General features: G+C 37.9%; 14 protein-coding genes and 1 pseudogene across 18 annotated transcripts; 8 read left to right on the plus strand and 7 right to left on the minus strand.

Annotated features, from left to right (window-relative positions):
• Positions 1-631: 631 nt before the first annotated feature.
• On the plus strand, positions 632-1,570 carry LOC308258022 (olfactory receptor 5M5-like; the record flags this gene model as incomplete). Its single annotated transcript, XM_080688253.1, has 1 exon — positions 632-1,570. One exon carries the CDS (start codon positions 632-634, stop codon positions 1,568-1,570), a length of 939 nt encoding a protein of 312 aa, XP_080544379.1.
• A 6,772-nt stretch (positions 1,571-8,342) lies between these two features.
• On the plus strand, positions 8,343-9,311 carry LOC308233746 (olfactory receptor 5M11; the record flags this gene model as incomplete). The annotated part of the gene is made up of 1 exon (XM_080640693.1): positions 8,343-9,311. One exon carries the CDS (start codon positions 8,343-8,345, stop codon positions 9,309-9,311), a length of 969 nt encoding a protein of 322 aa, XP_080496819.1.
• Positions 9,312-14,581: 5,270 nt separating this feature from the next.
• Positions 14,582-15,538, plus strand: LOC308257996 (olfactory receptor 5M5; the record flags this gene model as incomplete). The annotated part of the gene is made up of 1 exon (XM_080688227.1): positions 14,582-15,538. The coding sequence occupies one exon, from the start codon at positions 14,582-14,584 to the stop codon at positions 15,536-15,538; it is 957 nt and encodes a 318-aa protein (XP_080544353.1).
• An 11,846-nt stretch (positions 15,539-27,384) lies between these two features.
• Positions 27,385-28,323, plus strand: LOC308258026 (olfactory receptor 5M5-like; the record flags this gene model as incomplete). The annotated part of the gene is made up of 1 exon (XM_080688257.1): positions 27,385-28,323. The coding sequence occupies one exon, from the start codon at positions 27,385-27,387 to the stop codon at positions 28,321-28,323; it is 939 nt and encodes a 312-aa protein (XP_080544383.1).
• Positions 28,324-32,790: 4,467 nt separating this feature from the next.
• On the plus strand, positions 32,791-33,723 carry LOC308258037 (olfactory receptor 5M3; the record flags this gene model as incomplete). The annotated part of the gene is made up of 1 exon (XM_080688267.1): positions 32,791-33,723. One exon carries the CDS (start codon positions 32,791-32,793, stop codon positions 33,721-33,723), a length of 933 nt encoding a protein of 310 aa, XP_080544393.1.
• Positions 33,724-40,617: 6,894 nt separating this feature from the next.
• LOC308258039 (olfactory receptor 5M9-like) lies at positions 40,618-41,547 on the plus strand (the record flags this gene model as incomplete). The annotated part of the gene is given in 3 exon segments (XM_080688268.1): positions 40,618-40,840; positions 40,843-41,068; positions 41,070-41,547. Coding segments are annotated over 3 exon segments (927 nt in total).
• Positions 41,548-57,236: 15,689 nt separating this feature from the next.
• On the plus strand, positions 57,237-58,196 carry OR8U3 (olfactory receptor family 8 subfamily U member 3; the record flags this gene model as incomplete). Its single annotated transcript, XM_080688224.1, has 1 exon — positions 57,237-58,196. One exon carries the CDS (start codon positions 57,237-57,239, stop codon positions 58,194-58,196), a length of 960 nt encoding a protein of 319 aa, XP_080544350.1.
• A 14,536-nt stretch (positions 58,197-72,732) lies between these two features.
• On the minus strand, positions 72,733-73,671 carry LOC308258032 (olfactory receptor 5AL1-like; the record flags this gene model as incomplete). Its single annotated transcript, XM_080688263.1, has 1 exon — positions 72,733-73,671. One exon carries the CDS (start codon positions 73,669-73,671, stop codon positions 72,733-72,735), a length of 939 nt encoding a protein of 312 aa, XP_080544389.1.
• Positions 73,672-79,592: 5,921 nt separating this feature from the next.
• On the minus strand, positions 79,593-80,552 carry OR8U1 (olfactory receptor family 8 subfamily U member 1; the record flags this gene model as incomplete). The annotated part of the gene is made up of 1 exon (XM_080688225.1): positions 79,593-80,552. One exon carries the CDS (start codon positions 80,550-80,552, stop codon positions 79,593-79,595), a length of 960 nt encoding a protein of 319 aa, XP_080544351.1.
• Positions 80,553-84,579: 4,027 nt separating this feature from the next.
• Positions 84,580-85,539, minus strand: LOC308257994 (olfactory receptor 8U1-like; annotated as a pseudogene). Its single transcript has one exon. The product of its transcript is annotated as an olfactory receptor 8U1-like (transcript).
• A 3,326-nt stretch (positions 85,540-88,865) lies between these two features.
• Positions 88,866-89,855, minus strand: LOC308258096 (olfactory receptor 8J1-like; the record flags this gene model as incomplete). The annotated part of the gene is made up of 1 exon (XM_080688351.1): positions 88,866-89,855. The coding sequence occupies exon 1, from the start codon at positions 89,811-89,813 to the stop codon at positions 88,866-88,868; it is 948 nt and encodes a 315-aa protein (XP_080544477.1). The 5' UTR covers positions 89,814-89,855.
• A 7,138-nt stretch (positions 89,856-96,993) lies between these two features.
• On the minus strand, positions 96,994-97,953 carry OR8K1 (olfactory receptor family 8 subfamily K member 1; the record flags this gene model as incomplete). The annotated part of the gene is made up of 1 exon (XM_080688223.1): positions 96,994-97,953. The coding sequence occupies one exon, from the start codon at positions 97,951-97,953 to the stop codon at positions 96,994-96,996; it is 960 nt and encodes a 319-aa protein (XP_080544349.1).
• A 5,544-nt stretch (positions 97,954-103,497) lies between these two features.
• OR8K5 (olfactory receptor family 8 subfamily K member 5) lies at positions 103,498-104,439 on the minus strand (the record flags this gene model as incomplete). The annotated part of the gene is made up of 1 exon (XM_080688249.1): positions 103,498-104,439. One exon carries the CDS (start codon positions 104,437-104,439, stop codon positions 103,498-103,500), a length of 942 nt encoding a protein of 313 aa, XP_080544375.1.
• A 9,823-nt stretch (positions 104,440-114,262) lies between these two features.
• OR5J2 (olfactory receptor family 5 subfamily J member 2) lies at positions 114,263-115,201 on the plus strand (the record flags this gene model as incomplete). Its single annotated transcript, XM_080688262.1, has 1 exon — positions 114,263-115,201. The coding sequence occupies one exon, from the start codon at positions 114,263-114,265 to the stop codon at positions 115,199-115,201; it is 939 nt and encodes a 312-aa protein (XP_080544388.1).
• An 8,025-nt stretch (positions 115,202-123,226) lies between these two features.
• Positions 123,227-131,165, minus strand: LOC308258049 (olfactory receptor 8K3-like; the record flags this gene model as incomplete). 4 transcript variants are annotated; one of them, XM_080688290.1, is made up of 2 exons in its annotated part: positions 123,227-124,113; positions 131,111-131,165. In XM_080688290.1, the coding sequence occupies 2 exons, from the start codon at positions 131,163-131,165 to the stop codon at positions 123,227-123,229; spliced, it is 942 nt and encodes a 313-aa protein (XP_080544416.1). The 4 variants fall into 4 exon arrangements, with proteins under 4 accessions (XP_080544416.1, XP_080544414.1, XP_080544415.1 ...); XM_080688288.1 differs by having other exon boundaries at positions 123,227-124,096; positions 131,094-131,165; XM_080688289.1 differs by having other exon boundaries at positions 123,227-124,069; positions 131,067-131,165.
• Between the last annotated feature and the right edge of the window lie 13,014 nt (positions 131,166-144,179).

The raw sequence follows: 144,179 nt of genomic DNA on the forward strand, positions 1-144,179 counted from the left end.
CTGGAATCGAACCTGGGACCCTTCAGTCCACAGGCTGACGCTCTATCCACTGAGCCAAACCAGTTAGGGCCACCATAAACTGCTTTTAGTAAAGTTTTAATTTCAGACCATCTTTTGTGGTTACCTTAGGTCTTTTGAGTTTGCAAGACTGCCATGCAGGCCTTCTCTGAGCTTATCAGGTTAGCATGTGGCCCTTTTTTTATCCACACTTAATATAAAAGAGCTCTATTAATTTGGATAGTGAAAACATCAATTGCATACTTATGAGGCTACTTTTTTTTTTAATATATTTTATTGATTTTTTACAGAGAGGAAGGGAGAGGGATAGAGAGCTAGAAACATCGATGAGAGAGAAACATCGATCAGCTGCCTCCTGCACACCCCCCACTGGGGATGTGCCTGCAACCAAGGTACATGCCCTTGACCGGAATCGAACCCGGGACCCTTCAGTCCACAGGCCGACGCTCTATCCACTGAGCCAAACCGGTTTCGGCTATGAGGCTACTTTTAATGCCACAGGTATTTACAAGTTTGAGAGAAGAGGAAGAAGTATCAGATGACATGATGAATGACAAAAGACATGAATCCCTATTTCCTTTATTTAGATCTCATTTGAAGCCAACCAAACACAATGTCAAAGAAGAACTACACGGTGGTGACTGAGTTTATTCTCCTGGGTCTGACAGACAAAGCAGAGCTGCAGCCTGTCCTTTTTGTGGTGTTCCTGGCCATCTACCTGATCACAGTGACTGGCAATGTGAGCATGATCTTGTTAATCAGGACTGACTCAAGACTTCACACTCCAATGTACTTCTTCCTCAGTCACCTCTCCTTTGTCGACCTCTGTTATGCCACCGATGTCGCTCCTCAGATGCTGGTTAATTTCTTATCCAAGAGAAAAACCATTTCCATCATTGGTTGCTTTATACAATTCCACTTCTTCATTGCCTTGGTGATCACAGATTATTATATGCTCACAGTGATGGCTTATGACCGCTACATGGCCATCTGCAAACCCTTGTTATATGGTAGCAAAATGTCCAGAGGTGTCTGCATCTCTCTCGTTGTGATTCCTTATACTTATGGCTTTGCAAATGGTCTGGTCCAGACCATCCTGATGCTTCGCCTCTCCTTCTGTGGACCCAATGAAATCAACCACTTTTACTGTGCAGACCCACCTCTGTTAGTCCTTGCCTGCTCAGATACTTATGTCAAAGAAACTGCCATGTTTGTGGTGGCTGGTGCCAACCTCACCTGCTCTCTCACCATGATTTTTATCTCCTACATTTTCATTTTCGCAGCCATTTTGCGTATTCGCTCTGCTGAGGGGAGGCGCAAAGCCTTCTCTACCTGTGGGTCCCATCTGACAGCTGTCACTATCTTTTATGGGACGCTGTTTTGTATGTACCTGAGGCCCCCTTCAGAGACATCTGTAGAACAGGGGAAAATTGTAGCTGTGTTTTATATCTTTGCGAGTCCTATGTTAAATCCTTTGATCTATAGTCTGAGGAACAAAGATGTTAAAAAAGCAATCAGGAAAGCTATCCAAAAGAAATTGTTTGTTAAATAAAGTAGACATTTCAGTCACAGGTGTGCAATAAATCATTATTATTGGACTAATTAATGAGCATTTTCAATGAACAAATCACTTTCTTTTTTTTTTTCAAATTTTTATTAAGGTATTATATGTGTACATATCTTACCATTGCCCTCCCCCCCCCCACCCCACTCCCATACATGCCCTCACCCCCCAATGTTTTGCATCCGTTGGTTACTCTTATATGCATGCATACAAGTCCTTCAGTTGATCTCTTATTTCCCCCACCTCTCCCTAACCTTACCGCTGTAATTAGACAGTCTGTTTGATGCTTTACTTTCTATCACTGAATATGTTTTATCTTCCACAATTAGCATATGGAACTTGGAAGAACATGTCAAATTATTTATTAGCATTTACAGTATCATGTCAATAAATTAAAAAAAATAGTGCATTGGAACTCAAAGGCATTACCAGAAGGCATTGCTACTGCTCTTTAAAGTCAATAAAGAACAGATGATTGCATCCATGATACTCATATTGGTACAAAGTTATAAGAGACAGAATTACCAAATGATGCTATGGCAATGACTATTTATTAGATTTTTATAGTGCTTAATAATTTTAAAACTATTTTCCAGAAACTCTTTAACCATGGCAGATGAGCTTTGTTTTCTTTTTCCTTTTATACAAATTATATAGCAATGAAGATCTTTGGGTATCTGAGATTTTTACTCTAAGATGAAAATGCCACATTTTCTTTAGAAAGTGTTTTATTTTTTATTATTTTATTATTATATTTTTAACAACATGCATCCCCACCTAAAAACCAGTTTTGCAGCTTAACTTGTTAATTTTTTATTGTGTACTATTTCCAACATACAGTCAAAAATAAATAATAGAAAGACCACTGTGTAAGCCCTAACTGATCATTACTAAGAATTTTCATAATGCCATTTTTGTTTCAAATATTTCAGAGACTCAGATATTTCTAAAAGTGAGTCTTCCCTGACTGATTCTTTTTTCTTCCCATTTCTTGCATTAAATTCTTCTATTAATTTAATGTTTCTTATTCTTATGTAGAGTTTTGTCATTTGATAGTGTTTCTGTATACACAAAATTATATTATTTTCTATATGTAAAACTTGATATACATAAAATCACTCTATGTATTCCTCTGCGATTTATTTCATTTTTTACTACATATATATTGTTAGACATACATGCTGAATCATGCATTAGACTTATTCATGCTGAATCAGCAGCATTTTCAATGATATACAGGGTGGGGCAAAAGTAAGTTTACAGCTGTAAGTATGGTAAACACAGAGTCAATAAAGCTATTTATAATATTCATAAATTGCATGTATTTGTCTATATGAACAACTGTTGACCTACTTTTGTCCCACCCTGTATTCTATGTCAATATATATGTGTCATAATATATTTAACTATTCTATTATTGATGGGCAATTACATTTTCCTATTTCATGTTATATGAAAATCCAGCAATAAATTTTCTTGTGAAATTCTGAGTGTATTGTAGTACAAGAATTATTTTCATATATGTATCTAAGATTCTAATTTCTAAGTCATGAGACATGAGCATTTTTAAATTTACTAGATATAATCAAATTACTTTATCAAATTATACTCCTGCCAATACTATGTGAGAGTATCCTTAACTCCACATTCTTGTCAACACAATATACTGCCAGACTTTAAAAATGTTTTCTATTTGTTGGTGCAAAATATAGTCTCAGTTTTTGTTTAAGGTTTTGAAAAAAATTTTTAATGTAATTTTTAAAAATATGTTTTTATTGATTTCAGTGAGGAAGAGAGAGGGAGAGAGACATAGAACATCAATGATGAGAGAGAATCATTGATCGGCTGTCTCTTGCACACCCCCTACTGGGCACCGAGCCTGCAACCCAGGCATAGGCCCTTGACTGGAATCAAACCTGGGGCCCTTCAGTCCACAGGCTGACTCTCTATCCACTGAGCCAAACCAGCTAGGGCTAAGTTTTTGAATTATGATTACAAGAGAAGTTAAGTATTTGTAAATGCTTGATGCTAATTGGAATTTTTCTTTTTTTAAAAAGTTTTATGCCCACATTCTTGTTCACTTTTCAGCTGGGTTATTTTATCTTTATTTTCCACATTTGTTATAGCTCCTTATGTATTCTGTACTAGGTACTAATTTTTTAAGGGCAAATAGCCACAAAAGTGAGGTGGTGTAGTGCTATTTTACTCTTTATGCATTACAAGTGGTACATTTCCTGCTGGGCAATTTGCATACCTACCCCTGTCATGGCATCCTTCTGATAATCTTTGGCATTTCCTTCCAATATTTACAAAATTGCCATTTGTAAAACAAATATAATAATTCTAATAACCCATGGAGTTATGTGAATTAGCTAAGGGAGTGCTTGTAAAGTACTAAGCCTAATGCATAGTACATGTTAAGTACTGAATACTTACTACTTACAATAATTACCCAATCCTGTTTTCTTTTTTTTTTAAATATATTTTATTGATTTTTTACAGAGAGGAAGGGAGAAGGATAGAGAGTTAGAAACATCGATGAGAGAGAAACATCAATCAGCTGCCTCCTGCACGCCCCCTACTGGGGATGTGCCCACAACCTAGGTACATGCCCTTGACCGGAATCGAACCTGGGACCCTTCAGTCCACAGGCTGATGCTCTATCCACTGAGCCAAACCGGTTAGGGCAATCCTGTTTTCTTTGTTGTAGTTTCTTAAATAAATTAGTTACTCATTCCATCCATCTTCTTAATTTTTGAGAGATAAGAAAATGAGCTCAATAAAATACAAAGTTACCTGGGAGGAGATAATCAAGATTTATTTTTTATTCACTGAATTAAGTACACTCTTTAAGCTATTCAGAAAGTGTTTATTGATCAACTATTATCTTCCAGGGCCTGTGCTAAGTGTGAAGATTGCAGTTATTGCCCATAGGGTTTACAGTCTAGTGGGCAATAGAAATATTACTGGATAATTAAAACAGAGTGTTCAAGGAGGACAGGGGAAGAATGCTACAATGCGTGGAGGGAGGTCAAGCTCAGTGCTGTGGAAGCAGAGAAAGCATCTTTGGAGAAGAATTCAATTTGAGCCTTTCCTACTGCCCAAAGCAACTTGATTCTGATGAGAATAAGGAAAACACTGACTGGGGGATATGTAAGGGAATATTTTAAAAATTATGCAGGAAGGAAGGATAAATTGTGACTGTAACTTGAGGAATGGCAGTCACCTACAATTGATAAAGTACTCAACTTGGTATGTGAAGACCCTGTTTGTTTCACAATCCTGTTCATAGCAGATCTTACTCAAAACATCAATGTTTATGATGGAGGACATTGATCTGGATTTCAGAAGAGATAGGAAAAAAACAGTAACACCCAAGATAAAAAGCCACACGTAAAATCAGACCATCATCAAAATGTTGAGATGACACCTATTTGTGTCTTCCACAGAGCTCTCAGGACAAATGGTGAATTTAAAATTATAGAAAATATGACTGAGGCATATGATTAGCGTTCTGTTCCTAGAGTGCTCCCAAGAGGGCGATTCCCAAAGTAACACTCATTGCTGATACTTTTAAGCCCTTCTGAGATTTCCTTTAAGAGCAGGTCCATCCTACATCTGGATATAAATGCAGCTATGTTTACCAGCTGAGAGAGGGGTCAAGAAACTTCCTTAATCAGAGGTTGACAAACAGGTGCTTTTCAGAACCAGAAGTAAGTCTTTTTACTGTCCTTATTTTGAGTCAAAAGGAAATTGTATTAAAGTCTCAAACCGAGGTCCACAGATTATATGCATTTTTCCATCCTCAAAAATCAGATTTTTTTCTGACTTTGCAAATCAGGCTCATGAATTTTGAGTTTCAGCTGTGAATGAGGATGTGCCTTTCTCTCAAGGGCTGTGGGAAAAGAAGTAGAGAGGGAAGCTCAACTATAAAAAGTCTTAACTCTATTTCTTGCCCTACTCATTTTTTGTCTACTTTATTTAAATACTTTTTCTAAGTACTTTAAATGAGTTAACTATTTTATTACTCTTAACAATTGCATTTCCCATTTTACGGCTAGGAAAACAACAAAGACAGGTTAAGTACTCTGACACTGGCATGGAATTCATAACTGAGGGAGCCAGAATCAGAATCACTAAGTGGAATTAGGCTCATGAAATTCTGACTTTCTAAGTACTAAAGTATTGACTGGTTAGACATCTTAGAGCAGGCCTGGCATAATCTAATTAGATTTATTTATTGTGAAAAAGTTGCAACTGAGCTAAATGTTACTCAAGTTCACAGAGTAAGTTAGTCACAAAGCCGGAAAAAGGTTCCAGACCCACCCAGAACCTTTGTTTGATTTATGAAATTATTCTGCAAACAAAGAAAAAACTCAATGAGTGGCTTAGTGCTCCCCTTGTAATGAGCATCTGATCATAAGGGCTGCTTGCTGACGAGCTAGGCATTAGTGTACACATGTAATGAGGGTTGATCCATTCAGGTTGCATGTGCCAAGTTAACACAAGACAACGTGCTGGTCTTTAGATCCATCTGTCACCCTGGAATACTATTGTGCACTCTTCTTTCCTTGGATATGCTCTCCTGAATTGATATTACTTGCTGCTCTAAACATTTTATAATTTGAATTCCTTTGCCTTAATCATTTGTTAGAACATTTCTAAGATATCATGAGTGAGAGAAGGAGGAGAGGGCAATGAGGAAGAAATGGAGGTAACCCCATTCACTCTCCCTCTTGTAAACAGAAAAATCATTTTGAAAAGAGATTAGGAGTAGACAACTTTTCTTCATCTGTAGTTTCCAATGGCATAGAATTGGAAGACAAAACATAAATCTACTTCAGTCACACACACACACACACACACACACACACACACACACACACACACACCACTAGCAATTCCAAAGGAAGACCACATATGGTATCTTAGCACCTGCTCTTTATCTTCCTAGAACACCCTCCTTAAAATCGCTTTATTGCTTGTTCTCCTCCTCCTTCAGTTTGTTGTAAGTCACCTTTTCCTGAGGTGTTTTTGTTTTTGTTTTTGTTTTTGCTGATGCTACTTTTTAAAATTTGATTACCATTTCCCTAAACCTTATTTTCTTTGTTTTTCTCCATAACAGTGCTGTTTAAAACATCATGTACTTGCTTGCAATAATACCTGTCTCTGTTCACTAGAATATAATGCCAGAAAGGCAGGGGTTTTTGAATTTTTTGTTCATTTTGTATCTACAGTGACTAATCACATGCTATGTTAAGTACTCATAATTACTTGTTTCATGAATATTTAATTTGATATCCATGATGGCTTGAGAAGGAGGCAAAATAGATATTCTCCTCCTTCTTACATTGGGAAAATCAAGTGACTCATGGTGAAGGATAATTATATGTTCCCAATAACTAGTACTAGTGTATTCAATAAATGTTTATTAAATACTTAATATTTTAGGTAGAGGAGATATTTTTGTCACCGTCTTTCTCAAATTTTTACTAAAGCAACTTTTAGTGACATTTTGAAATCAGGCAAGAATTGGGCAGATTTAAAAAATTAAGTATGAGAGAAAGGGCAAAAAATAAAAGCATCTTAAGAGAAAGGAAGAGGGAATTCAGCACTAGTTGTGATACAAAGGAGAGATAAAAAGCCATATAACTTGTAACACTTCTAGGTAAATACAAGTTTTGATTAATTAAATATTAACCATCTAAAACATTTCTTTTATTTATAAACACACTAGAGTCCTGATATACAAAATTCGTGCAAGGAGCTCAGCCCTCGCAGCCCCAGCTGCCTCGGCCAGCCCTTACAGCCCTGGCTTCATCAGGAAGGTCATCTGGATGGTCGTCCTGACTGTCGTTCTGCTATTTGAACTAATTAGCATATTAACTCTTTATTATATAAGATTATACCATTGCTTTAAACCACCCTCAAAATACTATGTGAGTGTTCATTTGATTTCACTATTCATTGTTCACTAATTTACCATATGTTTATAGGATCACTGTGACCATGCTTTTCTAAATTGTGATTCTGGGAACATCTGCATTAGAATCTTCACGTCAGACTTTCTGAAACAAACTTTTTTTTTGTAATTTGCCTCATTAACAAATTTTCAAGCAATTGCTTAAAAATCCCTTAATTCTTCTGAGGATATGACATCATGAAAAGTTCATGGACATATAGAGATTAGTAAAAAATTGCATGCAATTTATCTTTCATGCTTACATTATTTTTTCTTTTTTCCTTAAATTCAGTATATAAATATGTGCTTAGAAGTAACAGTACAACAATGGACAAATAAATTAGTGGTATGTGGGGTATGCTGGAAGAGGAACACAGAAAGGGATGAGTTCAATCTCATGTAAGACAGAGTGTAGTGAGAAGTGTTTCACAAAGAACGGGCCTTGAATCTGACCCTTATAGGGTAAGTAGAGTTTGAGAGGCAAAAATAGTTCATGGAGAAAAGGGATATGTATGGATATATGAATACAAGCTGTATATATCAACTTAAGGATGGGCACAAGTATATGTATCTATAGGTATAACTGTAGGTATAAGTGTAGATAAGTATAATAGTAATTCAACATAAAAGCAAAAAAATATAAATGGTTTAGTAGAAGCACAAAGTTGGTTTATGATAGTATTCATTTTGAATTATATGGATTTTGGGGAAAAACATTTCAATAATCAGTAACATTATGTGTACCTTCATATCTGACCTTATCCATTTGTTTCAAGTTCAGGCACAGATTCTCAGAAAATGCCCATCACAAATGGCAGTGCAATAAGAGAATTCATTCTCCTGGGGCTCACAGATCGCCCCGAACTCCAGCCTCTCCTCTTTGTGCTGTTTCTGGTTGTGTACCTTGCTACTCTCTTTGGCAACCTGGGCGTAATAGTGTTGATCAGACTGGATTCTCACCTTCACACCCCCATGTACTTCTTCCTCACCAATTTAGCCTTTGTTGACTTGTGCTACACCTCGAACGCCACCCCACAGATGTTGGCTAATTTCCTTTCAGAGAAGAAGACCATCACCTTTGCTGGCTGTTTTACACAGTGTTACATTTTCATTGCTCTCCTTCTCACAGAGTTTTACATACTGGCAGCCATGGCCTATGACCGCTATGTGGCCATATGCAACCCTCTGCACTATAGTGTGAAAATGTCCAGGCAGGTCTGCACCTGCTTAGCCACATTTCCTTATGTCTATGGCTTCTCAGATGGCCTGTTACAGTCCATCCTGACCTTCCGCTTGACCTTCTGTGGATCCAATGTCATCAACCACTTCTACTGTGCTGACCCACCACTCATTAAGCTTTCCTGTTCTGACACTTATATCAAAGAGCTTGCCATGCTCATATCAGCTGGCTTCAATCTCTCCAGCTCCCTCATCATCATTCTGGTGTCCTATGTCTTCATTATTGCTGCTATCCTCCGGATCAAATCAGCAGAGGGAAGGCACAAAGCATTCTCCACCTGTGGTTCCCACATAATGTCTGTTACCCTATTTTATGGGTCACTCTTCTGTATGTATGTAAGACCACCAACAGATAAGACTGTTGAGGAATCCAAAATAATAGCTGTCTTCTACACCTTTGTAAATCCAGTGCTTAATCCATTAATCTACAGTCTGCGGAACAAAGATGTGAAGCAGGCATTGAAGAATGTCCTCAGACAAAATGTGGTCACTAAGATGGCAATGCTTCCATTTCCCAATAAACCATAACTCTAAACCTTGGGCTCAAATGTCTTTGCATATTGATGATAAGTTTGGGTATTCTTTATGGGTATGTCTCAAGGTAATCTGTCAAGCTCAGTTCTGGGCAAAAATAAATGAGCTATAGTGTTGCCCTTCAATGTGTGGTCCTTGAACCAGCAGCAAGAGAATTACCTTGGAGATTTTAGAAATGAAGCATCACATTCTGTACCTCAGATCTATGATATCCAAATCTGTGTTTCAGCCTAATCCTATGCAATTTGTAAATACATTAAATTTGAGCAGCCGTGCTCTCAGTGGAAACTTCCTCTTGGAATGACCTGGGGCACTGGTGTGCTCTTATTGTTTATGACAGTAGACAGGATAAACATGCTTTCGGCTCAGTTCCTTGAATTTACTTTGTTCTTATTGTCATCTATTTTTAAGAAATATGTCTTCCACCTCAACTTACTAAGTAAAACCATAAACCATGGGTCAGAATAATGGTTTCCTGTTTATGTGCTTGAGAAATGTTCAGTATGTGACTCGGTAGAGAGAGGACTAGAATAAGCATTCTTTCATAAACATGAGTTTGTGGATCTAGTTTGTGGCCTCTGAGCTATAGGGTTCTACTTTCTTCCTCTGAATTGCAAGCCTGGATCCATAAACTCAGTTTTGGAAAAGAATGAATGCTTTCTGTAGCACCTGGATTTGAAAAATTTAATACTTAACTGGAGTTCTATTTTCTATTTTTTTTTAAAAAATAAATGTTTGTATTATTGATTTTTGTCATATTTTTGTCATACAAGTTTTTATACATTTTACCTAAACAATGTTTTAGCTGAAAGCTACTATTTTTTAATAGTTTAGCTTGCTATATTTTCTTATCCTCTCAGTGACTTTTTCTTTAATCTATGGATTATTTAGCAGAGAGTGGTTAATGACCATACATTTGGGACTTTAAAAGAAATTTTATTGCTACATGTTTGTAAGTTCTCTAGTCAAAGACCTTGTCTTTTTATTTTATTCTTGAAAATTTATTGACTAATATTTTTCCAACTTTATTGAGATATAATTGACATATAACATTGTTTAAGGTTATAAATGTATATATTAGAAATGATTATTACAGTAAGGTTTCTTAAGACATCTATCATCTATAATTATATTTTTTGTTATAGATAATTGGATACTTGGTAAATGGGAAGAAAAGGTAGATATAGCATTTCCTTTTACTCTGTTCTTTTCTCTGGGCAAATGAATCACATATTGATAAAGTAATTGTTCACTAGGTTTTGAATAATATATTACTTTCCAAGTCTTGGACCTCACACCTTGAACTAACTACATTATAATTCAATTCATTATGTTATCTTGTCCAAATGATTTTACTTACTGGGTTTTGTAATTTAACCACTTTATTCTATATATGAAAATCTTTTTAGCAAACAGTAGTCATTTTGTGGAAGGGACTGCATAAAACACAGTTTCAACTGGGGAAACATCAAAGTCCATGAGTTATGTCATTATTTTACATCTTAAATTATTACTGACTTGATTAGAATAAATGGTGATCCACAAGGCAAAAATTCTATGAGAAACTCCTAAAGCAATCAGCTCAAAACAATTACAATTTGATGCAATTCCATTGTGCATAATCCAAGACTCTAACGACGATGACTTGACATAAATTACTATTCCCCTAGAGTTTTCTCTTGCAGTAGTAACATGATAATTATTTTTTCAGGGTCTGTTGAAAAATACTTCAGGGATAAAAGTTCTAAGTTGCAAATGTATAAATCATTCCCAGCAACTCATTCCTTGGACCATTAGTGTCTCTGAGAAAATTTTCCCTGGGTCAGGTAGGTATGAAAGTTCTGACTTCCATGCTTGCATTTTCTCTCTATTTATTTAATTTAAAAAATTGAGGAATTGATTTTAAAGAGAGGAAGAGAGAGAGAGAGAATGAGAAACATAAATGGGTTGCCTTCCATAAGCACTCTAATGAAAGATTGAACCCACAACCTAGGTATGTGCCCTGACCAGGAATCAAACCTACCTTTTGGTGCATAGGACAATGCTCCAACCAACTGAGCCACATAGATTAGGCCTGTACTTTCTCTTCCTGTTTCAGTTTTGAATCTTCATGAGTAGCAGTCAGGTGACAACAAAAGCAGTTTTGAATGTTAGCATAATTTCTCAGTATATATTATTTAGATTGGTCACTAAACGAGATAAAATTTTATTGGAATTATGTGTTTACTATAATAATTTTACTTTATAAATAACATTCTCTCTATTCATTTAATAATTTAGTGCACAATAAATAACTATATTGAGTAAGCAGTTGACAACCTAATAAATTATTTTTAGAATAATATCTGTTGAAAAACAGTTCTCCCACAATAAAAAAAAAAAAAACCCACAAAAAAACCCCACAAAAAAAACCTTGACAAAATAATTTTGAAGAAGGACAAATTCAAGCATAATTATACTCATTCTAGCTAAAGTAAAACTCTCATAGAACTTTATATTATATTATTGGAGAGATAAACTTTTGGGGAAAATTTAATATTCACTAAAAATTACATGACTAGTAATAAGTGTGGGATTTGTAACTACCTAAATGATGAGTCAGAATTTCCAAGTGATGGCAATTATAGAAATTATTTAGTCAAAGTCTGATACTGAATAAATGAGGACTCTGTAGAAAGAAAGCCACTATGTTAAGGTAAAAGAAATGTTTTCTAATACTCCTTTACTGTTGTATGATTGACTAGTATGAAGTCACAATGTACAACATGATTTATAATTTAGGTTCATCCATTGTATTCAGGTAATCCATCCTGCCCTTATATTTGTGAGACACTGGAATGAAAAACCAAGAGAGTGAGAAGGTGCTGGAGTTCACATGGCAGAGTGCTCTAATCTGGGAAATTTATATTCACATGACATGCATGGCTCCATCGCCTATATGACTCATGTACTTTTTATTTTCACCTTAAAACATAATTTTTCTTAGCGATTCTTGCAAATTTAAGTCTTAATGACTTATTGTGGTAGTTTCTAGACTAAATTACTAAAACTAAACGTCAATAACTCATTTCTTTTTTCTGTGCTTCTTTCTTTAGCTTCAATAGCTAGCCCCCTAGTCTCTCACTCAGTCTATCCTATGGAACTACAAAAATGTTGACCTTATGTATATGAAACAGTACGTGTAACAGAGTCCAATGTGATCCTGCTACCTTAGACATTTGGATTTTAACTAGAGCCTGAAGAGAGCAAACTTTTCCCCAATGAGATTTTCTTAGCCCAAAGAGAGCATTTAAGCTCCAGGTTCTTTGAACAAGTGAGTTTAGGAAAGGCAGCATATCTTGCCCCGCTCCTGTAGATTCAAGTGCATATTGGTATATAAAAGGTTCTGAGACTTCCTGCAACCCTGAATCCAACTCCCTTTCCCCCTCCAAACTCAGCATTTTAAAATTTATTTCTATCATAGACCAGTTTTTGTTACTCGATATGCATTTGTTTCGCTGAACACAGTTATGAAAATACTAATCTAAAAACTCAGGTGACAGAACTGTGCTCAGTGGATAGAGTATTGGCCTACGCACTGAAGGGTTCTGGGTTCGATTCTGATCAAGGGTACATGCCCAGGTTGCGGGCTTAATCCCTGGTTGGGGCATGCAGGAAGCAGCTTATCAATGATTCTTTCTCATTATTGATTTTTTAAAAAATCTCTCCCTCTGCCTTCCTCTCTGAAATCAATAAAAATATATTAAAAAAAACTCAGGTGACAGCAAGCTTAATTTTTATTTGTGCCCTATTTTCCCCATTCCTAATTGTACTTGTTCTATCAGTTGCAGGATTCTCCTAAAGGTAAAATAGATTAGAATAGCATAATTGCTTTGTAAAACTGAAGTGCCTATGTGCATGAGAAAAACTACTATTATCAAAATACAGCATTTCCTTCCATAACTGTAGAATGTGGTTGCTGAGCCTATTTACAGGAAAGGGTAGAAAATAGGTAGATTAAATTCCAACCTATTTTTTTACATTTTTATTTTCTTTATTTTTGCCTTTATTTGTTGTTTAATGTAATATGATGATCCACCAGGTGCTACTATTTGGGACATGGTTGTACAGATTTAAAGATTAGATGAGTATCTGCATGTCACAAAAATAGAAGATTTACATTATTAAGGCGAACATTTTTCCCTGCCTTTCCTCTGAGGTTTGACGGTCTGATCGATGCTTCTCTGTCTCTGGATCTGTTTTTGTTCATCAGTTTATGTTGTTCATTATATTCCACAAATGAATGAGATCATGTGATATTTATCTTTCTCTGTCTTCTTAAATGTTTCATTTGACACAATAGAAAATTCATGCCTGCCTCTAGGTGGAGTAACTTTGATTTCTCTTAAAAGCCTGCTGTCTCTGCATAGATCAACCTCACTAACTGAAAGTCCTCCCTACTCTCATCGTAGAAAATTCTTAGTTACCTCTAAGCCCCAGTTGAAGCTTATCATTCTTTGATACCTATCCTGATGCCTGAATGCAATTAGTGTTCAATGAAAAAAAAATAAGCAAACAAAACTATGATCTAAGTTTTGCCTATTTCTCTTTTCTTCATCTATGTCTCTCTTGCTCTTATTCATATTAACTCTTCTGAATGAAAATTTCTCCATCAGTAATTTATCTAGGGATTTATTTCCAATTTCAAGGTTCTTATCTCTGATCTATTCATTTAGGGATACCACAATCTCCTATATTTCATGGATAATGGAGTCAAACAGGTCCCAGGGAATTTGCTTCAAACCTCTATAATTTTAAGCTGTCTAATTCAGTAGGGAGTGCAGTACTCAGAGGTTGAACTTCTAAATATGCACAACTGCTAATGACTGAAAAACATTTTCAAACACATTACCATTTTTTCCAGAAACAAATATTGAGCTCAATGATGAAGCCTGTGATTTTACGGTGTACTGCAAATGGCACTTTGTGGTTCGGTCCATTTTTAGACAAACTTTGTGTCATAATTCCCACATTCCAAAACAACTTGGTGTCACAAGGGTCATTTTATTTGGGAATCATCTGAATGTTATATACCTAGGTAATAGGGACCTTGAACTTCTTTTAAAAGTACCCACTCCTACAGTCTCAGATTCCAATAATAGCTATGTGTGAGGGTGACTGAGAGTGGAAGAAGAAGAGAGAAGGAAAATGAGAGAAAGAGAAAAGAAACATATGATGGACTTCTCATTCACTTCTTAATTTATTTTCATTCATCTAAGTGAGCAATGCTGGCACCTAAGAAAATGGTCAGAGGAAATTCTACCTTGGTGACTGAATTTATTCTTTTAGGATTAACGGATCGTCCAGAGCTTCAGCCCATCCTCTTTGTGCTGTTCCTAGTGATCTACCTGATCACTGTTGGAGGGAACCTGGGCATGTTGGTATTGATCAGGATAGATTCAAGACTCCACACCCCCATGTACTTCTTTCTTGCCAGTTTGTCCTGCTTGGATCTGTGCTACTCCACAAACGTGACTCCTAAGATGTTGGTGAACTTCTTATCAGAAAAGAAAACCATTTCTTATGCTGCATGTTTAGTCCAGTGTTATTTTTTCATTGCCATGGTGATAACTGAATATTACATGCTAGCTGTAATGGCTTATGATAGGTACATGGCCATCTGTAGCCCTTTGCTTTACAGCAGCAAGATGTCCAAAGGTGTCTGTATTCGCCTGATTGCTGGTCCATATGTCTATGGATTCCTTAGTGGCCTGATGGAAACCATGTGGACATACCGCTTGACCTTCTGTGGCTCCAACATCATCAACCACTTCTATTGTGCTGACCCACCCCTCATCCGACTCTCTTGCTCTGACACTTTCATTAAGGAGACATCCATGTTCGTGGTAGCGGGATTTAACCTCTCCAACTCCCTCCTTATTATCCTCATATCCTACATCTTCATTCTCATTGCCATCCTGAGGATACGTTCTGCTGAAGGCAGGCAGAAAGCTTTTTCCACCTGTGGGTCCCACCTGGTGGCAGTGACTGTGTTTTATGGGACCCTCTTCTGTATGTACGTTAGACCTCCCACGGACAAGTCAGTGGAGGAGTCCAAAATCATTGCTGTGTTCTACACTTTTGTAAGCCCTATGTTGAATCCCATCATTTATAGTCTGAGGAACAAGGATGTGAAACAAGCTTTGTGGAAATTGGTTAGAAGAAATGTACTTTTGAAGTAAAATCATAGTGTATCTTTCTTTAAAAATTAAATAAAAGTTATATTTATAACAGCTGGATCTGACTTTAACTGCATTTATAGTAAAATCAATTTTAAGTTGTTGATGAAAGCTCTAATATAACTACAAAACATAAAAGACGTGTATAGAGGATGCATAGTTTTCTATGAGACATGTGAATGCATTGTGTATCTAAAGAGGTGGGAGTTATATATGCATATGGGTATACTTTCTCTTCCTCTGTACATTTTTACATTTATAATTTTATGTATTACTTTTAGATTATAAAACATCCATAGAGTAAAACATCAAAACTTTAGAAGAGTATAAAATAAAATAATAAAATATTTTTTTCTTCATCCTAATCTTCTATTCTGATTTCTCAAAATCCTCACTATTAATAGTTTCTTATGTCTTAAGAAAATTTTTATATATCTGCAAATCAATATATGGTATGATAATACATATACACATATACATATAATTTTAATACACATGTTGAATACATGAGCTAATTTTTAGTATTTTATAATTCTGTAGCATTTACAATATAGGGGTTTTGATCCCATGGTTTACAGAAATGTGACCAAAATGCTGTTGAGGCTTGCTGTCACCTCTAGGAAGGAGAATTTACCCCCATGTCCTTGCCTGACATCCATTTATTTATCTCTACTTATGAGAGTTACTTTCAATAAGACACTTCCTTCTTCTGCCATAACAGGAAACAAGAACCTCCAGACTATTATTTGTTTTAGATATAAATCTTGAAACAGGCTAAGAATGGCCCTTACAAAAATATATGGCTTGTCTTAGAACGAATTGTAATTTCTGTCATTCTAGCATCCTGGGGCCAGGGCTTGTATGTCTTCCCTCATCTCTCATATTTATCTATTTTTTAGGAGACAGATATTTGCTATTTGTACCACTGTTCAAATTTTACCTACAATTATCCTTTGATAAGTTAATTCTTTGGCAATGTTAACATTCCAGGTGACTTTGCAACTACATAACATAAGCAATGAACATAAGCATTTACAATAAGCCAAGTACTGCTCCGAGTACCAAGGAACCTTCAGGAGTTCTAAGATTGTATAGGTTCTCGAGTTCATGAAGCTGTAAAGAGAAAGATCAATACAACTCTTTAAGTGCTTAATATAAAAAGATGGAAGTGCTAATGCAAAAGAGGAAAGAAGCAATTTATTCCCAGTAAACTGAAGATAGTCTTGTGGTTGTGTGAGACAAAAACTTAATCATTCCTTGTGCTCCTGTTCCAACATACTCATAGCTTCCAGTAAAATGTTATGTCAGAACATGCAGGTCTGAACAAAGTAAGTGTTAAAACTGATTAGTGATCACATATGTGAATCTTGCTTCCAGTGACAGAGGAAAAGTCACAGAACTGTAATGAGTCATCCTCCAATTGAGACATTTTTTTCTCAGCTTATTTCAAAGTTTCTTTACCACCTTAGAGGTTATTTTTGCTCAATATTTTTTTTAGGATAACATTTTAATGTTCATTAATTCTATATTACCCCATATAATTATTTCAAGCTATCTATGACCAGATGCTATTTAAATAACTTTATACTGAAAGTCAGATTGTCTACAAATTATGTTAAAACACACATATAAACAAATACTTATTTTTGTAACTTTTAACATTCAATTGGTAGTTTATTGGAGTCTACTTAAATATATACTTAGGTCTATTACTGTTTAAGCACACACATTCAGTTATATAAAACCAGCCCCTTTATTATTTGAGGAAATATATTAGCTAGAAGTAAAAACTGTTTAGAAATACTAATAACCAATAATGTCACTGGCATTTATGATTGATGCTAGCAATATGAATGCTACAGTGATGCCCGCATACACACATGTTGAAGGTAAAGGAGGCATTATACCAAGTGCTTTCATGAATTGACTAGCTGGCTGGAATTATACCAACCGCCTGTTAAGGCAGTTTATTTTTTATTTCATGTTGCACTCTGCTGGGCATAGAATAAGTAAGTGATGATTAAATGTTTTTTGTGTTAGTAAATTATTTCAGCATACCATGAATTTTTACCTAAAAGTTAAGGAATTACCTTATTGATGATGAAGTCTCTCCTGAAGGATTTTAGAAATAGGCTCCTAAATTCTTGCTCTTCTCCTTTTAAAGTTAATTTTGATGGATTTATTTTTTTTTTTAAAATTGAGCAACGTGATGATAAAAATTTATGAGAAAATAGGATATATTTTCCCTAAGGAACAATAATAATGATATTTTATATTTTTCTCCCCACTCATCTAAAAGTTTATGAATCTAACTGGTGGTTTTATGAGGAAAACTAATCCATGTATATTTAGAAAAAAATAAAAATAAATATTCCAGGGAATGGTAATGCAATAAGTACAATATTTTTATTCATATATATTTTCCTGGGACCAGTGGATATCTGAATACTGTTTAGACTCACACTCATGCACACATGAAAGAGAGAGAAAAAAATAATAGTAATACTTACCAAAGTTCAGGTTGTGTCTTACTATGTGTTGTTTCACATAATGTGACTACCAATAAGATTTGGTATTATAATTCCCATTTTAAAAATTAGCAAATAGAGACTCACAGATTAATTATTAGCCTAAAATCAGAAGAGAAGCCTAAATGTATCTAGCTTCAAACTTTTTGTTTATCTCTTTTCACCTTGTTGAAGAAGAAAAGCAATATGAAATGAGTAAAACTATTATTTTTGTCTTTCAAAAAACATTAATCATCTGCATGCACACTGAGTGAAATAATACACTGTGAGAAAAAAATCCAAGTTTGTTTGTTTGTTTGTTTATTGTTAATCCTCATCAGAGGGTATTTTTTTCCATTGATTTTTAGAGAGTGTAAGGGAAGAAGGGAGAGTGAGAAAGAGAGTGAGAAAGATATATTGATTGGTTGCCTCCCATATGCACCTTGACAGTGGCCAGAGTCCAACCCGCAAACATTCCTTGGGTGGGCCAATGCTCTAACCACTGAGCAACCCAGCCAGGGCAAAACATCCTATTTTATAACATATGGACTAATTTAACTTGATTAATAAAGATCCTGACTCCATCATGTATTAGCTAAATTAATAGTTAAGAGCATGAACTCTGAAATTGGATTTACTGAACAAATTACTCAACCTATCTCTGCCTCAATTTTGTTTCCATAGGATTAATATATAGTACCTTCTCTCTGTGTGTTTACATGTTCTTCCCTCTATGCCTGTACATATTCTAATCTCCTCTTCTTATGAGGATACCAGACATCTTGGATTAGAACCCATTCATATAATCCCATTTTTCTTTAGTTTCCTTTTTTAAAGACCCTATCTCCAAATCCAGCCATATTCTGAAGTATTGGGAATAAGAATTCTACATATAAATTTTGGAGGACACAATTCAGTCCATATCACAAAGTGAGATGGTAATAAAATTGTGACACAAAGTTGTGACAATGATGTGAAGAAATTGTATCAGAAAAGTGGATTAAGCTGAAATTAACATGGTAAACAGAATACAATCTGAACATCCTTCGCAGACGTCAATGACACTGCATGGACTACCCAATGTATGAAGAAAAATATTGAGACTGCACACAAGGGAGAGAACACTAGAGAAATATAGGCTCCCATGTTAAAACTGCATTGTTCCAGTTGTAATTTCTTTAGAGAACACATTAATTGTGAAAACATTATGTAACAACATAATTGCTTCATCTTCATCTATTTGTGCAATGTCTTTGGGAAATGGAGTTAACATACAAATAATATAAATTCTGCCTGCATTATTCATCAGAAGAGTCATTGCTATTCTCTATAAAGATGGCTCTTTCTCTATAGGTAAGTAGGTTTCTTTATTCTGCATATATTGATAATCATGAATCTTTACTTATTTGTGCAATCATATGCAGTATCAGAGTTATACATATATGATTTGTAAATAACTAGATGGAAAGAAGAATGCCAATTACTAGAAAAGTGTAGACATTTACTATTTAATGTACTGTTACTTATAAAAGTGATTCAGTAATGAGGATACATGATAAAGGAATTAAAAATATATATATTTTAAAAATATATTTTTATTGATTTCAGAGAGGAAGGGAGAGGGAGAGATAGAAATATCAATGATGAGAGAGAATCATTGAATGGCTGCCTCCTGCATGCCCCCTGTGCCCTTGACCTGAATTGAACCGGGGACCCTTCAATCCGCAGGCCTACACTATATCCTCTGAGCAAAACTGGCCAGGACAAAGAATTAAAATATATTGAATGGTATACGATAAGACCCTTCACCTGATATGACTGCTAGCTAACATTTATTGAGGGATTGCTATGTATTAAGCACAGTGCTATGTATATTGCCTACTTTAATCCTCAAAATAGTCCTTCTAATTTAGTAAAGCCATTTTGCAGTAGAAGAAACTGAAGCCCAATCTGATTAAGAAACATTCTCCTGATTCCTTGGATCAAAAGCACTGAAGCCAGTGTGAAGTTGACTCCAAAGTCCATGTTTTTATTAGTACACTCTACTGTTCATAACATTATTTCCTCTGTACTAAACTTGAGAAATATGTTACTGTTTATACTTATGGAGGACAGAATGCAATAGAATTGGTTTGAGGGTTAAATAAATTAACATTTATAAAGCACTTAGATCAAAGCTTGTAATATAAGACACGATATAAGTGTTTGTCAAATAAGTTAATGATAAAACTGAAATTCAGAATATAAGACTTGTCCAAGAAGTAGGACAGAATCGCATAAATGACAAATAACAGAACTCATAAATTGATTTTGTGTATGGCTGTGGAGTTAATTTTGGTTTTATTTTTATTTTTTTCTTCATTGATTAAGGTATTACATATGTGTCATTCCCCCCCCCCCCCCCCCATTACCACCTACCGGCTTGTTCTGACACCAATAAAAGAAACCTCATTGTTGATTTGTGCTGGAAGTAACCTTACCTTTTCTCTCCTCATCATCCTGGTTTCTTAACTTTATATTTTCTTCTGCTATCCTGAGGATGCGTTCCACAGAAGGCAGGAGCAAAGCTTTCTCTACCTGTGGCTCCCATCTGACAGCTGTCACCATATTCTATGTAACTCTCTTCATCATGTATCTTAGACCCCCCTCAAAGGAATCTGGGGAACAGGGGGAAAAGTTGCTGTATTTTATACCACAGTAATTCCCATGTTGAACCCCATGATTTGTAGCCTTAGAAATAAAGATGTGAAAGAAGCATTAACCAGAGAGCTGTTCAGGAAAAAATTATTTTCCTAAAACATATCACTACTAGAGGCCCGGTGCATGAATTTGTGCACAGGTGGGGTCCCTCAGGATGGCCTTTGGGGATCGGGCCCCAGCTCATGCCCCCAGCCTTGCAGCCCCGCAGCCCTGCCTGGCACCCCACCTTGGCCTGGCGCCATCTGCTTACCTGCTCCACCATCCCGCTGCAGTCCCACTCTCCTCAAGGCCCATTGGGGCCAGCAGTGCCTCCACTGCCACCCACTGCCAGCGCTGCATCACCGACACTCACCATGTTCTACGCCATGATGGTCAGCGCACATCATAGCAAGCAGTCAAACTCCCAGGACAATTTGCATATTAGGCTTTTATTATATAGGATTCTTTTAGTTCTAAAACATTTTCTAGACTTTTTCCTAAGTTATGGTAAAATAAGAAATATGGTATATCAGTGGAAAACACTGCATTTTTAATAGTTTCTTAAAATCAAAACATAGTAAATAAAGTTTTTATTACAAAAGTTTACATTTTTATAATTGTCAGTCACTTTGTTCACCAGTTACTTTAATTTCTTTGCCTTTTGTATACATGATAGAATTATGTTTCTCTTGGGTTTAGATGAAAGTGTGTTGCTATTTCTGGACAATGAATTAGATTAGAATTCATATGTATCAATTCTCAGTTCAGCATATAATTGTTGATAAGAGAACCCTTCAGTGAGTTTTCTTCTTTCCATGGTGATCATCATGGGTTCTTGAGTGAGGAGACATGAAACAGAGCTCACTGTCAATTCATAATAGAAACATAGAATGAATGAGAAATGCCCTTTGTTTTATAAGCTACTGCAATATGATGAGTTACCTATTTCTAGGAAATAGCCTCTTCTGACTCATACAATATTAATCATATAAAATTTAAACAGGTGGGATGCATACCATATAGAAATTAAACACCACAACCCCCCAAAAAATCACAATTGGAATTTTATTTTCTTCCAGTCCTTTTTCTAGGTTTTCACATACATGCACGTGTTAAGTTAAAATCATTTATTGTAATCATTGTTTTAATTACTAATGTAAACTATGTATATTGTTTCAAAAGTCAATTAATATTATAAGACTTATATGAAACTTTGTTTCACTTTTTACTCTTGTCTTTCCATAGATATCATCTCTCTATTATTTCCTTTGTAATTAACTCATTTTAAATTATATCATTATATGTCTAGTTATTGATTTTTCAATCATGAACATGATTGATTGACATCTTTTTTATTAAAAAGAAAGTATTACAATTCTTCCACAAATTCCTGCATTCCTATCCAAGAGCCACCACTTCTTTCTCCTCATCTTCACAATCTGGCCACGTTTGAATTTTTTCTTAAATAAATATTTGTTTTTTAAAATACTATGAGTTTATCATTAGTGATACCTTAATAATACTATGAGTAACACTGAGAGCATTACCAATACTAATTACTAAGATTGTTAGTAATACTATGAATGTAATTCTCTGTTTGCACAATTGTTTGATTTTCATAGAGTTGAGAGCTGTCTTTACTTTTGCTTTTATTTTTATATCTACTTTCCCCCAAACTTTCACTGAACTATACAGGCCCTTCTACAGAGACAAACTGATAGATGACCTATAATATGCACACTTTCTCCCTGCAGGTTTCTATCTTACTCTTGGATTTTGCATGGTTGCTTTCTAGATCTGTTGCTGAGCTGTTATCTGGAGACAGTGATTGCTATCATTGGTTTAAAATGTTTATTCACTGAACTTATGTTGATCACTGGACAATATATTAGAAACGGGAGATTCAACAATAAATAAGACCAAAAAAGTCCTCTATTAAACTTTAGGAGGGAGGGGAGTCAGATAGCAAACAAACAGATAGAATATCTCATCCGTAATACTTTTAACAATAAAGATAAATTAAAAAAGGAATATCTCAGGTATGGGTAAATGCTTTGGAGAGAGTAAGACAAGTCAATATGGAAGATGGTAACTGGCAACATCAGAAGCGAAGGTCATGCTAATGGGTCAGCTTCAATGGATGGAAAAGGACTCTTGGAGAAAATGACATTTGAATTGCAGTCTAGATAAACAGCATAAGGCTATCATAACCAAAGTCTTTGGGAATTGTAACCAGGAGAATCAAAGTTTTAGGCATGAAGCCTGGCATGTTAGAATAACAAAAAGAAAGGCCATGTGTTTGGAGCTTAATAAACAGGAGAAACAACAGGTGATGTTGATGCCAGAAAACCAAACATTGGAGGCATGGTAGAAACAACAAATTAAATATAGTCTTTCATATATTTAACATGTATTTGTTGATTATTGTCTATATGAAACACTGTTGTTGTCATTGGAAGTTACCAGTGTCTCACATTCCATGTGTTTTTCTTCTGGAAACTAATCATTTGTACCTAGTATTATTTATTTAAATATCACATCAATGTGCAAACTTCTTTAGGGGACAGATATGTTATTCATATTTGTATCTGGGGAGTAAACGGCATTGAACTTTTCACTGAGAACATATTTTGTGTGAATTAGTTAAAGGACAAACAATGAAGGAAATAAGTTAGAGAACTTGAAACGATGAAGACAATGACCTGAATTCAGTTTCATGAGTTGTGTCCCCAAAGTATTGTAAATTGGTTTTTCATTATTGTCTTAAATATTGCCCTACTACTCATAGCAGACAAATGGTCTAAACGTCAATGAATTATAAAATACAGAATTAAAAAATCTTGAATTGAGAAAGTACACTACCAAATAGTATTTCTCCCCATGAGAATGCTCTCCATTGGGATTTCATTTTTAATTGTTTCTTGAAACAGATGGGGATTCTCCTGAGATAAATGCTGATGTCAATAAGTTGGGTATAAATCCTATAACACTGGTAAGAATTTGACCTTTGTGGTCACTAAGAAGACACATTTTTACAGGTAGGAGAGGAAATGTGTTTAAATATTAGTTTTCAATATCTAGCAATTTATGTATTTGCTTCATTAGATTGCATACTTTTTAGATATTGATGTGTTGAAATAGGCAATTTCACAGGAAATTTGCACAGACAATGCATATTCTATGAGAAAAAATCTATAGGTGGTTGCTCGACCCTGTCTTTCTCTATGTTACCAGTGTTTTCGAATCATCCCAGTAGAATTTCATACTATGGATCTCCAACAGATGTTTCAATAAGATTAGTTTCAAATAACATTCTTTTTATGTTTTTCATTTACCTAATTTCTGGGTATCTTCTGCCATCAATTTCCACAAGAAAAACAACAACAATTAGACAATTTAGATCCATGAAGTTTATTAATAGTTTAAAAGTTTTCTGACTTCTCAGAATTAAAGTATATGCTCATATAGGCATTTTCTTGTGAGCATTAAACATATGGAGAAGTTAGCTTCAATATATGCAGCTTTGGAGTTTAGACTAGAAGCTCTCTAAGTCCTTTATGGTTCTCTTATTTATAAGGTTCTGGATTCTTTTCCAATGTCCTGTTTCTGTCTAAGATCTGTTTTTTGTTTGGTTTGGTTTTTACAAGCCACGCTTGTACTCCAGATAAACATCCCTCCTCCCCCACTAGAATTTTTTTTTCAACCAAGATACTTGAACTATGAATCAGTCTGGTAACGATAAAAAACTAAATTGGATCAAAGATCTTACAACAATAAGATGATGAAGAGTATTCTGATCCTTCTTTTGCCAGGTGCCACATGCAGCTACGTGACTCATCCAGGTTTCTAACTGCATATGAGTGTCTGCTGTGAGTGTTTCTTGATGCTTAGCGGCAGTCTGACAGATCTCCCATGGGCTATATCTTATATTAGTTGTCTCTGCCATAGCCCCACAATTCTAAAATTAAAATATGGTTAGCGATGATGTTTTCTACTAAAAAATGACGTTTGCCTATAGCCGGTGAGATCTAAGCAAAATTGCAAAGATCTTAGACACAAGTCAGTACTATAATCTAGATAATGAACTGGAAAAGTTGCTCATGGGGCATAGAGTTCAAAGAAGGGCTCTTGGTTTCCTTTTTGCCAATTGAATCACAATACCTAGATTCTTGGAGCAAATTTCCTCCTAGTTTTAGGTTAGGGCACTGATACCTTGGCTGCCTGTCTTTCTTCCTTTCTTCTCACTCTTCCATCTCTTACCTTTGTTAGAATGTCTGGTCTGTCCCTATCATCTATATCTAAAAAAAGAAAGAAAGAAAGAAAAAAAAAATAGAAGCCAGTTCTACTTCAAGATCCTATTTTATTCATATTTATTTTTCCTGGTAGCTTACAGTGCAATCATTGGTGCAGAGTAAGAAGCAATAAAGTTTGTTAATTTTGTATCCCCACGTGTTACCTGTGGAAGTGGGGTTCTTGCATAGAAGGATGAGTGATCTCTATTTTGTGGAATTAAACCCCTGGGTTTCCACTGTCCCATTTCCTTCCGTTCCGCCATAGAAAAAGTTCAATCTTGTCTTCAGCAGGGCAAGAATTAAGGCCACGCCCAGAGTCTCCACTCCATAATAAAGCACAGTGCAGTCCAGCATCCTATGTGTGGAGTCTGCCTGGCCCTGGGCCAAGCAGCTACTTAAGACCACATGGCAGGCCAATGCGAGGGGCGACTGCAGGTCACAAAACAAGGGAATGCAAAGGCAAGAACAAAACAAAAGAGAGAGAACACTTTGCCTTGGGAATTTTACCCTTCTAAGAATATGCGTGCTTGCAGTGGCTCCACCCTTCTAGCCAATTTATTGTTTTCCAGGCTAGACTGACAGGCAAGCACTTCCCTATGTGACCCCAACTTCCTTGCACCTACTAGTATATCCCTCTTTGTTTGATCCCTTCCCCCAGTGATCTGCAGGGAATGGGTTGGTGGTTCCCCGGGAGCCTGAAGCTGTAGCTTCCTGGTGAAGCTGTCCTGATGACCATGCTGACAATGCTGGCTTCCCCTTTGCTCTGTTCCTATTATTAATATTAATAAATTAACTAATTATAATGATAAAAATTGAATTTAACATTTTTGGCAAAAGTTATTCTCTTTCCCCAAGCAGTCCATTCAACTGAGAGGAAGTGATGAGCTTTCCTGAGGAAGTAGCATGTTACTAAACTGGGAACTATATCTTATTCCTCTCCTAGTTCTTCCATTTCTGAGCTGCAAGCCAGAATTACTTGCTATAAGCATGCATACATGAATGGCTTACAAGGTTTTATAAAGTGTCTTAAAGTGTTTTCTGAAGTATAAAATTTAATGTTAATAAAATGGGTATAGTTATTGAAATATCTCATAATATTTAATAGCTATGAGGATAAGATTTGAAACCAAAAGGTCCAAGAAATCATCTGTGTTTCTTGAATGCAAAATGGCATGATATATTATCTATTTCATAGGACATTTAGGTTAAAATAAAATAATAAATGGAAAGTACTTTAATATGGTGTATGGAATATAAGAACCCAGCAATTATTATGATAGTTGTTGCATTGTTACAACTTTAAGCAGCAAATTAATCAGATTTGTTAGTTTCACTTATATTCTAGGGCAGGTGAAAAATGAAGTACTGTCACATCAATATTCTGAGTCTGCTCAGAGAATATTAGAAGTTTTACACAGCCTTTGACAAATTATCTGATAATGACATTTGCTAATGTCAAAATTGCCCCACAGAATAGAATATCTAGAAATAAACTTCAATTTATGCAATTGATAGCATTTAAAAAATTTTGTTTGTAAATTTGTACTCGGTGAGATAGATAATACATCAGTAAATCACCAAACTGGGAAATATGAGATGAAGGTCTGATGGGTTATGTCATCTCACCTCCATACAATTCAGTTTCTCAGTGTTCAGAATGATCTTTACCTGTGTTATCTTCAAAGTGATTGCTAACCTTCTATGTATCCATGTGTATATATGAAAGAAGGCAGACAGGAACTCTAAGCATTTCTAAATTTTTATTATAATATTTTCTTTGACACATAACTTATTTAGATTTAAAATTTTTTAAAAATATTGAGATACTTAAATTTATAATTTTATCTTTAGGCTCCAATTTAACTGCACAGTGTGATTGCAAATACAACCTGAATGAAAATCATTCTGTTGAAAACTTTTAGACTTGCTTTATAGTATATCTGTTCATCTCTAATTATGGAAATGCTACTGAGATAACATAACTAAGGCCTTTTGGATCTTTTTACAATATTTAAGCTGATAGCCATAGTGGGCTTCACTCAGTGGATAGAGCATTGGCCTGCAGACCAAAGGGTCCCAGGTTTGATTCCTGTCAAGGGCACAGACCTCAGTTGCAGGCTTCTCCCTAGCCTGGGTCTTGAATGGGGTACATGCAGGAGGACACCAATGAATGTGTGTCTCTCACATCGATATTTCTCTCTGTCTTTGCCTCTCTCTTCCACTCTCTCTAAAAATCAATGGAAAAATATCCTTGGGTGAGGATTAAAGAAACAAAACAAACAATAGCTAACCTGATACAATATTCAGTGATTTAAAAATTTCTTTATATCTCTCCTTAGATAAACTAATGCCTCTCTTATGAGACATAGAAATGTCCAGAAGAAACTACACTGAAGTGACAGAATTTATTCTCTTGGGCCTAACAAGTCGTCCAGGGTTGCAAGTTGCTTTTTTTGTGCTGTTCCTCATGGTCTACATAGTCACTGTGATAGGAAATGTGGGCATGATTGTTTTAATCAAAATTGATTCTCGACTCCACACTCCCATGTACTTCTTCCTCTCAAGTCTGTCTGTTCTAGATCTGTGTTTCTCCACAAATGTCACCCCTAAAATGCTAGAAAATTTCTTATCAGAGAAGAAGACCATCTCATATGCAGGTTGCTTGGTGCAGTGCTATATCGTCATTGCTGTGGTCCTCACAGAGCACTGCATGTTGGCTGTCATGGCATATGACCGCTACATGGCTATCTGTAATCCACTGCTCTACAGTAGCAGGATGTCCAAGAGTGTCTGCGTCCGCCTGGTCATTGTTCCTTATGTCTATGGCTTCCTCCTTAGTGTGATGGAGACCTTGAGGACCTACAACCTCTATTTCTGTGGTGCTAATGAAATTAATCATTTCTACTGTGCTGATCCTCCTCTTATCAAACTAGCATGTTCTGACACCTACAGCAAAGAGCTATCGATGTACATAGTCGCTGGCTACAGCAACGTCCAGTCCCTCCTGATCATCCTCACATCCTACATGTTCATCCTTGTTGCCATTCTTAGAAGCCGTTCTGCAGAAGGAAGAAAAAAAGCTTTCTCCACATGTGGCTCCCACATGACAGTGGTCACAATCTTCTATGGAACCCTCTTCTGCATGCATTTGAGACGTCCCACAGAGGAGTCGGTGGAACAGGGCAAAATGGTGGCTGTGTTTTACACCACAGTGATCCCCATGCTGAACCCCATGATCTATGGCCTCAGGAACAAGGATGTGAAAGACGCATTGAGAAAAGCAATCTGGAGACAAAAATTGGGGAAATAAAAGTGCTCAACTGTCATTAAAAATATTTCTGGACATAGCAAGATATGATACTATTGAGTTAGACATCTCTTTTTAAGCAAGTTTTATACAATACATTTCTCACATTTTGTGTCAGGTAGCTGATGAAGTTAAAATTCTCTGAACAAGTGCTTGAAAAATGGGAAGAATAAGAAGTAACATTTAGGCAATTCATACACATTCCTATATCGGCTAGTGTCATTTCTTACAGGAAAAAAAATAGTGGTTTAAACAAATCTAAATTTTCACTTCGTTTTGTTTTTCTGTCAGGTAAAAAAAAAAATCTGGAAGTAAGCAGTCTCCAATTTGCATGCCAGCTTTATTAGATTTGGTCTCTGAGTTCTTTACAGCTTGTTTTTTTTTTTTGGTTTTTGTTTGTTGTTGTTGTTGTTGTTTTTTAAAGATGGCTTGCATTCCTACAGTCACTTTAGGATGCACAATGGCTGCTCTGAAGGCAGCCCACATGTGCAAATGGTTCAGATGTTCTAAATGTTCTTTGCAATATGTTTCCTCAGATCTTTGTGGCCAACTTAATCATAATCTCAAACCTCCCTGCAAGAGAGTTTAGGAAACTTTTATTCCAGGACACGGTGTCAGGCTAACACATAGGGTTCTACCATCTCCTTTTTGATGAATAGCAATCTACAACTCACTTTTTCAAAATAACCTCACTTTCAAATTTTACTCATTTAAGTAATGATTACCTAACCCCCTTCCAATGATTCCCAATACTTGAATTGAGTAACACTTTATTTCATAGGTGATGGGAGGATCTTAGATACCTGATGACATCTCCACAAATGTCCTTGAGTGAAATCTCTTTTAAAATATTTTGTCACATAAAACTTTTTTCTCAGAGTCTCAATATTACAACTAAGTAAGCTTTTGTTTTCTTTTTGCAGAATTATAAAAATGCCTTCATGGATGTGCTTTCTAAATGCATTTGGCTGTTTTAGAAATCAAGATTTCATAAAAGATTGTGTTTTCTTTATGTAGGCTAATGATACTAATTAATTCAATAAACTTTATATGTGAACATACTTAGTATCCTATGGTATACATTTAAGATCCTATTTATTTCTTACCTTATGATGACTATTAGAAGGTAATAACACAATCTTGTTGTTTTGGAATTTAGAGTGTGTTTCCATAAATATTTATAATCAAGTTATTTTTAGAAAATTTGGGGGAAATGTGGAAATATATTTACTCTTTTTCCCTCCTCAAGTCCATAAAGACTATGATATAATATAACATATACCCCAGTCATATAGTGAAAATGAAATTCCTTTTGGGTCAGAAATTGAGATTTTTGGTTTACTCTGTTAATAGTTGTTGGGCAATAAAATTAGGTAATTAACAGTATAACCAGAATCAAATTCTGGAATCAGGAATCTATTCAGAGGTGGGGCACAGACCCTCACCCCCCCAACCTTGCAGGGGCCTGAACCCTCACCCCGTCTGAGTGAGGTCTCCTGCCCCCATGGCTGCTTTGCTTCCCACGCCCAGCTCAGATCGGGACACAGGTGATAGACAGGGACTTGGCCCAGCTCAGATTGGGACCCAGGTAACAGACAGAGACTTGGCCGACAGCAGCTGCCCTATATCTAAATCCAGCCTAGCACCAGGAATTCTCAGGGCCTACTCAAGAATGCAAATAATCCTTTCCACTAATATTTACAGGGTAAACTAAGATTGTTGGTAGAGTATTAAGTTTGACAGTAAAATAATAATCAAGTTTTCAGATTAATTTAAATAGGCTAATTGAAATAAGTGAATATTCAAGAAAATTTAATTGTACTGGACAAAAAGCTATTCCTAATGTGGTAACTAAAATTTCTATTGGTAGTTCATCTCATGGTAAAATTCCTGAACATGCAATGATACTAAAGCAGTCATATTTTTGTCAAATATTTTTTGATTTATTGAGTGTGACCTTGAGTAAGGAACCATTTTCTAAGACTTGTTTTGGGTTTTCGTGTTTTTTGTGTTTGTTTTTTTTCTATAAAAATGGCAGTAATACAATTACCTAAGAAGGTAATTATGAGAATTAGATTAAATTAAATTAGCAGTGTCTGGCATGTGTTAACTTTAATAAATGCTATAATGTTGCTATGATTAAGTTTCTAGTTTTCCTTCCTTATAAACTGAGTAAGTTGAAGCATATATATTTTTCCTGCTTCCAGAAGCTACAATTTTAATTATAAGGAATAATATTATTTCTTCTTTCTCTGGAAAAGCCAAATGGCATAGACTCTGAGTACAGAATATAAGATAACCTTATTCAAGTTGAGTAACACCATCACCAAATTTAGTGTGATGCAAACTCAAAACAAATATTGTTATTTGATCCTAGACATATCCCAAACAACTTGAGTTTGAGGGGAAATAAAATTGTGCAATTCTGTTATTGAAAAAATAAAACTCAACAGTCAACTCTTCCTCTAGAGATATTGCCTCCCCCAGAGTCATTTCTAGGAGAAGCTTCTTAATTGCTTCTTTTTTTTTTTTTTTTTTTTTACTAAGGCAAAGATTTAAAGGAAATGTCTCTATGGACCTCCAGTTTCTCTTTTGCCTGGTGTATATAAGTTGTTTTCCATCTCTTACATAGCGTTCACTTTTCAACTCTGCATCCTTCCTGGAGATAAAATTTCTCTTCATTCTCAGGTTGGTATAAAAATGAATCTGCCTAGAACTGTCAGATGAAAGTTGTATATTGGATTTTTTTATTAATTAACATTAATTATTCCATATATGTTATCTGTGTGTAGGTGTGTTATTTGTATATGTGAAAGAGACAGAGAAATGAGGGAGAGAGAGAATTTTTCTATAGAGATTTGATTATTTGATTATTACAAACTATTAATGGAAGCTATAATTTTCAGGAGTTTATTTAGTAACAATTGTCCTTTGTATATTTATTGTGTGTTAATGTGTAATATCTCTTTCATGCTCATAAGTACACAATGTAATATCTCTTTCATGCTCATAAGTACACAATGAAATGCTCATAAGTACACAATAATAATACTATTATTGCTGTTACATCATATTAAGGCATAGAGAAACTAAAAACACAAAAAATAAAACCTTCCCAAGTGCATAAAATGTCAATGAGCTAGAATTCAACCAGACAATAGAAACATAATTTTTAAACTTTATACTTAATATTTTTCTCATTCCTGGTCCTTTGGGGGAAAATCTATATCTATTGGAAATTTATTTTGAAAAACGAAGTGTTACAATCTAGAAAATTTGTGTATATATTTTTCCTTTAAATGGTGAAGAAAATACTGTAAGTGCTTCTAAGATCCCCAAATTCTCTATTTCTTCCCAGACTTCATACCCCCTAAGACCAGACCTAACCACTCCATTTTCCCTGTCAGTTCATCATAGCTGTTACCTGGTTAACCACCACTCAGGTTTTCATGTATTTAGCTTTTGCAAAATACCAACACCACCATCTTTTTATACTTCCTTTTGTGATGAATCATCTGAGGTACTGTGCAATCAGATCTGAATTTCCAAATAAGAATTTCTCTCTTGCTAATCTTTAAAAAATGCATAAGGGTGAGCAGCTCCTTATCTTACTTACTTTTGAGTCTCTAGAACATAACAGTGGATGACACCTAGTAGATTATAATTACATGTTAGATACGCCAAAGAGTTCGTATGCAGGGAATATGTATGAATGTGTATAAGTGGTTCACATTTTTCACTTGGTTTTGATGATGACTGTGATTAGTTTGTCCCACTTCAGTTTAAGTTAAGTACAAGTGTGAGGTTAGATTCAAAATATATTTTTATCTGACATTTATGGATGAGTTATTTGATTAAATGGCTATCATTTCTAATCTTGGAGAATATCCTATATAATAAAAAGCTAATGTGCTAATTAGGCCAAACAGCAGAACAACCATCCAGACAACTTTCTGGACGAAGCCAGGGCTGCAAAGGCCAAGCTCCTTGCATGAATTTTGTGCATCAGGCCTCTAGTACTTACAATAAGAAAAGGTGAAATAAAATTTATTTTTGACTTGTGGTTAAAAGAGAAGTATAACTCTCCATAAATATCTTAAAAATATGAAACTACCAAACATGCCAGCATTAGAAATGAAGGATGTCTAAAAGGTAGTCTTGGAATTTTGGCTACTCACAATATTTAGTACTAGCATGTTTCAATAACAATATTTTGCATAACTGTTATGTAATGGGCCTGAGAACTTATTATTCTTAGTGACCTTTAGAGAGCCTGTTGCATAACAACTGCTCATAGAAGATTTTCTGAAAATAATGACAAAAGGCAGTCATAGCTATGTAATAAAAAAAATAATGAAAGCAGACATGATAAAAGTATAAATTAATAAATAATCAATACCTGATTTTTAAATTTATTTCCTTTTTGTTATCACAGAGATTTGTAACTAACATTGACCTAGAACTGAGAAAATGCTCAATTTCACTGATGTGAAAGAGTTTATTCTTTTGGGACTAACTAGTCATCGGGAATGGCAAGTTCTCTTCTTCATCATTTTTCTTGTGGTCTATATTGTCACCATAGTGGGCAATATTAGCATGATCATGTTAATTAAGGTCAGTCCACAGCTCGATAGCCCCATGTACTTTTTTCTCAGTCATTTGTCATTTGTTGACGTGTGGTTTTCTTCCAATGTAACCCCTAAAATGTTGCAAAACCTTTTATCAGAGACAAAAACTATTTCTTACACTGGTTGTCTGGTACAGTGCTTCTTCTTCATCGCCCTTGTCCACGTAGAAATTTTTATTCTTGCTGTGATGGCCTTTGATAGATACATGGCTATTGGGAAACCTCTGCTCTATGGCAGCAGAATGTCAAGGGTTGTCTGTATTCGACTGATCTCTTTCCCTTACATATATGGTTTTCTGACTAGTCTGGCAGCAACATTATGGACTTATGGCTTGTACTTCTGTGGAAAAATTGAGATCAACCACTTCTACTGTGCAGACCCACCGCTTATCAAAATGGCTTGTGCTGGGACCTTCGTCAAGGAGTATACCATGATCATTCTTGCAGGCATTAACTTCACCTATTCCCTGACTGTAGTTATCATTTCCTATCTGTTCATTCTCATTGCCATCCTACGGATGCACTCAGCAGAAGGGAGACGGAAGGCATTTTCCACCTGTGGGTCCCACTTGACAGTGGTCATCATATTTTATGGGACTCTTATTTTCATGTATCTCAGACGTCCTACAGAGGAGTCCGTGGAGCAGGGGAAAATGGTGGCTGTGTTTTACACCACAGTGATCCCCATGTTGAACCCCATGATCTACAGTTTGAGGAACAAGGATGTTAAAGAAGCCACAAGCAAAGTGATGAGCAGAATATGTGTAACCAAATAAAATAAAATTGAGTTAATCTTGTCTTCTATGTTTCATAAGTATTTGTTTGTCAGCAGGTAATGGCTCAGGACATAGTTAAAGACTTTTTACAAAAGGTCTGTGCATTGAAAAGAAAAAAATAGAAAAATATTCAAATTCAAAGAAATGAAAGTAGATTGACCCATTCCTGTTGATGTAAGTAGAGAAGATAACTAAAATTTTATAAATTAACTAATCAAAAGGTTATTTGAGCCAAAGTTCGGAAGTACACTAACTGAAATTGTTCAAATACTTAGCTAGGATGAAAAGATTTCTTCTTATTTAAAATGCAGTAGATGAATTTTGGGAAAAATCAATTTGCTTTCTTGGAGAGTAAATTGGGGCAGAAAAATATTTTATTTAATGTTCTAGAATGAGATCATAAAATGGTCTCGCTAGAAGTTGTGAGATTGTGTGATATTTCATGCCTTTATTGTGAGTCAGGTCTGTTCAGCAACAACTACTTTGAAAATAGCAATCCTATTGCATTTAATCCCTTTTCAATTTTTTTTTGTTTTGTTTTTAAGAGACACAACATGATTCCAATAACTGCTATAATTTAACCAAAAGTTGCCTGACACCAGACTGCACTTCCATGTGCCCCTGCCAACAGTCTTCAGTCTGAATAAAGTGGGTAGAATTAGTAGATGGATGTGCCATTTTGAAAGCACAATGCTCTATTCTTCTTAATAAATAAAATGATATTTATGTGTAATATTTTGCACATCTGTGATGATATAGTACTTAAATATTTAAAAATAATTTTTCTATCTGCAAGAAATAAAGTATTTACGGTGGTTTCTTTCTTGTTCACAATACCGTGCCCTGCCATGATAATATTAACATAATTTGGTATCTCTCTTGTACCTCATGTCACAAAGTACAAGCATGAGGCAAAGACTTTACAAATTGACTTCCTTAACGATTCTTTGTCTTCAGATAAATAAATAAATAAATAAATAAACAAATAAATAAATAAATAAATAACTGGATGTTTTGATGTTGACAATACATAGCTACAGAAATGTAAGTCAGATTTAAACTACACATTTAAGTAGCTATAAATTTATCTGCAAATATGTAAATATAAAATGAGATCCATGCAATATGAGAACAAATGTTTTTCCTTGTATGTTTTTGAGTTTTCTTATCCCTAAGCAAAATAAAAAATGTGTATGAATTCATTTCCAGATAAACACACAGATATCATGGGCAACACATTAAAACTATTCACATATAAACAAATTGCTATTTTAGATTAAATTGTAGTATTACTGTGTCTCTAATGACAAAACTTAAACTCCCTAAAGAATTTAAGATCTAACTTACCTTACTTAATGTTACTTGGCAGTGAGATTTAAACCATTTATTGGAGAACTCTTGATAGACTATGTTATGATATATTTCATAATATGATTTTGATGCATTTTAATACTTTGTAATTTGTTAGCATGTGGTTATGTATGATCTTTGTAACCTCTTTTTTCCCCCAAAGGTGAAATGCTTTGTCAATTGATTTTTGGAGAGTTACTTTTGTTTTACATGAAGAATGATGAGGCCAAGGTCAATGGTTAAATCATGTTCCTGGTCTGAGTTTCCAAATTTTTAATTAATTTGTGGGTGACCTTGGAAAATTCAACTCTTATTATTCCTCTAGCTAATTCTTAGGATGTAGTCTTTGATCTCCAAGGCCTATTCTGGTTCATAATTTCCATGAGTTGGCAGCACTGAATTTTGCCATTAGCTGAAAATTCAGGATATTTCTGTAAAATACTTTTTGAAATAGATTTTTATTGTTACACTAGAGGCCTGTTGCATGAAGATTCATGCAATAATAGGCCTTCCTTCCCCTGGCTTCACTCCTGGCCACCCGGGAGCCTGCAAGTCCTCGCTCCGGGCTGCAGCACTGCTCCTGTAGCTCCCTCCACCCCCAGCCCTCCCCCTCATAGCAGGCATCCTGCCCCACCCAGCTGCTCTGCCTGCATATGCAAATTAACCCACCATCTTTGTTGGGTTAATTTGCATACTCACTCCTGATTGGCTGATGGGCGATGCAGAGGTACGGTCAAATTGCATAATTCTCTTTTATTAGTGTAGATGTATTTCTACATCTACCCACTTCATTATATTTAATCATCTCCTACACACAGTGTATTTGTCTCTGACTCTTTCTATAACACACACACACACAAACACACATACACACACACACACACATTTTCTTCTTTTCAAAGCTACATTTTCATGAAAGAGTGTATATTGCATCATAATAGCCTGGTGCCCAAAAGTTCATCTGATGTATTTTATCTGTAATAAATTAGAAAGAACTCAGGAGTTCTGGGTACTTGGGCACTGAAGAATTCAGAATAAAACTTTGCCTGAGCACAATTATGTCAGTAACTGTTCAGAGGGAAAACTGCATAAATAATTAAAAATTTTTTTCTAGTGTGTCATATGAGGCAGGCATTATGCTACGAATTATCCCTGTGTCATCTGAGGTCATTAAGTCACACTGTAATATAGTAGTTACCCAATTCTACAGGTGAGTACTGAGGCTGAGAATTGTTACTTTTCCACGGTCACATAGTTACAGTGGTTAGAGCCAAGGTTTGATTCCTGACCTGTCTGACTTCAAAGTTGATGCTCTGACTCTCAGAATAGTTTAAACTCCATGAGTCAAATTGCTGTACTATAATTGAATTCTTCACCAAGACCATTACTTGTACCCATTCTCCCTAAGTGTTTCCAAGTGATCTATAGTTTTGATGAATCTGGCATCTATAAAAAACACCATGAGATACAAGATGCTATGATCATATATCCTGACAGATGGTGTCTATTGGACATGTACACAACAGAAAAGAAAGTGACTGACCAAAATTTTACATGACGCAAACCAAGAATATTTTTCTGACATGCATAATTGCTAAGTGTGGATAAAAGAGGGCAGAACACATGGGAAGGTGAGACAGATTATATCACGATATCAAAATTTTTGATTTCTTAATTTAACTAAAAAAATTATTCTTCCAATTAACACCCCTTAGCTTCTCCTACTCTTGAAATGTTTCTAGAATTGGAATCATTATTCCTTTCATAATTACCTGGATAGTTCCTTGGGGAGATGCTCTCAATGTTCCAAATTCTATTATAAATAGTAAAAAAGTATCATCTGCTGTTCTCCTCTGATGAAGGTAGGTCTGCAAATGGTATTTTATACAATACAGATGAATGCAGTAAAATCTATTATTTTTATACCTATTTTGAAGAGAAGACTAAAACCTTATTTGTAGACTTATTTGTTATTACAGTGTTTAATTTTGTGAAATTATATTACTGGCAAATATTTTTATTTCTATTCAGATTTTATTCATAACTTCATAAGAATGACCTTGTTACAATGGGGATTTACAATTTTTTATTGCTCATTTAAAAAATATTGGTTTTTAGAGAGAGAAAGGGAGAAGGAGTGTGAGATAGAAACCTCAATGATGAGATAGAATCATTGACCAGTTGCCTCCCTGCATGCCCCCACTAGGAATCTAGCCCACAACCTGGGCATGTGCCCTGACGAGGAATTGAAACATGATCTCCTAGGTCAGTGGTCGGCAAACTGCGGCTCGCGAGCCACATGCGGCTTGCGAGCTATGGTTTGCCGCTCTGTTGACTAATGAGTTTGCCGACCACTGTCCTAGGTTCATAGGTCGAACCTCAACCACTGAGCCACACCGGCCAGGCTATTCCTCACTTTTTCACCCATTTATTCTTCTCTGCAAATTTCATTGATTTGCACATTGTTGTCTTAAAATATATGTAAGTAAAGTTTGAGGATATTGTGTCCTTGAAGATGATTGCACCAGTAATTTTTCTTCATGAAAAATTCCTAAAAGGTTAATAAAAGATAATTTGTTTTTTTATTTATAAATTGCACATTCTATACTCACAATTGTTTTTATAGATGATGAACACTTGTGTAATAAGTTGACTCTATCTCCGAAGTGACTAGTCATCTGCTCCTGGGTCTATGGGATCCCCTAACAATGGAAAGGTAGAGAGAAGCAGTGGTCTATCTTTGTAGCTCAGCCTGCTCTAGGGTCATACAAAGCTCTGTCCATCAGGGATAAGTTATTAAAGGGATAAATTTCTTCATGCTTGGAGGGTAATCAAACTAAATTTTAAATATGTAGAAATAGAATAATAAATTATCAAAGAGGTGGCAATATAAGGTTGTTAAGGTAACCATGCTGCTGTTAAATTAATTGGTTTGTACCCCAAGTCTGTTCAATTAGCAGATGTCTGACACATGAAGACTTTCCTAGCCTGTAAGTGCACTAGTTTCCTCATTTGTAAAGTGACAATTCTAATGTTTCATAACCTTTGCATGCAAAGGGTTTCATAAGCATTCAATAAAAGTTGATTATTCTTATTAATATTCTAAAGTTGAGATGATTGTCACTAGAAAAATCTATCTTAGAGAGTTTTAATAATATTAGACTATAGTGATATATGAATCTGATTTAGAGATTGGGATGCTTTCTAAATAAATTATATATGTGAATATTTCTGAATATCTGTTCTATGTAACATCCAACCTTGGCATTTTAAAGAGTTCCAAGATGAATGAGACAAATACCAGAGAGGTAGTGATTATGTAGAGGAAGAGAAATATACATATTGCACAGGGACTGGAACAAAATTAGAGAAGTAGCATTAATTTATGATTTTAGATACTTTGATGCTTTCCATACATTTTATACTTAAAACAATATAGTAGTAGCGTTAACTCAAGTGAAAATCTGTTCATTAGAGAATTTAGGTTCATTGATTGGGGTCAGGAGTCTTTACATAAGAAAATCCCTGACCTTAGCTCTATTGCCCAAACACAGTCTGCAGCTCTCATCTGGGTATTTCCGTACTTGAAAGGAGCCAAACAGCTGAGCTGCAGTAGTGGGGATCTCTAGGAAAAGGAAACTTAGATCAGAACTAAAACTGCAGTGCCTGTTATGTTATGTGCCTAATTCATTTTAAAGATGATATATTTAATTTATGTATTAAACATTTTAGGGGTAAGAAAATAGCTCATAGAGATTAATTAACTTCTCAAAGTTAATTGCCCTGCTACTAATTGGAGGGGCCATGATCTATATATATATAAAAGCCAAGCAATCAGAATGCTGGAACAACTGGTTGCTTTGTCACGCACTGTGGCCCCGATTGGCCCCACTCACCCTGATTGGGGGCAGAGCCGGCTGGCCAATCACCCGTGGCTCCTCCTTCTGGTTGGCCTCACCCCTGATCACCTCTGCCACCCCAATTGGGGTGGGCTGGCTGGACCACACCTGTGCACGAATTCATGCACTGGGCCTCTAGTATAATCATAAAGTTCATGCATTTTTTCATATACAAAGGAAGGCTTCTAGTAACACTCTTTTTCAACATGCCAAGCTACTATTTCCTCTTATGAGCTTTTGAATTTGCACTCACTTCTTCCTTCATATTTCTACACAGCTGGCTACTTCTCACTGACTCAGAAGTCACTTCCTCAGAGAGGTCATTTTGATCACTCTATCTGCACTCTGCCTCCCCTTATTTCTTATTTATTAGTGTGCTGTACTTTTGTCACAGCAATTACACTCCTTAAATGATCTCATTTGCATATTTATCTATTGCTAATTCATTTATTACTAATTCCTTTACAACAACAATAAAGGATAATGCAAGCCAGAATTGTGTATATTTTGCTCACCCTCAGATTTTCAGAATTTAGATTACTTCTAGATGTAACAAACACATCTGACATGTAATTGGCATATATATTTATAAAATTAATTAATGTAAGCAATTACAAAGACCCATTCATAATTCAGTAATACATCCTTTAATTATTATTATTATAGACTTTAAATTCCCAAGTTTGTGCTAATCCTACAATTAGATCTTTGAAAACTCACGGCAAGTTTTTAGTTCTTGGAAGAAGTCAACTGTAGAAGTGCAGTAAAACAGGAAAATATTGTTTGGGAACCTTTCCCTTGCAGTGATGCCAAGTTTGAATATGAATCATAAGCATGGAAATGATAGGTTCTGAAAACCAGTGGAATCTGAAATGAGACATAGTTGTTAATAAAGTTCAGTTACCTGACCTTTACATCTTGGTATTTATCTATTGACATAATTTTGATAGTGGGTGCTGGGTGATTAAACCACTTGCAGTTTACTCTTCTGAAGTAATTGTTCAACTGATAGAGTTGATGCTGTTAAGTTTCTCTCACCTCACCCCTGCAAGTAGTGGCAGCCAAATAAGCATAATGTTAGCTAAACAAAATAAAATACAATCAGAAATCTTGTATCTTGAAAGCATACATCATATGCTGACAAAACACAGGACATATATGTAAATAACTAGATTGTAATACCAATGTATTGAGACACTAGTTGAAGGTTCTGAATACAATTTAATTTTTAAAAATCAATGTACATATGAAGAATATAGAACATTTTTTTGGTAAATCAGTCCTTGTGGGATAGGATTTAACCATTCTTTGAAAACTCTCAGTCTAACTTTAGTCACATTTATTCCCTATGATTTTAACATTAGTGTCATAATCTAGTAAAATATAAATGTCTAATTTTAATAATATGTATTAACAATGAATGTAATTTCCTCTCTTACAGATAAGAAACTGATAAATATTGATGGTAACTACCTATAAGACCTATTAAAGAAAACAATTATGCCCATATATTCTTGGACATTGTGCAAAATCCTCACTGATTTTTAAATTATTTTAATTGACTCAAAAATTTAAGAATAAAACAAATGCATTCATTTAAAAAAATTTCTCCATAGGCCATACAGACTGGGTCTGTGTAAAGACAATGCCAAATTTCACAGATGTGACAGAATTTATCCTTCTAGGGTTGACCAGTCACCAGGAACTTCAAGTTCTCTTTTTTGGGGTGTTCCTAGTAGTTTACATAATAACTCTATTAGGGAATATTGGTATGATCATATTGATCAGTGTCACCCCCCAGCTTCAGAGCCCTATGTACTTTTTCTTGAGTCATTTGTCTTTTGTGGATGTGTGGTTCTCTTCCAATGTCACCCCAAAATGCTGGAAAACTTATTATCAGAGACAAAAAACATTTCCTATGTGGGGTGTTTGGTGCAGTGTTACTTTTTCATTGCCCTTGTCCATGTGGAAGTCTATATCTTGGCAGTGATGGCCTTTGATCGCTACATGGCCATCTGCAACCCTTTGCTTTATGGCAGTAAAATGTCCAGGACTGTCTGTGTTCGGCTCATTTCTGTGCCTTATGTCTATGGATTCTGTTAGTCTAATATGCACACTATGGACATATGGCTTGTACTTCTGTGGAAACTTTAAAATCAGCCACTTCTATTGTGCAGACCCTCCTCTCATCAAGATTGCCTGTGGCGGGGTCTACATCAAAGAATACACGATGATTGTGATTGCTGGAATTAACTTCACATATTCCTTCTCAGTGGTCCTGATCTCCTATACCCTCATTGTAGTAGCTGTGCTACACATGAGCTCTGCTGATGGGAGGAAGAAGGCCTTCTCCACATGTGGGTCCCACTTGACAGCTGTTACCATGTTTTATGGGACTCTCATATTCATGTATCTCAGGCGGCCCACTGAAGAGTCTGTGGAGCAGGGGAAAATGGTAGCTGTGTTTTATACCACTGTGATTCCCATGCTGAACCCCATGATCTACAGCTTGAGGAACAAGGATGTGAAAGAGGCAATCAATAAAGCAATCATCAAGGCCAACTTGAGTCAGTGAAGCTACCACAGATATTTTTGTGGTGTGTTGCTATCATAATAATAAAAGGCCAAGAGTCGTCACGACCAAAAAGACCAAACAACAGGTTACCATGAGATGCATGGAGCACCTCGCAGGCCCTCCCCTGTGGCTCACAGGCTGTGATCACAGCAAAGCTGGCGGCTGGTGGGCAGATGGGTGGGGCGGCGGGAGGGTGGGAGCAGCGAGGCGGGCACGGCAGGCGGGTGGATGGGGCGCACGCAGGTGGGTGGGGCCTCATGATATCGTATGCTGAGCCTCTAGTCTATATATATATAAAACCCTAATATGCAAATAGACTGAACAGCGGAAAAACTGAACAACGGAACAACCGGTCACTATGATGTGCACTGACCACTAGGGGGTGCACGTGGTACATGGCGGGCATCTGAAACAGGCAGCAGAGCATGGAACATGGCGGCATCGGCCATGGCAGGATGGTGGAGCAGGTGAGCGGGGGTGCCAGACCTAGGTGGGGCACAGATCGCTGTCATCAGGGTGAGCCTCTGGTGGTTACTGAAAATTCTTTGCTCCTGCATGCCACAGTCCTGCCTGGCGTTTGCACCTGCTGCCAGCGCCAGCCCCGCTCACAACCACCGCTGGCACCGGAGCCACCACCCGCACCTGCTGCCAGCACCTGGAACAGGCCCCAATCGCTAGGCTCTGTCAGCAGGTGCAAGCAACGGTTGCTGGTCCCAATCACCCCTGAGGGCTTCTCCATCTCCCCCTGCTCCTGAGGGGCAATTGGGTCAGCAGCTGCTGCCCACACCTGTTGATGGTGCCGGCCCTGCTCGCACCCGCTGCTGGTGCCAGCCCCAATTGCTCCGCACCATCAGCGGGTGCAAGCGGGGCCAGCACTGTCAGCAGGTGGGAGCAGTGATGGCAGGAGTGGGGCTGCTGGCAGACAGGGGACTGGGGGCTGTGGCGGGAGGGGCCAGGCAGGGGTGTGGAGGATAGGCCGAGACCTGCCCCTGTGCCCACTGCAGCCTCGCAGACCACCATTCCTTTCAAGGTGCATGAATTCATGCACTGGGCCCCTAGTCTACTATAAATGTTCAGGCATAAAAATCCTAGCTCAGAAAAGATGTTCTGATGACAACTCTTACATACAATAAGAGGTCCAATCTCATATGGTGATGCTTTATCCTATGAATGGACTCTAATGATGAAACCTGCTTTATTCTATATATGCAACCATATTATTGAATCTGAAATATTAGTGTCATTCACAGTGTATATAAAATTGTGCTAAGTGTAGTCACTGGAAGAACTCATGAATAAGTTTAGATAGATACATGTTAGTTTGTAGGTGCCCTAGTTGAAATCAAACATGATTTCCTAGGATATATTTTATATACAAATACTCCTCCGCCTAGGTTTCAAATGAAATATATAAATTTATGAGAAAAAATAAGTAAGAATACATCTTTTTTTCTATGACTACAGGATGTTGATGGAGCCTGATTTACCAAAAAGTATTCTATGGTGTTTATGTACATATGGATTCTAAAAAATGAAATTTTATTTGGAATCTTCAACTAGTATTTCAATATAATCATAAGATTTATCCTCAGTATGCATTGTTTAATAGTTAACATTATTTGTGTTTCAATAATCCATTTAATTACTCTTACTCCTTGCTTTGGATTGTAGCATAAATTTCTTGGTTTTAAAAGGGTTAATTATTTATGGCCCTTTAAATAATTATTTAAAAGGGTTACTATTTATAAAAATTTTCCTACTCTCATCATAATAAAAAAATAAACCAGTATGAATTTTCTGGTACTTAAATCTGACTTTGTCCTATTAAACCTTTGATTGATATGATTTAAAAGTATCACTTGATTACAGTTCTTCCTACTAATATTAAATGTTTTGGTTCTGTATCTTGCAGCTTAAATCAAGCTTTTAGTGCCTAGAGTGAATCAACCAGATAAGAAGCACTGTTCAACTACATTATATTGCTCTGGGCATGAATTCAAATTTAAGTAATACAGGTCAAAATGATATCCCATTGGGTCTGGTTAAAAATCTCCAAAAGCTCACTGCTTAATTTATCTAGATTGGTGCATATACATCCCACTTTATCTACATTCCATTCTTGTTAAATGTAGAATACAAATTTGCCTACCTTTGATGACTGTTGTTAACTTACCAGTATAGAGGTAAGTGGAAGTAAAGTAGAAGTGATTCCTGATGAGTGAGTTTATCCTGTTGTAAGTGCTAATCTAATTAAAAGGGGTACACAACTGAGTATGTGCAGGAGGACTCTGAGAAGCAACACAAAATTGTAGTAATACCACAAGTAAGATGGATTAATTCAGAAACAATATTGGTACTTAGACTAATATACTCATTAAACATGGGCCACTTCCCCTTAAGAATGGACTTGAGGGAAGGCAGCTGGTGAAGGGAGGGGAATTTTCATTCATAACTTTATTTTTTTATTTTCTTTTTAATATATTTTTATTGGTTTCAGAGTGGAAGGGAGAGAGAGAGATAGAAACATCAATGATGAGAGAGAATCATTGATTGGCTGCCTCTCGCATGCCCCCTATTGGGGATCGAGCCCGAAACCGATGCATGTGCCCTTGACTGGAATCAAACCCAGGACCCTTTAGTCCGTAGGCTGACGCTCTATCCACTGAGCCAAACCAGCCAGGGCTCATTCATAATTTTAGAGTCTAAGTAGGGGGGAAAGAGTACTGCTTATTAATATTGGAAGCTATGTTAACAAAGATTTTTTAAAAATGTTTTTAATCCACTCGTATTTGCTTCTAAAGAGTTAGTATCAAGTCTGAAAAGTAAGGTTGCTCAAGGAACAACTATTTTCACAGAGACTGACCTTATAACCTGTCATTCCAAGACCATATTCCAAGGTCTAGTGGTTTTGACCTTGGCCACTCAAACATGTTGCCACTGAAATGGTTGGCCTAGACCCAAACATGAAAGCTACATACTAAAGATCTAATTGCTTTACCCTAGCCCCCAACTCATACTGTTGCCTGAGAAAGAAATACAATCCTATTTTATTGAGGGACTCACTGTATTTTAGGGGATCACTAGTTATAGCACCTAGCCAGTATCCTAATCTTCCTTTCAAGTGTTCTTAAAATACATTCCAGAAATATGATTCTTGTCATCTCACCTCTACTTGCTAGGGAAAATTTCGCTTTAAGGATGCTTAAATCTCCTCAGATACTTGCCTATTATCCTAGTATTGAATAAAGTAAATCTGGTCCTCTGTGTTAACCAGGAGGGGTTAAAAACCCAACCCTCAGGTCTTAGATTTGGGTTATAACCCTTTTGTCTCTCTGCATGATGAGTCCTTAATTTGTCATGGCCTCCAATTGTCCCAACTTCTAGGCCACTTCTCTCTACCAGCATGTTCATATACTTATAAGCTTCATTCTTGGCCTCAGGAATTCTCAGCTATTTTTTCCACACTGTTTGTAGGTATGGATTAAGTGAGCTTCTAACACACATGTTAGCCAACACACATGTTTAGCTATTGTTACTATAGGTTGAATTGTGTCCTTCAAAAAGATGTGTTGAAGTTCTAAGGCCAATTAATTCAGAATGACATGATTTGGAAACAGAGTCATTGGAGATACAATTAGTTAAGATGAGGTCATATTGGACCAGCCCTGCCCCATTCCTACTTCTCACTGGTCCTCACAATGTGGTGGACAGAACACCTGGAAAGGTGACCTTGTCTTTGAGCATACCACTAGCATTTGTCTCCATTGTCCAAGCCTTCATATTCCTCTGAGCCTCCAGGTCCTGATCTCTTAAGTAGGATAGTAGTAATAGTTTTGAAGTGTCAAAAAAGGCATGCAGTGTAGGATTAAGAATTATTGGAAACATTTTTATCAGGAACTATGAGAAGCATTGTTACGTTATGCCTAACCTTGTAAACCCACCCCAAAGGAGACAGATAGCAGACTAGCCATCAAAGCTCCATAGATTCATGCTTCTAAAAGATCTTGGTTGGTCTCATCATCAAACATGCCCCACATTCTCTCTTGCCTTACAAACACAAAGCCTTACAAGTTTCCATGGGTTATAAAAACAAGTTGGTGAAAACAAAATCTGTTTATTTACATTGAACAGAAAGAAAATAAAATGGGAAAATTATAACATGATGGAGAACAAGTGTTGATTTCCACCCCACAGACAGGTCTGATGAGTTGTAGCTCCTTGAGAACTGGCTATTAATTGTGTAGCTTTCAGCTCATCGTATCTAATAAAATAGTAATATGCAAATTGACCGTCACTCCAAGACACAAGATGGCCACCCCCATGTGGTCAAAGATGGCTGCCCCCATGTGGACACAAGATGGCTGCCACAAGATGGCCTGCAGGGAAGGGCAGTTGTGGGCAGTTAGGGGTGATCAGGCCAGCAGAGGAGGGCAGGTGGGGGAGACCAGGCCTTCAGGGGAGGGCAGTTGGGGGGAACCAGACCTGCAGTAGAGGACAGTTGGGGGGGACCAGGCCTGCATGGGAGGGCAGTTGGGGGAGAACCCAGGCCTGCAGGGGAGTGCCGTTGGGGGGGGGCAGGCCTGCAGAGGAGGGCAGTTGGGGGGGGGGCCAGGCCTACAGGGGAGGGCAGTTGGGAGAGACCTGGCTGGCAAGGGAGGGCAGTTAGGGGTGACCAGGCCATCAGGGGAGGGCAGTTAGGAGTTACTGGGCCAGCAGGGGAGGGCAGTTGGGGGTGACCAGGCCTGGAGCGGGGGACAGTTAGGGGTGACCAGACTGGCAGGGGAGGACAGTTATGGGTGACCAGCATGGCAGGGGAGGGCAGTTAGGGACAATCGGGCCAGCCAGGGAGCAGTTAGGCGTCGATCAGGCTGGGAGGGGAGTGGTTAGAAGGTGTTCAGGCTGGCAGGCAGAAGCGATTAGGGGCAATCAGGCAGAGGCAGACAAGCAGTTGGGAGCCAGCAGTCTTGGATTGTGAGAGGGATGTCCAACTGCTTGCCTCCAGTCCTGGATTGCAGTCAGACATCCCTCAAGGGGTCCCAGATTGGAGAGGGTGCAGGCTGGGCTGAGGGACACTCCCCATGCATGAATTTTGTACACCGGGCCTCTATTTATTAAAGAAAATGGATTTATAACACATTACTTAAATAAACTACTTTTAAGTCCAAGTGTTTCATACTCTTAATGATGATTTCCATTTTAAGGAGTTTTCAACTTCTGACTTAATTCCTTTTCTCAAAGAGGGGGGAATGCTCATTTGCCACAGTTCCTAGATGAAAGGGTGACTATGAGTGTGGATGAGAAAACCTGTGAGAAAAGGCTTTTGAATACCTGGACTTGCTGTAACTGAGACACCTTGGTCCCTGGACCCTGGGTTGTGACAGGTGCTGAATATGTCAGTACCACAGGTGTACTTTTAGTAGCTTTGTGACTTTGCAGCAACCTCATTTGAATCCAGTATGGTACTCAGAGGAAGGCCACAAATTCCTTTATGACACACCAATCTATAAATCCTACTCACATTGTCAATCTCAGGTTGAGCCCTTACTGCTTGTGGTCAGAAACATGGCTCTTTCATCATTATGAATTCTTGCCCACTCTCCACTTTACTGCATTAGCTTTGCACCATTCTCTTAGCTTTTTAATATTATGCTTTGAAATTACAAAACAATCAAAAAACAAAACAAAACAAAACAAAAAACCCACAAACAAACACAGCAAAGATATTCTCCTTTCTTGAGTGCTTGTACTTGAAAACTGACAGTTATGACCTTCATGACTATCTTTGATGGTGCACACCCCCCAAAGGAAATCAGTTTAAGAGCTTAAAAATCATAATTGTAATTCAAAGTTTTCTCTCCAAAATTTGTAACATTTGCATTCATTTAGAACACCTTATTGCTGCTTTAATAATTGTTGCAGTTGAGTGAGACAGATGTAAAAATAATTTTAAAAATACATACTTTAACATGACAGTATTTATGTCTTCTCATAAATCTAACATCTAAACTTAACCATTAAATCTAATATAACTTAGAATGATTTAATTTATTATTAACTTCTGAGTAGTTCCTATACTGTAATTTCTTTTGCTAGTACTTCCCAAAATACAATATTATGAGATAATTTTATATACACACAGACCTTTGGTTATTTTAAATGTTCAAGTATTCATAGTTTTTGTTACTTTTTACTTATGGTGATTGGCACAAATCTTTCTCATTTGTAGTGATTATATACAGTTTCATTTCCAGATTTATTTAAATAAAGTATGAGTTAACTTAAAAATATACATTAAGCAAAAAATAAATGTAATATTTTAATGTAGGAGAAATCATAATAAAGGCATGACAATAACCAAAATTCAGAAAACAACATAACTTTATGACAAGTCACCACAAACACACACACACACACACACACACACACACACACACACACACACACAATCTGCCTATCATATCTATACTAATAAAAGGGTAATATGTTAATTAGACCGGGAGACCTTCTGGACAACCTTCTGGATGTCCTTCTGGACAAAGCCATGGTGGCGGAGCCAAGGCAGAGGCGGTTAGGTTCAATCAGGCCAGGAGGGGAAGGCAGTTGGGGGTGATCAGGCTGCAGGGGGATAGTTGAGGGTTGCAGGCCGGCAGGGGGCGCCTATTGGGGGTGAGCAGGCCAGCAGGGGAGGCAGTTGGGGGTGAGCAGGCCGGCAGAGGGGGGAAGTCTGGGGTGAGCAGACCCATGGGGGGGGCAGTTGGGGGTGAGCAGGCTAGCAGGGTGGGGCAGTTGGGGGTGAGCAGGCCGGCAGGGGAGGCAGTTGGGGAAGAGCAGGCTGGCAGGGGGGCAGTCTGGGGTGAGCAGGCCAGTAAGGGGGGGCAGATGGGGGCGAGCGGGCTGACAGGGTGTGGCAGTTGGGGGCAAACAGGCCAGCGGGGGGGGGGCAGTTGGGGGTGAGCAGGCTGGCAGGGGGCTGCTGTTGAGGGTGAGCAGGCCAGGAGGGGAGGCAGTTGGGGGCAATCAGGCTGGCGGGGGGGGCAGTTGAGGGTGAGCAGGCAGGTAGGGTGGCAGTTGGGAGTGAGCAGGCTGGTCGGGGGAGGCTGTTGGGGCGAGCAGGCCAGCAGGGGGGCAGTTAGGGTGAGCAGGCTGACAGAGGGGGGGCAGTCTGGAGTGAGCAGCCAGTGGGGGGCAGTTGGGGGAGAGCAGGCCAGCAGGGTGGAGCAGTTGGGGATGAACAGGGTGACAGAGGGGGGAAGTCTGGGGTGAGCAGACCCATGGGGGAACAGTTTGGGGTGAGCAGGCTGGCAGGGGGGCAGTTGGGGGCAAGCAGGCCAGCAGGGGGGCAGTTGAGGTCGAGCAGACAGGCAGGGTGGCAGTTGGGGGTGAGCAGGCTGGCAGGGGGTGGCTGTTGGGGGTGAGAAGGCCAGCAGGGGGGCAGTTGGGTGCTATCAGACCAGCAGGGGGACAGTTGGGGGCGAGTAGGCCAACAGAGGGGGGCAGTCTGCGGTGAGCAGGCCAGTGGGGGCAGTTGGGGATGAGCAGGGCAACAGAGGGGGGAAGTCTGGGGTGAGCAGACCCATGGGGGGGACCGTTGGGTGCGAGCAGGCTGGCTGGGTGGGGCAGTTGGGGGTGAGCAGGCTGACAGAGGGGGCAGTTGGGAGTGAGCAGGCTGGCAGGTGGGGGCAGCTGGGGCAAGCAGGTCAGCGGGGGGGGGCGTTGTAGTGAGCAGGCTGGCAGGGGGCGGCTGTTGGGGGGTCCCGGATTGCGAGAGGGATGTCTGACTGCCAGTTTAGGCCCGATCCCATCCCCTGAAGTGTCCCAGATTAGAGAGGGTGCAGGCTGGGCTGAGGGACACCCCTCTCCCACCCCCATCCCCCATGCACAGTATATGCATAAATAGTTTATGTGGTTACTGTATATATATTACACAGTGTTATATAGCTACAGTGACTCTGAATATCAGGCACTACTACCAATGGGTTTTACATATACTTCACTACTTTAATTTTTAAGCTCAATAATTTCTGCAATGTTTAAGACTATGAAGTGGTTCTAGCAAGACAAAATCCAGTAAGTCTGTTGTGAAAGTCTCTGTTGTTATAGCATTGGTTGCTTTTAGTCATATAATACTGAAAACAGAATTGGAGGAAACTTGGATATCCAAGTGCTTCCCACATTGTTTAATGAAATGTAACTTTAGGACAGAGCCAGCTTTGCATTCCTGAGCTTTATAAGCACCACTTACTCAGAACTCAATAATGTTAAAGCAACTTCTCATCTTTTCCTACCACTTGGTTTTGAGGAGCCTGCTTGATAGAAGCCAGGGATGTCACCCAATGTCACTGAGCTAGAAGTGGTAAAACTTAGGTTTGAACCCAAGACCACGAGATCCCAAGAGCAAACTTCCTGTTTTACTGAGATGCCATAGCTCGAATGCAGAAAGATTTTGATTCCTGTTCATGCCTGGTTTTGAATCATGAGCCTTTGAAGAGACGAAAGCAGGAATGACAGAATAAAAAGGGGAATAGTTTTTTTTTTTTTTAGATATCTCACTCCCTCAGCCCTGGACACTTTCACAGAGGTGACCTGTGAGAACACAGGAGCTAGATTATCTGGGCCCAAATTCTGACTCTGCCATTATGTGCCATCACAGTACTTGGTCACATAACATGCAGTGTCTTGTTTCCACCATCCTTAAAACAAAAATAGGCACAGTAACTGCCTCAAGTGCTTCTCTGAAAATTAAATAAATTGAAGTGTGCAAGGATCTGGAATCATGACTGGACTATCATAAGTGCTATCAAGAATTAACTACTGTCATTACTGCCTCCTTTTCTTGATTTCCCCTTTTTCCACTCAGTATCATTTACATTTATATTTTACTTGCTTAGTTTGTTTGTTGTCTCTTTGTTATGATGTGGGCAAGGGTTTTAGTCTCTTTATAGCAGCTTTATCAATAAATGAATCTTTCAAGCAGCTTTTGGCAATTTAACTTCAAACAGTGCTGCATGAGCTTGCATTTTTCTGCACTAACTTTAATAATTATACATATTTTACTTGGCCTAGCTCATTCTTAAAATTGGTGTTTTCTTTTATATGCATATTAGAGGCCTAGTGCATGAACATTCATGCACTCAGGGGAGTCCCTCAGTCGGGCCTGCACCCTCTTGTTGTCTGGGACCCCTCGGGGGATGTCCACCTGCCGGCTTGGGGAGCGGGCCTAAGCTGCTAGTCAGACATCCTTAGCTCTGCCAGCAGGAGAGCCTCCCACCAATGTGGCTGCGCTGGCCAGCCATGAGCTGGCTTCTGGCTGAGCAGTGCCCCCCTGTGGAAGTGCACTGACCACCAGGGGGCAGCTCCTGTGCTGAGCATCTGCCTACTGGTGGACAGTGCACATCATAGCGACTGGTCATTCCTGGTCATTCTGGTTGTTCTGCCATTAGGGTCAATTTGCATATTACTCTTTTATTATACAGGATTTATATGGTCATTAGTAAAATGTATATTATTAGTAAAGTGTATATTTACTAATGATTAAAATATACATAAATTTAGCCCTAACTGGTTTGGCTCAGTGGATAGAGGGTCGGCTTGCTGACTGAAGGGTCCCAGGTTCGATTCTGGTCAAGGGCATATAACTTGGTTGCGGGCACATCCCCAGTAGGAGTTGTGCAGGAGGCAGCTGATTGATGTTTCTCTCTCATCAATGTTTCTAACTCTCTATCCCTCTCTTCCTCTCTGTAAAAAATCAATAAAATATATTTTAAAATATACATAAATTTATGTATATATACTTGCATGTAATACACACACACACACACACACACACACACATAGAATTTACATGCATAAAAGAGAAAACCATTCTAAAATAAAGAACTTGGCACTGTTGGGAGTCAAATTGCCAAAAGTGAGATTCATTTATTGTTCAATAATGATTTTCTGAGTCCCTAGTTTGTGTCAGGAACCACAGATTAAGTGGCTAAAAAGAAACTTCTATTTAGTTATTTTTCCTTTTATTTTTCAGTTCTGACTCAATTTACATAAGGCTTTTTTTTTCTTTATTTAATTTTTGGTGTTTAACTCCTATGTCTATGAATGAAAAATGCTCTGCATATGCCTTCATTTGTATTCTTTTAAATACACACATATACACAATTATTTTCTTGATACTTTTAAATTGTAAATTTGATTTATTCCTTCAAGCATTTTATTTGTTTTTCATGGAGTGAATTAATTTGATATCTTTTAATATAATTTTGTATTGTGATGAGATTTTTGTGTTCTATCCTATTTCTAGAAAATGAGCAAACCACAGTCAGAAGCATTTTATCATAGTTCAATTCATAATCTGTATTCTGAAGGTTTGCAGAAACCAATACTTTGCCTCATTATTGCAAATCACAAACCATCACCTCCATGAAAACTGCACACATGCCACCTTTTATTGTTAGGGTGCATAACTGGCATTTGATATTTCTATCCTATTTGCATTTGAGTCGGACTTATACCTAGTTGACTCCTTAGAATTCCTATGTTCTGGGAAGAATTAAACATGCATTAGAATTCGAGCAAGGCCTTAGGGTCATAGCATATGTAAAAACTAGCAGTTTGACACTGTATTTGAAAAAAATTTAGTATTTGTATTCCCAAATTATTTAGTACTAGGTAATATGCAGTATCTTGTCACAGTATTTAGAAGGTTAGAGTGCCAACTGGTTTCCTATACTATATAATATGAAAGCCATTAGGTCACTGGTTCCCTTCCTAGTCAGGCTGCAAAAGTTGAGTCTCTGGGAAAGTTAAGAAAACTGTCATTTCCAGTAGCCCCCATTCTTCACCTGATGATTTTAATTAAATCAAATGCTGATCATTAAGTAAAGAGAAACTGCAGTCAGAGTTTGCTAAGTATTGATGATGAAAATGTCTCTCTGGGTCTTATTACTAAACTCTGTGTTGCAAAAACTACTGTAATTGCTAAAAGTGGGTTTACTTGTTAATCAGTTTCAAGGGGCCTTATTAAAATGACGTTTCTCAGTTTCATCATGGGGACATATTAACTGAAACCAATTTCAACAGACATAAAGTTTCAACTTAAGATTAATGAATTTGCAGTTTAGTTTGAGTATATTGAGATAATTATCTGATTCCTCAGGGATGGCTGTTTCCACTGCTTCGAAGCACCTTCCTTTGGGAGACAAGATAGTGTAGTGTGAAGAGAAGTTTTGAAGCCAGATCTAGGTTTGTACTCTGGCTCTTCTACCATCCACCCATGTCTTCCTTGGAAAGTCATAAACTCTGAGCCTCAATTAATAAATAAAAATACTACTTACAGCCCAGGGCACCTTTGATTAAATCTATAATGGATGTTACACCATTTTGCAAACTGCAAATTGATGATACTATAATGATTATGAGTAGAATGATAATGAAAACAATAATAATAACAGTAATTCAAATTTATTGGGTGATTATTATGTGCCAGGCAAGGTACTAAAAAGGTCTATGTACCTAAGATCATTATTCTTTACAAAACACTATGGTGTAAAATAATTGTTCTCACCTTTTATATAAGAGAGGCTCAGAGAACTTAAATAATTTGCCTCAAGTCACACCTGATAAATGTGCTAGCTAGAATGGAGATTCAAGGAGAATATATATGTAATAAATGATGTATATGTATTTGAATACAAGAAATGATATTGAGATTGGATGGTGGCAGCAGAGATTCAAAGGAAAGCAAGGAAAATGACAATATCTAAAATGTAAAATAGATACAAAACTTGGAAATGAATACAAAAAGCTTAAGGATGAATATTATTACTTGACTTACATAGCAGAAAGGATAGTAGTAATATTCACCAAGATAAAGCACAAGGATGAAAATTAGATTTGAGAATCTAGTCTTCGACATGCAGAAACTGAGGCACTTTAAGACATCCAACTTAAATCATTTATAGACATTTGGATATAAACTTCAAGCTTTAAGGAGATGTCTAAGATATAAAAATAAATTTGAGTTTCTTTGATAACTGATGTTGTGAGCATTTAAAAGAGTTTAATAGAGGAGAAACTAGAAGAAATAACAGCAGAAAAGTAGAGGCAAAAAGTGAAATCAATGTGGTAGGAGAAAAACAAAGAAAATGTGATCTCTACCAAAATCCCAATGGCATTTTTTACAATCTTGAAATTCACATGGAATCATGAAAGACCACAAATGGCTAAAGAAATCTGGAGAAAGAATAAAGCTCAAGGGATCAAAATTCTTCATTTCAAAATTTATTAAAAAGATTTAGTAATTAAAACAATATAGTATTGGCATTAAAAACTGACATAAAGATCAATAAAACAGAATAGAACACCCAGAAGTCAACCCATAAATATATAGTCAAGTGATTTTTAGACAAGGGTGTCTAGATAAATAATGAGAAAGGGATAGTATCTTTAACAAATGGTGCTGGGAAAACTGGATATCCACATGCAAAAGAATGAAATTGAATCCTTATCTAACACCATACACAGAAATCAACTAAAGTGAATTAAATGTAAATCTTGGAACTGTACCCTGGAAAAGTACACAAAGGGAAATCATGGTTTTGGGGTTGGCAGTTATTTTTTGGATATAGTACAAGAAACAAAAGCAAGTTAGACATGTGGAACTACATTAAACTACAAAGCTTCTGCATGCAAAAGAACCTATCAACAGAGTGAAAGATAACCTACAGAATGGAAAAATATATTTTTAAACTATACATCTGATACATGGTTAACATCCAAAATACTAGTATATGAGAGACTCCTATAACTGAGCAATAAAAGAACCCCTGTAAACAACTAAAGACATTTCTCCAAAGACTGGAAAGGGCAATTGGTTATATGAAAATATGGTCAGTATCACTAATTATGAGGGAAATGCAAGTCAAAACCACAGTGAGATATCTCCTTATACCAGTTAGTATGGCTGTTATTTAAAAATGTTAAATGATGGTGAGGATGTGGAGAAATTTAAATTCTTATACAGTGTCAGTGGGACTATAAGTTGGCACAGCCACTATGGAAAACAGTATGGAGGTTTCTCAAAACATTAAAAATAGAACTATCATATTATTCATCATTCTACTATCCACTTCTGAATATATATCCAAAGAATTGAAATCAGGATCTAAAAGAGATATCTGCACTCCCATGTTCATTGCATCATTATTCACAACAGCCATGGTATGGAAACAACTTAAATGTCTATGGATAGGTGACAGAGAGTAGAATGGTGGTTGCCAGGGACTGGGGGAGGGGAAAGTGAGGTTGTTCAATGGGTAAAAAGAGTTAGTTATACAAGATGAATTAGTTCTAGAGATCTGCTATACAACATGTTGTCAATAGTTAACAATACTTTATTGTGTACTTAACATTTTGTTAAGAGGATATATCTCATGTTAAAGGTTCTTACCACCATTAAAAAACAACAACAAAGAAAATGTAATAGCACAACAGGGGAGACAAGGTGCATTTCCAAATTTCAGAGGAAATCTAAAATTTTTTAAAAATATATTTGTATTGATATTAGAAAGGAAGGAGAGGAAGAGAGAGGTAGAAGCATCAATGATGAGATAGAATCATTAATTGGCTGCCTCCTGCCAATTAATGACCCTCACTGGGGATTAAGCCTGCAACGCAGGCATGTGCCCCGACTAGGAATCAAACTGTGACTTCCTAGTTCATCTGTCGATGCTCAACCACTGAACCACACCAGCCAGGCTAAATTTTTTTTTAAATGTTCATTGTATTTATCAATATCATAATAGTCAGACAAACTATACTGAACTGGAGGGAAAACCAGTATTGGAAAGAGCAAAAGATTGTGAAATATTGGAAGCAGTAGACAATTTTTTTTTTAAATATATTTTATTGATATTTCACAGAGAGGAAGGGAGAGGGATAGAGAGCTAGAAACATCGATGAGAGAGAAACATCGATCAGCTGCCTCCTGCACACCTCCCACTGGGTATGTGCCCGCAACCAAGGTACATGCCCTTGACGGGAATCGAACCCGGGACCTTTCAGTCCGCAGGCTGACGCTCTATCCACTGAGCCAAACCGGTTTCAGCAAGGAAGCAGTAGACAATTTTTTAAAAATGTTGGTTACCGCTATGAATTTTATTCAATACTCATATATCTACTATATGTGCTATATGTTATATTTTAAAATGGTTTTCTAATCTGAAATTTAATGAGAAACTGAATTTTACCATTGATAAACACACAGTTCATTTTTTATATAGTTCACCCAAACAGAGTCTAAAACCATGGTAGAAGCAGATTTATTTTTCAGGTAGGTTTTTGGAGTACCTTGGCTTTATTTATGTTTCTGATTTAGCTTACTTTTAAAAGCAAATGTGTATCTTTTGAACACTTACTATTTACCGTGGAGTTTACAGAGTTCTTCACATCTACTAATTCATTCAATATTCACAAAAAACATAAAAGATGCACCATTTTTACTTGATTTTACAGTTGAGGAAATTGAGGCCTTAACAGAGTGTGGGTGTTGCCATAAGTAAGTTGCTCAGGATTTAAGTGCTAATCTTATTCTTTCACAAAACTTGAGTTCTTATTTAAATGAATGTGGCCTTTTTTATGTTGTTTTCACTAGTATAGTCTACCTTTGCCTTCATGAAAATAGTCTTATTGATATCCTTGAAGTATGGTTCCTTCACAAATACAGATAATTAAAAGATGTTTTTTAAATCCTCAATATAATTTGTCTTGCAGCTAGCTCATCAAACTTCGAGAAAAACAGGAAAGAAAACATTATAGCTTTCACATATCTCTAGAGGTTCAATTTTAGACCCAAAGGAAGCCAGGAACTAATATATCACCCAAACAACTACAGAATGAGCTCACAGGGAGCCAGAATCATGGCAAAGCAGGTGAGTCTAAGCAGTTTGCCTGCAAAGTTTGTACACTGAATGAATTGCCAACCTTCCACCCTTTCCTAGCTGAGCTGTGGTATTAAATGGAATCAGTCTGCTTTAGAGATAATTCCACTAATATCTTAACTGCATTTTTCACTCTCATACTCTCTGCTTTTTAGTACTTTATAAAGGATATCTATTTGTACTTTTACTACTTCATCAATCTTCAGTTCTCTCAATTTCTGATGAACTGTTTTAGCTTATAGACCATAAAGTACTTAATCTATATAAGTGGGAATGGGATATAGGAAAATGAATAAGTTATACTAGATTATTTTGATATATTTTAAAGCTGTGAAACATGCACAAAATTGAAACACAAGGAAATAATCTATTTTCATTTATGAATTACACATTTTTGTGCTGCCATATTCATATATGTATAAAAAAGATACTGGCAACAAAAACTCTGAGGTATTAGTGTTAGTTGCCTCAAGATATTTTTTTGATAATATTTAACTTTTTATCAACACCCTACCTTACTTTCTAAACTTACAAAGCAAAAGAAAGAGCTGTTAAGAAGACTATTTTGAGAGTAAAAGATTCCTCTACCTGGGGCAAGTATTGCGTGTCATTAGAGAGCTAACGTATACCTTTTGCCCACAAGATGACATGATTCAAGGTGAGAAAACATCAGTGATCACTTTTCGCCAACACTGGCAGGGGCCATGAAAAGTGTCATTTTTATTCTTCAACTTGCAACAAAATCTGCCAGAATAGATGGCTGACATTAACATCACTTGTGTTACTGAATTTATTCTCAAGGGAATTACAGACCGGCCAGAGCTTCAGGCCCCATGCTTTGTGGTGTTTTTAGTCATCTATCTGGTCACAGTGCTGGGTAACCTTGGATTGATAACCTTAATCAGGATTGATGCTCGACTCCACACACCTATGTATTATTTCCTCAGTCACTTGGCCTTTGTTGACCTTTGTTATTCCTCCGCTATCACGCCGAAGATGATGGTGAACTTCGTTGTGGAATATAACACTATTCCTTTCCACGCCTGTGCAATACAACTGGGTTGTTTTCTCACCTTCATGATCACCGAGTGTTTCCTTTTAGCTTCCATGGCCTATGATCGCTACGTGGCCATCTGTAGTCCCCTGCATTATTCAACTGTGATGTCAAAAAGAGTCTGTGTTCAACTGGTGGCAGTTCCTTATATATACAGCTTTCTGGTTGCTCTGTTCCATACCATTATCACCTTCCGGCTAACTTACTGTGGCCCCAATGTCATTAACCATTTCTACTGTGATGACATCCCCCTCTTGGCTCTGTCCTGCTCAGACACACATGTGAAGGAGATTCTGATCTTCGCCTTTGCTGGCTTTGACATGATCTGTTCTTCTTCCATTGTCCTCACCTCCTACATCTTTATCGTCGTCGCCATCCTAAGGATCCGCTCTACCCAGGGGCGCCGCAAGGCTATTTCTACCTGCGGCTCCCACATGGTGGCTGTTACTATTTTCTATGGCACCCTCATCTTTATGTACCTGCAGCCCAAATCAAACCACTCCTTGGACACAGACAAAATGGCTTCTGTATTTTACACAGTGGTGATCCCCATGTTGAACCCCCTCATCTATAGTCTAAGGAACAAAGAGGTGAAAGATGCCTCCAAAAAAGCCTTGGATAAAGGTTGTGAAACCTTAAAGATATTAAAATTAAGGAAATAATATTACTAAATGCTTTACTAAGTACAAAAAGGGAAATAAATCAAGATTTCTTTGCTGATATTTCATGGAATTCTTTCCCAATCAACTGAAATTATTACTTCAACAGACCTTGACATTGTATGTAAGGACCTGGGCTAGTCCTGGAGAGTCAGTATGAGTCAGAGGACCACTCTTCCTTTAGAGAGCACTGAAATTATCTTCAAACACAAACACACTAGCAAAGACACACATGTGGGTCCCAAGCAAAGGCAGCGGCCTCCTTTTGTTAGAACGGCTCTGGAACCAAGACTCCCTGAGTTTGTATTCTATCTCCTTCCTTTATTAGCTGTGCAACCTTGGACAGTTGGTCTGAACTCTGTGACTCTCTTCCCAATTTTAGAAAATAATAAGGCCCTACTCATTGGCTTCTTTTGAAGACTAAACAAGTTAATATTTATAAGATGCTTAGAAAAATATCCTGTGTTAATAAGTGCTAAATAAATGCTTATTATATAAATGTATGTTATATGTAATTAAAGATTAATTCATTGAGCACTCGAAAACTCATTGGTTTTTTAAAAAATTTTATCATATTGTTTTTATATGTATAGTAGTACATATATCTCCTTTCTTTTTTCCCCATTGACCTTCCCCCAGCCTCCCCTACCCCCTGTCACATGCCCTCATAGATTTCTACTACTTATCAGGCACTTAATCAAGTAGTCTTGCTTAATAAAATTAAACAAACCTAGAAGTGAGTGAGGTTTCACCTCTGGGCCTTGATTATTTATAAATTACCTAAGGTCACATAACTAGTTATATGAAAATTCTAAGTGCAAATTCAAGACTACCTGAATTTTGTTTTCCTAACACTATGGGTGTTAAGAATAAGGTGTATTATAATATAGATTATCTAGATTTAAATCTTATAATCAATATCAGATTTTAAAATATAATTTGAAGAACATGGTTTATAATAAATTATACTTTTAAATGAATAAGTTCAATGTATTTGCATTTTTGTTCAAATAGAAATAATTTTAGAAGCCTGCTATTTATTCAGTTACCCTTATAGGATCATGACGTGAAATTTAAAAATCAATGATTTGATGTACTTTTATTTTGACGTTTCATAAAAGTAATTATATTAGTGAATTAATATTTTTTTATTATTTTACCATTGTAGAAGGAGATGGCGAGAGTTGCAGTCATTGGATAGAGGGCAGTTTGAGGTTTGCGGCACTAGCTAATTATTTCCTCTTCTGCGCTTACTTTGTAAATAACTCAAATGTGCTGCCAGAAGGTACTTTTAGAACCCTGGGAGTTGAATAAATTCTCTGGTTTTTAAAGCAATTTTGACAGAGAAACATGATGTTTCTATTCACCACGATTTGTCTTCTGATTATATATTTATAATCATCTATCACATATGAGACAAATAGAAGCAGCATAGACAGTCTCTCTCTTTTTATAGGTAAAGAAATTCACACCTGTAGAATCTTGGTGCCTCATCTGAAAAACACAGGCCTTCTGGAGTTTCTCTGCACCTTGCTGCTTCATGAAATGATTAATAATAGCAATGCTCAGACACTAATTAAAGGGAAGTTTTCACGTCTTTACCCAATTTTAAATCCTTACTATCAGCAATCATTTCTAAGGTAAACCTGAATTTTCTCAGGGACCAAGAAATGCAAGTGTACTTGATAGACATGTTATTCATTCTTCCTGGGCTGGGGCACACAGTTTTGAGCAGCCTCCAGGACTGGACTCCAGCCATTGTTTCAGGTGGTGGGGCTCTTGAGACACCGGTCCCTCCGTCAAAATGTCAAAAGCAACATTCTCCCTTTTGTCTCTAGGTATATTGAAATAAAATGTTTGTATTTTTATCCCTCTTTCTGTGATCTCCACGTTTTTGTGTCTGGATATGGAATCAAGAGACTGATAAAGAAATAGTAGGAAATGGATTCATCACTGGCAGTGTCCAAGATTAGTAAAGAACATGACAGATTTCAGAAAGTTTGCCCCAAAGTTGAAGTTTGCTCCTCCTGGTTTTGTGGCATATAAAGCTCCAATTACTTGTAAAATAAGGAAAATGCTCACCTCACAAACTGGTGTATAAACATTTAGGTAGAAATATATGTAAGGACCAAGACACAATCAACCTAATATAGGGTTGGTGAATATCAGCTTTATTATCATTATTGTCAGTGACATGGATCATCTTGAGAACATTTTTCTGAAAATAAAAGGGTTGGATTTTTTGTACCTACAACCAATCTGTGGTCTATTTTGAATAGAAATCCAAGCACTTATTCTTGCATATTGATACTAATAGCTTCAGACTTTATATTATATTTTCTTTGATTTAGTTTCTCTTCAATTCTTGTCAGTTTGTTGAGTAAAGACTGAATTGCTATTAAAAGAACAGGACCCTTTCTGTATAACTTGTTTTTAAATATTTTATTTGAATCAAAGACCAGAACCTAAGCAGGCTGGAAGAGGTTAATGGGGGAAAAGGAAGACCTATGTAATACTTTTAACAATAAAAATTTTAAAAAAAAGGACCATCAGCCAATACTAAAATTTCTGCACTACTATTAACAATAAGGGAAAGAAGAAAAGTAGGTGAGATTTATTGAGTATTTGTTATTGTTTAGCCTAATTGTAAATTTTTAGCATTATTAACTCATTTAGTCCTCATCAATACTAACAAGTCACACACATCAAGTTTAATATGTGAAAATCAGGATTTACAAGATGGTTAAATTAAGTGGTTTTTACCTTATTTGCCTTTGAAAAAGATAATTTGAAAATGCATACAATTAAAATTCTTTGAAAACATGCTTTAATTTAATTTAAAAATCAATTGTTTTAGAAGTACAAGATTTAAAAAAATATTTAGAATGTAAGTATTCTAATAAATTTATACTTTTTGTATGCCTACTTAATAATTCCCTCATGTTCTCTCAGTTATATTTCTCATTTATGTATTAGTTCAGAGAAGCCCATATTTTTCCTACATATTTTGACCTTATCAAGTAAATTAGAGTGTAATCTGTGAAGAACCACTAGTGATTATATATAGAGACCTCTTTTTTCTCTCTCAGACTTTCTTGGTACTTAATTTAGTTGTAAGTAAAACACAACTCAAAGTCCTCTGATCCATCCTTGCCCAATAATATTTCAGTTATTTAATAGCCAAGCACAACTTTTCTTTAATTCTTTTCAGTGGGTTTTTTTTTTTTTTACCTCCTGGTTTCTCATGCTATAGATGAATGGGTTTAACATGGGCATCACTACCACATAAAACACCAAAACAAATTTATGTGTCCACAGAATGGCTTGACTTAGGGAGTAGGCACATAAAAATGATTGTCCCATAAAATATTGTGATGGAAATCAGATGGGAAGCACAGGTAGGAAAAGCTTTCTGTCTTCCTTCAGCAGAATGGAACCTTGGTATGGCAAAGATGATGAAGAAATAAGAAATGATCACAATCAGTAACGAGCAAAGGGCATTGAACCCAAAAATGATTCCCAACAGCAGCTCTTAGACTTGAGTATCAAACAGGCCAGAGCAATCAAGGGAACATTATCACAGTAGAAGTGGTTGACCATGTTGAAGTCACAAAAGGACAAGTGGAATGTTACCACTGTCTGTATAAGACCCACAGTGAATCCATAAATGTATATGCTAGCAATGATTCAATTACAGAGTTTTCTAGGCATGAGAATGACATAAAGGGTTGCAGATGGCAATATACTGATCATATGCTATGATTGAGGGCAGACACTGTTCACACATTACCAATGTGATTAAGCAGCACACCTGAATGGCACATGCATAAAATGTTATACCTTTCACTTCACACATGAAATTCACCAAGGTGTTTGGGGTGAAAGACAAAGTAAAAGAAAAATCTACAAAAGCCAGGTGGCTGAGGGAAAAAAATGCATGGGTGTGTGAAGCTGAGAACTGGTTTGAATTAGCACAATCAAATCAAGCTTACTCAGGACAATAGCTAAATAAATTATTAGAAATATGCCAAAGAAAATGGCTTGAAGGTATGGATTATCTGTGAGTCCTGAGGAGATAAACTCTGACACTGCTGAATAATTGCTTTTGGCCATGGAATAGATTTAAAAGTTATTATTATTATTATTATTACTATTATTATTTTTACATCTTAAAACCCTCCAGAGCACACATTTTGAGAATTCTTGTCTCCATTGGCAATAATCAAGTGATGTTAGGAACTGACACTGACCTTCTGGTTCCAGAAAAAAAATGATTTGTTCTAAGCAGAAATTCCAAAACATAAAACTGTGGAAGTTTATAAAGATACTAGAGGCCCAGTGCACAAAATTCGTGCATGGGGGTGTGTGCCCCTCAGCCCAGCCTGCACCCTCTCCAATCTGGGACCCCTCGAGGGATGTCTGACTGCCCGTTTAGGCCCGATCCAAGTAGGATTGGGCCTAAACGGGCATTCGGACATCCCTCTCACAATCCAGGACTGCTGGCTCCCAACTGCTTGCCTGCTTGCCTTCCTGATTGCCACTAACCGCTTCTGCCTGCCAGCCTGATCACCCCCTAACCACTCCCCTGCCAGCCTGATTGATGCCTAACTGCTCCCCTGCCAACTTGTTTGCCCCTAACTGCCCTCCCCTGCAGGCCTGGTCACCCCTAACTGCCCCCCCCCCCGCAGGCCTGATCACCCCTAACTGCCCTCCCCTGCAGGCATGGGTCCCCCCCAACTGCTCTTCCCTGCAGGCCCAGTCACACCCAACTTCCCTCCTCTGCTGGCCTGGTCACCCCTAACTGCCCTCCCCTGCAGGCTTGCAGGCTTGATCACCTCCAACTGCCCTCCCTTGCAGGCCTGGTCCCTCCCAACTGCTCTCCCCTGCTGGCCATCTTGTGGCGGCCAGCTTGTGTCCACATGGGGGCAGCCATCTTGTGTGTTGGAGTGATGGTCAATTTGCATATTACTCTTTCATTAGATAGGATTATTAGATAGGATAGAGGCCTGGTGCATGGGTGGGGGCCAGCTGGTTTGCCTTGAAGGGTGTTCCGGATCAGGGTGGGGGTTCCCTTGGGGCGTGGGGTGGCCTGGGCGAGGGGCCTGTGGTGGTTTGCAGGCTGGCCACGCCCCCGGCGACCCAAGCAGAGGCCCTGGTATCTGGGGTTTATTTATCTTCTATAATTGAAACTTTGTAGCCTTGAGCGGAGCCAAGCTTCCTGCTTGCTCCGTGGCCGCAGCCATTTTTGTTGTGATTTATTTATCTTCTCTAATTGAAACTTTGTAGCGGAAGCCAAGGCAGGCCAGGGCTGCAGGAGCTAGGCTTCCTCCATCACCGGGGGCAACTCAAGCCTCCTGCTCTCTCCAGCTCCGTGGCTGCCCCCATTTTGGGGGGGATTTATTTTATCTTCTATAATTGAAACTTTGTAGCCTTGAGTGCAGGCCTAGTCTGGCCAGGGCAGCAAGGAAGCTTGGCTTCCTCCATTGCCAGGGAAACCCAAGCCTCCTGCTTGCTGCAGCTCAGTGGCCGCAGCCATCTTGGTTGGGTTAATTTGCATACTCACTCCTGATTGGCTGGTGGGTGTGGGTGTATCGGAGGTACAGTCAATTTGCATATTACTCTTTTATTAGATAGGATAAAGAGGGGCTTGCCATCCTTTCTGTGCCCATCACACTTTTAAACATGCAAATATTAGCTTGTTTCTCATTGACCTTAGAATAGAGGCCAAACTTCTTAACATGGTTAACCCAACCTTTGACAAGCAAATCCTACTTTGCAGACTAGTCTCACCTCTTGTGGCATTCTTCACGTGATCTCCATGCTTCGGTCATGTTGCATGTTACAAATTTCTCAGATGTTACACAGATTCTGTACATAGTTTGGCCAGAATACACTTCCATGTATCTTTACTTCTCTACTTGGCTACTAAAATTCTATTCTTTCTCAAATGACAGGTGAAATTTTACTTCATTCTAGAGGTGTTTCATTATCTCTTAGCATGTTACATCCAACTGTTAATCACCTATTAATTTGTTTGTAACCTACTCTAAATTTCAAAAACTTGGTAAGTAGACATAGTTCTACTTTTCCCATTTTTTAACAATATCTGATAGGACTCAGTAATTAGTAGTGGCTCCAAATACATTACTAGAATAATGGAACAAATGAATCCAAAGTTTGTATTACTCTAAACCATTTCTTACTACCTTGTGACAGTGATAATTCATCCAATTATAGAGTGACATATTGTATGAATTTAAAGTGTGAATGGTAATAGAATGTAAACCTGAAAATTGAGAAGCGCTTTAAGATTGAGTAAAGTCTGACAGGCCGCAATTAGCATGCTGGCCACACAGTTCACAGGGCTTAGTCCCTGTAAGCACACTCACAGTCTGTTCCCCTTAGATAAGACCTGTACTGCCATGGGCAATGTAAACAAACTGGCTATAAAAAGGACCTGAAATGCATACAAGTTATCCTTGCGAATCCCGAGCCACTCTTGATCAGCCCTTAGATCGAAGACACCATGCTGCTGTACCATGACGTTCACGGAAGGCTAACACTCCATCGAGTTTGCTCCTTGTCTCTCAAGTCGGATGCCTGCTGTGGCCCTATTGAGCCGCTCTTCCTGAGGACTCCCAGAGGCACCACTGAACTCTTGATACAGCCTGTCCTGAACCAGAGCTGTTCCAGCCACATCCAGAGACGCATACCCGACAACATCAGCTTTCAGGTGCTCTAAGTCAGTGCAAAGACACAAGAAGATCTGTAAGATCCCTATATGAGTATAATAAACCATGTGATTCACAACTGCATTAATGTCTCTGTAGTATGTTTCCTCCAGTGGTTCTTGCAATTATCTTTTAGCATGTTACATCCAACATTTTTAAGTAAAAAGTAATTAATAAACCTTTGACCTAAGTGAACCATAGAGTAGTCTCAACGATGCAAGATGACATGAAGTCCCACAATTGAGTCACTCCTGTACAAGTTAATAATAACATTTATATTGATGATTTAGCTGACATACACTGACTGAGACAGGTCCAGACTCCAGATGGCAGCTAGATGATCCCTGTCCTCAAGGAAGGGCGTTCTCTGTGAATAAGGCAGAAGGCTGGCCCTCAGGGCCCAGCAACCAGTAAGTGATTCTGTGCAGGCAGGACAGTGCTCCGGGAATGGAACGGGGTTTCAAGGGCTTAACACAGCTCTTTCCCTGTTATCAGAGCCCACCGGCAGGGCTGTCAGTGTCATAGGACAGTCCAGTGTGAGATGCCCCCTTGGTGGGGACGATGTGGGATCCCTAGACTCGGGGACACACACGGCTGGCATCACCCTTCTTGCCACCCTCCCTGCTGGGTGGAAGTCATCCTGTGACCAGAAGTTGATCTGGGCTATGGGTGTTAGGCACTGAACCCAACTTCCAGAGATTGGGAAGTCCACCCCTCTGTGTGAGGAGCAAAGTAGCCCAGCCAGTGTGTCTCAGTGGGCAGGTGAAAAAGGGGCCCAGGGCCTGGGGAAACAAGAGGGAGGGCCCAGGTGACCTGCCGAAGTGATCAAGTTAACAAGGGCCGGGTCAATGTCAGGAAGTGGTCATGTAAACAAGGGATGTGGCCAGGCCACCAGCTGGAAGTGGTCAAGTCAACAAGAGGGAGGGCCCAGGTGACCACCCGGAAGTGGTCAAGTGAATGATGGCCTGGTGAACAGCTGGAAGTGGTCAAGTGGATGAGGAGTGGGGCCAGGGGAATGCAGAGACATTCCCAAGAGGATGCCAATGGCCCACTTAACTGTGGTCCAGAGTCTGGATGGCAGGAAGATGGTCCCTTACCTCAAGGAAGGGCGTTCCATGTGAATAAGGCAGAAAGCTGGCCCTCAGGGCCCTACTACTAGCAAGTGATTCTGAGGGGGCAGGACAGTGCTCCCTGAATGGAATGGGGTTTCAGGGGCTTAACACAGCTCTTTGCCTGTTAACAGAGCCCACAGGCAGGGCTCTTAGGTTTGCAGGACAGTCCAATGTGAGATGCCCCCATGGTGGGGATGATGTGGGGTCCCTAGGCTCAGGTATACCCACAGCTGTCTTAAAGAGGGCTGGCATCCCCCTTTTTGCTGCCCTCTTCACTGGGTGGAAGGCAGCCTGTGACAAGAAGTTGACCTGGGCTATGGGTTTTAGGCACTGAACCCAAATTTCAGAGATTGGAAAGTCCACCCTGCTGTGTGAGGAGCAAAGCAGCCCGGCCAGTGTGTCTCACTGGTCAGGTGAACAAGGGGACAGGGTATCGGGAACAAGGGGGAGGGCCCAGTTGACCAGCCGGAAGTGGTCAAATGAACAAGGGCCAGGTGAATGCCTGGAAGTGGTCACCTGAAAAAGAGGTTGGGCCAGGCAACCAGCTGGAAGTGGTCAAGTCAACAAGGGGGAGGGCCTAGGTAACCAGCCAGAAGTGGTGAAGTCAACAAGGGCCAGGTGAGCAGCTGGAACTGGTCAAATGGATGAGGCAGTGGGGCCAAGGGAATGTGTAGGAGGGTCCCAAGAGGACGCCAACACCCCACATTCCAGTGATCCAGACTCTGGATAGCAGCAAGAGGGTCCCTGTTCTCAAGGAAGGGCATTCCCTTTGAATAAGGCAGAAAGCTGGCCCTCAGGGCCATATGACCAGTAAGTGATTCTGGTGGGGCAGGACAGTGCTTCCGGGGTGGAACGTGGTTTCAGGGAATTAACACAGCTCTTTCCCTGTTATCAGAGCCGACCGGCAGGGCTGTCAGTGTCACAGGACAGTCCAGTGTGAGATGCCCCCTTGGTGGGAATTATGTGGGGTCCCTAGACTCGGGAACACCCAGGGCTGTCTTAAAGGCGGCTGGCATCCCCCTTCTTGCCACCCTCCCTGCTGTGTGGAAGGCAGCCTATGACCAGAAGTTGATCCTGACTCTGGGTCTTAGGCAGTGAACCCAACTTCCAGATATTGGTAAGTCCACCCCTCAGCCTGAGGAGTAAAACAGCCTGGCCAGTGTGTCTCAGTGGTCAGGTGAATAAGAGGACAGGGTCTCTGGAACAAGGGGGAGGGCACAGTTGATCAGCCAGAAGTGATCAAGTGAAAAAGGGCTAGTTGAACACCCGGAAGTGGGCATGTGAACAAGGGGTAGGGCCTGGCTACCAGCTTGAAGTGGTCAAGTCAACAAGGGGGAGGGCCCAGGTGAATAGCTGGAAGTGGTCAAGTGAATAAGGGCCAGGTGAAAAGCCGGAAGTGGTCAAGTGGATAAGGCAGTGGGATCTGGGGATTGCGGAGGAGGGTCCCAACAGGACACAAACAGCCCACTTTCCTATGGTTCTGTCCCAGTCAGTGTAGGTCAGCTAAATCATCAATATTAATGTTATTATTAATGTGTATATGAGTTAATTGTGTGACTTCAAGTAGTCTTGCACTGTCAAGACAACTCTAAGGTGCACTAATGCTCTAGGGTTTATTAATTCCTTTCCACTTTATATTACGAGAACCACTGGAGGAAACACTACAGAGACATTAATGCAGTTGTGAATCACAAGGTTTATTATACTCACACTAGTGGCCCGGTGCACGAAATATGTGCACATTAAAAGGGGATTAATTAGAGGAAATAATTTAATATTGCTATTTACCCTTTCTCTATAATAGAAGTGTCAGAGATGAAAGAAAATTAGTAAAATGTATATGAAAACCTTCCTCCTATCAGAGTCTGGGGCACACCACGGGACCCAGAGTCAAGTCCCCACCCACCCACATGCACCTCAAAATTGCGTGAGACCCAGACCCAGCCACACCCACCCCTCATTGGGATAGATCCAGACCTGGCTAGTCCCACCCTTGTCAAGCCCGGCACCAGGACGGGGGGTGTGGCCTGAGGTCCCCCAGCCCAGACTGGGGTGGGTGGCGTGCCTTGAGGTCCCCAGTCAAACCCTGCCAGGTGTGGGACATGGCCTGAGATCCCCTGTCAAGCCCTGCTGGGTGGGGGGCATGGCCTGAGGTCCCCCTTCAAGCTCTGCCAGGCGGGGCGGGGCACAGCCTCAGGTCCCCTGGCCCAGCACCAGGAGGGGGGAACAGCCTCAGGTCCCCTGTCAAGCCCCATTGGCAAGGGGGTGCAGCCTCAGGTCCCCCCCGGGCGGGGGCCGCAGCCTGAGTTCCCCTGACCCAGCACTGGGGGTGCACCTTGAGGTCCCCTGTCAAGCCCCGCAAGGCAGGGGGGCCCAGCCTCAGGTCCCCTGGCTGGGTGCTTGGGCGGGGGGTGTGGCCTGAGGTCCCCTGGCCTGGTGCTGGGGCGGGAGGAGCAGCCTGAGGTCCCCTAGCCCAGCACCAGGATAGGAAGTGCACCTTGAGGTCCCCCATCAAGCCTCGCTGGGTGGGGAGCGTGGCCTGAGGTCCCCTGTCAAGCCCTGCCTGCTTGAGGTCCCCTGTCAAGCTCCACAGGGGTGGGGGAGGGTGTAGCCTCAGGTCCTTGCTGATTGCTTGTTAAAGCTCCTTATGGGAACTTGGCCTCAGCTGTGGGTGCAGCCATCTTTGTGACGGAGTGATGGTCAATTAGCATATTCCCTCTTTATTAGATAGGATGGGGATCTTACAAATCTCCTTGTGTCTTTGCCCTGACTTAGAGCACTTGAATGCTGATGTTGTCGGGTGTGCGTCTCTGGATGTGGCTGGAACAGCTCCGGTTCTGGATAGGCTGTGTCAGGAGCTCAGTGGTGCCTCTGGGAGTCCTCAGGGAGAGCGGCTCAATAGGGCCACAGCAGACGTCCGACTTGAGAGACCTCCACAAGGAGCGAACTTGATCGAGTGTTAGCCTTCCGTGAGCATCACGGTATGACAGCATGGAGACTTTGATCCAAGGGCTGATCACGAGTGGCTCGGGATTCGCAAGGATAACTTGTATGCATTTCAGGTCCTTTTTATAGCCAGTTTGTTTACATTGCCCATTATCTAAGGTGAACAACTGTGAGTGCGCTTACAGGGACTAAACCCTGTGAAGTGAGTGGCCAGCATGCTATTACCATTCACACTTGAAATTCATACAATATGTCACTCTATAATTGGATGAATTATCACTGTCACATTCCTCATTGGGAAAATAAGATTCCTTTGGGGGGCTAGCCATCTGAATCTGTGGCAGTAACCTAGTGTACATTCTTGATAACCTATAATTAAGTCACTGCCGCTTTCTCCACAATTTAATCTTGCAAGGTCAGTTTACCTAAATACTCACATTTTACAGAGGCCATAAACCATGAATAATACACAACACCCAGAGGGGGTTATCAGCTCTGGCACCATGCCAGGCCTTTAGGTGTGGTCTCACAGCTCCCATCCCAACAAAGCCCGTGAAAGGTCCGGAAGTCCCATCCATATTTGGGGGACAAAGAAACCAAAGGGTATAAAGGGAGAGCTTCCTCCATATTGACTCACTCAGGATTTGGAGGACTGACCTCTGAGTCACTGTACTAGTACATGTGAAACATCTGAAAATAAATGGGTTTTTTCTGTATCTCTGAGTACTCCTGCATATTTTTCGGTCACCTGGTAAATTCTGTAATACCCCACTACATACTGCCTTTGAATAATCCACAACACAACCACAGTCCAATAGATCTGGAGGCAAACTCTGTGAATTCCAACAATACTTAACATTATTTAAATACTAGGGGCCCAGTGCGCGAAATTATGCGAGACCTCAGACACTCCATGTGCCGTGGGACCCATCAATGCACCTCCTGGTGACTGGTCATTTGATTGTTACGGCATTATGGTCACTGGCTTTTTATAATATAGACTAGAGGCCCGGTGCACGAAATTTGTGCATGGAGGTGTGTGTCCCTCAGCCTAGCCTGCACCCTTTCCAATCTGGGACCCCTCGAAGGATGTCCTACTGCCCGTTTAGGCCCGATCCAGGTAGGATCGAGCATCCCTCTCACAATCCAGGACTGCTGGCTCCCAACTGCTCGCCTGATTGCCTTCCTGATTGCCCCTAACCGCTTCTGCCTGACAGCCTGATCACCCCCTAACCACTCCCCTGCCAGCCTGATTGATGCTTAACTGATCCCCTGCCAGCCTGTTTGCCCCTTACTGCCCTCCCCTGCAGGCCTGGTCACCCCTAACTGCCCTCCCCTGCAGGCATGGGTCCCCCCCAACTGCCCTTCCCTGCAGGCCTGGTCACACCCAACTTCCCTCCTCTGCCGGCCTGGTCACCCCTAACTGCCCTCCCCTACAGGCTTGATCACCTCTAACTGCCCTCCCTTGCAGGCCTGGTCCCTCCCAACTGCTCTCCCCTGCTGGCCATCTTGTGGCAGCCAGCTTGTGTCCACATGGGGGCAGCCATCTTGTGTGTTGGAGTGATGCTCAATTTGCATATTACTCTTTTATTAGATAGGATTATTAGATAGGATAGAGGCCTGTTGCATGGGTGGGGGCCAGCTGGTTTGCCCTGAAGGGTGTCCCAGATCAGGGTGGGGGTTCCCTTGGGGCGTGGGGTGGCCTGGGCGAGGGGCCTGTGGTGGTTTGCAGGCCGGCCATGCCCCCGGCGACCCAAGCAGAGGCCCTGGTATCTGGGATTTATTTATCTTCTATAATTGAAATTTTGTAGCCTTGAGTGGAGGCCTGGGCCTGCCAGGGTGTGCGGAAAGCTTGGCTTCCTCCATTGCAGGGGAAACCCAAGCCTCCTGCTTGCTCCGTGGTCACAGCCATCTTGGTTGGGTTAATTTGCATACTCACTTCTGATTGGCTGTTGGGCGTGGCTTTTGGGTGTAGCAGAGTGATGGTTAATTTGCATATTACTCTTTTATTAGGTAGGATTGTATGTTTTGTACTATTTGTTGTTTCCTCTAGAACATTTTCCTTGTATTACATCACTTTGAAGATGTCTGAACAAAAAAAACATACAATGACATCTTACATACATGAGCAATTATGTTATGGTTAATATGTTGGAATCCAATTTGTTTAACAGGTAAGGGAAAATTCACTTGAAATTTTACGTCTGTGTACTGAATACAAGCATAATAAAGAATTAATAACTAAAAACAAAGATTGTTTTAACACATGTGAAACAACTTACAAAATGTTTAACTACATTTTATGATTTAGTCTGAAGTTCATTAAATTTTGGATTTTAGTAAGAGGTCACCGTATGTATGCATTATATTGAAAAAGTTAACTTGCTGCTGTATTTTGCAGCCTACAAGTAATGATTTAGATTGCACCAAAAACCTCAGGTGTGGCTCAGCAGTTGAGCACAGACCTATGAACCAAGAGGTTGCTGACTTGTTCCTGTTCTGGGCACATGCCTGGGTTGCAGGCTCAATCCCCAGTAGGGGACATGTAGGAGGCAGCTGATTGATATTTCTCATTGATGTTTTTATCTCTTTATCGCTCTCTCTTCCTCTCTCAAATCAATAAAAACATATTTAAAAAAAGATCTGCCTTAGCTGCTTTGGCTGAATGAATAGAGTGTCGACCTGTAGACTGAAGGGTCCCAGGTTCAATTCCGGCCAAGGGCACATACCTTGATTGCAGGCTCCTCCCTGGCCAGGGCCCAGGTCGGGGCTTGTGCAGGAGTCAACCAATCGAAGTGTTTCTCTCACATTGATATTTCTCTCTGTTTTCCCCCTCTCTCTCACTCTCTCTAAAAATCAATTGAAAAATATCCTCCGTTGAGGATGAAAAACAAAGATCAGTGGTTACCAGGGCTGGGGGTAGTAGGGGAGAGATGAATAAACATAACACAGAGGATTTTTAGGGCGTTTAAAAATACTCTGTATAATATTACAGTGATGGATATAAGTAATTATACGTTTTTTTCCAAACCCATAGAATGTATGACATGAGTGAACCCTTAGGTAAACTGGGTGATTATGATGTGTAAATATAGGTTTATCAATTGCAACGAATATACCATATTCTGGCTAACAATGTTGATAATGGGGAGACTATGCATGTATGGCAACAGGGGTATATGACACATCTCTGTACCTCCCCCTCAATTTTGCTGTAAACCAAAGCAACTCTAAAAAGTAAAGTCTTTAAAAAATGTTCAACCATATCAATAGGGACATTGTAAAGTGAAAAGTAAGGTCACTTTCCTGGCATTTTAAAATCAAAACTCTCACCCAAACAGCTTGTTATTTTTCCCCTGTTCAACTATGGAAGAAAATCTTACCTGCATAGTTCATGTCTTTCAAGACAACCTAAAATTCTCAATACCACAGTGAAATAAGAAAAAGTTATGATTTTAAGGTGCTTAGTTCTTCCTCTCTATTGTTGAAACATCTCATGGTCAAAAAGAGCAGATAATTTTTATCCCTTTTTTACAATTCAACAATTCAACATACAAACATTGATGAAATATCTACTTTGTGCAAGCAAAACCAATAAAATACTAATTTTCATGAAAATAAAGAGCAGGAAACTAAATCCCAGAAGACAAAGGCTCCTGTGCTTCATGGCACTGTACCACTGTATTAGCCTTGATTTAAAATGTCCTTACTCCATATCCAGTACTTCTTTAGTAACAGCACAATTCATTATTAATTACTAGAATATACCTTTTCAATAATTTTTTTCAAAGCATTTTTTACTTCCTGATTCCTCAAGCTGTAGATCAATGGATTTAGCATGGGAATCACTACTGCATAGAATACTGAAGCAAATTTGTCTTTGTCTAGCGAGTGGCTTGACTTGGGCTGAAGGTACATAAAACTGAGGGTCCCATAATACATAGTAATAGAAAACAGGTGAGAAGCACAGGTAGAAAGGGCTTTCTGTCTTCCTGCAGCAGAACGGATCCTTAAGATGGCAAAGACAATGAATACGTAGGATAACAGAACAATGATAAGAGAGCAAAAAACATTGAACCCAGCAATGATTAATAACATCAGCTCTTTGACTTGGGTATCAGAACAGGCCAGAGCAATCAAGGGAACATCATCACAGTAAAATTGATTGACCACATTAGAGTCACAGAAAGACATGTGGAATGTTGCCACTGCTTGTATGAGTCCCACAGTGAATCCATAAATATAAGAGCTAGTGACCATTTGAATGCAGAGTTTCCTAGGCATGAGAACTACATAGAGTAGAGGGTTGCAGATGGCCACATACCGATCATACGCCATGACAGAGAGCATTAATAATTCCCAAACGGAAAATGTGATAAAGCAACACACTTGAGTGGCACATGCATAAAATGACATACTTTTAATTTCACGAAATGAGTTCACGAGGGTGTTTGGTGTGATGGTGGAGGTACCATAGAAATCAACAAAAGCCAGATGACAGAGGAAAAAATACATGGGTATGTGAAGTTGAGGACTGACCTGAATTAGCACAATCAAACCCAGGTTACCCAAGGCAGTAACTAAGTAAATCAGTAGAAATACACAAAAGAGAATGGCTTGAAGCTGTGGATTATCTGTTAGGCCCAAGAGGATGAACTCAGTGACTGCTGAATGATTGCCTTTTGCCATGAAATAAACAATTCTGCAATGAACTCCCCCAGAGCACATGCTCTGAATAATCTGGACTCGTGAGATAAAATCAATTAAATGTGAGAAGATGCCCTGAATCACCAGGAGGTTATGTTAAGTTCAGTCTACCAGTAAGTAGACCTCTGACAGGAATTATGAGTAGGTTTTACTTATGCCTTCACTGTGAAAGGGTTTGGTCCAGGCAGAAAGTCCAACATAGAAAATCCACTATAAAAAAAAGAAAAAAGTACTTTGATTAAAGTTTTACTTGGTTTAATAGGAAAAGAAAGTAGGTTATTCTTCGTTAAGTTATAAATATTACTTAGAAACTGAGGGTAGATGTCTGTTCTGGGATGTTTGGTTCAAATCAATACTAGTACAATTGCAAAGTCTGTGTTGTACTTTTCTTGAAATATAAAGAAAAAAAGAAACATTAAAAATGTAAGTGATTTTGACAGCCTATATAAGAGTGATTTTTTAAATTGTACGTTTATCTCATAAAATTATCATTTCATCATTTCATAAGAACATTAAAAGTTACCAAAAACAGGTGTGAAAGATATAAAAGTCATAACAAACAGCTCCAACAAGGGGTAAATATCTAAAATATATAAATAATTCTTACAACACAACACTAAACAAGCAAACAATCCAGTTAAAAAATGAGCAGAGGACCTGAACAGACACTTCTCCCAAGAAGACACACAAATGGGCAACAGATATATAAAAAGATGCTCAACTTTACTAGCTACTAGGAAATGCAAATAAAAACTACAATGAGATATCACCTCACACCTACAAGAGAGGCAATAACAAGTGTTGGAGAGGTTGTGGAGAAAAAGGAACCCTCATTCACTGCTGGTGGGAATGCAAACTGCTTACAGCCACTATGGAAAACATTGTGGAGGAGGTTCCTCAAAAAGTTAAAAATCAAGTTACTATATGAACTAGTAACTCCTCTTCCAAAAACGTTGAAAACATTTATTTGCCAAGATAAATGCACCCTTTTGTTAATAGTAGCATTATTCATAGTGGCCAAGACATGGGAACACCTGAAGTGTCCTTTGATAGATGGTTGGATAAAGAAGATATGGTACATATACAATGGAATACTACTCAGCCATAAGAAAGGATGAAATACTACCATTGTGACAACATGGATGGATCTTGGAAAATGTCATGCTAAAAGAAACAAGTCAGACAGAAAAAGTAAAAAAACTGTATGATTTCACTTATATGTGGGATATGAAACTGAAAGAAACAAATGAACAAACAAGAAAGATAAATAAACAAAAACTTATAGACACAGATAACAGTATGGTGGTTGCCAGAGGAAAAATAGGATTGTGAGTTTTCTGGCTATGTCTTTTGGAAGAATACACAGCAGTGAACAATTTTTTAGATCGTAAAACAGCTTTTAATTATAAAGAGACATCGTTTTAGTATCTATTTCCAAGTCAGTAAATGGTCAAAAGTGAATAACATTTGGGCAATATTTAGAATAACTAAATTTCACAGGGCATTTTTATAAACTCAAGCTGTATTATGAATGCTTAAAAGCTAGTGGAATTGAAATTATGCTTTCCTTTCCTAAACAGAGCAGAAGATAAGTTAACTTGATTTTCTTTTATCTCTACAGGTAACCTCACATGCACCTTATACATGGTTTAGATAGATAAAACATAATCCTATATAATAAAAGGGTAATATGCAAATTGACTCTAATGGTGGAACGACCAGTCACTATAAGGTGCACTGACCACCTCTTGGTCCCTTCCCCTGGCTGGCAGGCTCCGATCTCCCAATGGTGAATGGGGAACCGGGAGTGGGTGGTGGAGTGGGGTGGGGCCGGCCGCTGGCAGCTGGGGAAGATGAACCTGATTGCAGGCCAGGCCTAGGGACCATACCCATGCATGAATTTTGTGCACCAGGCCTCTAGTAAAATATAAAAAGCATCACCCTTAATTTTTTTTTCTCCTTGGAAACTTTATTTTGATCACTACTTTATCTATTTTTCCCTTTCACCACTTTTGAACCAAACATCTCAGAACAGATATCTACCCTAAGTTTCTAAATAATATTTATAACTTAACAAGTATAACTTACTTTCTTTTTCTATTAAACCAAGAAATGCCCTCACCAAGTTTACTATCACTTATTTATTCCAAAATTTAATAAATCCTTTTTCTTTGGCAGCTCTTCAACACTGAACTCTATAGAATATAACTTTAATTTCCAGAACAAAGCAGTTTCTGAGTTTATTACTTGGCCATTTAATTCTTTACATCGAAGGCTCTGCTTTTATTATCCATGCATTAGACATGTTCTTCAAACTCTTTCCAAAGCCCCCACTGTTTCTTCCTTACACCTTTAGGTTCAATTATCTTATCTAATCCTATGTCCACTACAGGCATCTATATGCTGATTATATAGATATAGATATAGACATAGATATAGATATAGATATAGATATAGATACAGATACAGATATAGATACATAGATATACATATATATACTAGAGGCCTGATGCACCAAGATTTGTGCAAGAATAGGCCTTCCTTCCCCTGGCTGCTGGCACTGGCTTCCCTCCGGCACCTGGGACCCGGGCCTTCACTCTGGCAGCTGCCTTCTGCCTTCACTCCAGCCCTGCTGCTCTCCTGTAGCTCCCTCCACCCCTATTCTCCCCCTCATAGCAGGTGTCCCACCCAGCCCTGGCTGATCTGTGCCTGCGTGTGTGGTGCCCAGAGGCCCGGAGCAGCCGGGGTGGAGTGGAATGCCATCTTTGTCACGTCAATTTGCATATTCCCTCCTTATTGGCTGTGGGTGCCTCCATCTTTGTCATGAAGTGACAGTCAATTTGCATATTCCATCTTTATTAGATAGGATATATATAGTGTCAGCAATAAAAAAAAGAAAACACAAAGTTGTTTTATAATCACAAAAAATAAGAGAAAGAAACACTTGTCTAATTGAAAACAAATATCCTCAAAAAGGGTCAAAACCAATTTATAAAATCATCATCAGTTTTTAAGTAAAAATCATGACAACTTTTTCTGCTATATTAATAGTTACATAGCAAGTCTTCAGTTTTAACCTGAAATTTTTGAACTTTATTTTTTCCAAATGTTCAACATTTTAAGATTAGGTATAAAAAATATAAAAAATTATCAATTTAAAAATTCTTTTATTCTTAAATGTCTTTTTATCCATTGTCTGTTTTGATCCTATGACAATAGATTTATCAGCCAACACTGTTTTCACCTTTATATTGCTATGGGAACTGAGGCATGCATAAACTGTCTGAGATCTTTTGCTGTAGCAAATGTTAGACCCAGCATTGACATTAAGATTAAACTCCAAGGAATCCATACTCCAATAGAACAGCTGAGACACAGTCAATGCACTAGCCTGACAGGAGGTTGTAAATTCTCTTGATTTAATGATAAGGTTTTGGTACATGGAATACAGACTCAAAATCTGCTACAGGAGCTTTGTGACCAAACAGGGAGCCACTGAAATCTTCAAATGGGAGGTAAAAGTGTCTAAATAGAAGATGAGGAAAGAAACATTGAGAACTGTAGATTAGACTAATCTTATGTCTCTATGATCCATCAAATTATATAATTAAATCTAAGTGGACCCTGACCTAAGAAATTTTTAAGAAATATTTTTTATTTGAATGTAATCTCTCTCTAGGCATTAATAGCATATTTCTAGTATTTGATCATTAGCATTCAAATGACTCTAAGATAAAAAAATTATTAAATGATATGAATGATTAGCAAACTCAAATCCATTTTCTGTATGCTTGAAAATTGTAAAATTATCATTGCACTTATTTGAAAAATATAGTCGAATATTTATGGTTATAACTTTATCTATATTACAGTGTATTGTAATTCTCATTTATCAATTGCTCCTTCAAGTTCATTAGGAGAGTTGGTATGATAGTTTAGGTATTTAGCCTCATAGAAAGAAAAAAATGATATGCAAGTGCTCACAATTTACTATTGCCCTTTTTCACTCTGTTTAATCTTTTTAAAAAAGACTCCACATTTAGTAACATCGTTATTTAATTGGTAAACTTGTGAGAGCTTGCACATACTACAGAGCCATTCTTTGACAATAAGCATGTGTTCATTTACTACCCCACATTGCCTACTATGTTCATTGTGTTATAAACTGTAACATAATCAATAGTAACCAACTTACCCAAGGTTTACCTGGTGTAACTGCATATGATTCTCGTTATTGCCAAAATGGTCTGTAAGTTTCAATTATTTTGAATATATTTGTTTAGAATGTATGATGCCCCTCTGGGATTCTATCCATGAATTAGATTATTATTATATTTTAAAATAACTGGAAAAAATATAATGAGGTCTCATAGGCATAACAAAAAAGCAGTTCTCTCAAAGAGTCTTTTGAGACCAAAACAGACTTCCAGGTAAGTGGAAAGCCATGTTAAAACAATGATATAAATAAAATTAGGATGCAGTACTATTATATTTAATAAAGATAACTTGTTAAATACATAAATATGAAAATGTTTTACATTTTCTCAAGATATTATCAAATCAGGGAACAATTATTTAAACTATGCATCTTTGCTTTTAATGTGGGATATTGTCAATGCACCAGAGAATCTTGAACTAGGGATTTTGGAGGGGTGGAGAATCTGAACTTTAGTCTCTGTTCTACTTGTAACTAGTTATATATTCAAGTATTAGCTTTTGATGCATTCTTTTATTTGAGAAATGAGGAAATTGGTACACATTCTTATGAACCAAACAATAAATCATTTTAATATTTTTTCTATTTGAAAAATGAGATAATGGTGGTTAATTCTTATGGTTACTTTTACTTTCAGAAATTGGATTCTAAATGAACTTCTTTAGAGAAATGTATTATTCATTGAATAAATATATAGAAATCCCATATTGAGATAGGCATAGACATGGAAACAACTCAAGTGCCCTTTGATAGATGGTTGGACAAAAAAGATGTATGCACATTTAAAATAATACTACTCAGCAATAGAAAAGATGAAATACTGACATTTGCAACAACATGGATGGATCTTGAGAATATCATGCTAAGCAAAATTTGTCAGACAGAAAAAGTTATGAACCATATGATTTCACTCACATGTGGGATATAAAACTGAAAGCAACAAATGAACAAACAAGAAAAACAAGTAAAAACTCACAGACACATGCCGGAAGCCAGTTCTAGCATGTCAGCAGGGCTGAATCATCTGGGACGGCTAAAAAGCATCTCCCCCAAACCAGAATAGGATTGCTTGCTGCCAGACAGCTCAGAGCATCTTAATCTGCATGTTATTGCCTCCTGTTGGCCAAACACCTGAACAGCTGTAGGCTGTTCCCCAAACTGACAATGCTTCTGTAAACCCTACCCTTTGAAGTGTATTATCTCCACCTTGCCTTAGGACAGATTGTGTTAATAAAATCAGGGTCCTGAGTCAAGGAGGTAGTCTTTAGTTCCTTTAGCTGAAGCTTCTCTGACCCCCAATGCCTTTCAAAATTATCTTTCATCTTTGGACTCCTTATTGAATCTACACGCAGCTCCTTTCTCCATATTGCTGAACCCTTTGTAATGCTGGGACAAGAACCTCAGCAGACACAGACAGCAGTATGTTGGTTACCAGAGGGTAGGAGATGGGGAATAGTAAAGTGTAAAGAGGATCAAATATATGGTGACAGAAGATTTGACTTTAGGTGGTGGGCACACAATGCAATATATTGATCATGTATCATAGAATTGTACACTTGAAACCTATATAATCTTATTGATTAATGTTGCCCTCTTATTTAAAAAAAAAGACTAGGCATTCTGATAGTTTTTTTAAGAGGAAGACAAATCAGACCATAAAGAAGAGACCTTTTTTTATTTTCTTAAGTCACTTTCTTAATTTAATGAACAGGAAAGTCTGGTTTCTGTTGACTATGACTTTCTTCAGGGCATCTTTCACCTCCTTGTTCCTAAGACTGTAGATCAAGGGGTTCAACATGGGAATGATCACTGTGTAGAACACAGAGGCCATCTTATCTGTGTCAAGGGAATGGTTGGAGCTTGGCTGTAAGTACATAAAGATCAGGGTCCCATAGAATATGGTGACTGCCAGCATGTGAGAGCCACATGTGGAGAAAGCCTTGCGTCTTCCCTCAGCTGAGCGCATCCTCAGGATTGTAGAAATAATGTATACGTAGGAGACAAAGACAACCAGAAGGGAAGATATGAACATGATACCAGCACAGGCAAAGATCCATAGCTGTTTGGAGTGAGTGTCCGAGCAAGTTAGCCTGAGGAGAGGCATGTCATCACAATAGAAATGGTTGATGACATTAGAGTGGCAATAGGAGAGGCGAAAGGTGAGGATGGTATGAAACAGTGCAACAAGGAAGCTATAGCTGTAGGGGACAGCCACAAGCTGAATGCAGATTCCTGTGGACATCACAACCATATAGAGGAGGGGGTTACAAATGGCCACATATCGGTCATAAGCCATGGAAGCCAGAAGCAAGCATTCGGCTGTCATGAAAGCTAGGAAACAGCCTAACTGAGCAGCACAGGCATTGAAGGAGATAACATTTTGTTTATATAAGAAATTCCCAAGCATTTTGGGTGTAATGACAGAAGTATAACAGAAATCAACAAAAGCCAGGTTGCTAAGGAAGAAGTACATTGGTGTGTTGAGTCTTGCATCTGTCTTAATGACTAAGATCAAACCCAGGTTGCCTACTACTGTGAAGAGGTAGATGGATAAGAAAACCACAAAGAGAGGCATCTTTAAATCCTGACGATCTGTGAGGCCCATGAGAATAAACTCCTTTACCTGGGTACAATTGATCTGGGCCATGTACCTTCAGTGTGTCTGGATGGAGAGAGGAGAATTAAACCCATATTAATTAAATTAGCCTTAAAACTCTAAAATGTGTTTTTATTACTTAACATCCTGAAAATCAGTTTTATTGTTAATATGAAAGCATTAATATTAAAATGATTAGTGGTATACTTGGAATCTGGGATGGGACGAAGAATAAAAGTAAATATTTTGGAGGAAAGACTTATTTCTTTCACCCAAATCAATTGCATTATAAAGTTAAGAACTATATGGTAGTAAGCAGTCCATATTGGCTCTCTGTTCAAAGCTCTTGTGCATTATGTTATTTACAATTAAATATTAATTTTTCAAAACTTAAAGAAATATTATTGGTATTGAAAAAAGTTAACATGAATAACACAAAGGAAAATGAATGTTCTGTGGTAACATCACTCTGACAAACCTGTTATTAAATTTATAATGTCATGTGCCATATTCCTTTCTCTTTCACTTTGTCCCTTCAAAAATTAAAAACAATTTTGAGGAAACTAATAAATTGCTTTGTTCACAGTGGACATGACTTGGTATATTGGACAGATAAAGTTACTAATATTTCCTGTCTTTTCAATGACTAATGGCTTTTATATACTACACCTCTTGCTCAGGTAATTTCAAAAAGTTTTCATGCAATCTACTGAATGAGATATTTACAAATATTTATAAATCATGTTATAATAAGGAGTTGATATCCAAAATATATAAAGAATCCATACAACTCAATAGCAAGAAAACCCACACAAAACACACAGAAAAACCCACAAAACATAAACAATTAGATTAACAAGTGGGCAGAAGGTTTAAATACTAAACATTTTTCCAAAGAAGACATACAGATGGCAAATAGGCACATGAATAGATGCTCAATCTCATTATTCACCAGGGAAATGCAAATGAAAACCACAATGAGGTATCACCTCATACTTGTTATAAAAAAAAACACACAAAAAATATGAGAGATAACAAGGATTGGCAAGAATGTGGAAAAAAGGGAACCCATGTACACTTTTGATGAGAATGTAAATTCGTACAGACACTGTGGAAAACAATATGGAGGTTCATCAAAAATTAAAAATTGAACTATCATAGGATCTGGCAATTCCACTTCTGGGTATTTATCTGAAGAAAATGAATACACTAAAGATTACTACAGCCAATCACCATCATGATATGGGTAAGATATTAAAGTTGTAAAATCCTAGTCTATGGCCCCACAAATATATAAAATCCATTTTGAAATAAATAAGCAACTTTTGATTGGAAATTTGGTTTCCAAGTCCCAAGAACCAGCTAAGTCTTCACTGTTTGGTACCTGTAAGACCTTCAGTATGTCATCTCATCTTATCTTGATACATATATATGCAAACATATTTGAAAGCACAGTTTATATGACCTTTCACCATGTAACTCAAATATTTATAATGTTTTAAAAATTTGAAAATATTGAATATAATATATTATATTCCAATTATACTCACATCTCTTCTGTCACAACCAACACTCAGTAATCTAATCAGAACATTTGTTTTGTTGTCTTTAATTACTAAATTCCCTTGCATGCTTCTCTACTTTCATATATGCTTTTTTCTATGCTCATCTCTACCAGGTTTATTGAAAATAAAGAGTTGAAGGGAAAACTCCTAATTATCTTTCAAGGCCTACCAAAATTCTACCTCTTCTACAAAGACTTTTTGATTTCTAATTCCCATACTCTGATACCCAAGTTTCCCTCTTTGTAATGGAGACACATTTTACACACAGTTTATTTATATAACATTTTACGTTTATGGCAGCCATCTTCTTCCACATCTCTTCTCTTGATAAATTGCAGACTTCATGCATAAAATTCATGATTTTTCATACATTTCCTACTCTAGCCCCTTTGAGATGCTTGGTGTGGAGAATTAAAGATTAGCTTTCGTGCCCGGCCAGCATGGCTCAATGGTTGTATTGACCTATTAACCAGCAGGCCACAGTTCAATTCCCGGTCAGGGCACATGCTCGAGTTGCAGACATGATTCCCAGTATAGGGTATGCAGGAGGCAGCCAATCAATGATTTTTCTTGCAATTTATGTTTCTATCTCTCTCAATAAAAAGATAGGTTTAAAAAGATTAATTTTTGTAATAATATTTCAATATTCATTCCGCTTGCTCATAATATGTCTTTCAGTGCATTATGAGACATATTAATGACTTGATTTCAATACTTTCACTTCTTGTCATAGGTACAATTATTAGCTTTTGCAAAAATGAGAAGAGTTTTGCCATAGATTACAGTCTAGCCAGTTAAGTGCCTGACTTATTCAAATAGTATAATTAATTCTATTTTGGAGATCTCAAATCTTATTTTCATTTCAAACTAATAAGAACTATATTATATATAATATCATAAATATATACAGAAATAAAATTAGAACACTCTGCTCTATTTTCAGAAAATGCTTACCTAAATTTTTATTTTATTTTAAGAACATTCTATTCTCTTCTACTTAATTTAAAAATTCCTTCTTGATCCCAATTTTAAAATGTAGCCTTTGAATCTACCTGAGTAAATGGCATTCCTATTTCTTCTGCAAGTGGGTTTGGGCAGCAACAAACTGCTGGGTTTTGTCAGTGACTCTAACCCAAGGGATCTTATGTAAGAGTATGATGCAAGTAAGATCATCTGAAAAATTACAGTCCAAACTCCATAGGGATCCCAAGGCAGGCTGGAGATCAATTAACATTACCTCTGGTTTTGAGGGAACACCCCTCTATGGCTCTCCCTTTAGTGTGACATTATTACCCTAACTAGAGGCCCGGTGCATGAAATTCATGCACTGGGGTTGGGGGTGTCCCTCAGCCCAGCCTGCACCCTCTCCAATCTGGGACCCCTCAGGGGATGTCCGACTGCCAGTTAGGGATCGGGCCTAAACTGGCAGTCGGACATCTCTCTCACAATCTCAGACTGCTGGCTCCCAACCACTCACCTGCCTGCTAGCCTGATCACCCCCTAACCACTACCTGCCAGCCTGATCAATGCCTAATTGATCCCCTGCTGGCCCAATTGCATCCAACTGCCCTCCCCTGCCAGCCCGATCACCCTCAACTGTCCTCCCCTGAAGGCCTGCTCTCCCCCAACTGCCCTCCCCTGCCGGCCTGGTTGCCCCTAACTGCCCTCCCCTGCAGGCCTGGTCCCCCCTAACTGCCACCCTCCCCTGCAGGACTGGTTGTCCCTAACTGCTTTCCCCTGCTGGCCTGATTGCCCAAAACTACCCTCCAGCCATCTTGTGGTGGCCATCTTTTATCACATGGGGGAGGCCATCTTGTGGGAGGGTGTGAGGATCAATTTGCATATTACCTCTTTATTATATAGGATACTTGTTTCTATAACAATCATTTAGGAAAGACTTTCTCAACCTTGGCACTTACGATTTTGGGATGGATAATTTTTGTGTGAGAGACTCTCCTGTGCTTTGTAGGTAATTTGGCTCATCCCCAGCCTCAACACTCTAGGCAGCAATATTATTCCTTTACACCCCCTTGTCATGATGAAAATCAATAATATTTGCAGACATTGACAAATCTCCCCTGGAGAAAGACAATCATGCCTGATTGACACCACTAGTTTGCAGTGGTCTCTTGGTACTTAATTTGAAATATTATTAAAGCACTCATAAGTATGTTAAAACGCTCTTATAATCCTAAACTGAGTATTCAGAGTGCCTTCACTTTTGTTTATTTTTGGCCAATAACTAGTTATGTAACTAGCAAATGAGATAATAGAATTTCAAATATACGGGTTTTTTTTAATTTCATAAATAACACAATGTAAATTCTTACAGTGGTTGCTACACATAAATTATAATTTTAAGCCAAACTTGTATACAAAGAATTGAGAGAATGATTTCATTTTACAGTGAACAAATCTTTATTTAGAACCAACTAAGATCAAGACACTCAACTAGTTTTATTATTAGAGGAGAAAAAAGATCAGTAAGGACAGGTCACTTTTGTATAGTCAAATCATTTTTTAAATTTCAGGAACCCAGGAGCCTGGTTTCTATTGATGGTGACTTTCTTCAAGGCGTCTTTCATATCCTTATTCCTGAGACTGTAGATCAAGGGGTTCAGCATAGGAATGATCACTGTGTAGAAGACAGAGGCCGTCTTATCTGTGTCAAGGGAATGGTTAGAGCTTGGCTGTAAGTACATAAAGATCAGGGTCCCATAGAATATGGTGACTGCCAGCATGTGAGAGCCACACGTGGAGAAAGCCTTGCGTCTTCCCTCAGCTGAGCGCATCCTCAGGATGGCAAACATAATAAACATGTAGGAGACTAAGACAATGAGAACAGAGGAAATGAACATGATACCAGCACAGGCAAAGATCCATAGCTATTTGGAGTGTGTGTCTGAGTAAGTTAGCCTGAGGAGAGGCATGTCATCACAATAGAAATGATTGATGACATTAGAGTGGCAATAGGAGAGGCGAAAGGTGAGGATGGTATGAAACAGTGCAACGAGGAAGCTATAGCTGTAGGGGACAGCCACAAGCTGAATGCAGATTCCTGTGGACATCACAACCATATAGAGGAGGGGGTTACAAATGGTCACATATCGGTCATAGGCCATGGAAGCGAGTAGCAAACACTCAGATACCATGAAAGTGAGGAAACAGCCTAACTGAGCAGCACAGGCATTGAAGGAGATAACATTTTGTTTGTATAAGAAATTCCCAAGCATTTTGGATGTAATGACAGAAGCATAACAGATATCAACAAAAGCCAGGTTGCTAAGAAAGAAGTACATTGGTGTGTTGAGTTTTGCATCTGTTTTAATAACTAGGATCAAACCTAGATTGCCTACTACTGTGAAGAGGTAGACGGTTCAGAAAACCACAAAAAGAGGCATCTTCCACTCCTTTTGATTCTTGAGGCCCACAAAAATAAACTCCTGTACTTGGGTGCAATTAATATGGGCCATATCTCTTCAAGGCATCTGCGTGAGGGAGTAAAGAAAAGAGGAAAATTCAAGTTACCATCCCCACTAGAGGTATTTTATACTTTAGTGCCTTGTAAAGAAGTTTTGTTGCTAATAGAGACTGCTAGCATACTGGGATATTGGGAACAGGATGGATGGCAGACAGAGATATATGTGGGACAAGCATATGTCTCCTCTCCCAAACCCATTGTATACACAAAGATGGGTGCTTTTGCAATAGTCCACCTTGCCTTGGTTTCTATTCAAAGTACTTATCCATTAAGTTATTTAAAACTATAAGCTGCCTTGTTAAATGGATTTTTTATTGAAAATATGTTAACATAAATAGCATAAAAGAAAACAAATCTGCAGTGGCACCACTGTGACAGATGTCATTGTACCTATCCAGACACAGCTCCACATTGTCCCAACACTGTCAGAAACATAACATAACACACACACACACACACACACACATATATATATATATATATATAATTGTAATAATTTATCACTTTAAGGTTACTACAGTTTACAAAATAATCCTTATAGTCATGCTAATAATGCAAATACTAAAATGTGTAAGTACAGGAGGTGCAATAAGGCAATTATTTACATCATTTCATCTCACTGAACTTTAAGTCGAAACCACATTATTATGCTCATTGTACAGATGAGGAAGAGGAGATTGGAAAAGAAACACCCAAAACAAAATTAGATGGCTGCTGTAAATACAGTTAGTTGGGTTTCATATCCACTTGTTTCTGACTCAAAAGTCCACACCTCATTACTATACTGTCAATATTGCATATCTTATTTATTCTGTTATTAGAAACTTAAATTATTTCTAGGTTTTGATTGCTATAGTATTGAACAAACATCTTTATCTCTAAAAGATAAACTTGCATGATCAAAGAAAATAAATACTCATATATTTTTATGATATATTGTAATTTAGAATAAACTTAATGTTTTCTTTCTAAGAAATTCAGAAATGTATGTCTCTTTGAAAGCTGATTTATAAATTTCTTGTGGTCTGTGGCAAAAACAGAGTCTGAAAGCATGGAGCTACTGGTACATCCATAATACTCTCATTATGTGGCATGCACTTATCTTGCATGTTCTTTTGTGCTCTACTGCAATCTGCTCTATTTTACTTAAATCAAATTATTCTGATCAAGATTCTAAAAATTGAGTTCATCATCTACTAGTAGTTACAAGCACAGTTTCAAAAGCTAAACTTTATCAACAGAAGACCATCACCATTTTCACCAACATAAAAGCAGATACATAATAGATCTATAAACAGCTCCAAGAGACACTTCCCACGGTGATCTGCATATTCTGTCTTGATGATGTCTAATTGTCACTTCTTTTGGTGTCTATTTCAATCCACTCATTCCCTCATTTAATAATATATGTTGGGAAATATTAATTTCCAGACACTGGAGTCTGAAGATAGAGCATTGAAAAAACAGACAATATAGTAGACTACAAAGAATGAAAGCTTTATCCAATTTTTTATTTTATTTTTCTGGTCTCTTTTCCTCTCATTTTTTTTTCCTACTTTCAGAACAAAAAACAAAACAAAACAAAACAAAGCTCTGACATTTGTACATACAAGCCATTTTACTTCATAAAAAATAAAGTATGAATTACATTTGAAAGCATATGTGACTTTTTAGGGGCAATCTTATCCCTAAAAATTTTTATAACCCCAACTCCACTCAACTGTTCCAATATCCATGGACATCCATTGGTATCATTAATATAACTGGTCTCTATTTGTCAATAACAATATTCTCTCCATGCTTCTCTACTTCTTTCCTTGCCATTCCTAGTCCCCTTCCCTACAAACAAACAAAAAGGATAGTTAGAGGGAAAATTCTATTTATCCTTCAAAACCTGTGGAAATATCACCTCTTCATTGAAGAGACACTGCCCATGTTGAGTTACCATATTTCATATTTGTGTTCTAGAATCACTTTAGACATACTTCCCTTATATTTCTTCTCACATTTATAACAACCATCTGTTTCATACCTCTTCCCCTGATATATGTAGACACTTTATGATTGAGAGCCATGCTGTCTCTTTGTTTTTTCCCATTTACTATTACAGCCTCTTCTAGATGGTAATTAGGAATAAAATATCAATTTTTTATTAATGTAAGATTACTATAATAATAATTATGTTTGAATATTTCTTCCCCTTATTCTTAAGTTATATTTTTTGTTTTGGAAAATATCTCTAGGAACATTGTGGTGACCTTTGTCTAATATCATTGTCTAATATATATACTGATTATATATATATATATATATATATATATATATATATATATATATTATACTAGGGGCCTGGTGCATGAAATTCGTGCACTGGGGAGGGGTCCCTCAGCCTAGCCTGCCCCCTCTCACATACTGGGAGCCCTCAGGGGATGTCCTACTGATGGCTTAGGGCTGCTTCCTGTTGGAGCAGTCTAGCCTCCCTTTGTGGGAGGTGACTGGGCAGATCAGGGGAAGGCGCCAGCCCCATCACCCCACTACTGCAGCCACTGCCAGTCACCGCAGGCACCAAGGTATTTTCATCAACATGGACTCCAGTCCCTTCACCATGAAAAAATGAGAACTTTCTTTAGGCATTTTCAAGATGTGCCTTTCATAAGATATGACATTTCTTTCTTTATTTTTCTTTTTATCCTCACCTGAGGATGTGTTTCCATTGATTTTTTCCCCTTCCCTCTGTTTCCAGGCTCGGCCACTTCCCAAGCCTACAGCCTCCGCCCCGGGTACCCCCGTCTCTCAAGCCCAAAGCTTCCATGGCATGGCTGGCTGGGAGTGACCTGGGTGCCGAGGAGGTTCCCGGGACCCAGGTATGTATGCAAATTAGCCACCATCTTTATTGGGTTAATTTGCATACTCACGGTGATTGGCTGTGGGCATAGTGGAGGTATGGTCAATTTACATGTTTCTCTATTATTAGGAAATATATAAGAAAGATTGAATGACTTACTTTTCTAATTCACATTTTATTGCTCAGTTTTAACTTATTTAATTATTTTCTTATTTTTCTCCTGACTCCCAGAAATAATTATTTCAATTTACATATCTGCACAACCCTTAGCAAAGTTCGTGACTAATACCTAGCCTCTGTATTAACCACATAACTACAATACCGTTAGTTTATTTTTTAATTCCCAAATCTTAGCCTCTTTTAATTCCAAGGATTACTTGGAAACCTGTGAGTCAGCCACCTGACCTTTACTTTCTCTGACACAGTGGCAGCCTATCTTACCCATCTCTTCACTCACCTACAGAGTTCTAAAATCACATTGATTTAAAAGAACAGAATACATTTGTCAGCAATCTCTTTAACGCAGCCTTCACGTCCTTATTCCTCAGGCTATATATCATGGGATTCAGCATGGGGATCACAAGTGTGTAAAACACAGAAGCCATTTTATCAGTGTCCAGTGAATGGCTAGTTCGAGGCTGCAAATACATGGATAGTAGTGTCCCATAGAAAATTGTGATGGCTGTCATATGGGAAGCACATGTGGAAAAGGCTTTTTTCCTTCCTTCTGATGAACGTATCCTTAAAATGGATAGAACAATGTTGAAATATGATACTAGAACTATAGTCATGGAACAAACCAAATTTGTAGCTGCAGATACAAAAATGACTGTTTCTGGGAAATAAGTATCAGAGCAGGACAAGGCTAACAGAGGGACAGTATCACAGTAAAAATGATTGATCACATTGGAAGAGCAGTAAGACATAGAGAATACAGAAGATGATGTCACAATAGCTGTGGAAAAGCTATAGGCATAAGTGAGTGACACTAGCAGAAGGCAGATCTGGCGAGCTAAAACCACCATGTAGAGCAGGGGATTACAAATGGCCACGTAGCGGTCATAGGCCATCACGGCTAACATGGAAACCTCAGCTACAATGAAAACCAAAAACCCTCCCAGCTGGGTGGCACATTCATAGTAGGAGATGGTTTTCTTTCTTACTAAAAAGTTGATCAGCATTTTAGGGGCAATGACAGTGGAGTTGCCAAGGTTGATGATAGCCAAGTGCCGGAGGAAAAAGTACATGGGGGTCTGAAGTCGAGAGTCAACACTGGTGAGAGTGATGATGCTCAGGTTCCCAGCCAAGGTCAGCCCATAGATGACCAGGAAAACAAAGAAGAGTGGAATCTGGAGATCTGGACTGCCCGAGACACCTATGAGAATAAACTCAGTGACCCAGGTGAAGTTTTCGGGAGCCATGAATGAGTTTGGGAATTCATCTGTTTGGGGCAAAAAGGGAGACGTGGTTAGAAAGTTTAAGAGACTGCCATTAGATGGCAAAGGCAATTTCTTAGGTGAAATTTCCTGGAATCATGTGTAATTCTAACTCAGTTATTAAAGTTTCTAGATCTAATAAATAAACATTTCAATCATTTGAGAGAGAGAAAAAGCAAGTACATCAATTTAAACAGATGATCCAGCATTATAAATGTTGAGGATTTACTTCCTACAAATTATGAGGATGTTATTGGTTTGCAAACAAACATTTGAAGCCATGATTCATCTGAAGTCTCTTGTATTGAATGGAAGAAAGGCTAGAGAAATAGTATGTCCCCAAATAATTGAAAATGTCTTTTTCTGATTTATTCATCCAAGACTTCTTGCGTTTTTCCCCTTCAGAACAGGTGATTCTAGTCACTATTCTGCCCCATTTTTTTATTCTATCTTCTATAACTTCTAATAGCTGGCATTTTGAACTTGCATATTCTGCCATCTATACCTGTTAACTGCTTTTCTTATTTCTCATCTTAATAACTCAGTCAGAAATACATAAAGGTATGTCCACAGATCTATTTTTCAGGTTACTGATTATCTTTTTTAGCTTAAAAAGATTATCTCTGTAAAAATTTTATGGCTTTTGTAATTCAATCCACTTTGCTTTACTGGACACAACTTCCTTTTTTTCTCTTTCATGACTCTTCCTCCTTGCCCCTCAAGTTTATGCAAATCCTCATATTCTCTCCACTGTTTTACTATAACCTGCAATTTTATTGATATAATTTTGTAACATTATCTTAAAATTTTATAAAACATATCCCACCTAAATTTTTAATCTTTTTCTTAATATTTATTTTTTAACATTCTCTTTTAGGTCAGTAGAGTTGAGGGCAACCCTGTAAATGAACATTTTCTTCCTTGGTTTTATTTTCTCCTTGAGAATATTATAAAGTTTCTGTCCTATCAAACCAGGAATCAAGTCTTGCTCCTGCTTCTGCAGTGTCTCTCCTCAAACAGGAGCCCTTCTTTTGGAGGTCTCCTCAACTAAAACCTTTGCAGACTTATTTTACTATCAGACAGATGGCTTATTACTGCATTGATGACATATTACGCTTCTGTACATGTTACCAGATTTTATAGAAACATTTTTGAGAGAACTTGTGTTGGATGGTTACATTCTCAAAAAGGATTATCATTTGGAGTTTAGGTAGTTGTATATCCAGTTTTCTCTCACATCCTATGAAACATGCATTTTTTACTTCAGCTAATAATGCAGAAACAAAACTTTGATATAAATCATCTCAGTGAGCAAAATTCCATTGCTTCAGTAGTGATGTAATTTATCTAAGTACATAAGATGTAATAATATCATCTTTCATTTGGAAACATAATAGCTGGGTGATATTTAAAGCCTTGTATTCTAAACATGTTATAAATATTGGAAACAAGCCTTACTTTTAATGCTGCATTATTTGATTATATACGATGTCCAGTTCTTTCAAAAATGAAAGTTGAGTTGCTCAGTTTGAGGAAGAGTTGGGATCTTTTAAAGGCCATTACAGAAAAATAAGATACATATTTTCTACCCACCTGTAATGGAGAGTCTGTGTCAGCTTCAAGTGAGAATCTCTGTGAGGCTGTGGCAGTAGGAGTTTATGGGCTCTATAAACCTTTGAGACCCCAACTCTGAGGCACTGATGACTGTAGGATCCCCAAGTTGCCTTTTACATCCTTGGGGAAGATGCCACCTGGGATTGGTTCCTTAACTAGATCTTCCTCTAGGAGTTCAATCAGATACACCTTGAATCTCCTCTGTGGCAGTCTGGACCTACCTTAATGAACTTACTGATGTATTATTGCCATTTTGAAGGTTTATCTTCACACAATGACAATGTTAAGTCAGTAAATGTTAGTATCTTTTCTTGGAAATTTGAAAAAAAAGAAAAAATACTACATGAAAAAAAGGTTTCAATGCTTAGCCTTTTCTCAGTATTTTTTTTCCAAATTACTATGCACATTCATGAACCATTTATTAGGATGTGAAAAACCCCTATTGTTTATTTTAGAAATGAAAAGCAATACCATATCCCATTATATGTAGAAAGCTACTTATTACAGCATTTTTTAGAGTGGCAAAAGAAATAAAAACATACAAACAAACAAAATTCCAACAAAGGATGCCCAAATACAATGTGACTGACCTGCACTCCACAATAGTTTACTGATATTAAAAAACTAAAACAATAGCCGAAACCGGTTTGGCTCAGTGGATAGAGCGACGGCCTGCGGACTGAAGGGTCCTGGGTTCGATTCCGGTCAAGGGCATGTACCTTGGTTGCAGGCACATCCCCAGTGGGAGGTGTGCAGGAGACAGCTGATCGATATTTCTCTCTCATTGATGTTTCTAGCTCTCTATCCCTCTCCCTTCCTCTCTGTAAAATATCAATAAAATATATTTTTAAAAAAACCTAAAACAATAAAATAATGCTTATTGGCCAAGAAATATGCTGATGATGAATCCTCAAGTAAGAAAGTTGCAGGGAACATGATGTATTATAAATTTTTTTTTCTGAATCACAGAATTTAATTTGCTTGCTGTTACCAATTTTGTTCAAATCTGGCCCCCTTGCTTCCAGAGAAAGCATGAATGTAGACCTTGAGTTCCACAGTTACACTGTGGATAATTGTCTAAATCCATGTACATCTAATATTGAATCAAGCAGTCATGAGATATTTAGTACAAAACAATCCAAATGCCATTCATTTTTGTGAATTTTGCCAAATGAGGATTCTTGCAGTATCTCATTTTTTCCCAGGTTTAAAGGTGTATTTTTTCCCAGTGAAATCACACAGTAGTTGTCCTTTTGTGCCTGGCTTATTACACTTAGCCTAATATCTACAGGTTAAGTCATCTTGTAGCATGTGTCAGAATTTCTTTTCTTTTCAAGGCTGAATAATATTCTATAGTATGTATGCACCACATTTTCTCCATTTATCCATCAATAGACATAAGATGCTTCCACCTTTTGGCTACTATGAATAATGCTGCCATGAATATGAATGTACAAATATCTTTGGAATTCTTGCTTTCAATTCTTTTGGGTAAAACACCCAGAAATTGAATTTGGGGTCATATAATAAATCTATTTTTAATTTTTTAAGGAATAGCCATTCTGTTTCACAGCAGCTGCACCATTTTACACTCCCACCAACAGTACACAAGGGTTTCAATTCTTCCTCATTCTGGCCAATACTAGTTCTTTACTATTTTTATGATAATAGACACCTTGATGGGTGTGAAGTGGTATCTCATGATTTCTATTTTTGTATTAATTAGTGATATTGAGCTTCTTTCATGTACTAATTGGTATATGTCTATCTTCTTCAGAGAAATGTCTATTCAAGTCCTTTGCCCATTTTTTTTTAATTGGAGTGTTTGTTCTCTGTTACTGAGTTGTTGGATTTATTTAAATACTCTGGATGTTATAATCCCTCATCAAATACATAATTTACAAATATTTTTTCCTATTCTGTGGGTTGCCTTTTCACTCTGTTGGTAATGTTCTTTGATGTGCAATAGTTTTAAATTTTTATAAAGTCCAATTTATTCATTTTTTATTTGTTGCTTCTGCATATGGTTTCATATCCAGAAGTCACTGCCAAATCCATTGTCATGAAATGTTTTCCTATATTATCTTCTAAGAGTTTTGTAATTTTAGCTTTTATATTTAGGCTTTGACTCTCTTTGAATTAATTTTTGTAAATGGTTTAAGGTAGTAGTCCAACTTCATCCTTTTGCAGGTGGACATCCAGTTTCCCCAGTATCCTTGCTGAAAATACTGTCCTTTCCTATACTGTCTTGGCATCCTTGTTGAAAATCATTTTACTATATATGTGAGGGTTTACTTCTAGGTTCTGGGTTCTATTTTTCTATTGTTTACAGTATTACAAATAGTAGTACATATGTCTCCTTTTTTCCCCTCTTGACCTCCCCTCAGCCTTCCCCACCCCCCTGGCACGTGTCCTTACCCTCCTAGTGTCTGTGTCCCTTGGTTATGCTTATATGCATGCATACAAGTCCTGTGGTTGATCTCGTACCCTCCCCAACCTTCCCCTGCCTTCCCGCTGAAGTTTGACAGTCTGTTCGATGCTTGTTTGCTCTGTATCTATTTTTGTTCATCAATTTATGAAGTTCATTATATTCCACAAATGAGTGCGATCATGTGATATTTATCTTTCTTAGACTGGCTTATTTTGCTTATGTTGCAAATGGTAAGAATTCCTTCTTTTTTACAGCAGTGTAGTATTCCATTGTGTAGATGTACCACAGGTTTTTAATCCACTCATCTGCTGATGGGCACTTAGGCTGTTTCCAAATCTTAGCTATTGTAAATTGTGCTGCTATGAACATAGGGGTGCATATATCCTTTCTGATTGGTGTTTCTGTTTTCTTGGGATATGCTAGTAATCCTAGAAGTGGAATCACTGGGTCAAATGGAAGTTTCATTTTTAATTTTTTGAGGAAACACCATACTGTTTTCCTCAGTGGCTACACCAGTCTGCATTCCCACCAGCAGTGCAAGAGGGTTCTTTTTTCTCCGCATCCTCTCCAGCACTTGTCGTTTGTTGATGATAGCCATTCTAACAGGTGTGAAATGGTACCTCATTGTTGTTTTGATCTGGGTTCTATTTCATTGGTCTATATGTTTTTCTTTATGCCAGAACCACACCATTTTGATTACTATACTTTTTAGCAAGTTTTGAAATCAGGCATGGTGAGACCTCTAACTTTGTTCTTTTTCACCATTGTTTTTAGTATTTAGGGTTTCTTGAATTTCTATGTAAATGTTAAAGTGGATTTTTCTACTTCTGAAAAAAAAATTGCTGGGATCTTAATAGAGATTACATTTAATGTGTAGATTGGTTTGGGTGGTATGCACATTTTAAGAATAAGTCTTCCAATTAATGAAAAGGGATGTCTTTCCACTTATTTGTGTCTCCTTTAATTTCCTTCAGCAATATTTTATAGTTTTCAATGTACAAGTCTTCCACCTGCTTGGTTAAGCTTACTCTCAAGTATTTTATTCTTTTTGATGCTATTATAGAGGGGACTGTTTTTTAGTGTTTTTTTTTTTCATATTGTTCATTGTTAGTATATAGAAATGCACTGATTTCTGAGTGTTGACTTTGTATCCTTCAACTTTACAGAATTTGTTTATTAATTCTAACAGCTTTTTTGTACAACACAGTTAACTTTCTATTTAAAAACACATTTTAAATACCATTTTAAAATTATACAATAAATACATTCTCATTGATACAAGTTCAAGCAAGCCAGAAGAATATAGACTAAAAAGTAAATGTGCACCCTTCACCTCCATTATTCCTCCCTCCCAACCAATTGCTCCCCAAAGGTAACTGCCATTAACAGTTTGGTATTTGCTCTTCCATGTTTAGTTCTTTAGTATTACATTTTTTAAATTCCGTCCTATATGGATGATACTGGAGAATGTTATTAATATTATTTAACTTTACTCATAGATTTTGTACTAGTAAAGTAATGGAAGCAATAGAATTTGAAAAAATATATATGTGACCAAGTTTTTGAAGTATAGTATAAAAATGTTGGTCAAGAAAATAAAATTCATTCATAACAATAAATGTGCTTAGGAACAGGATCTGAAGCTAACATGGTAAATACAATTGATATGATTAGATAATGCAAGTTTGTATTTCTTTTAGTTTGTTCAGTTTGTTTTATTCCATTTTTCATTTTTAAAAATTGAAAAATTCAAGTTTTATTGAGATTACAATTATATTTATTTTGGGTGTACAATGTAATATTTTGATATGCATATATATTATGAAACGATTACAACAATCAAGCTCATTATCATATTCATCATCCAAAATTATATATCATATATTTAGTGTCAAGAACACTTAACATCAACTCTTAATAAAATAAATTCCAGTACATTCAAAAAAGGGAAAAAATAAATACAATGCATGGATCTGAAATAAAGAGATGTTGGTTCATGCACTGGTTAATGCCCTCACAACTATTACTTGAAAAATGACGATAGATTGAAACAAGCATGGTTGAGGTAATGTGTATATTTTAAAAACCTAAATAATGCCTTTTGAACAACAAGGAGAATATGAAGATGTGAGGAATCTTTACATTAGCTGAGTGGGACATAATGTGAAAGAAGCATTGTGTTACCTGAGTCCATGCAAAATATTGTCTCTGTGCACACAAGCTCATGAAGGAGACTAATAGACATGACTGAAAATGCATTTCACCTTGGGTTCTATCAGTTATCTTTCATATTTGTTGCTACTGCTATAGATTGTTCAAAATATTGATGCCATTCCAGCAGATGGCCAGTAAATTAATTTATCTTGAGTTTTCTGATCCAAAGTGAGCTTGTGTACCAGGAGGCTGAAATAAGCCAAAGTTAGCCACAGTGTGAGGACCTGTCAAAGGTTACTCTTTTTTTTCTTTTTTTGTGGTTCCTAGTAAAAAAAATCTTCCCATATGCCCACTGTATTCTTGAGATAAAAATTATTAACTCAATTTGATTTGAAAATTTTATTCTTAGGTGGCATGCTTTATATTCTATATAGACTAGATTCTTTTAAAAATTAAAGTTATTGGGGTGACAATGGTTAATAAACCTAGATTCCTGAAACAGTTTGTTCATACTGTGTTATCATCATTCACACATTTACTTACTTTCTTGCCTCCTGTCTTCACTGCACATTCTTCTTGGTTTAATCATATTTATCTTTAATATACAGTGACTGCTATAAAATATATATTACTCATTTTCTGGTTAATTTTACACATTTTAAATATTTAAGACTTTTTTATGTTTACCTCTGCAAGTCTAAGTTCAAACAAAAATTTTATGTGATTTTCCTTATTTCTAAATAATTTCAACTCTGAGCTTGAAAAATAACTCAGAACTTAGATTATCTCTGGCTACAATATTTATCTGATTGAAGTGAAGAAGACTACAAGGAGATATCAGAGAAAATGTTTCTTCCAGAAGAAGAAGAAAACTTAGCCTGGTAAAACATTTCTAACTTTTGATGCTGTAATTGGACTGACAGAACATTAAACAAAGACCCACCTTTGCCACTGAATATTAAGATTTTAAGCAGGGATTTTGCACTGATTAGTCAAAGTTCTTTTCAGTGCATCTTTTACTTCTTTATTCCTTAGGCTATAGATCAATGGATTCAGCATAGGAATCACCAGGGTGTAAAACACAGAGGCCATTTTATCAATATCAAAGGTATGGCTGGATTTGGGTTGCAGGTAAATAAACAATAAGGTCCCATAGAACACGACCACCACTGTCAGATGGGAGCTGCAGGTGGAGAAGGCTTTGTACCTCCCCTCAGTTGACTTCATTCGGAGAATAGCCACAAGAATAAACATGTAGGATATAAGAACAATCAAGAGGGAGGAGAGCAAATTACAGCCTGAAAAGATCAAAATGATCAGTTCTAGTTCATGTGTATCAGAACATAGCAGGGATATTAGAGGGAGACAGTCACAATAAAAATAACTGATTATGTTAGAGCCACAGAAGGACAGTCTAAATAACTTAATTGTGAGAAATAGCGACACAAATGTACTGTAGAGATAGGGAATAAGTACCAGCACCCATCTCACTTTCTCTGCCATGATGACCACATAGAGAAGAGGTTTGCAGATGGCAACGTAGCGATCATAGGCCATTGCTGATAGAATAAACAGTTCAGTGATAATGAAAATCTCAAACAGTGCCAGCTGGGTGGCACACCAATTGAAGGAAATTGTATTTTTGTGCACCACAAAGTTTGCCATCATTTTGGGGCCAATGACAGTGGAGTAACCAAGATCAGTAATGGACAAATGTCTAAGAAAAAAGTACATGGGAGTATGTAGCTTGGAGTCCAAATGGGTCAAGATAACCATACCCAGATTGCCAAACACTGTGATCAAATATATGACGAGGAAGATTCCAAAGAGAGGTGCCTGCAGGCCAGGGCTGTCTGTGATCCCTATGAGAATAAATTCAGTCACCTTGCTCACTGCAGTATGATTGTGTTTCTCCATATGGTTCATCTAGGTAACCTGTGTAAGGCATAAAAGCAATACTTTTATTTGAGATGCTATCTTCTATGAGAATTCAATACATAATGTATGATATATGAAGACATTTTCTGGTCTTAAATTATAGACTCCTCTCCCCATCTGGCCAAAGCTATACATATCTACATTCACATTGATAATTAGCTTTTTTGATTGTACCATAAGTTTCTGACAATAATTTTTTGATTGATAAGATATCCATTTCAATGGCATCCATCTTGAATAAATGTATTGCAGCTATACAAGTAGAGAAAGAGACAGGCTGCCTCACCTCTAAAGTTCCCATTTACAAAGCCCTGGGTGACCTAGGAAACTGATTGCTTGAATAACCCTGCTTTTGCCTGCTTGCACTTTGTCTCAATGTTGACTCTGGTAGGAAATACCTGAGGCTTGCCCAAATAGTAAGGCCCAGGTGTGTGCCCTCAAGGATTCCTAGATGATAACATCACTAGTGATAGTCTGAGATTGATTCAACACAGTCATTGAAACTTTGGTAAAGTATGCTTTAAAGGGGCAAGATATTTTGAAGTGGTTGTTTTGATATAGCTATTATGACCTCCTTTTTTGATCCAAAGTCATCTGAAGTATGTCAAAAGACCTACCTACTCTATTTCAGTTTTTTCAATATTTGAAGTAATTTGTAAACAAACATAGGCACCTAAATCATATACCTTGCATTATTGACAATCACCATGTCTCTTTAAAGTAACAAGACAAAAGTCTTTCTAAACTGTTGGTGGAGTGATTGAGAAAAATCTGAATATATATATATATATATATATATATATATATTTCAATACTTCTCACTTATAAGTTTAGCTTATTTACCCAATACAAAATCTAAGGCCATGATATGTAAATTTTAGGATTTTGTTATTGATATCTTAGTCCTTATTTGGCACATCTATTGTTTCTGCCTATGGAATCACTTCTTCTAATGATTTTCCAATCATATATCCCTCTTTGCATAAAAATGACTTGGTCATTCTGATTATTCATAAACTTAGTGAAGAGGCATGGAAAGAAGAATACAAATGACTATCAAGCCCCATTAAAGAACTCATTGTGTGCTAAGCACTGTTCTGAGCACTTTACATATATTAATTCATATGGGCCCCACAATAACTGTAGGAAGTGTACAGTATAACCGTATCAATTTGAGAGTCAAGGAAAATGAGGCACAGGGAGTGAAATAAATTAACCTCGGTCACTCAGATAATAGATGGTGAAGTTAGGATTCAAATAAAGTCAGTATGCCTTTGGAATATATTTTTATAAACATAATGCTTCCTTTACATTAAGGTCACCCTGAATAGATTGGAAATGAAAAGTGGGACAGAAAGGACACTTCATAAATAAAAATAGACAAAAACTCTTGTTACTATAGATGACTGAAGCAGTAAGTTCATTGGAAAACTAAGATGGTGTAAATGTATAGGGCAGAGTGTTAGGTCTGTCCTACCCATTACTCCTATTGATGACAGATATGTATATTGCAAGGAAAAAAGAGTTTTCCAGAACATAATGCTCTTCAAGATCTTTGGTGATAATTCAGTTTAAGCTGTTTGCTTAAATTTTCAAACTAGTGTTTTCTACTCACCTGAGTGGAGATTCTTCTTTGACTTCCTACTGTTTTAATCATCAGCTGTTGGAGAACGTATTTAAGTGTTTTTCTACCCTCCTGACACTCATTTTGTTAAAGTTTTAATCTGGTAAGAGGATTGCAAGTAATTACCCGAGGGAGAGAGCACCCTGGATTTCTGTTAATTATTCTCAGAATATCCCATTAGGAAAAGTAAAAAAAATATTTCTTACCTAGGTCTAACTAAAAAAAATAAATAAATATGCAATATCACTAAACACCATAATTATAAATATGCCTTTGTCAGCATCTGGTACATTATACACACATACACGCAATGTGTAAGTAAATGAAATTGACTTCTTAAGAAAATGATGCAACATTTGATTGACATGAAACAATGTCTTTTGACTTGAATCTGCCAATAAATCAGTAATAAATATTTTCTTCATCTGATTATAAAGTATCTTTCATCTTTATCTGTTTTTAAGGATATTTCTTTATCACTGCTTTTCAAAAGTTTAATTGTGATGTGCTTGGGTTTAATTTCCTTTCTGTTTATATTGCTTAGAATTGTCTTAGCTCCTTATATCTTTAGGAGTATAGTTTTTTTGATGAAAATAAATGTGATTGATCAACCAAAGGACTTGTATGCATGCATATAAGCCTAACCAATGGACACAGACAACAGGAGGGTGAGGGCATGAGTGGGGAGGATATGGGGGGGGGGTAATGGGGGAATAAGGACACATATGGAACACCTTAATCAATAAAGAAATTAAAAAATAATAATAAAAAAAGAAAATAAAAAAAATAAATTTGGAAGACATTTTTTCCCAAATATATTTTTATTATTTCTGAGAGGAATGGAGAGGAAGAGAGAAAGACAGAAACATAAATGCTGAGAGAGAATCATTGATAAGCTGTTTCCTGCTCTTATTACAGAAGACTAAGCAACACTTAGAAAAATGGAGTTACACTTTATATTATTACACGCAGGCCTAGAGAAAAACGTCTTTCAAATTCTGAGCAACTAAATGGAGGAGGCTGTCCCTTTTTATATCTTTCCCAGTCCTTTGTTCCCCAAATATGGAGTCTTCTGGTCCCCTTTGCAAGTTCTTAAAGAGCCCCATGTGCTGGGGCTTTGAGACCTCAACCAAAGGCCTGGCCTGGCACCAGCACTGATAACTTTGTCTGGGGATTGTTTATAGCCTCTCTATAATGGGAATAAACAGTTCTTGCAGGACCAGACAATTAAAGGTGCAGTGACTAGATTCAGATTGCTAGCCCCAGAAAAATGTCTCTTTTTCCCCATCACTCTCTCCCTATGGAGATTGAGCCCACAACTCGGAAGGCTGATGAACCTTGAGCTTTAGCAGGGCTAAAAGCTATGCACCAATTGTGTTGAGATAGCGATGGCTTGAAGAAATTTCCTGACCTAATAGCTTCAAAGTAAATCTTTACTGATCTTTTAGTGACCTTTCAGATAGTCTGTCTGCTACCTGTTTGCTGAGGGCAAGATGTGTATCTAAAACTGAATAACAGCTGACAGGTCCAGGGTTTCAGTGAGCTTCTCATCTAGAGAGAGGTTTCCACCTGGCTCCCCATGCCTTCTAAATTTATATTTCTTGTCTAGTGTTTTCATTTGTACGTGGCCCCTTCTTCAGATCCTGAACCCTAGCCATGCTGGATGTGGCACTTGGCAGTGGCGGTTCTTGGGTGACGTACCCCGAAACCAGAGAGTAAGGAGCCCGATTCCTCACTGGGCCACATGATTCCACCTTTGGCCATGGGCTATGTTGTTGCTGGGGCACTGTCAGCCCCGAATCTGGTTTACTGCACACTTGCATCTGCATTCCACACCCTGTACAACAGCAACTTTGCACACTGGCACTCCGGGACCCCTTGGGGGATGTCAGAAAGCGGGTTTCGGCCTGATCTCCAAAGGCCAGGCCAAGGGACCCACCTGCCAGAGGGACCCTGCTCACTCTGCAGATGTCCTTCGAGCCACAGCGCCACCCTAGGTGCAGCCGGCTGGGGAGGGACCACGGGAGGTTGGCTCCAGGGCGTGTCTAGTCCTTCCAGTCCTGCCCCACAGGCCATCTTCTAATTAATTTCCTTTCAATGTTCACGAATTTGTGCACTGGGTCACTAGTTGTATATGTGCACTACACCTTTTTTATCCCCTCATCTATTGATGGGCACTTGGGTGGCTTCCATAGCTTGGTTATTGTAAGTAACCCTGCAATGAACATAGAGGTGCATATATATTTTTTTGGATTTCTTCATATATATACCCAGAAGTGGAATTGATGGGTCATAAGGCAGTTCCAGTTTTACATTTTTGATGAATCTCAATACTGTTTTCCATAGTGATAGGCTTTAAAGTGGATGCCTCTTTTAGAATGATATCTGGGCATCCAAAACCTAAGTCAGTAACTTGCAAAACAAAAATAAGATTGAAAACAAACACAAATATCAGGGCCTACACTACAAACATATACATGTTTTAAAGTCTTTGCCTGATAATCCCATCATCACTGTTATTTCAAGATCTACGTTTATCATCTCTTGAGTGAGATGATGTGTTCCTGCTTTCACATATGTTCTAGTATTTGTGATTGGGTAGTGACTTTTGTGAATTTTATGTTAATGAGTGCTGTAATGTTTTTGTGTCTTCCTAAAAAACTTTAATGTTTTAAACAAGGATCAGATAGCTCTTTTTGAAGCTTATTTTCAAACTATATGAGTAGCAGTCTTAAGTAACTTTTATTTCTGAGATCTTTACATATATTATTAATTCTATATTATAATAAATAACATACTATTTCACTTATATGTAGAATGTAAAGAGCAAAACAGATGAAAAAAATAAAATAAAAACAGGCTCAAAGATAGAGAGATTAGACTGATGGTTGCCAGAGGGAAGGAGGTTTTGGGGATGGGTAAGAAGACTGCTCTCTTGAAAGAACATATTGACAGACACACAATTAGGTAAATAGCCAGGTTGTGTCCCCTTATTGAGGCTTCCTACCTGTGTGACCTCTGGAATTTTTCAGCTTACAGTTCCCTGATCATTCTTTTAACAGCCTTATGGACTTTCACTGTAGGCATGCCCAATATAGCGTTCATCCACAAACTCAAGATCTTTTAATGGAAGAAAGGACGATCAATAAGAGAAAGAGATGATGTATTGGAAACAAAGAGCAATATGCCAGAAGTATGAGGTCATTATCTGTAGTTACTTTAAATGTAAATGAGTTAAATTCTCCAAAGGAGAGTTTAAAAAAATCATTATCCATCTATATGTTGTCAGCAAGAAACTTACTTTATTTACACTATTGTAGTAGGTTAAGAAAACAAAATAAAAACAAAATTGAAAAGACCCCTAACTGAAAAAAAATGACAATAAAAAGACAGAAAGAAACACATAGTTTACTGAGGTAGAATTTAGTAGGTGTTTCAATTGAGAGAAATGTCAACTTCTATGGGATTACTAAAAGAAAGCTTAAATCAAAAGCAAGAGCCAGGCTGGTCTGGCTGAGTGGTTGAGCTTCAACCTATGAATCAGAAGGTCTCAGATCGCTTCCCAGGCAGGGCACATGCCCTCAGTAGGAGGCATGCAGGAAACCTCTGATCAGTGATTCTCTCTCATCATTTCATGTTTCTATCTCTCTCTCCTTCTCTCTCTTTCTCTCTCTGAAATCAATAAAAACATATATACATATATATTTAAAAAGCAAGAAATGCTAAGGAGGAAGTATCATCTGAGATCTAAAATATGAGGATCAACTTGGTTGAATATTAGGGAAACAATCTATTTGTGCATTATAATTAGTTTTTGCTCTGAATTAAAAAAGAATACAATTATACGTATTAGAAATAGTGACATTTGCCTTTATCAGAGTTATTAGAACAATATTCCATATTGAATATTAAATACAAAGTTTACATGGATTCCTAAAGACCCTATGGAAGGCATTTTTTACCTCTTTGTTCCTTAAGCTGTATATCAAGGGATTAAGCATAGGGATCACTAAAGTGTAAAACACAGAGGCCATTTTATCAGTATCAAAGGAATAAGTGGATTTGGGCTGTGTGTACATAAATAATAGGGACCCATAGAATACAACCACCATTGTCAGATGAGAACCACATGTGGAGAAAGCTTTTTTCCTGCCCTCTGCAGAATGCATTCGAAATATGGCAATCAGAATGAGAATGTAAGATACCAAAATTACCAGCAGGGAAGAGAGCAAATTAAGTGCTGAAAATAATATGATTAGCAATTCTATTTCTTGTGCATTTGAACAGAGCAAAAGTACCAAGGGCACATCATCACAGTAGAAATGATTTATGACATTAGAGCTGCAAAAGTTCAACGTAAAAATCTTAATAGTGAACAGCAGAGCCTGAAAGATACTGTAGAGATATGGAATGCCCACCAGCAGATGACAACGTCTCTGGGACATAATAACATTGTAGAGCAAAGGGTTACAGATGGCTGAACAGCGGTCATAGGCCATGGCTGACAAGATGAAAAATTCACTGATAATAAACATAAGGAAGAAAGCCAATTGGGTGGCACATGCATAATATGAAATGACATTTTGATCCATAACAAAATTTACCAGCATCTTGGGACAAATGACGGTGGAATTGCCAAGATCAATGAAAGCCAGGTGTTTGATAAAAAAATACATAGGTGTGTGTAGGCGGGAGTCCACCTGGGTCAAGATGATCATGCCCAGGTTGCCTACCACTGTGATGGTGTAGATGATAAGGAAGGCAATGAAAAGTGGAACCTGCAGCTCAGGCTGCTTTGTGACTCCCATGAGAATGAATTCAGTCAGTGATGTTAGATTCTGTTGGCTCATTGTGTCCAGATAGCTCTGCAAAGAAACAAAGAGGTTATTAGCTTTCATGTAGTGTCACCTAAACGTAATTGTAATCTTTGCAGGTAGATTGAAAAAAATCCTATATAATAAAAGCCTAATATGTTAAATGTCCAACCATTCGTTCAACTGTTTGGCCAGTTTCTATGACGTGCACTGACCATCAGGGGGCAGACACTCTGACCAGTAGATTAGCTTGCTGCTGGAGTCCAGCTGGTCTGGACTGGGAGAGCCGGGCCAGACATGCTCTGGAGCCCTCCCTCAGTCCCTCCCCGGCCCCAATCATGCACCGGTGGGGTCCCTCAGCCTGGCCTACACCCTCTCGCAATCTGGAACCTCTTAGGGGATGTCAGAAAGCCGGTTTCGGCCCGATCCTGCAGGCCAGGCCAAGGGACCCCACTGGTGCATAAATCTGTGCACCGGGCCTCTAGTTTTTCATAATAGGAGATAGAAAATAATTCCCACACCTAGTTTAAAAATTAAGTTAAGTGATAGAATCTTTTACTTCCTTAGTGAAGTGACACACATGAAACATACACTGTTATGACAGATTAAACTCTAACTAGAGTCAACATTGTTTGGAACATATCCAGTGATTTTTTTTTTAAAGCTATATACATATTAGAAATATTTATTTCATCTATACAATGACATCACAATTTTTCTTTAGTACACTTACATTTCTGTCTGAGAATTCTTGTGGAATTTTGATTTTCTAAAAGAGAGACAGAGATAATGTAAAGTTAATGAAGTTTAAGATTTTGGGTCCCTCATTTGCACTTTTAAAGGTCTAGGTGGGGCCTTAACAATACACTCACAAAGTGATATATTTGCAACTTTTACGAAGTTGCAAATGTAAGGTATTTTAACCTGAATCAAGCACACTTTCTCTTTCCATTTCAACTTTGACTCCATCATATTCAACTAATATCATAGTTCATTGGCTAGTGCACAAACATTTGTGGGGTCCAACTAAGGAGAGATTGAGTTAATAATACCATATTTGATATTTAGTGGGCATATTTATGAAAGCCAAATTTATCATTAGTAATGCTATCTATTCTGGTGTTGGAATGGCTTCTAAGAACTCTCTTACCACCCAATATGCTGAGATATGTCTAAAATTTCACTAATAAAACTACTACATTTATAATTTTATAATATTTGTGAGTACTTGTTCATTGACAACTGAAATTTCTTTAAAAATTTCCATTCTAAATAAATATTCATATTAATGCCTTCATTTACATGTGTAACCTTTTTTCTTTTTTAAAAAAGAAAACCTTCAAACTTGTATAAGCTTCAAGAGGCATAAGACTGGATCCATTTCTGCTAAAATAGCAGTTAATATCAATATTTAGGCATTTTAAATATTTAATTTTATATGCTTTCTTTCCTCTAATATGCTATTTATATGAATTAATTTATTCCTCCATTGTGAATATGATAAAACATATAAAGCATTTAAATATTTATATGAGTAATTATTAAATCTCATATTACTGTCACTTTATTTCTTGAATTGTACAATGGAGTACTAGAGTATAACGCTGTGATTTTCAAATGTTTCAATTGGAAGTCCTGTCCTCTTCATTTCATAAAATTTACATGGGAAGTCAGGAAAACAAAGTGGAACTACTCTGATTGAAGACAGTGAAGCTGCTTTAGCTCAATCCACTTGTGTTTATTTCCTCTCATACTGAGTTTCTCTTCAATGAAAAACTGGAACTCTGCAAGCATGATTTTCAATTGGAGTTCAAAATATTCAGCCAGTTAAAATACAACATAGAATTATATAACGTAATGCTCAGCTTTAGGCTGGCCAGCTATCAGGTAGAAACTTCTGGAAGCTTGGCACAAGGTCCAAACCAATATTAAGAGCAGCCGAGTTGGGAGCCACCCTGTGGCTGTTGGCAGAATTCTAGGAATCTATAGTTTTTTGGTATCCATTTAGCCAGTCTGATCCAAGGATTAGTGAATGGGATGGGATGGGCAGGGGGAGGCAAATGTGGAAATTCGTGAGCTACTTCTATTCTTCCCTAGATCAGGTTGTCTGCTGTTCCCCCATTGATCTCACTCTGCTTTCAGGTTCTTTCCTCTTTCACAAATAAGAACATTGTTTGCAGGGCCTGCTTTTGTGGGTTTTCCTATAGAATAGGAGATGCACTGGAGTCAGCAAAGGAATTCAGAATTCCAGTACCAACCCCCTCATGTTGAAGTCTTCAGTGCTTTGCTAAGAATTATTCTGGTGTTATTTGAGTTTATCTCCATTGTTAGTGCCAGTTATTCCTCTCTCAGAAGACATCTAGATTCTTTCACCCTGCTCATTTTTTTGACATTTATGTTTTAATTTTATTGTGATAAGGATACTTAATATGAAATATACCCTGTTAAAGATAAATACAGTAAGTGTGTAAAGCCTATTCTGAAAAAACAAACTAAGTAGTAGGCAGCCAGTAGAGAAAAAAGCAAACAACTAAATAAATATACAAGTTTATCATGAGAGTTTCTCCTTACATATAAGATATATATATTCTTATAGTAAAATTATTTGTAGTGTATAAAGTATTGCATGGGTAATACATGTATTAAAATACATTTTTCCCCAAATTAAATTGAATATTTTTATATAAAATAAATATTTATCAAATATTACATAACATTAAAATTATTTGTTGCTTATCTGTAATGCAAATGTAATTGGGAATCCTATATTTTATCTGGAAAGCTTAACTTCTTCTTTACTTGCAAAATCTAAATGCCACTGTCGACTTTCATAAATCAAATGGATCTACAATATCTAGTTAAGTGATAGGATTTAATGCCCTAAAAATACCATTCTATGCCAGGGAACCCCAGCTAACAAAGGAGATAATGAGTTTTTGTGGTATTTTAGAATCAGCTGTCAGTAACCATAAGCATGTCCATACTCAGAAGCCAAGAATAATGGGAAATTACCAACACCATGGTCAAAATCAAAGCACAATTCCAATCCACTCACCTCTACTGAAGAATTGGATTTCCATCTCCTAAATTACTCTGACCTTTTCTTTTAAGTGGGGAGAATTTAGGCTTGTCCTTTTTTGAGATGCTTCCTGAAGTCACATGTAATTTATGCTAAAATAGTCTGAGAGACTTTTAAAATACTGCCTCGTGGTGCCTGCTAATGAGAAAATGTGAGGGGCAATGCCAGCGAGGAAACTGAAAACAACAGAGATTACCTGAACAGTCCCTGCGGCCTGCACGATGTAAAGGTACTGACTCACAGAGTCAATGATTAAAGTAACTATGGAAAATTCTTTGACATAACTTTATCCCAGTAAAACCAGCACAATTCCAAAAATCATGATAAACTTATAAATGACATTGTATAGGATTTTTCTTTGAATCAGTTAATGGAATAAAAATATGGGGTAACCACGAGGTTAAAAATATATAACTGATATATTGAGGGGACATCAAGCTCAGATAAACCATGTAATTTGTCCTAAGTCACATGATTGATAACTAAGAGATTTGAAATGAATGCCTTATCTTTAAATGAGTGATATATATGCCTTGTTCTTTCATATGACAAACCTGTAACAATGATTGTAATGCAATGTATTACTATAATGATTGTCTCGACTGTCATGTTCTCTGAATTGAGATCTCAGCACTCTTGGATAATGTTCAGTACAACCTCACTGAGAGCAAAATCTAATATAAGATAGTATAATTCGTCACTCATAAATGTCACTCATGCCCTCCTCCTCTATGACTTCCATATGTGTAAGAATTGAGGAGAATTTGCATATAGTTAAACATATATCCAAATTGTAGAAACATCTGGGTTCTTAATAGATCCTCAGCATTCTATGGTTTCTTAGCTGTGACCCTTGCTGCCTTTACAGACTTCCTAGTGATCAATGGTCAGTTGCATCTCCTATGAATCTAATAGCATCTATTCAGGTGACCATGGAACTATGGGAAAGCTTTTTTTAAACTTTCTTTTTGCATATATTTTCTTTTTTCCCCTTCTTTTTAGGTTTCATTTTTAAAAATTTTGCTAATAACAGCAACTTTTCCTGTACGAGGCAGAAACTGACTTGGCCATGCATGATGTCAAAATCAGGGGTGATAAAATCCTATATAATAATCCTACATAATAAAGAGGTAATATACAAATTGATCCTCAAGCCCTCACACAAGATGGCCATCCCCATGTGGTCAAAGATGGCTGCCCCCATGTGGTCAAAGATGGCCACCACAAGATGGCTGGCAGGGGAAGGTAGTTGGGGCGACCAGGTCAGCAGGGGAGGGCAGTTAGGGGCAACCGGGCCTGTGGGGCAGGGCAGTTGAGGGGGACCAGGCCTGTAGGGGAGGGCAGTTAGGGGCAACCAGGCTGGCAGGGGAGGGCAGTTGGGAGTGACTGGGCCAGCAGGGGAGGGCAGTTGGGGGCAATTGGGTCTGCAGGGGAGCAGTTAAGCATCAATCAGGCTGGCAAGGGAGTGGTTAGGGGGTGATCAGGAGAGCAGTTGGGAACCAGCAGTCCCGGATTGTGAAAAGGATGTCTAACTGCCAGTTTAGGCCCGATCCCGGCAGTTGGATATTCCTTGAGGGGTCCCAGATTGAAGAGAGTGAAGGCTGGGCTGAAGGACACCCCCCTCCCCCAGTGTACAAATCTCGTGCATCGGGCCTCTAGTAGATAATAATACTGCCAGGAGAACTGGGGAAGACAGGAGAAAAATAAACAACTAAACATTGTTATTGAACCCAAGTTTGTATGACAAACGCTATGTGAAGCTAACTAACAAAGCATTGAATATGCAGCGAGGCAAGAGTTTATTTAATGAGGCAGACAAACAGGAGCTGGGAAGGAAACCCAAATAAGCCTCCCTGAACAAGGCTTGAAGCAAATTTAAAGAGGAAGATGAGGAGGGGCTACATATTCATTAATTCCAATTCAGGGGTCTGATTGGATAGTCTTGTGACTAAGCTATCTAGAAGTAAGGAATGCAAAAGAGGGCTAGAGGGAACAAAGTAATTTCAATCTAACAGAGTTTGATTGGTCAGTCTATATGTTTCCACATTTGGTCTGGGTATCTGATCTTCCATATTGGAGGACCTCTCACTTTCTGATGGGCTCAGATGGCAAAGCGTGGCACCTCTTGTTACTTGAGTTCCATGGTTCCACTCTGCTCAGGAGGTGTGTTTAGGTTCATTTGGCTGCTAACTGCACAGACTCAGTTCCATAGGTGTTTGCTGGTGTTGGGTATTTGAGGAGGGATGGACAGCTGCTTCCTGTTTTCTGTAGGTACTTAAAAAAACTGTTAGTGGTTGGCTTCAGCATGCCTTCCTCAAAATAGTTACTTATTATGACTGAATCCTCCTGCAACCATAGGCTACATTTGTTTCCCATAAGAAGACACAACTTCCTTTTGACAGGTATGCATATTCATTCATTCATTCATTTATTCTTCCTGATCCCTTGCTTAGACCATTGTCAATAAATCAGCCTATAACCCTTGTCTATTTGGTAAAGGGTTCATCCATTTTTCCTTTTTTTGACTTTCATTTTAAAAAGCATTTTAAATGTATTTATTGCTTTCTATAGTTTTGATTATGGATATATTCTTTCTCATTGTGTTTTACAATTGGATAGTAAGTTCATCTTTAGCAGGACCTTTTCTGTGACAGTCCTGAAAGGTCACTCGGGTAGCCACAGTGTGACCAACTCAGACCACTCTATATATATTTGATTTTTTAAAAATTGACTTTAAAGGGAGAGGGAGAGAAAGATAGGAACATCAATGATTGTCTGCCTCCTGAACGCCCCACACTGGGGATCGAGCCCACAAACCGGCATGTGCCCTGACCAGGAATCGAAACTCAACCTCTTGGTTCATAGGTTGATGCTCAACCACTGAGCCACGCTGGCCGGGCGATGTAGGTAAATGTTTCAGCTTAAAGCTTCCTCATTTGTGCAGACAGCAAACTTCAAAGTTCAACCCACATGAGGAAAGGTTGTGGTTACTGATTCTCAGATGAGACTTTTTTTTCTTTCTTTCCCCCTCCCCTACCAAGATGCCAGATCATGTTGAGCAAGTTAATTTATAATGTTTGCTGATAAGCAGATTTATTTAGTTAGGTTTTATTTTTTTTAAGTCCTTACCCATGTATATGTTTTATTGATTCTTTAAAGAGGGAGGAAGTGAGAGAGGGGGAGGGAGAGAAAGAGAGAGAGAAAAACGTCAATCAGTGACCTGGGATAGAACCCCCAACCTAGGTACGTGCCCTGACTGGGCAAATTCTTTTGGTGTACCAGATTTATATGTGAGTTTTAGTGGAACTCTGTGTTGCTCCTGGACCTAAAAGTTAAGCATTTTTTTTTTTAATAATTTGAAACTCAGTAATAAAATTTTGCAAATGCCCCTAGGAGAGTTATGGTGTCAGTGTCCATGTTTTTTCTTTTCTTTTTTTCTTTTGAGAACAATAACAATTTCATTTATTTATTTTTTATTTATGTGTTACAATTGCTATAGTATGTTTTACTGTTATATTCAGTATTTCAATGTATTGTTTTAATCCACACTCGAGGATATGCTTTCCATTGATTTTTTACAGAGAGTGGAAGGAGAGAGAGAGAGAGAGAGAGAGAGAGAGAGAGAGAGAGAGAGAGAGACAGAGAGAAAGTGAGAGAGACACATTGATCAATTGATTGCCTCCCACATGTGCCCAGACAGGGCCAGAGATCCAGCCTGCACCCGAGGTATCTGACCTTGATGGAGAATGGAACCGGAGACCCTTCATTCCACGGGCCACAGCTCTATCCATGGAGCCAAACAGGGCTTGTTTGTTTGTTTTTGTAATCCTCTTTCCAGTGCAGAACACAATGTCTAGCTTGTCCTTATTCTCTAAGAAGTATTCATTAAACGAATGAGAATATTAGAGTTAAACATAACAGCTGATAGGAGTAACATGTGGCCATTCTACCAGTTAGATAGAATGCAGAATTGCAATCTAAATAGAAGTGTGTAGATAAGGGTCGTAGGGTGTTACTCCCCAAGTTTTTAGGAATAATAGCCATTGTCAAGTTGGATTCAACTTAACCTTTTTTTTTTTTTTTTTTTGCCTTACAAGCTCAGGCCCAGTTCATACTATATCTTAATAAAATACTTTCTGATTTATATAAATTATTTACAATCAATATTTTTATTGTTTTCTCACCCTTGTCTGTATGTTGCCTTCTTTTTTTTGAAACTTTCTTTTTTTTATTTTATGGTACAGATCTTTGGGAAATCAGTTCCACTGAGATACTCTAAGAGAGTCTCTTGAGGAACCAGAAAGCAATCCAGAGTGTAACTTTTGCCGTTGTTGTTGCTGTAGTGTAATTAGTGTCTGAACCACAGGAATTCTGGTCTCATTAGAATAAAATATATATACTTGTTTCTTCTTTCATTTTTGTCTTCATTGAAGAAAGAATTATAGATGTAACACCATTGTTACATTGTTTATTTTTTAAAATTATGTTTGTTTTGTGTTGTTTTACTTGATATATATATATAAAACCTGAGTGGTTCAGTTATCTGCAATTAAAATATTGATTATCCTGAATATCAGAAAATATATTAACTAATTTCATTTCTAAGACGAGAGTAAGAAAACTTGGTGATGGATATGAGCATTCTAAATAAACTAATATCCTAAATTTTAAAGTATCTTTGGTAAGTTAAATTCATTCCTTTTAATGTCTTTCTACTTATTTTAATTTTATGTTTATCATTCATTCAACAAAAAATTGACAATTTTAAGTTTGGTAGAATCTTATCAGTGTTTTGATTCTTAAAGTTCATGGAATTTAAGTTTATATATCTTTATATAATTCAGTTTGCAATGTTGCCATCAAATTTAGTTGCTAAAGTTACTAGTTTTATATTTTGGTAGTTAATTTAATTTATAATACTTTTTAAACATGCTATTTCCTTAATTATAGTTTAAATAAAATTCATATCTAAAAGTGATGTTTTATTAACTGAAAATTTTCAATTAAGTCTTTAAGAGTAGTAGAAGAAAGAGCATGTGTTAGATAGATCTATGAATAAAAGATGCAGTTTTGAATATTGTGGGATGTGTTCTTCCATATTGTCAAATATGTTGGTAATCTTTAAATAGCATGTAAGATATCATGAAAAACATAGATATTTAAAAATCTGACATTTAACAAGGCTAGTTTGTAATTGATAACTTGAGATATCCATTTGATTACAAAAATAAACAAAAAATAAAAATAAATAGAGCTTATGTATTGCAGAAATGCTCCAGAAAAAAGAAATAGTTCAATTACAATGGTTTAAAAGTATGAAACTGATCACCTTGTACCAAAAGATATCACACACTAAATATATATCGATATTCTATCTAGATATATTTAATATAGTTATGCAACTTTCTATCTAGTTTGTTAAGTAATGAATTTATGCTCAAAGAACAGTAAATCCTTAATGGAAGTTGTTATCTTCAACACTCTCTGCAATTTTGGAGAAGTAAATATAATTATAACCTGAATCTGGGAAGTTAAATAACTTGTTCAATGAAATAAAACCAATTGCTGTCAACAATGGGATTTGATCCATTAAAATTAATGAATTCCTAACTTCTTGTCATTGTGGCAATAGAAATGTTTTAATTAAAATAGATAAATGGTATAAATTATAGCTATACCAATATCATCACCATTTGTTTATTGTAATTTCTAAAGTGACACTCCAACTTAATAGAGAAACAAATTCTGAAACAAATATGAATAGCTTTGAATATAAAATATAGGTAACCAACCATCCAATGAAAATTGCAATTTTAGAAAGACTTAAATTGTTTAAACTATGTATTATAGGATGAAAAATCACAGAAGCATCACAAAAAAAATTGTGAATATATATATATATATATATATATATATATATTCATAGTCTCAATTAGTGTGCTTTTAAATTTTTCTAAAATTACTTGAGATCTCAGGAAAAGCCTCCATATGCTTCAGATATGCAAGATGTGGGATTCTGTGTCCTGGGTCCCAGTCAGTGACCTTCCAGGGCTGGTCTTTTACCAGGAACATGGGGAAAATTGTCTTGGAGCAAGATCCTGGATCCTTTCAGTAGGTATATGCAAGATATAGGCTTTTGTTTCATGCGTTTCAAAATGAGGTGTTGGGCCCCAATATCCTATGGTCACAAAAGCCAGAATCCTTGGCATTTTAAATGTCATCACTCTAGGTACTGAGCCTCTTACTTCCTGATGTGGCTGTCCAAGATAATGACCCTGTACATCAACGCCATATGAAACTTCAAAATAAATATGATTTTATGGGCCCTTCTCGTTAAATAATTTTCTACTTAAAAACAAACAAATAATTCAGAAGAGAATATCATAGAATAACTATCTATCTAATGGTATATATTATACATGCTATTAATTTCTATCGTCATTAGTGTCTGCTTAGTGGACATTTTAGAGAGAGACTGAAGCTATTAGAGACAAACTGTTTTTCACATTTTGGTTTCTATGGAATATAATCATATAAAACAACATCACTGGAATGAAATGAGAGACAATTTAGTCCTCTTACTACTTTTATTGATGAAAAATCTCAGATTCAAAGAAGGGATGTTTTTTATACAAAGCCTGACATCAGTAATTGTTGTGTTTGTTTTTATACATACACACACACACACGTATAAATGTGTGTGTATATATATATATAATTTCCCTAATTAGTTATAATCTCTGTATCTTTTTTCATAACAGATCTTGTGAAAAGAAACAAATGACTGAAAAGAATTTTACAGTTGTGACAGAGTTTATTCTTTTGGGATTGACGGACCACGCTCAACTGAAAATTGTACTTTTTGTATTGTTCCTGGTGATTTATGTCAGTACCTTGGTGGGGAATCTAGGCATGATCTTCTTAATCCGAATCACTCCCAAGCTCCACAAACCTATGTACTTTTTCCTCAGCTGCCTTTCTTTTGTAGATGCCTGCTATGCATCTGCCATTGCACCCAAAATGCTGATAAGCCTACTGGTTGTGAAGGCAACCATCTCGTTTTTTGCTTGCATGGTACAGCATTTGTGTTTTGGGGTGTTTGTTACCACAGAAGGTTGCTTGCTGTCAGTAATGGCATATGATCGTTATGTGGCTATTGCAAAACCTTTGCTTTACGGTGTGGCCATGTCTAAGAGGAAGCGTGTAGGGCTGGTCATCGGGTCATGTATGTGTGGAATAATTAACTCATTAATACACACAATAAGCTTGGGCAGACTGTCCTTCTGTAGGTTGAATGTTGTCAGCCACTTCTTCTGTGATATTCCCTCACTCCTAAAGCTGTCGTGTTCTGAAACCTCCACGAATGAGTTGTTGCTCTTAACCTTCTCTGGTATCATTGCCATGGTCACCTTCCTGGTTGTGCTGATTTCCTACATGTTCATTGTTCTTGCTCTCTTGAGGATCCGCTCAGCAGCAGGCAGACAGAAAGCCTTCTCCACCTGTGCCTCTCACCTGACTGCTGTCACCATATTCTATGGAACCTTAAGCTTTAGTTATATTCAGCCAAGCTCCCAGTATTCTGTAGAACAGGAGAAGGTAGTTTCTGTGTTCTACACCCTAGTGATTCCCATGTTAAACCCACTGATTTACAGTCTGAGGAACAAAGAGGTAAAGGATGCTGTGAAAAGGGCCTTAGAAATGAAACATTTCCCCTGTTAGGTTTAAGTCATTGTAAATCCTACCAGTTGGCTCTCACTTTCAATATTTCAGAGAATGTAAAGCTTTTAAAGATGTACAGAGGTGTTTCTTTTTCTTTTTCTTTTTCTTTTCTTTAACTTTTTTTTTTCAACCACAGTTTACATTCAATACCATTCCACACCAGTTTCAAATGTACAGCAAAGGATCTGGAAAACCATGCAATCTACACTCTGGTCCCCCTGCTGCCCCAAGCATCCACCTTAAGAATTTTTCATTCTATACACTGATTTGTCATATAAGGAGGTGGACAGAAAGGAAAAGTTGCTTAATTCATATAGCTGCATCCCCAAAACAATAGCCTATCACATATGTCTTCCGATATTCTAGGTTGTTATTTTCTAAATCAATAACAAAATCCACTATTACATTTATATTTTTTCTGTTATTCAGAGAAAACAATTGCATAATAATACTTGCATTTAAAGACATAAAAACAGGGTACTTACAAAGAAAAAAGTAACTGGTTCTCAGGTTTCCAAAAATACAGATATTCTATTGAACATGCTTTCATTGACTTATGTTTTAACTAGTCTAAAGACTGGTTATGACATGGCAATTTATAATAAGAAACATATATTTGGTCTTAATTCTGGTTTGTGGCATAGCTCCTAAAACCCTTTTATCACCCAAAATGCTTAGAAAGCTCCTGGTGTGAAAAGAAACATCGCTTTTGTCTTTCTATCTACCTTTCTTTCTTTTTTGTTTGCATGGTTCAGTATTTGTGTTTTGGGATGTTTATTTCCACAGAAGGCTTCTTGCTGTCAGTAATGGTCTATGATTGTTATGTTGCTACTGCAACTCCTTTGCTTCACAGTGTGGCCATGTCTAAGAGGAAGTGTATAGAAATGATCATTGGGTCACGTATCTGTGGAATAATTAATACACACAATAAACTTGGGTAGACTTTCCTGATTGTGGATTCATTTTCTTTGATATCCTTTATAATAAACTGGTAACCCAGTGAATAAACATTTTTAAAATTTATATCATTTTTTTTTGTTTTAGAGTAATAAATTATATCCTATATAATAAAAGCATAATATGCTAATTAGACTGGACGTCCTTCCAGATGACCTTCTGGGCAAAGCCGGGCTGCGAGGGAAGCCTGGTCTTGGGTGCTTGTTGGAGGCCAGAGGGAAGCTTGGGTCCCGGGTGCCAGAGGAAAGCCTGGGTCCTGGGTGTCAGAGGGAAGCCTGGGTCCTGGGTGCCAGAGGGAAGCCGGTGCTGGCAGTTGGGGAAAGAAGGCCTACTCTTGCACAAATTTCATGCATTTGGCCTCTAGTATTTATATAAACTTTCAAATGTATATTGCTTATATACTGAAATGCAGTGGAATTCTGTGTGTGGGCTGTGCATACTGTGACATGTTATATTTAATTATTAGTTACTAGAAGCCCGGTGCACGAAAATTCGTGCATGGGGGGGAGGGAGGGTCCCTCAGCCCAGCCTGCCCCCCCTCACAGTCCGGGAGCCCTTAGGGGCGGGAGGCGACCTGGCGATCAGGGGAAGGTGATGCCCCATCACACCTCTGCCTAAGCTGCAGTCTGGCCTCCCTCTGTGAGAGGCAACTGGCTGATCAGGTATATAGATACTCTCTGGAGGCAGCATGGACTCCTTCCTTATTTCTTTCCTCTGTGGTTGGAGAACAGGGGACTAAAAGGTGAAGACGGAACTGTGGCTGGGCCTGGGGCTTTTGTAGGCAGCGGAAAGAGGGAGAGGGCTGGGGAAAGTCACATTTCCTTCGATTGTCCTCCCTGCCTCTGGGCCCCTCCCTCTATTTTTTCCTTCTCGTGGTGGACGCTCGGGCCTCGGACTGACAGGAGCCCAGTGACGGTGGTGTTCAGCCCCCTCACTTCTCAGCTGAATGTACAGCCGCCTCGCATTCCAAGCCGGGCTGTTTTCAAGTGACTAAAGCGCTGGGAATCCACAGCTCCCGGCCTCTCTCCTCTCGGTTTCCTCCTTGGGTCGGTTGCAAAGTTCACCGAAACACCGAAGCAGCTCTGTCTGCTCTGGGGGGAGATGCACGCAGGCAGCGCCACATCCCAGGTCAGGGACACAGACAGGCAGGGTCACGTCCCAGGTCAGGGACACAGGCAGGCAGTGTCACGTCCCAGGTCAGGGACATAGGCAGGCAGTGTCACGTCCCAGGTCAGGGACACAGGCAGGCAGCCTCACCTCAGAGCTGGGCGGGACATTAGCACTGGGCAGGCCTGAAGGTGCCTCCACTGGGGGCGGAAGTCACCGCCACCATCCCGCCCCCTAGCTCCTGTGCATGCACAACCCATTAACTGGTTGTGACTCGGACACTGTAATGGACAAATTAGCATAGTACCTCTTTATTATATTAGGACTAGAGTCCCGTGCATGACTTTCATGTGGGGGGGGGGGGGGTGGTTCCCCTCAACCCAGCCTGCATCCTTTCCAATCTGGGACCCCTTGGGGATGTCTGACTGCCGGTTTGTCCTCAGGATTGGGCCTAAACCAGCAGTCGGACACCCCTCTTATGATCCAGGACCGCTGGCTCCTAACTGCTCATCTGCCTACCTGCCTGGTCACCCCTAACTGGCCCCCCTGCTGGCCTGGTTGCCCCTTATTGCCCCAATGCTGGCCTGATCACCCCCAACTGCCCTTACCCACCGACCTGGTCACCCCTCACTGCCCCCCCTGCTGGCCTGGTTGCTCCCCACTGCCCCTCCAGTGGGCCTGGTCACCCCATGCAGCCTGCTGTTTGGTCATTTGATCACCCCTCACTAACTCCCCTGCTGGCCTGGTCGCCCCATACAGTCTGATGCTCAGTCATTTGTTCACCCCTCACTAACCCCCCTTCCAGCCTGGTCTCCCCATGCAGCCTGCTGCTCAGTCATTTGGTCACCTCTCACTAATGCCCCTGCTGGCCTAGTTGCCCCACGCAGCCTGTTCGGTTACAATGGTCACTTAAGCTTTTATATATAGATAGTAACTTTTGCAGATTCATTTTCTACATAAGCAATCACATCATCTTCAAATAGAGACTATTTTATTTATTTTAAAAATTTTACATCTTTTATTTATTCCTCTGATCTTATTTCACAGGCTGGGATCACCATTATGATATACTAGAGGCCCGGTGCATGAAATTTGTGCACAGGTAGGTTCCCTAGGCCTGGCCAGTGATCAGAACCTATCAGGGCTGATTCGCCCAGTCCCAATTGGGGCTGGGCCAGCCAGGGCCTGCTGGCTGCCAGCCAGGGCCTGCTGAATGGGGCCTGCCGGATGGGGGGAGGGATGGAGGGAGAGACCGCAGGAGGTTTGCTGGCTGGGGGGCAGGGACTGGGGGAGGTTGACTGGCTGTGGGTGTTGGCTGTGGGAGTGCACTGACCATCAGAAGGCAGCTCCTGCATTGAGCATCTGCCCCCTGGTGGTCAGTGCGTGTCATAGCGACTGGTCGACCAGTCGTTTCGGTTGTTCCAGTCATTCGGTTGTAAGGGTCACTTAGGCTTTTATATATATAGATGATAGTTGTGGTCAGAAAACAGCCTTCTCCTTGTCCAGTGTTAGTGAGAAGACAGTCATCCTTTCATGATTATATATGGAGTTCTCTGCAAGTTTTATTGTAGATGTTTTTTAATCAATTTTTAGGAAGTTTCCATTTTTAGATTGCTGAGAGTTTAATTTTATGCTATGAATGGATACAGAATTTCATTAGATGCTCTTTCTATATCAATTGAGAAATTCATAGTTTTCCTTTTTAGTTCTGTTGATATGATACACTAATATATTTCAATGCTGAACTGGGCTTGTATTCCTAAAATAAACCTCATAAATGGTTTGTGAATTATCTATAAGTTCCTATAAAATAAAACTTAGCCATAAGGGAAAAATCAATTTATGTGACTGTTACTGGATCTGAAATCAACAGGTTAATCTATGTATAATCATCTCTGTAAGAGATAGAGACTACATTTATTCAATAGATATGAAATTCTTTATGACTACACAAAATTTAATGACTGTAAAAAAACTGAAGGCTTGAAAAAAATATCTGTGTTGTTTTACTTTTAAATCATTGAAAAAAATAAGTCCATAATTTCTATAGAATTAATTTTGACTATAATCAAATATGACACAGGATGGGATGGGAGAAACACCAGATGGCTTTGTGAAGGTCATGGCCCTCAGTGTTCCAGGGTGTGCTGCTCACATACTAGACATTAGAGCTCTTCCTGACTCCTGAGACCTCTCTACCTCATAGCATCTGTTTTCAGCTCTCCAGTGGTTATAATTTCTCCAGGGAATTCATAGGTAGTCATAGATGATATGGATATTGATAGATTAGATAGAGATAGAGATAGAGATAGATATATATAGAGAGATAGAGATAGAGATAGAGATATACTAGTAGAGATGATGTAGATATAAATAGATATAGTCTCCAGGAAATGCAATGCTTCCTTTCTCTAATAAGAAATCATACACAGATGAAATTCGACACTTGGGAATATTATGATTATTGTGAATCATTAAAAATTTAATGAATCACAGATCTTTTCTTATTCTAAACATAATAATATTTAGCTTTCATATTCTTACTTTTCAATTAGCATTCTCTCTCTCTCTCATATTTCAAGAGCTCTTTCAATGAAAAACTGTATATGTTGATTAGTGATTTTTCCCCTCATAGGTTTGATACATATTCCTGAGAGGTATGTTCTTCCCTTTATCAGTCTAATTACCATGATGGGCAGTTGTCGCGTGTGTACATGAATCAGGACAATCTACCTAATAAAAGAGTAACATGCTAATTGACCGTACCTTCGCGACACCCACCAGCTAATCAGGAGTGAGTATGCAAATTAACCCTACAAAGATGGCAGGTTAATTTGCATACACAGGTGCCAAGCAGCCAGGAACAGGGCGGGAAGCTTGCATTGTCTCCATGGTGACGATGCAGGCATTCTGCACCACCCCAGCCGCTGGGGGCCTCTGGGCAGCGTGGGAAGGCAGAAAGGCGGCTCCGGACCAGAGCGAAGGCGGTGACAGCAGCCAGAGGAATCTTCATTCATGCATTGGGCCACTAGTATTGTATAAATTATATATCTTCGGGGAGGGTTTTTTCACATCTTTGTCCACATGAATGGCACACCGTAAAGTAACATGGTGCCCAACCTTTACAATTGCACATGTTACTCCACCATTTCCATTGTATCATTTAGGAATGTTTTTCCCATGCATGTAATAGGTTATGAAACAAGCACTGGTTCAAGGAAGAGGGCTTAATTTAAAATAAAAAATGATCACATGTTAGGCCTCATGGCATTTATTTGTTCAATAGCTTAACAATATCTGAGTCAATATATTCTATTACTCTTAAATTAAATTTCCCAAATGGATGAAATGCTCATAGAAAGGTTCTTCAAAATATGAGAAGCAGAAGGTAATGGAGAATAAATATTCCCCTCACAGACCTCCCTTGTTTTGGGGAAGAACATTTATCTCTTATATTGTCCCTGGAAGAATTCCTTCTACAAATAATGAGCAATAGGTTTTTGGCTTTTTTGGAATTCTGCTTCTCCTTATCTTCATTTCTCAGACTCTGACCTGTCTTCACGCTGTTTTGGCTTTCTATTTGAGCAAAATCACTCATTTAAAAATAATTACATGATTAATTTATACATATGTGAGTTAATTTATTTACTTATAATTGAATAATTATCTCTCTCTTGAATTTATGTCCTGTGCCAGCCATGGCTTTCACTGTTTTGTTTTGTTTTTAAATCTTTCTGTTATTTCTTCTTTTCTAATCCTATGTCTGCCAAAGGGAAGTTTTACTCCCTGTTATCTCTGAGATGACATCAATGAAACATAAAAACTTTATTAAGAGATAGCTTAGGGACCTTGTTAAGAGCATAAAGTCTTGAGCATGAACTTGACTACCTGGTTTGAAATCTGGTTCTAACACCTAATATCTTAGTGGGCTTGGACAATTTACTTAGATTCTCTGAATTACCTTTTTCTAATATAAAAAAATAAAAATTTTAATAAGACCTATTTCACAGAGTTGTTTGTGATAATCAAATTCATCCAGACATGTAGAATGCTCAAAAGTTTGAGATATTATTACTTGGTAGTAATAATGATTATCTTCAAGATTTCTTTTAACTGCATTAACAATTTGATAGTTATCTTCACATGACACTGTATCTGTACTTTTTTATATTTTAAGACTTTATTTTATATTTTTAGAGAAGTTTTACGTTCACAGAAAAATTGAGAAGGCACAGAGAATTCTCATATATTCCATTCCCTGACCTACAAATGCTAGCCTCACCCATCCCATTAGCAACAGTCCTTAACAAATTTGTTAAAATCCACGAACCTACATTGGCACATCATTTTCATCTAAACTCTACAGTTTACATTGGGTTCACTATTGGTGTTTGTTGTACATTCTATTGGTCTGAACAAATATTTAATGACTTGTATACACAATTATAATTTCATATAAAGCATTTTCACTACTCTAAGTATCCTCCAAGCTCCTCCTGTTCATCTTTCCCTGTACCCTAATCCCTGGCAACCTTTTTAATGTCTTCTTTCCCTGAATGTCACATAACTGAAATCATGCAGTACATTGTCTTTTTAGATTAGCTTTTTTCACATAGTTACATGCATTTAAGGTTTCACCACATCTTTTCATGGCTTGATAGCTCACTTCTTTCTAGTGCCAAATAAAATACCATTACATGGATGTGTTATAGTTTATTTGTCCCTCCACCTACTGAAAGACATTTGGTTGCTTTGTATATGCACTTTAAAAATGTTATTCCAATGAAATATTTTTATTAAACGTTCATTGGCTAAAACACCGAATTTTAATAGCATGATAGTGAACACAGTAAATACTGTAGACAAACAGTTTTAATAAAATCCCAGAAGTATTAGGAAGAATAAAAGTAAACAAAAGGAAAATAAAATTAAGCACATGGGAAAATGTGGAAAGTGACATGTAGCAACTATGTACAAAAGGCAAGATAATTCCGTTCTGGTCATGTATCAGGCTTCACTTACATTAGAAAGAGGACATCGTGCAAACAACAGGAATCTCTTCCTTTGCTTCCCATAATGATGATAATCGATGCAGTTAAACAATAAAGTCAGATAAAACACAGTACATAGTCAATAATGATTAAAACCGGGAAAGAGCCTGAGAAAGGAAAGGCAGCACAATTAATTTATCATAGGCTAGTCTTCTTACCCAAGGGTATAAAAGTAACTTTAAAAATGGAAAATTTACATTTTTTCAAAGAGATAAGGAACTGTAACCTCAAAAACCAAACAGCCATTTATTAAGCAAGAACAACTAGTTGGGGAAAAAAAAAAAAAAGAACAACTAGTTGGGGTGGGGAGACAGTACAAACGTAGGAGCTTCCCTGTGTGGCCTCAGAAATTTACCTCAATTTGAGTATCATCTGATATCAACAAAAGGGACTAATAAAGACATAATTAGGTGCCAATCAGAACCTCTGGACTGCCAAATTACAATATATGTTCAGTTAATAGACTCAGATATGGAAGAAAGGCAATGAGGAGGAAACAGTGGGATTTCAATGTTTGGAAGGGGTATTTAAGCAAAGCAATGTGACTGAGCACTTCAAATCATCAGATATCACGTTCACAACCATTAGTAAGTACCATTCTAAAACATATCAGGGGAAAGTATTAAGGTTAAATCCAAAGGAAAGGAAAGGGCACACACACTCACACATATGTATGCTATGATTTTATTCTAATAAAGATGAAACACCAGAATCCTTGACAGCTTTTTTTCTATATTCACCACACACGTTCTACTACACATATAGTTTAAGTATATAATTCATCTTTCCCCTCAAGAAAGACAGTAATTCATGTTAAACTCATCTGTGCTTCTTATTTCTTTAGGAAGAATATACAGCAAAATTTAAAGTCCAGAACCTAGTTTATAGGAATTGTATTGTCTGTAAACCTTTAAGAAAAAATATTACATAGTTTTTTCCACACCCTTTGTAGTGCACATTTTACATCTTTGTTCCGCAAGCTATAGATCAAGGGATTCAACATGGGGATAACGAGGGTGTAAAATATGGAAGCCACTTTATCACTGTCAAAGGAATGACTGGACTCAGGTTGCACATACATAAATATCAAAGTCCCATAGAACACTATGACCACAGTCAGGTGGGACCCACAGGTAGAAAAAGCCTTGTACCGACCCTCAGCAGAGTTCATCCTGAGAATAGATTTAAGAATGAGGAGGTAAGACACAAGAACTACCAGAAGAGATGTAATCAAATCAAACCCAGCTAAACTCAGAATAATCATTTCAATTTCATGTGTATTTGAGCAAAGCAATGATAACAAGGGGAGACTGTCACAGTAGAAATGATGGACAACATTGTAGCCACAGAAAGGTAAATTGAAAACCTTTATGGTGACTAGGAGAGAAACAAATGTACTATAGAGATATGGAATAGCCACCAGCAGCTGACATAGCCTTTGTGACATGATGACCGAGTAAAGCAGAGGGTTACAGATGGCCACATAGCGGTCATAGGACATTGCGGATAGAATAAAAATTTCACTAACAATAAACACAAGAAAAAAGGCTAGTTGTATAGCACAAGAATAATAGGAGATTGTGTTTTGATCCACAACAAAATTTACTAACATTTTGGGTCCTACAGTTGTTGAATAACCAAGATCAGTGAAAGCCAGGTGTCTGAGAAAGAAGTACATGGGTGTTTGGAGCCTGGAGTCCACCTTGGTGAGGATGACCATGCCCAAGTTGCCCACCACAGATATCACATAGATAATCAAGAAGAGTCCAAATAATGGAGCCTGCAGCTCAGGGCGGTCTGTGATCCCCGTGAGTATGAATTCATTTAACAATGTTAGATTTTGTGTTTCCATGCACGTTTTTCGGAAACCTATTCTGGAAAGAGACATCAGCATAGTCAAAAGATTTCACATATTCTACCTGGAAGATTTTTAGTATTCAAAGCTAGTATAAATAAGATGCATCTAAACTTTCCAGTTTATAATATATGAAAACAAACCTGTCTCACAAAAAAAATAACATTTGCAAATAGAGCTAAAGACAAATAGTTGGTGATTCTCAAGTGGAGGTGAGTGATACAGGCCAAAACAATCAATACAATTGACAGAAATTAGGTGTATAAATAAGAAAACTATAATAGATTGAAGTAAGAATTATTTGTCTTTACATGGTAAAACATAATATATAATCTCAGTTATATCCTCATTTAAGGCATGTACAAAACTTTGGCCAAAATTGTAACATCCAAAACTCTTTATTATTATATACAAAACCAATATTTTGGATCATTTAATCTCCATCTATCTCTATCAACAACTCTATGAGCAAGTATTGTCATTGGTTTCATATAACAAGATTTATAAAAACTTTCTTTGCGTAAAGAAATACTATACTCTTTAATGTAAGTTTAAAAGTGTGCACATCGAATATAATAAAGTCACCATGTTACACAGCACTAGAGAGGTAAAATAAAACACACTAAAGATGAGGTATCCATGAATTCTTAGATATTACTTTAAATTCTTCTACACCTTAAACCCAAGGAATGCCTTCAAACTATGATAAAATACAAAACACAGATAAACATCTAATATGATCAAATAAAAATGTATACAAATCCCCCCAATAATACACAGATTAAGGATATACCAGAGTAAATGAATGGCAGATTAAAGTAAAAGATTTAGTAAATTTAAAATATTGTGTGTGAGTGCTGCCTTTAAAAAGTAGAAATAATACTGGTTATAATAAAAGTTACAGTGACAGCAGTCTCTGAGTGGTATAAAAAATAAAACCATAATTTCATAACATTAACTATAAAGTGATTACATTAAATGTGCATTTAAATCACTTTTCAAATATTAAAATATTTCTTATAAGTTTGTGACCTCCTAATTGTCTACCCTGCTTTGATGAACATACCTTTCTCATATCAAAAATGTGGAAATGTGCATCAATAGATAGTAATTTTAGAAACATATCTTCAGTAAATTTAATAAGGAGCTGTATGAATCTTATTTTTGTGTGTTTGTTTTGTTTTGCAAATATGAAAGACTGAGAAAAATCATACTTGGTAAGTTCCAATTTTCTATGTGATAAGGAAAGATAAAAGTGTTTGTGTGTTTTTTCTCACAAGCCTCAGTGTTGAATGGTAAGAATCAAATTGCTTTTTCATAGTTTAACATTTTTGTTAAATACTGACTTGGGCTTTTTTAAAAAGCTCAACTCTTTGAAATAATTATATCTGCTTTCTGTTAGATTCCACTTGACATTAAAAACCATGCTGAATATTTTGCTCTTATTATAAAACTGAGTACATAAAGTCTGCTAATATCCACATAATGCCTTTCACATCTCAATGTGAGGTGGAAAAAATCCTACTTATACATTTATTCAAGTAATTATTAAATATTAAATTATATTGAGGGTGTCACAAAAAGGCCTTGAGCCACTAAATAACTAAAAGTTTGAAAGGACATCAAAACTATAGATTAAAAAATGATAAATTAAATACCTGTAGCTTCATAATTTTGCCAATTTTTAAAAATTCATGTCTCTTTAGTTACTCTTCATTTGTACTCAGTTTTGGCTGCATTACAGATATAATCATTGATGTAAAAGAAATACGTTATAAGCAATAGCATGATGATATTTCAAAGATGCATTTGAACATTTAGTCTACCTACTCAAGTGAAAATACTCAAAAACATTAATATGATGAGATAAGGAGAGGGGCCTACTCCTCCTAGGCATTATGAAGTAGTAGAAAGCAAAAAGAACTAAATCAGAGCTTTGTCATTTAATTAACCTGACACTTGGCATATATCACTGAAACATTGTCAGTATTGGTAGCAGGAGACACCACATGAACTGTTCTCTTTTTACCTGTACTGAAGCCTCTATCTTGACTCCTTCATGTGTTTCTTACATGGCTCAGTGAGAACAATTTATGGACTTTTTTTCACCTTTTGAGACTATCCCTGAGGAGATACCAAGCAATTTGTTGATTGTCCCTATAGTGTTTTATAGCACAATTAAATGCCTAGAGGATGTCATTTAATTGCCATGGACAATTTTTATTTACCATGTTTTCCTTCCTTCCTTCTTTCCCTCCCTCCTTCCTGCCTTCTTTTTATTTTTTACTCTTGGTTAACTTTCCTTTTGTAGCACATAGGACTCTTGACTACATGCCCATCAAGAGTCTGCATTTTGCACAGTGGTCTCCGCGAATGAGTGACAGTATATAAATATTTAAATACTGTTCTACTATTTAAAAACTTTCAGGAAATTAAAATGATACATTGCTTTCTTGATCTGTTGCTCATGTTGTTACTGCTCCAAAGTCCATGTGTAGAGACACTTCAAAAGGCCAAAACACAAACATCAGAGTTTGGAGTAAAGAAAATTAAACTCAAGCTTCAAGCAGGATTCCTCTAATGATTAGCAAGTCCATATGCAAGACAAAGACAGACCTATTAGCCTGAAGGTCATGGGAACAAAGCAGGCTTAAATAAGATTAAGTCAGAGAGACTGACCATTTCACTCTGGTATAATGTAGGTTTTTTTTTTTTTTTTCCCCCCTCAGGGACAGAAATTACTGTTACTTCTCATTTCATTGTGAGTTTTCATCATCTGTCTGTTCAGCACTTCTCTTTTGCTTTATTATTTTTTTTTTTACAACCTATTGCACCATGTTAGTTATTCTATTCTGTACAGACACACTCCATACCGATCTATTCTATTACCATAAAGTTCCCTTTGGCTTCCCCTTTATAGTCACATGTGTGTGCTGGTCTCAGCCTATTAATAATCAATGTGGCTGGACCATCCCTTGTGGTTTTTATGATTGCAAAGATGCCTTTCAGCAATAACTTCCAAGAAACTTGGAAAGGGTACAGGTTTATTATTTACAAGACCTGGAAGTTATACTGCATACCTGGGTCACACAGTGAGGTCTGGGGCAGGGAGAGGGAAGAAAAAGAAGGGGAGGGTAGAAAAGGAAGGGGAGGGGAAGAAAGATGGGGAGTGGAGGGAAGAGAAGGGGAGAAGAGAAGAGAGGAGAGGAGAGAGGAGAGGAGAGGAGAGGAGAGGGGAGGGGAGGGGAGGGGAGAACAGGGACTTGGGGCAATCAAAACTTAAATCAGGCGCTTGTATAACAAAAAAGGAAAAAATGCCAGGGTCTACACCCACTTCCTCCTCTTCTGCCACTATTTCTAAGCCCTGCCAACCACTAATCTGATTCCATCTCTACATTTTTGTCATATGACGAATGTTTTATAAATAATGTAAGAACAGGAAAAGGCCTTTCTTTTTCTTTGCTGTGGCATTCCACAATTTATAAAAACACTTGGAATTAAACCCCAAGATTGTTGGCTCCTCTGTTCAAACTGTGGGACAAGCTACTCTCAAAAGTACGTTATTGCATTCCTCTCCCTGATGTTTTAACAACTCAGATATAATTTGCACCAAGGAGTCTCTAGTTAGTAGGAAGTTCCCTTCCTCCCTCACCTTAAACAAGCCTCTCATGAACTCTTCATAACTTCTTCTCTAAGCATGTTTTACAGGCTTGTGAAAAATACTGATAAGATAGCTCTCTAGGACACATGCCAGACTATCTCCTGGTAAGCAAACAAACTGTAATTTTTCAGGACAGCCCCTGATATCTGCTCAACTTCAGCATAACCCAAATCCCTTCCCTTCCTTGTCACCTAACAACATTAACTGATCACTCTTTAAAAGTGGAAGCCACTCTTTGTTCCCTGCCCTGTATAAACTAGCAATACTTGGTCCTTTCCTCTCTTGGAAAGTAGAATAAACTTCTTTTCTACATCTCTTTTTTAAATTATGAATTCTTTCAACACCCATGTCACTGGCCAAACCCTAACAAATAATATCAAACCACTTGCATTCTTTGAGATTTACTTGTGCTTTTGTGTGTATAAATCATTTCTTCCTCTTATTGTTGCTGAGTAGCATTCCATGGTATGGATGATACAATTTGCTTATCCAGTTTATCAAGTTGTACTTTTATAGCTTATGTTTTTAATGTCATGTCTATAAACTCTTTCTTTGAATGTATATAGTCTTTTTTCTTTGACTATTTAGGTTTTTATTTATCAGTAGCTGTGAGAAATTTGATTATGATGTGCCTTTATGCAGTGGTTTATATGCTGCTTGTATCTGGGGCTTGTTAATTTTCTTTAATTTGAAGGTTTTAAATTTTTATCATATTTGAAAATTTTCACAATATTTTCTTTAAATGCATTTGATGCTCCAGAGATTTCTTTATATTGACCTCTTCTTATTCTATTTTTTTAAAATATATTTTATTGATTTTTTACAGAGAGGAAGGATGAGGGATAGAGAGTTAGAAACATTGATGAGAGAGAAACATCGATCAGCTGCCTCCTGCACACCTCCTACTAGAGATGTGCCTGCAACCAAGTTACGTGCCCTTGACCAGAATCGAACCTGGGACCTTTCAGTCCGCAGGCTGACGCTCTATCCACTGAGCCAAACTGGTTTTGGCTTCTCATTCTATTTTATGTATTTTCTCTAAGCCCCATAAAGAGAGGGACTTTGGTTCACTTCACAATATGTGTTTGTTTCCTTGAGTGAATTCATTAGCATAAAATCTATCATGAATTCTTTTTAATCCATTTTACCATGTTAGGTTCTAAAGACAAAACTGATGCCATTATAATTAAACTGGTTATTAAAAATAGGAAAGGAGAGAATGGAAAGCCAGGCATTAGAGGCATTACACCTGTAAAATATTGGGGGTAGGGGACTGGACAATGGGGAGATAGACTATAGTCGGGGCAGCACAGGAAAGGTACTTTTCTGTCAGTCACACCAGGGAACAAAGTTCATTGGCCAGCATGAACTGTAAGCATGCAAAAATGTGGGATATTTAATCCCATGAACAAAGGAATTCACTCTCTTGTGCTTTCAGGACTCTTGAGACTCTTGTTGCTTGGGGTGTGCTCTTCTGCATTCTCCTGTGTGGCTCAGGACTGTGTGGACCCCACACACAATGGACCACAGCTAGCCTGATGCTATATTGGACCTGGCTGCAACATAGAATGGAAACTCTGTATGCTGACTCTGCTTATAGCTTTATTAAAACCCCAGCTACACTTCTTCTATAACTGGACTAAGGGAAATGGGACTTTAGAAACGCAGGGATTTACTTCCATGCAAATAAAAATCACTATTCTCCCATGCGTGTCTCAGAAAATTCTTTTTCTCATTATATCACAAGAACTCCACTCCTAGCAGTACCCAGTTTAGAAGAGGAATCCCAATTTTCTCCAATAACAGAATTATGAATGTAATATCCAGAGTCCCTGGCTTTCTAAAAATAAATGTTTAGTGGAAGAGAAATGCAACAAGCTACATGTGAGGAATGGCATCAATCTGATTTGAAATTAAATGTAGGTTAGTATCTGAAGTATGAGCAGAAAAGAGCCATCAGTTAGTAATATATTTTGGTTTGAAAATAATGAATAATTTTCTTTATTTCTAGGCCTATCATACATATATTCTTGCCCATCCTATAGTGGTAGCAGTGTCAGGTTAAAGCAATGACACATACAGTATATACAGGATGGTTTTATAAAAATAAATGTTCAATGGAAGCAAAAAGCTACATGTGAGAACATAGAGGAATGGAACATAATTTGAATTTGAATGTATATTTATAAGTTAATATCTGAAGTATAAGCAGGAAGTAGTCATCTATTACTGATATATTTCGTTTGCAAATAATGAATACTTTCCTTATTTCTATACTATCACACATTGATTCTTGCCCATTTTATGAAGGTAACAACACAGGATTAAAGCAATGACACTTAGTATACGTTGACTAATACATAATTTATTGCTACCATATCTTACAGGGAATTTTCAACAAAATATTTGCACACATGCTCCAGGTTTTAGTTAGGGCATTTTTCACCTCCTTGTTCCTCAAACTGTAAATCAAGGGATTCAGCATGGGTATGACCAAAGTGTAAAATAAAGAGGCCATTTTATCAGTATCCAATGAATGACTGGACTTGGGCTGCATATACATAAAGAATAGGGTCCCATAGAGTATGACTATGACTGTCAGGTGAGATCCACAGGTAGAGAAAGCCTTGTGCCTGCCCTCGGAAGAATTCATCCTGAGGATGGCAACCAGGATCAGAATGTAGGATCCAAGGACTATCAGAAGAGATGAAACCAGAGTCAAAGCTGCAAAACTCAGAATGATCAATTTGATTTCATTTGTGTCTGAGCAGAGCAAAGATATCAATGGCAGACAATCACAGTAGAAATGTCTGATGACATTACAGCCACAAAATGATGAAGTGAAAATTTTTGTGGTGATCAACAAAGACAAAAAGACACTGTATAGATAGGGCATTGTGACCAGCAAGTGACATAACCTTTGTGACATGATGACTGTGTAGAGCAGGGGTTACAGATGGCCACATAGCGGTCATAGGCCATTGCTGACAAAATACAAATTTCACTAGTGATAAACACACCGAAGACAGTGAGTTGGGTAGCACACCAATTATAGGAGATTGTATGTTGATTGACAGCTAAATTTACTAGCATTTTAGGTCCTACAGTTGTTGAGTAACCAAGATCAGTGAAAGCCAAGTGTCTCAGGAAAAAGTACATGGGTGATTGCAGCCTGGAGTCTGTCTTGGTGAGAATAATCAAGCCCAGGTTACCCACCAAGGAGACTAGGTAAACAATGAGGAAGAGCCCAAATAATGGAGCCTGCAGCTCTGGGAGGTCTGTGATCCCCATTAGAATGAATTCATTCAAAATTGTTAGATTGTGGTTGTCCATCAGGCCATTCAGGAAACCAACCTATAATGGGAATACATACAAAGCTAATCAATAAATGCCATGAGCTATGATTAGAGATTTCCATTGTAATAAGTGATTAAAGGTTTCAATATTTCATTTATGGCTTGTTGCTTTAATTGGCTATTCTAACACTTGACAGCTCAATTCTCTCTCCAAGCTCAATGAACCTCTTGACAGTTTTCTTCAATCTGATACCAGAAGTACAAACAACATAATTAAAAATAAATTGGTCTTTATCAAAAATTTTCAGACAAACTTCTGTGCACCAAAGGATGTTATTAAAGAATGAAAAAATTCAAATTATATATTTAGTAAGGGCTTAGTATATAGAATATAAAAAAGACTTTTACCATTCAACAACAAAAACACTAACAACCCAAATTAAAAAAAAAAAAAAACAGGCAAAAAACTTAAACAGCAGTTATATATATTTCTTACAGAAGGTATACAAATGGCTAAAGCACATGAAAAGATGTTTACTAACTCTAATCATTAGGAAAATTAAAATCAAGTCCACAATGATAGTACTTACACCTCCTATAGTTGCTACAAATTCTGGCAAAGTTGTGGAGAGATTAGAACCTTTGAACATTTTTGTAAGTAATGTAAAATGGAATAGCTACTATGAGAACAGTTTAAGGATTACTCAGCGTTACCCACAGAATTATCATTGTGACCCAGTAATTCCACTCTTAGATATATACCCCAAGGCATGGTAGACCACAGGTGTTCACACAAAACTTGTAGGTAAATTTTCAGAGTGGCATTATTCATAAAATTCAGAAGTAGAAACAATCCAAAAGTCAACTGGTAAATCTATATATATAAAATGCTATTATGCAAAGTGTCCCCTCGGGAGTTCAACTGGGATACCAGGAGTTCGATTGCTCACTACGACATGCGCCAACCACCAGGGGGCAGCATGGAACAAAGGAAGGCCCTGGCCAACAGCCTGAAGGCCCTGATCGGCCCTGATCGCGGGCCAGGCCTAGGGACCCTACCCATGCACTAATTTTGTGCACTGGGCCTCTAGTAGATAATATAAGTGTTAGTCCATACAAGAGAATATTAATAAGCTGTAGTAAGTTACAAAAGGAAAGAAGCATTAATACATGCTGCAAGAACCATCTTGTACTCTTTAAAACATCATGCTAAATCACATGAAACATATGTGAAAGACAAACATTGTACATACTGTATAATTGCATTATATGAAATATCCAGAATAAGCAAATTTGTAGAGACAGAAACCAGAAAAAATATGGCTCGTTCAGGAACACTGAATTAATTATCAAAAGATAGTACAGTTTAGCGGGTTTAGCAGAGGCGCAGGAAACGCAAACAGGCACCCAGAAGTTTCGTGGTGCAAAGGCAACCAATATACTCTATGTGAGGGGAAAAAAATGGCGGCGGAATAGACAGATGTGTTCCGAGCCTTGTCCCGGAGCAGAAAGAAAGAACAGCTGAGGGTCACACTAGGAGTGTTTGTTGGCAAGTTGGGGGACAGCTGAACTCCAGAAGAAGGTGGGAGACTGCTAGATGGGGTTCCCCTGACCTGGCAGCCCCCACTGCAGCTGGGTCCCCTCCCAGAGCTGCGTGCTTGGACGCGGAGTCTGCGCCATCTGGAACCAGAAAGTGGAGCTTATCGGAAGCCTGAGAATCCACAACTGCGGCACCCACGGAACAGCTGCGAGCCCCAGAACAACGCTCCCCAATTGGCGCAAACACACGGGTTCAGAGGAGCTCTACACTCCACCACGGAAAGGAGAGAGAGAACTACATAACCAGACACCCAGAGAAGAGAGACCATGGGGAGACAAAGACACAGCCCACATATGAGAGAAAAGCAGGCATCACCAGAAAAGGAAGTAAACGAAATGGAGGCAAGCAACCTGCCAGAAAAAGAATTCAGAGAAATGGTCATAAGGTGGCTGAAAAGAATGGAAGACAAATTCGACAATATGAGCAAGAACCAAGAGGAAATGAAGAAGAACCAAGAAGAAATGAAAAATGACATCGCTGCTGTAAAGAACTCAATAGAAAGCATCAAGAGTAGACTAGAAGAAGCAGAGGACCGCATCAGTGAGCTAGAAGACAAGATGGGAAAAAATACCCAAGTAGAGCAACTTCTAGAAAAAAAAATTAGAAGACAGGAGGAGAGCCTAAGGGAACTTTGGGACAACACAAAACAAAACAACATCCGCATAATAGGGGTTCCAGAAGGAAAGGAAGCTGAGCAAGGAATAGAAAACCTCTTTGAAGAAATAATGACAGAAAATTTCCCTGATATAGAGAAGAAAAAACCCACACAAATCCAAGAAGCTCACAGAGTCCCAAGCAAAATGAACCCCAAAAGACCGACGCCAAGGCACATTATAATTAAATTGGCAAACACCAACGACAAAGAATCTTAAAAGCGGCAAGAAAGAGACAGAAAGTTACATACAAAGGAACCCCCATCAGACTAGCAACTGATTTCTCAACAGAAACTCATCAGGCCAGAAGGGAATGGAATGAAATATACAAAGTCATGCAAAGGAAGGGTCTGAATCCAAGAATACTGTACCCAGCAAGGCTATCAATCAAAATTGAAGGTGAAATCAGGAGCTTCACAGACAAAAAAGGACTAAGGGAATTTATTACCACCGAACCAGCAATGCAAGAAATGCTAAAGGGTCTGCTGTAAAAAAAAAAAAAAGAAAAGAAATAGGAAGCGAAGAAGGAACACAGGTGTAAAGAATAGGAATGGCGACAAATAAGTACCTATCAATAATAACTTTAAATGTAAATGGATTAAATGCCCCAATCAAAAGACATAGGGTAATGGATTGGATAAGAAAACATGACCCATGTATCTGCTGTCTACAAGAAACCCACCTCAGAAAAAAAGATGCACACAGACTGAGGGTGAAGGGATGGAAAAAGGTTTTCCAGGCAAATGGGACTGAAAAAAAAGCTGGGGTAGCAATACTTATATCTGACAAATTAGATCTCAAAGTGAAGGACATAACAAGAGATAAGGAAGGCCACTTCATAATACTAAAGGGAGCAATCCAACAAGAAGAAATAACTCTGGTAAACATATATGCACCCAATACAGGAGCACCCAAATACATAAAAAAACTCCTGGAGGATATCAAGGGAGAGATTGACAGCAATATAATCATAGTGGGAGACTTTAATACCCCACTATCACCATTGGACAAATCCTCTAAACAAAAAATCAGCAAAGAAACATCAATCCTAAATGACTCACTAGACCAGATGGAATTAATTGACATCTTCAGAACATTTCACCTCAAAGCCACAGAATATACATTCTTCTCAAGTGCACATGGGTCATTTTCAAAGATAGACCATATGTTGGGACATAGGCAAAGTCTCTTCAAATTCAAGAAGATAGAAATCATATCAAGCATCTTCTCAGACCACAGTGGCATAAAACTGGAAATCAACTATAATAAAAACAACCCAAAGAAATCAAACACATGGAGGCTAAACAGCATGCTATTAAACCATGACTGGGTTACCAGAGAGATCAAAGAAGAAATAAAAAACATCATGGCAACAAATGACAATGAAAACACTACAATCCAAAATCTATGGGACACAGCGAAAGCAGTCTTGAGAGGGAAGTTCATAGCTCTACAAGCCTACTGCAAAAAACAAGAAACAGGGGTAATAAATTACCTAACCCAACAACTCAAAGAGTTAGAAAAAGAGCAACAAGAAAAGCCCAGTGTAAGCAGAAGGAAGGAAATAATAAAGATCAGAGCACAGATAAACGACATAGAGACCAAAGAAACAATACAAAAGATCAACAAAACCAAGAGCTGGTTCTTTGAAAGGATAAACAAGATTGATGAACCTCTAGCCAGGCTCACCAAGAAGCAAAGAGAGAGGACCCAAATAAACAAAATCAGAAATGAAAGAGGTGAAATAACAACAGATCCCGCCGAAATACAAAAGATTGTTAAAAAATACTACGAACAACTCTATTCCAAAAAATTGGACAACCTGGAGGAAATGGACAGATTCCTAGAAAAATATAACCTTCCAAAACTCAATCAAGAAGAATCTAAACAGCTCAATATGCCAGTAACTATGGAAGAAATTGAAGCAGTCATCAAAGAGCTTCCGGCAAACAAAAGCCCGGGCCAGACGGCTTCACGGGAGAGTTTTACCAAACATTCAAGGAAGAACTAAAACCTATCCTCCTCAGACTATTCCAAAAAATTCAAGAGGAAGGAACACTTCCAAGCTCTTTCTATGAAGCCAGCATCACCCTAATACCAAAACCAGATAAAGACAACACAATGAAAGAGAATTACAGGCCAATATCCCTCATGAATGTAGATGCCAAAATCCTCAACAAAATTCTAGCAAATCGGATCCAGCAGTACATCAGAAAGATCATACACCATGACCAAGTAGGGTTTATTCCAGGAATGCAAGGATGGTACAATATCCGAAAATCAATAAATGTGATACATCACATAAACAAATTGAAAGATAAAAATCACATAGTCATATCAATTGATGCAGAAAAAGCATTTGACAAAATCCAACACCCTTTCTTGATAAAAACTCTCAACAAGGTGGGAATAGAAGGATCATACCTCAACATAATAAAAGCTATATATGATAAACCCACAGCTAACATCATACTCAATGGGCAAAAACTAAAACCATTTCCCCTAAGAACAGGAACAAGACAGGGATGTCCACTCTCACCACTCCTGTTCGACATAGTACTGGAAGTATTAGCCATTGCAATTAGATAAGAAGAAGAAATAAAAGGCATCCAAATTGGAAAAGAAGAAGTAAAGCTGTCCTTATTTGCAGATGACATGATATTGTACATAAAAAACCCGAAAGACTCTATCAAAAAACTAACAGACTTAATAAATGAATTCGGCAATGTAGCAGGATACAAAATTAACGCCAAGAAATCTATGGCATTTCTATACACCAACAGTGAACTTACAGAAAGAGAGACTAAAAAAGCAATCCCATTCTCCATCGCACCAAAAAAATTAAGATACTTAGGAATAAACCTAACCAAGGAGGTAAAAGACCTATATGCGGAAAACTACAGGACACTGAAAAAAGAGATAGAGGAAGATGTAAACAGATGGAAGAACATACCATGTTCATGGATTGGTAGAATCAACATCATCAAAATGTCCGTACTACCCAAAGCAATCTATAGATTCAATGCACTCCCCATTAAAATACCAACAGCATATTTCACTGACCTAGAAAGAACTCTCCAAAAATTCATCTGGAATAAAAAAAGACCCCGAATAGCCACAGCAATCCTGAGAAAGAAGAATAAAGTAGGAGGGATCTCAATACCAGATTTCAAGCTGTATTACAAAGCCACTGTTCTCAAAACAGCCTGGTACTGGCACAAGAACAGACATATAGATCAATGGAATAGAATAGAGAATCCAGATATCGACCCAAACCAATATGCACAATTAATATTTGACAAAGGAGGCATGAGCATACAATGGAGTCAAGACAGTCTCTTCAATAAATGGTGTTGGGAAAATTGGACAGATACATGCAAAAAAATGAAACTAGATCACCAACTTACACCATACACAAAAATAAACTCAAAATGGATACAGGACTTAAATATAAGACGGGAAACCATAAAAATACTAGAGGAATCCACAGGCAGCAAAATCTCAGACATATGCCAAAAGAACTTTTTCAGTGATACTGCCCCTAGGGCAATGGAAGCCAAAGAGAAAATAAACAAATGGGACTACATCAAAATAAAAAGCTTTTGCACAGCAAAAGAAACCATCAACAAAACAACAAGAAACCCCACTGTATGGGAGAACATATTTGCAAATGGTATCACTGATAAAGGTTTAATTTCCAACATCTACAGGCAGCTTATACAACTTAATAAAAGGAAGATAAAGGATCCAATAAAAAAATGGGCAACGGACCTAAATAGAATCTTTTCGAAAGAAGACAGAAGGAAGGCCAAGAGACACATGAAAACATGCTCAAAGTCACTAATTATCCGAGAGATGCAAATCAAAACGACAATGCGATACCATCTCACACCTGTCAGAATGGCTATCATCAACAAATCAACAAACGACAGGTGTTGGCGAGGATGCGGAGAAAAAGGAACCCTCGTGCACTGCTGGTGGGAATGCAGACTGGTGCAGCCACTGTGGAGAACAATATGGAGTTTCCTCAGAAAACTGAAAATGGAACTCCCATTTGACCCAGTTATCCCACTCCTAGGAATATATCCTAAGAAACCAGAAACACCAATCAGAAAGGTATGTTCATAGCAGCACAATTTACAGTGGCTAAGATTTGGAAACAGCCTAGGTGCCCATCAGCAGATGACTGGATCAGAAAACTATGGTACATCTACACAATGGAATACTATGCTGCCATAAAAAAGAAGGAGTTACTACCATTTGTGGACACTTGGATGGAATTAGAGAACATCATGCTAAGCGAAATAAGCCAGTCAATGAAAGAAAAATACCACATGATCCCACTCATTTGGGGATAATGAAAAACATTATAAACTGATGAACAAAAAGATAGTTACAGAGGCAGTAAAGCATCAAACAGACTGTCAAATTACAGCGGTAAGGTTAGGGAGAGGTGGGGGAAATAAGAGATCAACTGAAGGACTTGTATTCATGCATATAAGAGTAACCAATGGATGCAAAACATTGGGGCGTGAGGGCATGTATGGGAGTGGGGTGGGGGGAGGGGGCAATGGTAAGATATGTACACATATAATACCTTAATAAAAATTTGAAAAAAAAAAAAAAGATAGTACACTTACAGACATTTTTACACTGGATATAAAAAGCATTATAGCCAGGCTGGTGTGTTTCAGTGGTTGAGTATCGAACTATAAACCAGGAGGTCACTGTTCGATTCCAGGTCAGGGCACATGCCTGGGTTGTGGACTCCATCCCCAGTAGGGTGTGCAGGAGGCAAACAATAGATGATTCTTTCTCATCATTGATGTTTCTATCACACACTCCCTCTCTTTCCTCTCTGAAATCAATAAAAAATATGTTTTTTAAAAAGCATTATAAATCTGATGCAATAAATGTGAGTTTTAAAAAGTGTGCTCTTTTCTAAATTCCTGCTAGTAAATACCAGTCTCCCTATATGTGAGAAAGAGATTCTTCTCACCATTTTTAGAGTTCTATGTAAAACCCTAAACATTTTTAACATTGTAATATTTACACACTTAAATTATTTTATATGATTATTGAAGATAACCTGTTTCTGAACTTTTAAATATTTTTTTTTCATGATTTTGCAATTGTGTAAAAAATGGAATGAGCAGAGATTAGCATTGGACCTTTACTATGTAACTACCCTAACTGTAGAGCTCAGAGAAGTTTTGTCATTCCCTAGGCTACTTCCCTTTCTGTGTCAAATACAGCTTTGAACTCTAAAATAAGTGACAATAAATGAGTTCTGCAATAAAAAGTCAATAAAATTTACATTTAGATGCCTATATGTAAACACCTCTGCAATTGTGGAGTGCGAATAGAGGGAGTTTAAATAAGGAGTAGAAAAGATATCTTAATTTTAGACAAAATATACATTCCTTTTTATTTGTGCATATTTTAATCTTGCTTCCAATGTCTATCAGATGTGCATTTGGTCATTTAAGAGACGATTTGATAACATTTCACTCTTCCAAGGCTAAGTACTCATATGAGACTTGACAATGGGATGGGGGTGCTAGATAGTGAAGTCCACGCTTTAATGTTTTTGCTTTGGGCTCACCTCCCACTAAAAATGGTCATTTGCACATGATTTTGGTGCTTTCAATGATAATTTTGAATTTGTAAAGCACATGGCATTATTAAAAGTGATAATTGCAAGAATCTTAAAGATATCGATATAATCTTTTTAATTTAGAAATAACTGGAAAGCATTTTGAATATGTATTATCATTTGAGGTTAAAATTTCTGAAACACATCCAATTAACTACAAATAACAATGTCATATTTCACATCTTCATTAAGAGTCCAGTGAAAAAGAATCATGAGAATCTTAAGGTCTGGGGGTGGAATTTTTGAATACTAAGTCCTTTTTCAGAGATTACATTTTTTCACTATTCAAAGAATACAAATGTACTACATCAACATAAGTATTTTGACTTTCATCAAAAGTCATAATAAAGATATTTAAAACATCATACTAACCCAGAAACTTCAGTTATGAAAACAGGTTTTTAAAATGATGGCTAAATCACTGAGGTACGGTATTAGACACTAATAGTAAAAATGGAAGATGTGGTCATGAAGAGTCCCTGGAAATCAGAGCAGGTCATAGGAGCAGGTTCAGTCTACTCACCTCTAATGAAGAATCTCTTTGTGTTTCCCCATGTGTCCCTAACATAAACCAATAAGAACTTATGGGTTTCTTCGAGCCTTTGAGATCCTCCCTGAGGAGGAAGGATACAAATTGTTAATTATGCTTAAAGTAAAACAAAGCTAATGGCAGAAACCAAGATGGCGGCATAGGTAAGCACCTAAACTGCTGCCTCGCACAACAATTTCAAAACTAAAAGTAAAAGACAGAACAGACACCATCAAGAACCACAGGAAAGCTGGCTGAGTGAAAATTCTACAACTAGAAGGAAAGAGAAAAGCTCACAGAGAACTGGAGGTACGGCAAAGGGTCTTTGTGCGCGCAGAGAGGAAGGGCGGCTGAGAGCCTGGCTGACTTTCTCTGGCAGAAGGGGGAAGGAAGCCCCCGAACGCACTGAACCCCAGTTCTGATTGCACTGAACCCCAGTTCCGGGCGAGCCCCTGGGGACCCACGCTCTTACGGGGGGAGTCTGGACTCTCGGGCGGAGACTCGGGAGCTGGGGAAGGCAGAAGTCTGAAGGCGTGCATGTGCCAGTGCGCACAAAGGCTGCGGAGGTTGCCACAGGCTTTCCCTAGTGGAAGGGAGTCGGAGGCTCCTGACTGCACTGTGCCCCAGTTCTGACTGCACTGGACCCCAGTTCCAGGCGAGCTCTTGGGGACCCACGCTCTTGTGGGGGGAATCTGGACTCTCGGGCGGAGACTCAGGAGCCGGGGAAGGCAGAGGTCTGAAGGCGCGCACGTGCGCGCAAGGGCAAGGCTGACGGGAAGCCAAGACTGAGACTCCACCCCAACCAAGCTGAGCACAGAGGCTATTGCAATTTGGCAAGTCTAATCCTATAAGGCTGTCTCCAGCACTGAACTTCTCCCAGCATAGACACAGCTGATCCTTATAGCCAACTGGCCCGGAGGTCAATTTTCCCAGTGATACCAACAACAATCAAGACTTAATTACAACAAGGCTGTACACACAGTCCACAAAGGGGTGCACCAAGAGTGTCCACCTCAGGTTAACTGGGGAGGCAGACCCACTGGGCCATATTGGAAACCTAGCACACAAATCTACCTTACCAACTCAGGGAAGCAGTGAAAATGCGGCGTCAAAGAATCAGATCACAAACGAAAGAAATGGAGGAAAACAAACAACTGGATATAGAATTCAAAGCCACGGTTATAAGGCTTTTCAAGAATATCCTAGAAAAGGCCAATAAATATAACAAGACCCTCAAAGATATGAAAAAGGACCAACTAGAAATTAAACATACACTGACTGAAATAAAAAATATTATACAGAGACCCCAAAACAGACTAGAGGAACACAAAAATCAAGTCAAAGAATTGAAATACAAAGAAGCAAAAAACACTCAACCGAAAAAGCAAAAAGCAAAAAAAAAAAAAAATCCAAAAAGTTGAAGACAGTGTAAGAAGACTCTGGGATAACTTCAAGCCTACCAACATCAGAATTATGGGGGTGCCAGAAGAAGAAAGAGAGCAAGATACTGAAAACCTATTTGAAGAAATAATGACTGAAAACTTCTCCCACCTGGTGAAAGAAATAGACTTACAAGTCCAGGAAGCGCACAGAACCCCACACAAAAGGAATCCAAAGAGGACCACACCAAGACACATCATAATTAAAATGCCAAGAGCAAAAGACAAAGAGAGAATATTAAAAGCAGCAAGAGAAAAACAGTTAATTACCTACAAGGGAGCACCCATACGACTGTCAGCTGATTTCTCAACAGAAACTATGCAGGCCAGACAGGAGTGGCAAGAAATTTTCAAAGTGATGAATAGCAAGAACCTACAACCAAGATTACTCTACCCAGCAAAGCTATCATTCAGAATTGAAGGTCAGATAAAGAGCTTCACAGATAAGAAAAAGCTAAAGGAGTTCATCACCGCCAAACCAGTATTATATGAAATGCTGAAAGGTATTCTTAAAGAAGAGGAAGAAGAAAAAAGTAAAGATAAAAATTATGAACAACAAATACATATCTATCAACAAGTGAACCTAAAAATCAAGTGAATTAAAAACCTGAGGAACAGAATAATCTGGTGAATATAATAGAATCAGGGGCATAGAAAGGGAGTGGACTGAGAATTCTCAGGGGGAAAGGGGTATGGGGGGTTCATGAAGAGACTGGACAAAAACCATACACCTATGGATGAGGACAGTGTTGGGGAGGTAAGGGCAGAAGGTGGGGTGGGAACTGGGTGGAGGGGAGCTATGGGGGGAAAAAGGAGAAACAATTGTAATAATCTGAATAAAGATTTATTAAAACAAAACAAAATAAAAAAAAAAAAAAAGCTAATGGGATATCTGCTAATTGTACAGGACATCTTTATATTCCCACACAAATAAAGCTATGTTAGGTATCTTTCCTCGGTTTCTAGTGCAACCAAAAATCTGGAATCAAAACATTGTTTCAGCAGGAGAAGCATTTTAGGTGGTATTTTTTTGCAAGCCTTTATTGTCTCCTCTCAAAGGAGAAGGGACATCATAGAGAAGTGTTTGAACAATATGTATTAATTTTTTTTAAATTCACAAGGGAAAATGATACGAATGTGCAGCTATTTTCCTTTATTTGTGGTGTTTTAAACATATTGTTGAATTATAATATACATATCAACAAATGCTTACTCATAAACAAATTTTTGCAAGCTTAATATTTCTGAATAATCAATATTCATAACAAACAGCAATTACAACAACAAATATAAAACGAAATATTGTGAGTGCCCTTTTAAAATCCTTCGTTCTCCTTTCCACTATAAATTACCCCTAACCCCTAAACACACACAAATGCATAACCATTATTCTACCTTCTGACAGTGTAGATTATTTGTATCTGAAAGGGTTAAAGAGAATTAAATGGGGCAGAGAAAACTTATTGTGCTTAGCAGATATATTGCAGAAAGCTTGCAGCCTTGAGCACTGCATAGCCCAGAGGATGGACAGACCCTTACGTCAGCAGAGCGGCTTACAGCCAGGAAAAATTAATAGAAACCTAGCTCTCCCTGCCCTCTTCACTGATGCCCTTCTCGGTCTCAGCCCACCTACACCCATGTGCCTGGAATAAAAATCTCTTTTGATACATTATGGCCTCATGTCATAGGTGCGCAACCCCAGCCCAAGCCGAACCCTTCAGTATCTATTTTTGTTACTTTACATAAATAAAATCCTAACCTGTCATATTTTTTGTGTCTGGACTAATTTCACTTAAAATATTTCTATAAGTAGCTCTAGATTGTATTTTCTCATTCTGTGTAGAATTCCATTTTATAAATATACCACAGATTAGTTATCCATTGTTCTATTTATTGCTGAATGTTTCATTGGTTCCAATTTAGAGGTTTTATGAATAGCAACATTGTCAACATCCTATTCCATTTTGTGTTTAGAAACTAAAGCTAATTTTTATTATAAAAATAATAAAAATTGGAATTTTTCATGTATTTATTAAATAATCAATTATCGTTTAGAGAAAAATATGCACAAAAATTCCTGATACTGGCAATTAAAAACAGCTATTCTCATTCCCCCTTGGGTCCACACCAATACTCAATCTATATGAGCTTAATCTTGAATGTATTTCTACTTGGAAATATTCTTTACACTGAGTCATTTATTCTTTACATTGCTGAGTCATAGAATGTACACATTCAGTAAATGCTGCCAAATGAATTTCCAGAGTGATTATGCAGTGGCAGAGGGGTTCTCCTCCCTCCCCCAGGATAGAAATCAAGAGAGGAGGCCAAATTGATTCAAAAGAGAAGTTTACTAAGAACTGGGTGAGAGGAAGATAGAAGGAGTGAGCTTGACAGAGTAAGGCTCCCAGAGCTGCTGCTGGGGTCTGGCTTTTATGGATCTGGGTTTTCTCCTGCAGACGCAGAGTGGATCTTTTTGTTCTTCATATTCCCAACCTGGGCTGGCACTGACTGGCACAGGTGCAGACGCACTGGTTTGAGGAGTACCTGAAGGAAAACTTTAATCTTATCTAGGAGAGGGTCAAGAAGTTACTGAAAGATTCATTTAAGAGTGGTTCAGCCTATCTCAGTTACATCAAGGTGTGTTCCCACCAGCAGTGCAAATGTAACCCACCCACAATTCCATTAAGGTTGTTTTTGTAAATGATGACCTGTTAACTAATATGTATCTGTTTGCTTAAAAATTCTAGGAACTAACTTCAAAAGAAGCAGTCTTCAATTTCCAGACATCCCGGCTCCAAGAGGTTTGCTGACCTTCAATCATTTAAAAACACACACACAAAAAACAGGGTGATGCAAACCAGACCATGGCTTGACCAGTTATCCGAACAGACTGTGCTGACTTATACATAGTCCCCTCAACAGACAACTCTCAAACCTCTCCTTTGTTATGTTTATTTTTTTCCCCTCCCGTTTTATAAAAACCCCTGCCTGAGTCCAATTGTTAAGATGGTCTTTGGAACGTTAGTCTGCCACCTTCTCAAACTGCCTACTCTTGAATAAACCTCTTTCCTTTCACCAAACCTTGTCTCTCTGTTGTTGGTTCTCGAGCTGCAGGCAGTTGAACCTGGGTTAGGTATCACAAGTAGTTATGATAAATCAATAACCTTGTCA

This window comes from Plecotus auritus, assembly GCF_963455305.1.
Source record: "Plecotus auritus genome assembly, chromosome: 9".
NCBI lineage: Eukaryota > Metazoa > Chordata > Mammalia > Chiroptera > Vespertilionidae > Plecotus > Plecotus auritus.